This window comes from Periophthalmus magnuspinnatus, chromosome 16 (genome assembly GCF_009829125.3).
Source record: "Periophthalmus magnuspinnatus isolate fPerMag1 chromosome 16, fPerMag1.2.pri, whole genome shotgun sequence".
NCBI classification, from domain to species: domain Eukaryota; kingdom Metazoa; phylum Chordata; class Actinopteri; order Gobiiformes; family Gobiidae; genus Periophthalmus; species Periophthalmus magnuspinnatus.
In genome coordinates, this window is record NC_047141.1 from 13,863,415 (window position 1) to 14,007,593 (window position 144,179).

The 144,179-nt window shown below is 38.8% G+C and overlaps 1 protein-coding gene across 1 annotated transcript; it reads right to left on the minus strand.

Moving 5' to 3' along the window:
* Positions 1–26,194: 26,194 nt before the first annotated feature.
* On the minus strand, positions 26,195–99,611 carry grik3 (glutamate ionotropic receptor kainate type subunit 3). The gene is made up of 16 exons (XM_055228071.1): positions 99,560–99,611; positions 98,306–98,479; positions 97,564–97,821; positions 96,720–96,901; positions 91,416–91,469; positions 84,536–84,706; positions 83,356–83,499; positions 74,767–74,874; positions 70,911–71,024; positions 66,273–66,476; positions 51,442–51,665; positions 46,223–46,341; positions 37,586–37,803; positions 32,550–32,775; positions 31,145–31,395; positions 26,195–28,938 (listed from the first exon to the last, which is right to left on the minus strand). The coding sequence occupies exons 1-16, from the start codon at positions 99,609–99,611 to the stop codon at positions 28,561–28,563; spliced, it is 2,877 nt and encodes a 958-aa protein (XP_055084046.1). The 3' UTR covers positions 26,195–28,560.
* Between the last annotated feature and the right edge of the window lie 44,568 nt (positions 99,612–144,179).

Genomic DNA, 144,179 nt, shown 5'->3' on the forward strand with positions numbered 1-144,179 from the left:
TTCATTCAGCTACAGGTTTTTGTAATGGCCACTGTCACTTACTGTGCGTGAGCTTGCTGTTGTTGTGTCCTTGGGCAACACACTTAACCCACCTCGCCCTCAGTGTCTGTGTACACTGATGTATGAATGTGTGTGTGAATAGGTGAATGGTTCCTTGATGCAAAGTGCTTTGAGTGCCTTGAAGGTGGCACATATAAAAAAAAGTGTCCATTTACCATATTTACCACTATAGATTTATTCTAAACCATTAAATAGTCTTTCACGGGAAATATGTCCTGTCAGGCTTCCATATAAGATGCAAACTCTTACACAATAAACAATGAAATGTTGCCCATACATAGTGGTCGGGGCTGTTCAAATAGCAGTTGTCTATAGTTGACATTCTGATCTGAATAAAAACCCATTACAGAAGAGAGTCTTACAGAGTGGCCCTAACAATAGAAGCATTCAGTTCAGTAAACAAACAGGATTCTATCTGGACACCTGAAGCAAGAACAACAAGTCTTATTTCATTTCAGTTATATAAATAAATGACACCCAGTAGACTAGCCTGTGAATAATGTCGAATATTAGTGTTGCAAATGAATGAAAATCCTTATAAATATGAGGGATTTGTTATACAGCCTAATTTGGCAGTGCATTGTCTATAATATTTTAGTTGTTCAATCAAACTGCAGAAAAAGGCTAATGCACTGCTAATTGGATTGTGTGCTCTAATTCAATAATGAAGCAGCAGGAGAAAACATAAACAAGCCAGCCTACTCATTTGAGCAATTAATTCTCAACCACGCTGTATATGACAAGGGCTGCCAACTTAGAAATATGGTTAGTTCAAACAAGACAATGAGCTGAAAATAGTCAAAATGATGCTGTGTTTTAATTAATAGCAACTGTGTGCATGGTTGCGCATAACAGCCACAGTTAAAATATGATCTCATCTTAGGGTCAGTCAGGCAGTTTTAGCCACTTTAACACAATTACACTGAAATGCATCAATACATTTGCAACATATTTTATAAGCATGACCTCTGTTTCCACATACGAGGCCGACATGTTCAAATCAAATATAGCTTTAACTGATAATGGCTCTAGTGTGGATGTATTCTTAATTACATAAACAATGGATATGACGGCCCATTTATTTATATTATTATCCAATCAGAAAGCAGAATGAGCCTCACCTGGGTCTCTCATTTGGGTTGCCAGTTCCAATACTGAAATCCAGTTTGTTTGGGGTTTAGATAGGGATGACGCAGATAAGAGAAAAAAAACAAAACAAACACCTGCCGCCAATCATGAATCAGTGCTAGTACAGCCTTTGCAGCTCACTGAGAGAATTATAGAGGTCATCACCTGGCCATGAGACTCACACTCACGACTTTTTTGATCCTTGAGGGAAATTACTCAGATTGCTGCAGGTTCCAATAAATATAAAATGCAATAAAAACAATACAACACGGTATCAAATATCCACATACAAGCTATAATAACATAGAGTTAAACTTTAAAATTCACAAAATGCAAACAAAATGACATGGCCCGTTCAGAATCGTGCATGTGCCCCCCATATGCAGGTTAAGGCGCTGGCAATACAGGTTTCAGTTTTAATTTAGTTGTTTTTAAGACTGTAGGCTTCATGCAGTTCCTTTAAACGGAAAAAAAAAAAAAAAAATTCTGCGTAATAAAGACAAAGACAGCGACACCTGTATTTCACATTTTTTCTCTGTGATTTTTCTTGATGGAATGGGATAATGATGCGTCCTAATCCAACCCATCAGTTCTCAGTCATATAGCTGTCAGGGCAGTTTCAGCGCGGTGAGGAGATCGGAGTGGCAGATAGGCACAGTCCCTGGAGAGGCCTGCGCATATGGTCCTAGTGATGCAGGGACTTGTTATTGTGCACTCAAGTACTCCCTCTGGACCTGTTATGAGTGGATAACAGTATGGAATGTAATGCTATGAATGTGTTTTGAGGACAAATAATAGACTCATATACTGGTGTTAGTAATGAGTAGATATAACACATTTTAGTTTAGTTTGTTTAGTTTGATGACGGTCGCACTGTTAGAATGGAGTACTTTGTAGTCACGGGTTCAATCCCCAGAATGGGCGGTAGTGACCTTTATGTGTAATAAAGATAATTTTCTATAGACATTAAAGGTTATTGTACTTGGTTATTCACTTTTAGCTGCAAGTCCAGAACGATATCTCTATAGTGATATCCATTTGCATATTTATACAGAAAGGTAGTACCTCCAGGAAGATTCAGACAGTACCGTGCAATCAGATTTGAAGGAGATCATTGCTGATGTATAATTTACAACAAAATTATCGAGGAATCTGTGGTGTTTTTCAGGCTCTTTTTTTCCTCTTTTGTCCCTTGTGTGCAGTCATATTTTTTTTGAGATGAAACAACCTTGTCCCTGATTGGCTAATCCATCTGTCAATCACACTCGTTTTCACTCGGGGAGATGCACCAGTGACAAAACTCACTTCTCTGTAAAGTATTGGGGGAAAAACTAAGAATAATAAAATGTAGGCCTCCTTGACATTTTCTTATCCTATCCAAATGCACTCTCACTTGTCCTATGTCATGTTTACATTGCACTTGAGCAGCCTGCAGTTTATCAGCGTCACATTTGTGTATACAGAGCTGACATTTCACTGGCCTGGTCACACTTCACTGCTCCTTATTTAGACCTGTGCCATTTACACAAATGCCAATTGTTGTGTTACTGAAAATAGCATTTTTATGGACCACAGCAAGTATAAGTTTACAAACCTCCTCAGGCTCGAGCGTGTCCAAAAGAGACCTCGCTAAAAGTTTGAAAGGGTCTGTACCTGGTTTTGAATGATGAGTGAAAAACATGTTTGAGAAGAATCACTTTGTAACCTATTAAGTGAGGCGTACAAATGTTTTATTTAATGGATAAACACGGATGAACGCTGACCCTTTGATTCCAGTGCTGTGGAGCAGTTCAAGATCAGACTAAAAACTCACCTCTTCTCCCTGGAATTTGGTTCTAGCTAAGCAGGATATCTTGGTGTTTTATTGTTTTATTGCCTTTGTGTCATATTTTATATATCTGTTCTGTTTTTGCTAGTTGTTGTTTTTGTGAAGCACTCTGGGCACTATGTGCTATATAAATGAAACTGAATTGAAAAATTGATTATCTTGATATGTTAGAGGACATATTTCACCTATAGACTGACTGACTGGTTATAGAGAAGGGACAAAGGCTGAGAGGATGAGGAGGCTAATGGTTCTGCTGCTGGCATATGATTCAGAAATAGCAAAATAGCAATACTGACTATATTCATTAGCATATTCAGTGCTTTTGTGTTGTCCATGTAACAACACAATCATAAATAATACCACATGTACATTGCATTTATTGTTACTTAATTTCATGTCACCGTCTCATTGTCCCTAACGTGTTCTAATGGAGCTGTACGTCGCAGATGTTCCCAGAGCCTTGTCCTGCCACAGAGGTAAGTATTTAGTGTGCACTTATCCCAGTCTCACCATTATCTCTGCTTTAGCACAACCTCTAATCACACACACCAACACATTGTACCCTGTGTCAAACCAGCCATATATCCCAGTGTGCCGTTTCACTGTTACACCTGCTTATTTTTACTTCCCTATGAGACCTTGCTATATAAAGTCATCCCAATAAGTTTTCTATCTTGGCTGCATATAGGATGTTTCTATTTGCATTTTGACAGCACTCCCGTCTATGCTGTGTCGCAATTCTAGCGCCAGCAGACTCTTCGCAAATGACAAATGACACCAGCCAGGACCATATGGCATCCACGGCTACACTGTTGTTAAAGTATTTTGACTTTGTTTGGTTGAATTTAATCATATAATAAGACACTTTGTTCAAATTGAAATGGAGATAAAGGAGGTAGCTAAATGTGACTACTTGCTGTTCTCAGTATTCTTGTAAATGACCACTTGGGGTCATTTTTTTCTAATATTAAAAGCAATCTATACATATTTATCTCTATTCATTGTAAAAAAAAACATACATGATAAAGGCAAGGCAAGTTTATTTGTATAGCGCAATCGTACCCAAAGTAATTCAAAGTACTTTACAGACTAAGAAAGACATTAAAATCACAATACAATAAATCAAAACGTAGTTACATGGTGATTTTTTTTTTTTAAATTTATTATTTGAATGTTTATGAGCAACATCTCCAGATTAACACCAGAAATATCATCCAAATACAAAATATATCATGTTCATGCCTATTTTTGTTAACTGTACTATGATATGATATGAAATAAAATATTAAATTGCATTTGTTTCTACAGCAGGGCATCATTACGGTTTCCTTTTGCCTCTAATCTTAAAAATAGACAGTATCAACTTCTTTGTCATAGTAGATATTGATTTATAATAAAAGTACGTGGACGTAACCAATAGTTTGTGTTTATGATTCTACAAAGACTATTTTGGGCTTATAGGAAAATCAATAGGGCTTGAGTTATCAAATCCACCTTGTGTTGGGATAGAGTGCCAAAGGGGAGAGCGCGAGGTAGGAAAATCGATCCTGAGATATTGCCTTATTTAACAGGTGCCATAAATAGCTGCATTATGATGTTAACTATTGCTGAAGTTAGGAGAGGACAAGGAGAGGTCAGGTCGTGCCATGTTCACTGTTGGCTGCTCTCATCATAGTATGCTCTGTACTTTAGTGTCGAAATTCTGGTCCCTAATGAACATCTTTAAAGGAACTATGTACATTTTCTGGTGCTCTGGTCTCTGAAAGTTGTGAAAAGAACTGATAAACTTATTGTGAATAATTAAGATACTCAGACTGCCACAAATACTGTCTGCTGCCATGTCAGGTGCCACAGATATCTGACAGGTGCCATGTCAGGTGCCATGAATACCAACACCTTGCCCCATCAGGTGCCATGGATATCTGGCAGGTGTCTCACCAGGTGCCACAAATTCTGGCAGGTGACAGAAAATAGCGGCAGGTGCCATGAAACAGCTGTAGCAACTGCCACTGTCAGAAAATGAGCCTGCTGTCAGGTAAGTGCCTTTAAGTTCCCCTCAAAAAGTGCAAGTCACTACTTTATAATCTAGTATATTTGAAGTTGTACGTTTAGTGCTGGCTATCACACTCTTTTTTTCGCCAGTACCCCATTATTGTTGCATTGATCTAAGAATCTAAACTATATGATGTTGAAATCCCCAAACTGCCTGTCAAACAGCTCTGTCCCACGCCCCTTACACAAATGGATGTGTTTGCTAAATAAAGGAGACATTTATGTGACAAGATGGTGAAAATGAAGCAATGAGGACAATTACAGGGAACACAAGCTCTTTACAGAAAACAGCACATCAGAAGGAGCAATGCATCATGGTCCGGGGGAGTGGCAGGGCTAAATGGATTCTATTAGGTAAATAAGTCTATATAATTACAGTGATTAATTGACAGATGTGGGTCATTAATACAACAAAACTGCAGAAACAAAACAGCATAATGGACTTGTGCAGTGACAATGTGAGATTTATGTTTGAAGAGGACAAGCATTCATTTGACCATTTATGTCCAATTTATTAACTTCATTTTTTAAATATATTACTACCATTCTAAAAAAATATATAGTCATTATATTTAAGGATTTACTAAAAACTTCTGTCATTGTTTTAAATTTTAATTTTGGGGAAATGTATAACTTTACTTTCTGGTTAGACACCAGCCATAAACATGACATACATAGGTCATTTCAGCTGTTACCTAGCAACCATAATGTAAACAAGGACCAAAATCTCTTAAACTTACACAATAGTTATGATTATACAAATAAAACAGATGACAACACCTTTATTGGACAGTGGCTCAGTGGTTAGAAGGTCGGAGGATCGAGTCAAGTTCTGTCATTGTGTCCTTAGGCAAGACACTTCACCCACATTGCCTAGTATGAAAGTGGTGTGTGCGTGAATGATAGGTGGTGGTCGGAGGGGCCGATGGCGCAGATTGGCAGCCTCGCTTCCGTCAGTCTCCCCAGGGCAGCTGTGGCTACAATAGTAGCTTACCATCACCAAGTGTGGAAATGAATGAATAATGACTATAGTGTAGCGCTTTGAGAGGCTTTGACAAGCCTGTAAAGCGCATTACAAGTGTAAGGCATTATTATTATTATTATTATTTTGTTAAATCAATGTTACAACCTTCATAAAATGCCTTCCTGGACCCTGCATTTTGGATGGAACCTTCTGTGTTGATGACATAGGTAGAGTTAGGTATTCTGATTTAGAACTCAACTCTACTCCCTCTATTTTTATTCTTTCCTTCTCAACTTTCTTTTACCAAATTGCCACTTAACGTATGTAAAACTATGATAAACATTTGCCATAGGTACCATCCCACCAAACCAAGCAATTAGAAAAGCATGAAAACCTGTCATATGCTCTTTAAGTATCATCTTGAATGTCGCTCCATGTGTCCACACTCTTGGCACCACTACAGACACACTAAGGTCAAATTTCAGTCCTCTCTCTGAAATATTAAGAAGGGCTCAGAATTAGCTCCCGCTGATCAGCACCTTGGACAGCGCCAATAAGAATTAACACTCAAAGTCATGGAGATCAGGTGGAACTATCCAGCCATGCAAGTTCATACAAGGTGAAAGTTTATAAAAAGATGTCTGTCCCCCAGGCTTTAAAATTAAGAAATATTGGAATTCTCTGACAACACTTGCTAAAATTAAGGGTACACTGTCGAAACTAGAGATTTATCCATGCATTTGCTTCCACTAGGTTAGACTACTGTAAAGGCCTGCTCACTGGCCTCTCCAAACAAGTGTTAAGACAGATACAGTACATTCAGAACACTGCTGCTTATGTCCTGACTAGAACCAGGAAGTACAAGCACATGCGTCCTGTGCTCAGGTCTCTGCACTGGCTTCCTGACTTTAAAGCAGCTCTGCTTGTGAACAAGTCTCTCCATGGCCTAGCACCAAAGTACATCTAATATAAAATCAAACATTAAAAGCAATTTTGAACAGGTGAGTTTTGAGTTCTTTTTTGAAGGTGGGGAGGTCAGAGCAGTCACAGAGGGGTTTGGGCAGTGAGTTCCAGAGGGTGGGGGCAGCGATGGAGAAGGCTCTGTCCCCCCAAGTTTGGAGCTTGGTCCTACAGGGCAGGGACAGGAGGTTGGAGCTGGAGGAGCGGAGGGAGCGAGATGGAGTGTGGTGGTGGAGCAGGTCTGTGAGGTAAGGAGGGGCCAGGTTGTGGAGAGTTTTGAATGTGATGAGAAGGATTTTGAAGTGGATGCGCTGAGGGACGGGGAGCCAGTGGAGCTTGTGGAGGACAGGAGTGATGTGTTCACGTGAGCGGGTGTGGGTGAGGAGCCGGGCAGCGGAGTTCTGAATGTACTGTAGTCTGTTGAGGGTTTTGGATGGTGTACCGTATAGGATGCTATTGCAGTAGTCGATTCTGGATGTGATGAATGCATGGATGAGAGTTTCAGCGGCAGAGAAGGTGAGTGATGGGCAGAGACGGGCTATGTTTTTGAGGTGAAAGAATGCAGTCCGGGTTATGTGCTTGACGTGGGGTTCAAATGAAAGAGTGGGGTCGAGGAGCACACCGAGGTTGCGGATGAGTGAGGATGGAGAGAGTGTGGTGTTGTCAAAGTGCAGGGTGAAGTGTTGTGAGGATCTGGTGATGTTGTGTGGACCGATGATGATGAAGTCTGTTTTGTCGCTGTTTAGTTTGAGGAAGTTGTGATTCATCCAGTTTTTGATGTCTGTTAGGCAGTGGGCGAGAGTGGAGTGGATGCTGGGGTTGATGGATGTTGTGGAGATGTAAAGTTGGATGTCGTCAGCGTAGCAGTGAAAACGGAGACCGTGACGACGAATGATGTTGCCGAGGGGGAGGATGTAGAGAATGAAGAGGAGAGGACCAAGCACCGAACCTTGGGGGACTCCCTGCTGCAGGGGGGCTATGGAAGAGGAGCAATGGTTGAAGTGGATGAACTGTTGCCGGGTTGTGAGGTAGGACTGGAGCCAGAAGAGAGCAAAACCGGTGATGCTGAGTGAGTTTTTGAGGCGGGACAGGAGGATGGAATAGCTGATTGTGTTGAAGGCTGCAGTGAAGTCCAAGAGGATGAGGATGGAGAGGTGGCCGGAGTCGGAGGAGGTCATTTGTGACTTTGAGCAGAGCTGTTTTGGTGCTGTGTTTGGGACAGAAGCCGGACTGGAAGGGTTCATAGAGACTGTTGGAGGTGAGGTGGGTTTGGATTTGGGCGGCGACGACACGTTCGAGGATTTTAGACAGAAAGGGGAGGTTGGATATGGGACGGAAATTTGCACAGTTATCAGGGTCAAGGTTGGGTTTTTTGAGGATGGGGGTGATAGCAGCCAGCTTGAGAGACTGTGGGACAGAACCGGAGGAGAGGGAGGAGTTTATGATTTGGGTGATCAGTGGAGAGAGTGCAGGAAGACAGGCTTTGATGAGAGGAGAGGGAATGGGATCCAGGGAGCATGTAGAAGTTTTAATGCCAGAAAAAAAGTTTTGTCAGGTGAGCAGGGGAAATGGATGTGAAGTGAGAGAGCTGTTGATGGGGCGGAGGAGGATCAGGTGGAGCAGTGTGGCAGGAGGAGAGGTCTATTGAACTGTAAATTGAATCTATTTTGGGCTGAAAGAAGGATTGAAATTGATTGCATTTGTCAGTGGTGAAGGAAGATGAGGTGTTGTAGTTGGGTTTTAGGAGTGTGTTTATTGTGGAAAAGAGAGCTTTGGGGTTATTGGAGCCAGAGTGGATGAGGTTGGAGTAATATTTGGACCGGGCGGAGTTTAGTGTGTCTTTGTATTGCTGTATGTAGTCTGTGTAGATTTGGAGATGGACAGTTAAACCAGATTTCTTGTACAGTCTCTCAAGCTGTCGCTTACAGAACTTCATTTGATGGAGCTCAGGGGTGTACCAGGGGGCAGTATGGGTGAAGGAGACGGTCTTAGTTTTGGCGGGGGCCAGTTCGTCAAGACAGAAGGAGAGGGGGTTATTGTAATGAGTGACAAGTTCAGAAGGGTTTTCAGACAGAGGGGGAGGGGAGGTAGCCAGTTTGGAGGAGAGAAGAACAGAAAGAGCTGGAGTGTCAATGGATTTTAGATTTCTGAAAGTTATTGTGCGTTTTGCTTTATGGGCTGTGAGGGGAATTTGTATGTTGAAGGTTATGGCAAGGTGGTCAGATATGCAGAGGTTATGGCTGGAGAGATTGTTTATTGTGGGACCAGTGGAGCAAACCAGATCAAGAATGTGACCGTGAGTGGGGAAATTGACAAATTGAGTGATGTTGAAGCACTGAAGAAGGTCCATGAATTCAGCAGCGGGTTTGGAGTTGACATTGTCAATGTGGAAATTAAAGTCACCAAGCAGAAGGATGGAGGATGATATGGCACTTAACTGAGTCAGAAAGTCTGTGAGGTTTGGAAGGAATGAGGGGTTGGGCTTCGGGGGGTGGTAAATAGCAGTTACAAGTGGAGATGGACCGGACAGTTTGAAAGCAGTATATTCAAATGTGTGAAAGTTTGAGAGAGAGAGGGGTTGATTTAATGTTTGTTTTTTTAAATAACTGCTGTGCCGCCGCCGCGCCCTTCAGAACGGGGGTTTTCAATGAACGAGAAACCAGGGGGTGTGGTCTGATTGAGGGAGAAATAGTCCATAGGGTTATGCCAGGTTTCAGTCAAACAGTTTTTTGTCAGTGATGTGCTCATTTAAGATGAGTGCCTTGTTGCTGATGGAGTGGGTGTTGAGGAGGGAGAGGTTCAGGTGACGTGAGTTGGCGGTGTGTTGTGATGCATGTGGAACAGGGCGGAGGTTGGACCGACTCACATGTAGGTTGTTGTGATGACGTAATGCGGAGGTATCAGGGCGGTGGGACCAGATGGACGAGATGGCGTTTTCAGATGAGCTGTGATAGGAAAAAGTACGTCCAGATCCCTGATGTGGAGGACGGGAGCTGTGGAGGAGTCCAAGCTGTTGGAGAAGCAGTGCAGTCCGGGAGGCAGCACACATGTTAGTGACATATGAACCATCTCACACTCTGAGGACTTCAGGGATCGGCCTCCTGCTGGTGCCCAGAGTCAGGACTAAACATGAGGAATAAACATGAGGAATCAGAGTTTCAGTTTTATCCAGCTAAAACCTGGAATAGTCTTCCTGAAGATGTGAGACAGGCCTCTACTTTGACAGTGTTTCAGTCCAGGCTCAAATACTTCTGTGGAGCTGCATATATGACTGAAAAGTTTTTATTCTGCACACCTCTCTTTTAATGTTAATTGTATGATAATTATTTATGTTTTGATTTGTTTGTATTGTGATTTTAATGTATTTTTCTTATTCTGTAAAGCACTTTGAATTATTTTGAGATTGAGGTTCTGATAGGCATATGGTGACCACTAGAATAGACCTGACAAAAATGTTATAAACATGGTGTATACTTTTATATATGAATTGCACCATTCATCTGTATGGAAGTAATGTTCAACATAACTCAACCATGGGCTGGTGACGTTGTAGCTGAAACTCATGAATAGTATTTTTACCTTGACAAAAACTGAAAAACACATGCAGATAATACAAACCACACACACACATCAAAAGTCAACTTTTAACAGTTTTTTGTTGTTTCTTATTCTGTAGTGGGTCTTCTCTTTGCTTAAATGATGAGTGCTGCCTGGATGCCTCTGAAGTTGCTATTTCCAATGCTCTATATTTGGCACGTTCTAACCAGATGTGCACGAGGCACCTGTGCCACAGTTGGAGGCTCAGTGGGTGCAGTGGAATCTAGCGTTGCAAATCAAATCACTCCCCTCTTTCATTTTAAAGCAGTGCACTCTGGCATGGTGCGCCCACAGCTCCATAATAGATGGCATCACCGGGACCAGCTTGTGCACAGACCAAACTTCCCCTGTATAGTTAGACACTTTGCAAATAGTACTGCTAACAGAATATAGGGCACATGGAACTTCTCAGTGATGGAACACAGTGTACATTTTGACTTGGATTGGATTTTTCAGAAGCATATATTTTATGAGGTAAAATCAGCAGGATTAGATTTCGATTTATGCAGGTGGTTTGTCAGATCAATTTGCCAGTGTTCATCATTACACTGCAGCAGCTTGACCCAAAATCACGGATTAAATTGCATAGAAACAGACAGTCATAGTTTGCAATGAACTTGTCCATGTCTCTGACATTTGGCACACAGTGTGCATGCTGCATTAGCATTTATTAACTCATTCACAGAATGATACTTAAAATCCATAAATTTATGTTTGTTTTGTTTTTTTTGCGTTACATTCAAAACTGTGTTATTTTAAATCAATATAAAATGTTCATGAGGTAATACTGTAAAAATATATTTGTTTTTTTCTCAAACATCAGCAATTGGACAAAATAATTGGCTTACTGTGCTTCTTCCATTATAAAATTATGTGAAAAATAACACAATGTTGCTACTGCAAAATGACTTACTACTATTACTTAGTATTGCTACTCCAAATAATTTGAAGCACTATCACGTGCACAAACAAGAATGGGTGTAACTTCAATTTTCTAGACATTCCTAAACCTGAGTTGTGTGTTCCCTGCAGTCTCTGAAAGTAGACTGTCAGACATTTTACTGCAGAACTGCACCTGTTTCATGTCCCACTGTTTCTATCTCCAACAACAAAGTGAGAGTGCTGTCTGCCCGTCATAGATGGACTAGCACTTCCTATCGTCAACTGGGCTTTTTCTGAGAACCAGGAGACCCAGGTCCGTGCATCCTGCTGCAAATGTCACCCAAACAGATGAGTTTGCCTAGGCTCTCACGGTGAGATGGAGAGCAGGGTCAAGCGTGCAGTGATGATGAAAGGCGATACTATGGCCCGTACAGCATGGCACGAGAGACTGCGGCTGACACTGAGGAGAAGGTGTAATATAGAATGTCAACATACCACCAACGCTTTCGGTTTGTGCATTCAATGTACAGGTTCCATGGACTTAAATAATGTTTGAAATTATGGTGTGTTTTTTTGCTCTATCACCATAGAAGCTTTTACTTGGGAACATCCATACAAGATAATTAAAAAGTGTATTTTTCTCCCATAAGTTTATAAAGAACACCCCTTACAATAGCACCTACATACACCAGACTTTCCAATCTTGCACCTAACAAGATTTTGACAGGATAAGGATTTGTTGATAATTAATTCTAAACCTGATTTGCTGAAGTTTGAACTCCAGAAAATGAAGCAAAATTTTAATGTTCAGTAAGACCTAGCACTAATTAATACTAAATGAGATATACAAAATCCCATCTATAATGTATTTTGTATCTATGTCAACAAAATGAAGAAATTTAAACTGACTTTGAATGGCAAATGGTTACGTTTTTATATAGCAAGGCACTCAAAGCACTTTACATCAAGGAACCACTCACCCATTCACACTGTCGTAAAAGACTGACAGGGGAATCAAAGATACAGACTCGGGAAAACAGAATAAAGTAGTAAAGTAGTAGTAAAGTAAAGTTAGAATAAAGTATAATGGCAGATACCGGAATGTGAATGAAGGTAGAGAGAGCAGACCGTTGAAAGCCGCGGTGTTGTAGGCAGTAGTCTTGGAGCAAGTCGTGGGTTGCAGGGTCAGAGGCTGGGGTGTTCATACCAGACATGAAGAGCTGAGTCGGAGACCGAGGTGCAGACGGGCTCCAAGGAGTGGGATCACAGTGGATACACGGACATGAAGGACGACTCGTGGAAATACCGGGAGATGACAAGACGATCTGGCCCTGAGTGTCGGATCCTCAGTCATTTTGTACTCACAGGTGAAGGCTTGATTGCTTGATTAGAAGCAGATGTGAGGAGGTGGTTCCAGAGTCTCTGCCCAACTTCACGCTCAAAAACAGAAGGGAGGGGGGAAAACAGCACAGGACACACACACACAAATCCTGACACACACATTCACACATACACCAGTGTACGCACACACTGGGGGCAAGGTGTTTTAAGTGTTTTGCCTAAGGACACAATGACAGCGTTCATGTTTCTGTGGGAGATGGAATCGCACCAATAAACTGTGGGTCAGTGGATCTGAATATGCTTAGGTCGCTCTACCAACTGAGCTACCGTTGCCCATTTTTTAATGTATGCATTTTTTGGCTATTATTTTATACATAAAATAGTACTCACAAAGCCTTTTAATACATCTGCTCTTCAACAGTCGTAACATTGATGGTCCAAATCACTCATTAGGAACTGAGGAAGAGGCTTGGATGAGCAGCGAGCCATATTCATTCCTACAACTTTTTGTCCAGTTGACAGATTTTATATTTTTCTCTAAAGTCCAAAGTAAACACAGAGTGCGTGGTTATTGCACTAGTTTCAGTAGTCATCTTACACGAGAAACATCCAAAACATTGTTATGAAATATGGAGTACTTATGGCAGATTTATGGCAGATGACTGGTGCAATGCAGTAAGAGTTTCATTTAGCACCGTTAGCACCATCTTCCCGTGGTGCTGAGGCCTGGCATATTAGCATGCTGCAGATGACATTATATATGTATTCCATATTTGCATTTTATTTCACACAAGCAGCAAGCCAGTTTAACTTGTACTAGTGCAAGGCAGAATTTTTGGGGGGTATAAGTATAAGTGTAAGTGTACGTGACAGGTTACATGTTTTTCTAAATATTACTTGAACTTATATATATATATATATATATATATATATATATATATATATATATATATATATATATATATATATATATATATATATATATATATATATATATATATATATATATATATATATATATATATATATATATATATATATATATATATATATATATATATATATATATATATATTCCCAGCAAGTGAGCCTATATTTTGTAAAAAAAAAAAAAATTCCCACAGATTCCCACAGTCTGCTTATTATGTGCTAGTGTTTTTATCCTCTGCAAACCAGGAGGTGTGGCATTTTTTTTTTTTTCAAAGTTTATTATAACAAAATGGAAAGTTTACAACAAAACTTACACATTTGAGTGTGTCAGAGCAAGCAAAATTATATATGAAACCATTCATAGGAAGTGAGGCTAATGCACTGTTTGCATGTTAGTTATTGTTAACATTACCATGACAGCAAAACTCATCTTTACCTTCTGAAAGTTGTGAAAAGTGCTTTAAAACTCATTGCGGTGAATGATTAGGAAGCTAGGAATGTGTTAGGGAAGTGAGAAATAAGTTTGGATGACTGTAAACAAGCTCTGTTTTTCACATCATTAAGACAGTAAAAATCAGCTACAGTGTCAAAATTGGTCAAAACATCAACCATGCAAAGTCTATTGATCGACTTTCAAATCATAAACAACATTATATTCACCCTACTGTATTGTGTCTGTGTCACATGACTGCCTGGTCCCATAGCAGATCTTCTGTCATGTCTTCCTGATGTCTTCATCCTGTACTCCTCTCCCTCACCTCACCTTCCTCCACTTTGTCTGTTTCGTCCCAATTCGCTCGGAGTGACATCTTTCTTTGCGTTGACATGTTTACCGCTGTTTCTGAGGAGCTAATTTTTAGGGAGTCGGGTGCCACCTTCTCAGTCACTGCCATCACTGTCACGTCTAAATCTATCCTTCGTTCACCAATTACTGTCTGATGGTATACAGCCACAGTGCGAGGTCTGTGGAGTGGCGCTCATTATTCTGGTACTGTTTGCTGTGCAGTCACTGGTGGCTCAGGATCGGCAGATGATGAATTCTCTCTTCTTCATCTTCTATTTTTCTCCCTAACTCTCTCTTCCTGCCCACTGCTTTTGGCTCTGTCTTGCTATCTCTCATCTCCATCATTCTCTCTCTCTCTCTCTTCCAACTCTATTTTCTTTTTATCTCCCTCCCTCTCGCTCTCTTCTCTCTCTCTCCCTCACTGCTGCTTTCTTCTCATTAGTCCTCTCTCTCCCCTCTCTCTGCCTCGCATAATTCTTCTCTTTCTCTCTCGCTCTGTCCCCTCTCTCTCCACCCCTCTGTGTCCCTCTCTGTCTCTCCATCTAGCCCTCTCTCTTTCTCCCCTGCTCTCTCTCTGTCTGTCTCCCCATGCCTCTCCTTGTCCCTTACTCTTCCCGTCTCTTCATCCCTCTCATTTCCCTTCTCTCTTTCTCCCTCTCTCTGCCGCGGACAATTCTCCTCTCTCCCTTTCTCTCTTGCCCTGTCCACTCTCTCTCTCTACCTCACACAACTCTTCTCTCCCTCTTTCTCTCTCTCACTCTGTCCACTCTCTTTCCACACCTCTCTCTCGCTCTGTCTCTCCATCCACCCCTCTCTCGTCCCTGCTCTCTCTCTCCTTCTTTGTTTCCCCATCCCTCTCCTTCTCCCTCACTCTTTCCATCTCTTCATCCCTCTCACTTTCCTTCTCTCTACCTCAAACAATTCTTCCTCTATCTTTCTCTCTCGCTCTTGCTGTCCACTCTCTCTCCACCCCTCTCTTTCTCTGTCTGTCCATCCAGCCCTCTTTCTTTCTCCATGTCTCTGCCTCGCACAATTTTTCTCTCTTTTGCTCTGTGCACTCTCTCTCCACCCCTCCACATCCAGCCCTATCTTTCTGCTCTGCACTCTCTCTCTCTGCCTGTCTCCCTATCCCTCTCGTTCTCCCTCACTCTTCCCGTCTCTCCATCCCTCTTACTTCCCTCTCTCGTTCTCCCTCTCTGTGTCTCTCTTTCTCCCCCTCTCATTTTCCATCTCCCTCTCCTTCCTCCACCTCTCTTTCTCACCAGGAGCAGCTGTTGTGGGTTATTGATGACCTCATTAGAATGCTGCCCACGGCCCGTCGGGTGACTTTGAAGGACTTCCCAAACGCAATGGCACCAACTGCTGATGAAGACTCCGCCGATGAAGACTCCTCCTATGAAGACTCCGCTGATGAAGACTCCACCGGTGAAGACTTCTGTGCCGCTCGCTCCATGCCAAGTAGCAGCGGCTCCTAATGGCTTAGCTCTCACAGAAATGAAACAGAGGAGATGCAAAGATGTGGGAGAAAATGGTGCTTCCTGAATGCAGAATTCTGGGTGTGTGGAGAAGAACCGATGTATGTTTTTGGTTTTAAAACTGCTTAAATTAATTACTTTTAAATTAGTTTTACTCCAGTGCAGGTATATTGTAACAGCAGGATCAAGATTAGATAGCTGTGTGCTCTTTGTGTCTAATTATAAAGCATTTTTTATCTCGGCGAACCAGGAAGTGCGCTGTTAGCTTTCTTGTTGTTGTTAGCATTACCACTCTGGCATCTGAAAGTTATGAAACGAGCTTATAAACTATCATGGTGAAGAGTTAGAATGCTATAAATGTGTTAGGTAAGTAACTTTGGATCGCAGTTTAAAGTGAAGTAGATCTGTTTTTCACATAAAAAAAAAACAAAAAAAACATTGCCTTTAAGTTGTGAAAGAAGTAGACACATTGTTAAACTAATCATTTTGATAAGTGACACAGATATATCAAGTTCAGCACAATAATCACACAATAATAATCTTCACAATAATAACACCCCCGGGTTGATGTGTTGGGTTTTTGCATGTTCTCCGCGTGCAGATGAAGCATGATAGTAAAAGCTTCAGTTTCTGTAGCGTTTTGGTGCAGTTTTTGAACATTGTTTGTGTGTAGACTCTGCACACCTTACAGTGGAGGAGAGGCACTGGACTGAAAGGTTTTAAGAAGACTCCTGCATACGGTCTCGCTCTAGGTTCACTTTTATTAGGACAACGTTTCGACAACCTTTTACTTAGTTACTACTTCATAAATAATATTTTACCACTCGCAGTTTGACCAAAAGCATTTAGTGGGCTGCCAAACTCTATTTTACGAATGAATTAATTGAATCTCCCCCCACAAAAAAATACCTAAATAATATCGATTTGGTCAGCAGGAAAACTAACTAACACACAGCTAAGACACTTCATATTTTCCCCACCACACAAGGCAAAACAGGACCCAAAAACTGCCGCCTGCTCCCTAACTTGTGTAGTCATAAAACTATAGTAATATAATGGGCCATTATGCTTGTGTTAGACACAGGTGCTGTCTTTATCTTTTACATCAGAGGCAGCAGCTTGCATTCTTAAAGCTTCATTGGACAATAATGCATCATAATTAAATATGGCTTTACATGTGACCATAATCATAAATACTGCCCACAAAGAGTGACAAAAGCTGGCATAATGCGCCACATAAACTCTTACTTTCAGAGGTAACATTAAAAATTTATGATTTTTGTGTAGAAATTAAATCTGCCATGAATATAGAGGGATTATGATTTTAATGAGGTGTCCAGCACTTACTTTGTTTATAAAGTTTGGGGCCCCATTTAAATGGTAAAGTTAGCTTCTGGAAAGTCAAGGCCCAGGTGAGGACCAAACTGGCATTGGCTGCGTTTGAGTTTTCAAGGGGTGCAAAGGTAATACGTGAATACGGCATTATTTTATGAGCCTGAACCAAGGGTGCAAACACTCTTAACTGGGGTTGTAATTTACCTTTTTATCACTCCATATTTGTAAATAAATACATACATTAAAAAATAAAAAAAATCACACAGGCAATGTTAGTTTTTTATGTATTATTATTATTATTATTTATTTTATTTTTATTTATTTATTTATTTATTTTATTTAAAGAATCAATTCTGCATAGTAAAGCTTGAAATTGTTTTATTTCACAATCTCCATGGAAAAAAGTAAATAAAGTCAAACTTAATCAGATGAAACTGTGTTACCTTAAATGACCCAGACTTTGCCCTTTTCCTTCCTGCAGAACACTGAACAAAAACACCTTTGACTTGAAAGCATTCAAATGTCCACAGCCAATGCCCACCACCACATCCTGAGCTAAACAAAGCACCTCACTAAAGCACCCAAAACCGTTAGCGCTGTGTTCCAAGTCCTCTAACCGTCATCTTTTTCTCGCAAAGCGCTATTGAGTCTTGGCAGTGCGTTCTCAATGTAGTTTACAAGAGGACTTTTGTTTTCTTTGCGATAGCAGCGGTTTGTGCTTCTAACGCTCGCTCGGCTGGACTAGTAGACAGAGATGGAGGGAAAGGTGACTCTGGCTTAGATTCTGCATGCTGCTCAAATCGGCCTTCACAGCCCATAAACCCTGTCCTACCCAACCAGACACTTCAGCACCTTCCCCCTGGACAGGCCGTATAACCTCCTCTTATATAACACCACAAAATGGACGGTTTGTCTTTCACATCCCCCATGCACTCATGTTCAAAGATATATGCAAAACTGAACCGGCGAAGCTGTGAAATAATTTATACTTATACTTATCCCACGAAAAACAGAGCTGAGGTTTTATTTTGTTCCATTCACATGCTCATAATGCTTGGTCCCACTGCATGATGTCATCCAGTGGTAATCCAGGAAGTCTTAACAGATTTCAGTTTCATTTCTGAGCTGTAAATACCATCATGTCATCAATTATCAACTTCAAATATAGCAGCATCTGAGCTAGTAAAGGTGCACTGTGTAACCTTTTTGATGGGGTGGTGATATTTCTGCTTCATGTCTCGCCATTAAGAAATACAGGTGACGCCACAAAGTCAAGTTATAGATCAGATCTTTGGAGAGGCAATCCCCCTCACAGTAAGAAAGCAAGTCCTTGAGCAATAACAAACAGTTGTAATGGGAGGAAATATAGACAATTCAAACATTCCAGACAAAGCCATATCATCTCCATTGAGACAAGAATATGAGTTGCTTTTAGTTGTCCTAAATGTGTATTATTTGAAATGCTAATGCTGGTGTGAAAGGTAGTTCTAAATCCCTGAATAATGCACAACACAGGAGCTTTAAATTCTGAACAAAATTCCATGTATACATTTCAAAGTTTAAGAGTAACATGATTTGACGTCAGAACTGTAGATGAAAATACCAAATACCAGCTTTTTATACCAGTAGAACTCCAAGTTAGTTTTACCACTTTCAAACATTACAACTATTTTTGTTCAAACGTACTGTATTTTAATAAAAACAAAACAAACCTATGGATTCCATTGGATGTTTTCCCAACTTTGAGCATTGATATACAGGACTATGTTTGAAGTTGAGTTTATCAAAACATCTGATGGTGAACTTAACGTCCCACTGGAGCAGAAGCAGGCCTGGTTCAGAGCAACTTCAAACAGGATTACAGCTTCAGCTAAGGCTGCTATGGAACAACACTGTAAAAAATCTGAAACAAAAGTGGACTGTGCAGATGCAAAATAGTACTACATGTTTACTATGTAACAGATTGCAGCAAATTAACAATAAGTTTCTAGGCTCAATTCTGTGTATTTTCTGTCTGATGTGTACATCCTCATGCATATGCTTCCATTAATAACCCATAAACATGCAAAACGCCACTCAGCTACAGTATGTTAACCAGGATCTTGGCTTGGCTCTTTACAGATGTAGTAAAAGAAAAATTAAAATCAGCCAACTGAACAAAACATTTTGCTGCTCATCCAAGCTGCTTCTTCAGTTCTGGTCATCTTGCTGGTAGACACTGCATTATATCTATCTGAAAGGAGGAGCTAACTACAATGAAACAAAAAACAAAAGCCTTTTTAACTCTCCTTTCAAACCATTTATTTTCTTCGGCTAAGATCTGTGCCTTACTATCTTCAAAGTAGCGGTTAGTATCTTTGAGATGGAGATGGACAGCAGATTATGGTCCTGAGCTGCTTTTGCATTCTCTTATGGCTGTTTTGTTTTTGCAATATAACAGTCACTCCATTAGAGAATGTACCAACAACGTCGGGAGAGCTTCTCGGGATCCCAATCTGCCGTCCATCTCCATCTCAAAGCAAACAATTTGGCTTGAGGTCAAAGATAAACACATGGGTTATATTAGATTGTTTATGGCAAGGTGACTATTGTTGAAGCGACAAAACACAAATTGCTGTACTGCACTTGCATTTCTAAATGACAAATGCTAAATAGTTCAACATATACCAAACCCATTACAGTATCATTTGCTATCACACAATACAATGACCCCACGCTGATATCTCTTCACATTACTTTAGTTTTATCTGTGTCTGATTTACTCCTTTGACCCGATGCTTTGAGGACCCAATATGTGGTAAGGGCTGATCTTTAACATCACATTTGGTTCTTCTTATCAAAAAGGGCCTCATAAACTTGTGGTTCCTGCTTAAAACTTTGAGGTGAAATACTGGTTAGGTTGTTTTAACATTGTTCAAATTTACCTCCAATGTTTAAACAAAGAATGGCTGACTCACATAGTTTTGAAATATGTTTGATTTATTGTGTCACTGTTGGACCCTTTCTACATTTGAAAACAACACCAAAAGATAAAGTTTCAAAGGTAGTCATCTCGACAAACTTAATACTGCCTTAATACTTACTTACTAATACTACTTAAATCTGAAAATGCCCTGACTTGTTCACCTGTCCAGTTTTGAGTCCTTGTCGCCTACTACGTATATATTGGCAGCATACAATTTAGCTTCTCAGATCAGTACCTGAAGACGTAAAATACCTTCCGATAAAAAGATATATAAGATAAAATGATTTAACACATTTAAAATAACATACTCGAAAACTAACATCAATTTCAGAGTCAAAATTCCAAACAGGTGATCTTTGAATTATGATCCTCATGTAGTGTATTTATCCACAACCCCATTCACAGCAGACCCAACAAAATACCTTCCAATGGTATTTATATTCATAAAAAGCCTCTATTGCAGCCATTTGTCAAGGAAAGAGCAGCCACGAAGGCATTCCACTGTTTCTAGCTGACGATTTCACCCAAAGCCAAACAGATAATTCAACATGATAACGTGCAAAGATTAAGCTGTGATACTGTTATCCCTCTGATCTGCTTTAAAACATATCGGTCTGGCATAAACAATGGATTTCTTTATCATTTTGACACTGGGCCATATGGTGTCCCTCTGTACAAACATGATACATGCGTTGCCAGGTTGGTTACTGCGGCTGAATATGTATGAGCATCCCCTCTGTGGCCTCCTCCATTAAAGCATTACTGTGTAGTGCAATTATACACTCATTAATTGTTCATTATGTTGAATGGTATTGTGGTGGACAGTGGTTTGGCGCTTATATGAAACATGGGTTAGTGCTTGGAGTGCAACTGGAAAGGTTTATGAATTGAATTAAATGCATTTCCTGGATATTTTGTGGAATTCAATGAACGTTTTGTTTTGATAGAAGATGATTGCATAGGACAGTTTCTCCTTATTCTTTCATGAAAACCTTTTAGTCCACCTTTTAGTCCCCACTCCCCCCCTTGTAGAATCAAGCGGTTACATTACACATGTTTAGTGACGTTTTCCCCTTACAGCCAATGAACAGCTGAACATGATGATGCATGACATGTCATGCTTTTCCGGAAACAGACGGAGTTTGCTTAAAAGGAGCAGAGTTAATACAGAGCTCCACGCATATTGGATGCGTAATTTTATGCACTGTTGTTTTGCAGCAGTTTTGCGTTCTAAACATGACGCAACGGGCAAAATAAAGGAAATGCGCAATCGAGGACACTGTGGATGATTGTACAAGTTATACTAGAGGCATGTCAGACCCAGAGTGGTTTGTGGCAAAAAGTGAAGATAGTGTTTGGATTCAGGAGTAGAGGACCTTATGTTTTGATGGATTGGATGCTGTTTATTCTGCTAGTGACTTAATTGTAGGTAAAATATATCATGTGTGATCATTAGCATGGCTTCTGTGCACATTTGTGTTTTTCCTGAGGCACGTGGGTGACCTATCAGATGTGCTCATCGGCTATTAAGATTTTTTTTGACCGTTTTGTGGACGTTGCCATTGTGAAGGCCTTCATTCTCTATAAAGGACACTGTAGATTAAAGGGTAAAATCCCTAACTATTGTGTTGGAGTTGGCAGATGCAGGAGTCATCAGAACACAGCAGGAAGAAGGATCATTGTCTTTTGTACATCAACCTGGGCAGTGACAAGACACACAGGGCAGGTTGAAGGACAAGAAGTGACATGCCAAAACTCCAGTGAAATATTTAATCCACAATATCCCCCAATGCTTCCAGCACCAAAGAGACTGCTATAATGACTGGCACACAGAAGACCAGCCATAATCATGTACAGTGTGTTTTCACTTTGCAGTGTGTGTTTGTTTACATTTTGAAGTGTGTGTTTGTTCACTGTTTGCAGTGTGTGGTTTGTAAATATATATTTATTTTGACCCATACCATTGGTTTGACAATATTTTATATACAAATATACATTTTATATTGTGTTTTGATATCATATATAAATATACATCAGTAATAGAGCAGCTAGGTGTGATACAGATTTCTCCAAGCTTTCAGTAGAGCCCTCACTGATGTCTGTCGGTTGAAGCATTCAAAGATTATTGCATTTTTTCCAAACGTTCTCCAAATGTCTCCATTTGGATGGGTTTGGAGAGGTTTGGATAAATTTGGATACATCAAAGTCCCTCCATAAAACGCCTGGATTTACTAATAATAAAAGGAGTGTAAAAATCTCATTTTTATAGATATTGTCCTTAAATTTGAAATGTGAGTGGTCAACAATATTTTCAGTTGCGATATAGTGTATTTTTGTCCCCAGCTACCTACTGCAGCTTTCTACACCTTCATTTTAACAAAAAATTTAGGCGAGGATGAGAAAAATATTCTTTTATGTGTGTTCCAAAGTGTATAAATGCTTAGCAGACAAACTTACAGTGATTCTGACACCTGTGGGTAAAACTATTGGGTGTTACCTTTACAAAGACCCCACCCCCAGGGTTCAATAATGGTTACCATTTTAATTTGGAGAGGTCAGAACAAAGGCAATTTCACCAAAATGACCCTGAATTCTATATTTGATTTTATATATTTTTTTTGTTATTGCTAAAATGATTCATCTAACTGAACCAGATCTAAACAAGAACTACACGACCGTGATTTGAGAACCAATTATATTTTTGAAAGATTTAGCACTGATTTACACTATTACTACTGTATACCGCAAATCCGACACCATGTGACACGAGCTATTCAGTCAAGTGCACCTTGCAGGCATTCAGATGGCACATACGCACATGTTAAAATAAGAAACCGAGGGAAACCCCAAGCTGCGGCGTTGGCAAAGCAGCGGGTGCATAATGAGCGATGGGCAGGGGCCTCTCTCCTAATGGGAAGATTTATTATCTCTCACTATCAATTAATCCCCGTGGACAGACCGGGGCCGCGGGAGTGCACCCGGACTATGTAAAAGACCCACACAGAGCCAAAGCCCAGCCACCGGGCCAAATGAAAAAAGATGACGGGGGTGAGGAGAGGGAAGGGGAGAGCCAAGGAGAATGAGGCAATGATGTGCAGATAATACCAATTTCAAAGATTAACGGATAGCGGCAATGGGAGAGGAGCAGTGCGGAATAGAGGTACCTGGATTGGAACAAATAATGACGGTAGAAATTGGATGATAAAATGAGGATGAAATGTGGATGGGATCACAGGCATAAAACTGAATTTGGAAGAGGCGTGCGGTGCGGTGAACTTCTGTGGGCTTTTAATGTTGTGTTCGATAGGAGAAAGCATACTGGTAGTGCAATCAGTGGAAGTGGGTCAATGGGTACTATTTTAAGGGAGGCATCTTTTGGAAATGCATTAACAAAGCGGCTAAATATAACAGTGGCTTGGTGTACACTGCAAAAGGTCTATCTAGGTAAGTTAAAATTGAGCTTTAAGTCATGTTATAATGCTGTTACCTCCTCATAATATTCCTGGAGTTGTGTTTTGTTTCATTCACACATGTTTGAGTAACCCATTATTATTAGTCTGTCCACAGCTCCAAAGATCAAACCTCCTCCCCCTATCAGTCTTCTTATCTTTACTACAGCTAATGTCGGGGTCTCATAAGAAACAACTACATTTAACTAAGCAAATAGGTACAAGCCTCCTGCAGTTGGTCAGGTCTAGGTTCAGCAACAGTCTGTGCTCAAAGAATGAGGTCAGCTGACACCTGAATATACTGAATGACCAGGTTATTCCATAAATGGATTTTTTCTTCCATGATGGCACGGGCATATTCCAAGATGACAATGCCAGGATTCATTGGGCTCAAACTGTGAAAGAGTGGTTCAGGAGCATGAGAGGTCATTTTCACACATGGATTGTCCATCACAGAGTCCAGACCTTAACCCCATTGAGAATCTTTGTGATGTGCTGGAGAAGGGTTTGTGCAGCGGTCAGATTCGACCATCATCAATGCAAGATCTTGGTGAAAAATTAATGCAACACTGGATGGAAATAAATCTTGTGACATTGCAGAAGCGAAATCGAAATAATGCCATAGCGAATGTGTGCCTTAACGCGGTTTAATAAATTATTAGAGTGTGTGACCTTTTTTTTGGCCAGGCAGCGTATGTTTCGTGATGCAAAATGATGTTCTTACTTTGCATTACATTTCATTGCACTTCATTCTATTGTCACTCTCAGTTGAAGTCTCAAGTCTAGTTTAGGCCACTTTTCTGCTTGAATATCCAAAATATTAATCCGACTTTTACAGGAGTGTGTCTTGCTTAAAATTTTTGACATTTATGTTGATTTGTCCTATTCTTTAATGCTGATCCAGATCTTGAGCTAGGTTGGGTCAGGAGTGTGCTTATATCTGTGTAAACCCTTGATCATCCAGGGAGGTTCCATAGTGGTCCATGGGTGTATACTAGTCTATGTGGTCTTATAAATGTTCTAACAAAGCTCAAGATCATTCTAAAGCTTTGCAGGAAAGGTCCAAATCTATCTTGCAAATGTGACTTTTTAGTATTTTAGTTTTGATATTAGTTTTAAAATCAGCATTAGTATCTGATCTCTGTGCATCCACGTACTAGCTGCTTGTGGCAACTCCCCATCCCTCACATGTGCCCTTTTTTGACTTCAAACCCTTCACATTAAAGCACAACCTGAAGCCGTCTGCTGACCCCTCCATCATAACTGCTCTGCTCTCCAGAGTTCTATGGCATTCGGGCTCTCGGGGGGGTTTCTCTTCCTCCTCCCCCCCCTCCCCTCTCTCTTTGACAGCACATGTTCCCACCATCGCTCTATCTCTCCTCTCTGTGTTGACCTTGGCGGGGCCGTCAGAGGCTGATGTTCCGCTCCACACCGCTGGGCTCTGCATCACTGACCTGCGGGAGGGCTGGATCAACACCGGACACATGCCATGCCTGCGTCTGTATACCCACTGGGCGGAGGAGATGTGAGGGGCAGGGGTAGGAGCTGATGGGAGGGCATCTAGCGCGCGATGAACCTTATTATAGGCAGTGTCATCATCCCCGCAAAAGTAAATTCCCCACAGAATGCGCACACCAGCTATCCGGCTGTGAAGGATAGGGCTGTGTAAAAATGTGTGGGTTTTGCAGAGGTTAAGTACGGTGCCATGTTGTTGGAAAATGACTTGAAATGACATTGGTGATTTGAGTGAACAGTTGCATCAGGAGGGCTAGAGTTTGATGTCACAGTTACAAGTTGGTGCCAGGGGATGTGTCAAATCTGTCATCTAGCACAATGGTTCTCACTCACTGGTTTACAGCTGAAAAGGTGGTTGCCAGCGATTGAATAATAAATATTAAAACCAAATGACAGTGTGCCAATACTCACCAAAATATACTAATTCTCAGGGTTAAACTTTCACTTGTTAACAACGCATACATTGTTTTAGAGTTTTATAACTGTTGATTATAGACCGTTTCAGGGCTAAAAACCGCTTGCAGAAATGGTTGTATATATGTTTATGACAAGTTTTGAGAGTCAATATCTAAATTTTAGCTAAATTTTTCAAGACTTTGTGTTATTGTAATTTTGGCACTGATTTCTATGTCAGTAAACTGGTAGAAACATATACATGCTGTAATATTTTTTTAATGAGCTTTGATGTTACTGTGTGGTGGAGTAGAGGTCAGTCGCCAAAATAGTGCAAGTTTAATTTGCGTTGTTAACTGGCTAATGCTAACCTCCCACTGAAAATGCATGAGACAATGTCCGGAATTGTACAGATGTTAGGATGGTCATGCTCAACTGACCAATACAAAACATACATAGACATGTATATAGATTGTTTGTATTTTTTTATTTAAAACTTCATATAACCCATACAGCAAACTGTACAATTGAATTATTCACAGTGTGTTAAAAAGAAAATATTTTAATAGGTCTTCTGTAGTATTTAGAATTCCCCCATGATTCACTCTGATGTTGTTTATTCTAATGTTCTCTTAACACATTTACTAGGAAAACAAAGTTGTTTTTCTTTTTTTACAAAACCTTACAAAAACTATATTCATAGAAATTCTGCATGTCCACAAAGAAAACCCTGGTTGGCACCAACGTATGTATCATTTTGTTTGAGAGGGTTTCTGCCAGAGGATAGAAGCTGGAAATCAAAAGGTTTACATAAAAAGGTTGTGATTGCTGAAACTCAAAGTCAAACACACTCTGCTAATGGAACACAGGTTATGTAGCTTACATTTGTTTCATTACTTTTCTCTCACGATTCATACAGTTTTGTGTAAAATGTCATTATTATTCACATTAATTTGTAAAAAAGATGTATATATATTCAAGAACCAAATGGACAGAACCAGTCAACCGTAATCCCTGTTGCAATTCCAATCCGTTTCAGATCTGATGGAGTGTATCTTCCATGTTACAGAAGTGAAGTGTTGTAGACACTGCCTGCATGAGGAGCTACAGTACACACAGAAGGGTACATCAGGTCCTAACTGGCCTCACTGAGTCCAGTTTTATGAGATCACCCTCTTCACAGGACAGGCCCTCAGCACAAGGGGAAGCTCAGGACGTCCTGTGCACGTCACCTTGTAAAATATAAGAGCTTTCTTCAAAGCACATTTACATACATATCCCACCTGGTCAATTCTAGTCCAATATACCATTTATAATGCATCTCCATAAAGACAGAGACAAGGTCCAGGCATGGGACTGGGATAAAGTGAGGAAGTACAGGTTAAAGCGACCTCTCTAAGAAATAAATAGCTCTATTTAAATGTGAACAGACTTTATTTATAACGGTATAAATTTAGCAAAATACATTTTCCCACTGCTCTTATCTACAGACTCTACTTTTCTGAAGGGATTCATAAACAATTATACACTTTACTAAATCAATGCTAAATTTTACAGACTGTTCAATGAGTTACACATAGTTCATTTTTCTGTTTATGTGTGAAACCTCATAGAGGCATTCTCTTTATTATCTGTGACAGCAGCTCTGACTCCATAATGGCACCTTTTTTTAGTATCAGGCATGACAAGAACATATCAGCCTCTCACTGTCAGAGCAGGTCAGGTGCTCTGTGTCCACCAGACCATAATTCACCTGCTGTATGGACGGCATAATCCACCTCATCTGTGTACAGTCATAATCCACCTGGTGTGTGCATGGCCCCAATCCAACTGGTGTGTGTGTATAACCATAATCCACCTGGTGTGTGTATAATCATAATCCACCTGGTGTGTGTATAATCATAATCTACTTGGTGTGTATAATCATAATCCATCGGGGGTGTGTATAATAATAATCCACCTGGTGTGTGTATGACCCTAATCCTACTGGTGTGTGCATGACCCTAATCCATCTACAGTCATAATCCACCTGGTGTGTGTATCATAATAATCCACCTAGAGTGTATGACCCTAATCTACCTAGTATGTATATGACCCTAATCTACCTGGTGTGTGTACAGTCACAATCCATCTGATGTGTGTATGACCCTAACCCACCTGGTGTATATAGATGACCCTAATCCACTGGGTATGTGTTGCTGACTATGATGGTGTGGACATGAGCACACAGAAATGACACACATTAAATGAAGGAACACTTAGTTCTGTCAGATTCAGGTTTCAGGACAAATCATGGCATGTTTATGTCACTACAATAGTTATTTTGTTAGTTCTGCTAATTACAAATGTCTAATAATGTGCTGTCCTAAGGCCTTTTGGTTAATAATTGAACTCCAATTAATTTCTCATTAGATAAATTAACTGTCCTGACACTGGAACTTCTTTATGATATTCTGTTGAATATTTTGATCTTTTGCAATAACTGAACATGGCTTGAACATGAATGAATATGATTCACATAATGTTTTCTGATGAAATGACCCATGGTGTTGGGTGATTGGCCTAGTACATGTTTTATAACTTATTATGAGTCTATTACCATTGGTTTTCTCCTTTAACACTACTGCACATCACCATGTCCCTGTGATCCATTCAGTGCCCATAGACAAGACTTTTGAGGTAACATTTTAGCTGTCAAAGGCCATTTTGGAGTATATTGACAAGAAAAACAGTATTGGCGAATCCTTAAAGTTGCTGCTCCATACATTTTATGATTTCTGTCCATTATTGCCATTTCTTCCAGTTCTCGCTCCATGTTATTTCCCCTTGCTTACACTCACCAGGCTTGTGTCTTGAAGTCTTTTCCCTTTATCAGTTTTTCTGAGTTCAGTGGTGAACAATGTCATACCTGCGTGGCTGAGGCTGCCATTTTGAGCGTGCCGTGCTTGGTTAGTGTCCCTATGTCACTGTGGTTGATGGAGAATCTGGTGATGCCGTCGATGCCATTGTCCCGCGCTTCCGGCAGGCCTCCCGACACATTGCTCAGAAGGCTCTTGGTTTGGGAACAGGAGCGCAGTGTCATGGAAAAACCGGAGTCATCCCAGTGCCCAAGCTCAAGCTGTCCTTTCCCGGGAGGCGACGATGGTTGTAGGCGTGCATGTTGATCACTGCGTCGCTCTTCATCACGGGAGGGGGGGGCGGAGCCGGGGGGCGGTGCTTCAGACGCCTCTCGCAGGTGAACGACAGTCTGATCTCGTCCACCATGGCGCTGCACAAAGACCTCTGGGCCAAAAGGGAGGGAGCGGGGAGGAGAGGGGAGCAGGGAGAGGGGGACAGAGAAAACAGGGATGGGGGGTAAATGCCTTAGCTTATAAAGTACTAGAGATGATGGGATGAAGTGGACTCTCTTTTAGCCCCTAAATTGCAAACTAAATACATAAAAAACTGGGGAAAAAAATAGGCAATTGACAAAGAAAGACCAATCATATACGGTATGCTGTCCCGAATATCAGACAATCATCTGAAGAATGTCCAAAGTGTATTATTTTTTGTAGGCAAAGCTAAAGGTGCACTACATTTTTTTTGGTAGAGGATCTATCACCTGCTTGTCTCCATGGTTAGCTTATTGCTGAAACAGTCCACAGTATGGCTAGAATTATCTTTATTTCCTAGCCTATTTTAGTTGAAATACAGACTATTTTGTTTTTAAAAAAACATGCAGAGGGAAGTGCTTTGTGCATTTTTCTCTCAACTGGATTTAACTTAAGTTTGATTTTTCCACTTGTTCCACTGTGACACTTCAACCAATCACCGTGAAGTGCTTCTTTGAATACTCCAATCATTGGTTCCGATCGCTTTCAGTGAGAGCTTTTCCAGATGGATGTGTAGAACTCTATTCAGAGCGCTACATGTATCAATCTGGAGAAAGCCAGGTTAGCATTATCCATCACTTTTACAGTTTTCCATGGCATTAAAACACCACAAATCAAATGAACACTTCAGTCAAATAAAAGCAGGATAGACAAGGTTGATGCCATATAGTGGAACATTCCACACAGTGCCCCTATCGGCCATCATGAATCAACAACCAAAAACTTGACTATGGCTTTCCTAATTACAACAAACATAGCACCCTGGTTTAATCCATCTGGTGTTAGTGAATACAATATCCCCATTCATACAGCAAGTGAATTAATCCTAAAAAAAGTACATTTCATCCTCCAGCATTTTGACTATATTTTATTTGGAGCATACATAAAAAAGAGTGAAGCCCACCCTTTTACTTTTTTTAACCAATAGGGGCGCTGTAAAGCAACAGTGAAGGTTCATACCACTCTGACACTGACTAATAATGAATTAATTCTCTCTGCTCCAGTTTACAATTATGCCTCTCCAAATAAATCATGTGGTGTGGAGGCCAAGCACTCTGCAGATTGGCCCAAGGCATCCAAATCCTTTTAAGACCAGTTTGAACTCCGAGCCATGACTCGTGCACATATTTGTCTTTGGGGCAAAAGATCATTCCTAAGTCGACATGGATAACCGTTGTAGTTGGCTGAATAACAGTCAAATGCACTAATAGAGTGGGTGTAATTAAATTAAGGCCTTGTTGTTGCTACATTATTCCTTATTAAAATCAAAGCAGTGTGCAACCTTATCTCAGCCAGTACATTTGATTATACTGTAAGGTTTTATTCTGCTGAAAGCAAAGCTTAAAAATAAAATAAAATATGAATAACATATATGAAATGTGAATAAATTAAATGTGAAAATACTATTATTAATGCTAAGTTGAATTCAATCGTGTGATCTTAAAACAAATGGTATGATTTATTTTTCTTACTTTAATACCAAATAATTTAGCTTTAGCTTATTTAAAAGGGCCTATACTTTATTTTTCCATATGTTTGAGCAAAATTTATCTTGCCCTAGTACAGATATTTTGTATAAGCAGCTCTTGAGATCAAAATAAGTCACCTGTGTACTTTATTTATCTAATTATAAAGTGTTTTATTGTCCTTTGATCAAATTTGCGGTTAGCATGTTAGTTATTAGCTTTACTGTGGCTGCAAAATTCCACTTTCAGTTGTGAAAAACACTTCTAAACTCATCACAGTGAATAATTAGGATGCTTTGAATTCAAAAGGTAAGCAATGAATAATGATGGATCACAGCAAACAGTATAAAAAGAACTAATTCTCTTTTTCAAATTAGTTAAAAATCAGGTATGGTGCCTTTAATGCAACAACCCTTCAATTTATACTTCAAGTTATCCTTCCTATAACTACTTACTTATACTTACAAAAAATGAACCCATCTTCCACTACCACAATTTCAAATCAATATGCACCAATAAATATGGAAAAAAAAAGCTTGATGCTGCTAAATGTTGCATGAATTCCATTTTTTGTGGTTGACACTTACATACTAATATATATTTTTCTTTTTTTTCCATTTCTCTGTCTATAATCTGTGTGGATATCTACCTGCTCGCGCTCCGCTGTCTTCCTCAGCTTGTAGATAAATTCGGCGATGGCCACAAACACGGACAGCACCAGCCCCGACGCCAGCACTATGAAGATCCCACCCAGGTTCTGGATCCCCATGGGGCCCGTCTCTCTCCGCTCCTCATCCAGACAGCTGCTCCCACTCCACCATTTCTCCTTCAGCATGTGCAGGCGGCCGTCCTCTAAGATGTTGAGAATTGCTATGGAGATTTTGTCCCGGTAAGGCGAGCCTGGAAGCGAGATCTGTTTTAGTGGGGCAGGAGAGCCAGCTGGAGTCCGTGATAATAAGGTTCATAAACACACTGTGGCATGCTGTTGGAGAAGGGAGGATTTTATGTGAGGGTGCATTGTCTTACTGCTGCACATTTTTTTATTGAATTTCGATTCTCAAAAACATGGCAAGCTCAACGTATAGTGGCATCAAATGGAAACTGTGCTATTTTAATTGATTTGGATGTTTGTTTGTTTTTCTGGATAGTAACTTATTCTTCATCCAATTTACTAGGAGACCTTACATACCATCTTTAATCGGGCTCTCTGTTTTGCTATTCTGATTATCCCTATAGCAAATAAGTGTTGTCATGATACTATAAACTATTTTGATACTAAGGAATAGACTCAATACCGATGCCACAATGATAATAGAATGCCATTATCAACATTAAATTGCACTACGTTCTTTTATATTACATGCGGTCTTGTGTAATCCTTTGTCGTCCAGGTAGTTTCCATAGTGGTCCATGGGCGTATATTAGTCTATGCAGTCTAGTATTGATACTTCCTCTAGTTTTAATACTTGTTTTAGTATCAATTAGCATCAAATTTTCGATACTTTGGACAATCCTGTAATAAATACCGTCAAGCTGTTGTGTTGAGTACAGAAAATACACAATATAAAATACCTATATATCATAAAAAATAACCTGGTCTTATTTTCCAGAATTTCATTGGGTGTGAGTCACAGGCAAATTAACCAATCAGAAAATTGCAAGGTCCTTCTGCATTAACAAGCATTAAATACTGCTAATCAGAGGTGAGAGGTTTGGTTTGTTCCAATGTCAAACGTTTTTAAATCAGCATTACAACTGTTATTTGTAAGAGCTATATTTTATATTGATTTGGCCATGTCTACCACGCATCTGTGGGCACAGATAGGTCATGTTTATTGCCCCTTTAAGATTGCGATATGAAAGAATAATTGTATTGCTCTTTGAATTACTTCTATGAATAACTTTGTACGTATTGTGCTTTACAAATAACCTTACCTTACCTTGTCTGTTGAGTAATACATAAGGTTGAAGAGTGAAGATTTTGATCTAATCCATTCTTTCTAACACTGGGATGACTCAATGTCTATACTTCCAGCGGTCATGCTAACCCTTACCAAGCGGGGTGCCGATGCCGTAGCCTTTGCTGTCGAAGAGCCCTCCCACCTGGGTGAGGTTACAGTTCCGGCGGGTGATGTAATCGATGGTGGTCGACTCCATGATGAGGGCGTAGTCGGACTTAAGCACCCTCTGCACGCCGTCCTCGATAGACTTCACCAGGGACGTGCTGGGCTTGCTGCTCATGAAGGCCCACATCTTCTCAAACGTGGAGACCTTAGATTTCTGCAAAGAAAGAGAGAAAAGCAGAGGCTCTTTCAAGGTGCTCCTTTGAACATCATTTCGACAAGCTCCTTTCTTGCTGCAGGTGAGGAGAAAGATGTTGAAATACAGACACAATGGCTGCACCACGGATAGGCTCACTCTTCACACACATTTTCACATGTTAGGGCCCAAGGTGGAAACGCTGAAAACTGCTAACCATAGAAACACACTAGTCTCTAGGGTTCAATAAGGATACTACATAGGGAAAAATAAAACTGTAACAGCATTTTAGATTCATAACAAGAAAATAGCACAGTGATAACACGTCGGGATATTTTGCTCAAATATATTGTAAATACATAAGGATCCTCACATTTATCAGTGATAGGGCCGTGTTAAAAGCTGTAGCATTGCATTATAAGGATATAGAGCTATAACCAACATTTGAACTAGAAATCTGTTTCACCAGGAGTATCAAAGTCCTTAACCTAATAATAAAGCTACTCCAGACTAAATAAAATAATAATGTAGCTTATCAACCGACACAACCTAAAATATAACCTTCTATTTATCTTCACCATTATAGGACCAAAAGGACAACCATTTGCACATCTTTTTTTCATAACGCAACAATAATCAAACGTCTTTCTATTAGACCGTGTGGTATTTCACGCAATTTACACTGGGGTCACGTTTGTGCCATGCCTAATCCTAGATAATTACAGAGTAAAGACTGAGCTGTTTCAAATTGTGAGGAGTGCTATTTGGAGAAGCGCTCCTTTGTGTGCAGAGCAGACACTGATCCAGGGTGTAGTGGATATTCAAATTCAACACATTACAGGCACAATGTAATGGTATTAATGAGGGGAGCACTGCTTATGGTTTAGAATGTGTGAAAGCAATTCAGGAATCATAAAATGTGGTAACTACAGAGGTGGCAAATTCACAGGTGGCATAGGTGCTTCAATAGCTACATCCTTACGCTGCAGTGTTGCTAACAGTAGCCCCACACTTGCTATTATACTTGTTGACCCAGTCTTTTACAGTAGAAAAGGGGTTATTTTTTTCTTAACATCTAAAAATACTGGGCAGGAGTAATTCATTTGGGATTCATATTACTGTAAAAATGAGAACAAATAGCTATTTTCCCCAGGGGCAGCGCCAGACATTTTAGGTTGGAGGAGCTAGTCTTTTAACTCCCCCCTACTAAGATAGCCCGTGTAGTGATTTATAAAAACTAATATGGATTTTCTTTTTTTTCTCATTTTGAACATTTTTTTGTCAAGCTTGGAGGTGCTATGAAAGTGGGGCAAAAATCTTTGGTGAAGCTATGGGGGTGAACTGACCATTCTAGGGGAGGCTAGTGCCCCCTCAAGCCCCCCCTGGCACCACCCCTGATTTTCCCACACTTTTTTGTTGGAAGTTAAAAAATGACAGTAAATAGAATAGAGGTTAATACACTTAATACTTTATAACTACTTTATACACCTAATTTCTAGGCCTTTCGAATAATGTAGTCTATTTTAAAATGGTTGTTATTTTTGTATCAGCGGCATAAAATAGTTTACATATTATCGTTTATCGCAGTCAGTGGTGGAAGGTAATGAAGTAAAAGTAGTAAAGTACTGTACTTAAGTAAAGTACAGATACCTACAAATTCTACTTAAGTACATTTTACAGTGGATACTTTTTACTTTTACCTCACTACATTTGAGAGTAGTAGTCTGTACTTTCTACTCCAATACATTTTGAACTGGACTGAAAAGTAAAAAGTACTTTCACATGATTTGAGGGGTTATTTTTTCCATGTTCGTGGTAAATCTTAAGGTCTGTGAGTTCAAACTTTGGCTTTGAGCAAACAAAAATAAACACAATTCATGAGAAAAAAAAATCTATTTGTATTACTACTGTTGACCAAGATATTTGTTATTTTGCTAATCAATATCACCACATTTAACACTTACATAACACTGTGAAATACTTTTACTCTTAAAGTACATTTGTATCCGGTACAAAGGGGTACTTAAATACTTTTACTTAAGTAGATTTTTTTCATGTGATACTTTTTACTTTTACTTGAGTAACGTTTTGCCTCTGTATCTGTACAAACCACAAAATTGAGTACTTCACCCAACTGACCGCAGTATATCTGTAACAATATATCATGCTTCAAAATGTGTTGTTGTGACAGGTCTACTAATTTCATGCCAAGGTATGTGTTACCAAGAGAGACCATTTGTAAATGAAGGCTAGTTATTGCACCTTGTGTATACCATAAGCCATGATAAATATAGTTCTTTTGAGAGTAACTTTGTCCCAGTTTGAAACGTATGTAAACCCCTCATGTTATAATTACCATTGATGACTCCATCCATAATCGCTCCGGCTTAAACATCTGAACTCAAGTGTCGACTTTTAGCCTGTCTGTGACGTCAGTCATCTTCATCTTCGTCCTCAGGTGAAGAGCTAAAATCTGCTGCTTCTATACATGTGCACACTCTCAGGATCAGGACTCAGTGGATCAGGGGCCACTCCAGCCTGTCACTCTGATGAGATAACTGCGCACCTGGCTCTGTTCTCATTTATGTATCAAAGCTATAATCAGGACTATCAAAACACACGAACTGCACTCCAGAGAACTTTGGAGAGATTCAAAAAGGTCAACAAGTCGGGATTTGATTTGATCGTCTGGTTGTGCAAGAGGTATTAAATATTTAAGACGCTCAGTGCATTGGAGCAGTTATGATTCCTTTCTAAAAATTAGATTTTTTCTTGTGTGTAAGATTTCAATATAAGAGTTATAAAAAAAAAAAAAAAAAAAAAAAATAGAATATATATTATCTTTATCAAATTTGCTTTTGATCTATACAAAGATTAGCAGTAATTGTTTCAAGTAGTTATCCTGTTCCTTTTTTAAATCTTTGCCACGATGCAAGTAAGTATAGAGCACATTTCACAGATAAAAATCACAGAGTGCATCGGTAAAAGTCAACAATGGAGCTCTCCTTGATGAGTGAGGGATTACATCAACATAAATAGATAAAAAGATAAAGATACTTTTTAAAATTCTATCACCATATCTCCCTTCTTGTTAATTCACTTCAGCTCACCCTTCTTACACTCCCCCCATCAACTCCAACATGCTTTACATACACTACATAGACACACACTATACCGTTTAAGAAATGGTAGGTATGATGATACACATTAATTTAGCTAAAAACTGTATTGTTGTAATTACTGAAGCATGTAAATAGCTACTGTGATTTCTGTAGCGATGTGTTTTGTTATATTTTGTGTCATTCAACAGAAGAATTCCTTTCACCCTGATATCTACCAGAACAAACTAGTTATACTATGAACAAGAATTTATTGAGAAATCGATGCAGGTTATTCTAATTCATTCTTACATTTTTTGCAGTGTTAAACCAATATAATATACAGCCACTGGCAAGATTCTGGGGCATAAAACTAGGCCAGATGGGTTGGCATTGGAACATTTTCTTTCTTTTTACTCATTACTGAATTTCTTAGACGTGTTCAATAGAAATGTTCTTCTCATTGCAGAGCCGGAGATGCTTCCACTCTGTTCATGTGTTACTGTGCACCAAGGCATCGGCAGAGCATCTAAAGGCAGAGCTCAAAATAATGAAAAAAGGCAAAGACCCTGCAGGCAAACGCAGAAAGTTCGAAAAAAAAAAAAAAAAAAAAAAAAAAAAATCATTATGAAACACATCAAACAGTGTGCAGAAGTGGAGGAGCTCAAGAATCTGCCTTTGCTGAGGGAATTAAGATCTTACTGACTTTATATGGTAGTTATATCTCACGTCTTTTGTGGAATAGTATTGATAGTTCTGCTTTGGAAGTAGAGCTGGGTGAATACAGAGCTTGGAAGTTGAAACTGAATTAACCCTAATACATTTTTAATCCAACTTCGAGTAATTTAATAAAATGTTTTTGCTTTTCTTGTTGTAATTGAACAAGAACGAGAAGGACAGAAGACAAAAAGCCTTACAATCTGGTTTCAAACATAGTACACATGTTTTTTCAGCCCTGACCTCTGCCACTGTATCACAAAGCTTTATAAAAAACTATAAGCATACTCAAATTTAAAGGTGCTGTATTTAACATTTCTAGCAGAGGGTCACCCACCTGTCTCCAATTACAGACATTTCTAATTTCTAATGCTCTCAAGGCACATTACATGAATGAAACACTTTTGCCCAAGGACACAACCAATAGTATTCACCTGAGGGAGATGAGATCGAATGTCGACCTATAAGCTAATAGATCTGACTGCTCTACCAACAGTATTTTATTAAGGGAGTGGGATTTGAACCAGCAACCTTCAGGTCAGAAACACACATATTCTACCAACTGAGCTACTTGAACTAATGTTGTGAAATATTTGGTTATTTATGTAATATTTTATTAAAAACACTGGATGCACTAATGGTATGATATTTATACAAAGAGTTGGGAAGTACAACAAAAATCATGATCTATACCAGGGGTGTCAAACATACGGGGGCCACATTAACAAATTAGCTGCCTTCAAAGGGCCGGATGTAAAATAAATCGAACTACTTTTTTAACTTGTTAATTAACTTTCTGGATTTATTACTTGTTCAAGTTACAAATGTTGCATATGCATTTGCCTAGATGTAAAAATATGGCTGTGTAACTGTGCATCTCCTGATAAAATTACATTTTAAGACCATCACACCTTTTAGTTTTCCCTGTCGAGGGCCACATGACATGATGCAGAGGGCCACATTTGGCCTTGAGTTTGACATATGTGATCTAAACCAATGGAATTTGCATTAAATACCTTGAAGAAAGACATGGTGGCCCCATCTTTGACCACTCCGTACTCGATCTTGGTCTGCTTGGCGATGTCGTCGGCTGAGTCCAGGGGGGAGTCCATCCGCTCCACCGTGAGGAAGGCGGCCAGGTTGGCTGTGTAGGACGAGATGATGATGAGGGTGAAGAACCACCAGATCCCACCAATGATCCGCGTGGACAGGGCTTTGGGCATCAGCTCTGAGCCTGGACGAGACACACAGAGTGGACACAAACATTTATAATTGAACCTGTCAAAGCCACAATTTTCGATTTGAATAAAAAACAAAACTGATTCATGTACCACAGGCAAAAGTATTGATGATGGATGACAAGTATGAACAGAAACAGAAGATTAACCATTTAAAAATTCATAAAGAGTTGTTTTTATAATGGTAATCCACACAATAACATCTAAACAACCATATTTCCAAGTTGTTTATTTACACTTACGATTTCTATTTGTCTCCTGCAACTAAAACATATTTTTTAGATTTTTTTTTAGATTATTAATATATAATTATTTGTTTTGAGTGTGAATTGATTAGATAAAAATGCACTATACAACTTTTTTGGCAGAGGGTACGCCACCTGCTTGTCTCCATGGTGATCAATATGCTCCACCGTATGTCATCTACCTTGCAAAAACCTTGAAAAACCTGTAATTAAGAGGGGTAGCGTCACCTTCTTCTCTCCATTGAGAGATATTTTAATGCCAGAAAAGTAAAACTTCCACAACATCTCCATGGAGACAAGCAGTTATAGTACGCCATTAAATACAATACATTTTAACAAGAAATACTGGGAATGAACAGATCTCAGTCAAAGCGTTCCTTTATTCCTAGAACGCTTTGACCTGAAACCACATCTCAAAGCTAATTCCTGTCTTGATGTTCCACAAAATGACTAAAAATCATCATGTCAAACCCGTGACAATCCATCTAAGTATGAGCCTTGACTTGATCTCTTTCTGTCTGATCTTGTGTTGACAATGGCCAAATGACTGCTGTTAGACTTGCTTTATATCTCATCTGTGACAACCTTTAAAATACCCTTGTGCTGTGCTCTGGAGTTCCTTTACTGGGAAGATTTATGGGGCCAATTCTGAAGAGTAACAAGCCCTCAGACGGGGGGCACTGTGGTCAGCTTTTTAACCTCTCCCACCAAATTTGATTGGATTTGTCCTCTGCGGTTTGACATGGACCGCGCTGGTTACAAACAAGGCGAGACGCTGCAATCCCTTAATTCACTATGACTGGAGAGAGGGGACATCCACATCCATACTTCGGTGGCACTAAAGATGAAGTGAAGCTACGGCTAACTCAATTGAATCCTATGCTATAAAGCCCGGTTGTCAGCAGGGAGTCGTATAAGCCAGCAGTCTAATAAATAGCAGAGCAGATCAGTCATAGGGTGCCGGGGAAATAAACACTGTGTCAATATGCCGTACATTTCCTCCAGAAGGACTCAAATCGTGTAAAGCGAAAGGGGCGTAAATGCTGGTTCAGAGAGGCAGTGCTGATAGTCAATAATAAAAACACTCCATCACAATGTTATTTCTAGGATACCTGAGTCAGAGCTTTTGGGTTATTTTACAGGCAGTAGCATAACAAGTACAACATGGCATGAAAGTAGGGCGAAAGTGGCTCAGTTGGTAGAGTGTTTGTCCACTGATCCGAAGGGGGGCAGTTTGAATCCTGCTAAATCCTGAAACATAATTGGTCGAGCGGTCAGATCCACTAACCCACAGTTTGACGGTGCGATTCCAGCTCCAGCTCGTACTGCCGTTGCGTCCTTAGGCTGTGTGCACTGGTGTGTGAATGGGTGAGTCCTTCCTTGATGTAAAGCGCATTGAGAGGCTTGAACGTTGAAAAGCTCTATATAAAAAAAATGCGACCATGGAACCATAATGTGTATAGTAGTTACAAACAAATAAATAGAGAGAGTTGGGGAAATAAAGTGTCTTTTAAGAATTCACTGACAGCAAATTCATGAAGGGGATTGAATCATTAACATTTTGATTAGTGGATCAATGAGGTGCCCATTTTTAATTTTTTTTTTATCGAGGGCCACATCTCAAAACATATTCAAAGCGGAGGGCCACAGACCGGTGATCAGTGCAGTGCGGTGCTTTATACATGGTTTTGACAGAGCCTCTGTATATTAATAAAGCTTAAAACACATTCATTTTACTTCTGTATCACACTGCAATGTGATGTTTGAGGATATAGTCGTAGAAATAGTTTAATTTGCTGTTAAAAGTACTGCTTATGACCAATTGGGCCGGTTCAGCAGGATGCTTGAGGGCCAATAAAAACTGGTCTGAGGGCTGTGTTTGGCCCCTGGGCCATAGTTTGGACACCCCTGACTGATGTCAGTCAGGGGTGAAGATAATAAAAAGATAATTCAGAAGATAATAAAAACATAATTCAGTTTCACCATTTGAACTGAAAGAAACAGGATGTAAAATTTGCTTTAATGTCATTTACCATTCCAGTAGCAAAAAGCATATTGCATACATTAATATTTCCTCAATGAATGTACTGAGAGTGGTAAAAAACTTTAAACTTGCAGTGTACATGTAGTCCTGTACTAATTTCTATCATAAAAAGAATTCAACTGAAATATTTCACAGTCAAAATCGCTTTGCCATGTTTATCTGATTGAATTGTTAGCAGCTTTACTTGCATTCATGATAGTTTTTAAGATTCTGGGCATTCCTCAGATCCCTATGGATTCACCAAGTTAATGTGGCCTATTTATTTGTGTCATTGTCCCCTTGAGTATTGCCTCTTCAGGGTATGTGGAGTCCAGGATCTCCCTTGAGGATGATCACCTACAGTTAGCACTCTCCATACACACAATCCCTATTCAGAGCTGGAAGCGCTAACATGCTACTAATTGCTTTTGAATAATACCACTTGTATATGGAAATGCATATTGAGCGGCAACACAATTGTCATGTGAATTTTATAAAAGGGCAAATTTTCACTGACAAGCAAAATGTCACAGATTAGCCCTTCATACATAATAGAACATATGGGCTTTTGAATAACAACACATCTGCTATGCTTTGTGTGGAAAATGAGTATCGCAAAACAAACTGGAACTAAGCCGACTTGTAAATCAAACAGTTTCGGGAATAATTTTTTTTATGGGGGAAACCAATTTACTGGGAATCATCAGACATATGTTTGTTGTGAGCATGGAGCCTAGCAGGACCCCCAGGAAGGCACTGAAGTTCTCAACGTGTTTGCATTTGCACCTCGTCAGATTTTGCCTTCTTTGTGTTGCAGATGACACCTCCCTCCCACAAACAAGCTGCTGCATGATTTTTCCCCCTTCCTTCCTTCTTTTTTTTTTTTTTTTTTTTTTTTCTTTTTGGATCTCCTCAAACACGTCCATTTGCATTTTAAACATGTCAGAGAAAATGGCTGCCATCTTGTGTGCTGTCAGGGCTTGGCAGACAGGAGCGCGGTGGCTGTTGATGTGACACAGACAAACAGGGAATGGTGCGCTGGTACTGGGAGCAGAGAGCGCGAGGGCGGCTAGAGGAGTCACTCATTGTGGGGAAGATTATATGTTCGGGACCACTGCCAGGAGCACTCTGACAGTAGCTCATTTCAAATTATATTCAAGCAATATCTGGGAGTATAATGGGAGAATGGTAAAACAGACATGTTAACTATAGTAGCATTTTCTATTGTTACAGCAGCGTGCGTGTGTGTGTGTATTGCATGCACACAGAAATCAGTTGTTTGAGTTTGCATGTATATGAATAGTACTGATATGTAAATTATGTTGCATTAACACACTCTTTTATGTAAACTACTTTCCTTTGCCTGGGAAAAAAATAAATAAAATAAAAACAATAAAAAAAAAAAAAAAAAAGCATATTTGAATCCGTGTTAGCTGATTAACCCCCCCCCCCCTCCATAAATAAATAAATAAATAAATAAAAAAAAATAAAATAAAAAAATTATAGGGATGAAGTATTGGTTATCAGCAATATCAGCAGATTTCCCCAGACAATGGGCCAATATATGTCCAATATTTGGCACCAATATTTTTTTCTGCTCTGACCTAGTCTCCATGTGCCCTGTTTGTCCTAAATACATAAGAATGGGAAACTGAAGCAACTTTTCACACTAACATATTCACCAATGGCAAAACCAGTTAATCGACGCTAGATAGGAAGTGAAGTGCCCAATGACACAAAGGCAATATTTAGTTATTGTAAACAGACTTAACCCTATAGAGGAGGATGCCATCGTCGCCGAAAGTTGCAGACTTTTCATTACCATAACTCCGCAAACAATTGTGCTCTCATGTAAATTCAAACGGTGTCTCAAAGCAGAGGTGCGGGACTTTTAAAATATTTTACTGTCATTAAGGTAATCTGCCTCCGTTGTCCCTCGAAAATGACAAATAAGTGCGCAGGTGCCGCAAGGATTTTCCCAGTCACTTATTCAATGCGTTAAAGAAAAAAATACGGATTGATATGTACAAAAGAGGTAGTTGTGTGAAAAAATACAGTACATTCTGATACTTCCTTTAACATGATTTTTATGGCTAAAAAAAGAATAAGAGTCTAGGCGAGCTGTACTGGTCTATAGTGCGCTCAGTCCAGCAATTTACCTACTGTTTTGGTCATGAAATAATTGTACAAATTGTATGTTGTACCTTGCATTATGATGGTTTCAACTTGTATTTGTTCCATCTCTTCAAAGAAAAAAACAAAACTGCAGCTTGACTTTTTATTCACCCTAACACATTGTACGCTAACGGCTAATTCTCCTCTTTAACTTAATAATACGGACGGCTAACCATCCCCTTTTGTTGTGGCTCCCCTGTATCTCCTCTGCCGATGCGAGTAAATTGGCAGAGCGTCTGTACCAGAGCTGCCAGGCCTGTGTGCTTAATGAATAGCTGAGCGTGTTTGCCAGTCTCTGCGCCGAAGATCCACTGCCGCGCCGCGCTAAGCCTCCTTGATTTGTCTTGTTACTCCGGGGTTAAACATTTTATTACTCCAGTCTTTTGCCTCACAGCTGACTTCATTACGCTATTCCTGGGCCGATCTCTTGTTTACCTTTCGCTTTAAGGGACACCTGGCTAGTGGAAATCTATTTGAATCATGTGGAGTTTTATCAGAGGTTGATTATGGAGCGGGGGTACTTGGGGTGAAAGAAACAGCACAAATAGGACAAAAGCTGTTGAAGTTTTGAATGTAACAGGGCTGAATCAAATCGGATGTTATTGTTCTCGTGTTGTTAGTAATAGTATCTTTGCGGGGTTGTTGTTTTGTTCCTTCAAGTCTGTGTTATGTGTGTGATATTTCTGTGATTTTGGATTGTGGCCGGTGTGTAAGGATGGACCGGACTTTGTTACATATGTCTTCATAGTTTTCTGTTGTTTCTGCTGTTATTTTATTTACCATCATGGCAGGTATCCAGTATATGCAACTTTCAAATTTCAATTTTTGCAAGGTAATTTCAAAGTCATCTAATCATGCGAGAAAAAAAAAAAAAAAAAAAGAAACCTCATGCAACAAGACTTAAACATGGCTTGACATTTATTTCTATTTGTTGGTATCGAATTTTAAGGCCAAACATCCAATCATAAAGAGTAGTACTTTAAAATACGCTCCGGGATTTACTAGGTAGTTACAGTGGTAGGTGGCAGATACTTGCCTGGTAATTATGGTGGTAGTTACTGGGGTACTTGTGGTGATACTTAGGCTGGTAATTATACTGATACTTACCGGCACTTCACGTACATTCTTTAATATTCAATTCAATTCATCTTTATTTCGGACTCGTGGTCCATTCAAAAAACAGACAGACAGTAACAATACAAAACAATAAACATCTATGTTTTAAAAAGACAACCATACCAGTGTCTCCACATTCTGGATTGGTAGCGAATTGCACTGCATCTTATGCTTGTGAGTGACAGTAGAATTTCATTTTCTGACTTGTTCAGTCTGCAGATAAACCTGTACATTAAAGTTCTCAGTACAGCTTGCAATGTATTCACACGTGCGGTGACAAACAATTCAGTCGCACTGGTCCATCGTGGCCTCCTCAAGAGCACCCGCAACGCGTCATTATAAGCCACCTGCAGCCTCTGTAGACTGGCTTTTTTGTACTGAGTCCAGAGGTGGGCAGTGTATAGTGGTGTGCAATATGATTTAAATAACATTAACTTTACATCATCAGAGCATTGTGTATTAACTCTATTTTTTAACTCAAATAACACCACCACTTTACCATTTCACTATACCACTTCATAGATACCATTGTAATTAACACTAGAAGTAACCATTCACTTAATATGACATTTTAGTGTAAGTGCCAGTACCAATAATAGTGTATCACTTCTTGTACCACTATAAGCACTGCTTTAAGTACCACAAAATACCACTATTAGTTACAGTGGTCCCTCGCTATATCACAATTCACCCTTCCTGATCTCGATGTTTTGCGGATTTCTCCCATGTAATTCTACACGTTTTTTTAACAGTGTATGAACGCACATTGTGTTCTGCGTCCGGACCGGCCAAGGGACTGCACTCCACCGTCAATCAATCTCCTCCGTGCCTGGTCTCCCGCACAGCACAGAATACGTTCAACCCACCAAATTTACATAAATGTTCGATCGACAACTGTGAAATACGCATAAGTCTCTATTAATTAATTAAACAAGAGAGAAATGTGAGAAAATGTTAATGCCTGTCTGAGAAAAGTGTATAAAGTGTGTGGTGAGGGGGTTTTACAGCCTTAATATATATATATATATATATATATATATATATATATATATATATATATATATATATATATATATATATATATATAATAAAGTTATTTTGCGGATTTCGTCTATTGCCGGTTATTTTTTAGAATGTAACGAGGGACCACTGTATACAGTATGTATCAGTAAGTATCAGTAAAGTACCTGCCAAAGTACTGTTAATTATCAGTATGTATAATTACCAACCAAAATACCACCACAAGTACCACAGTGACTACCACGGTAACTACCATTGTAAAAACCACCATAATTACTCATCAAGTATCTCCTAACTACCACCGTAAGTACTTAGCAAGTCCCGGAAGGTTGATATGGGACTACTTTTGTGAGAAGTCTCTTTCTTTGTGTTTGCGAATGCCAATAAAGGTAATTGGGGTCATGGCTGAAAAAGGTTAAGAACCACAACTATATTAACCTCCTGAGACCCGAGTTCTTGCATGACATGCTTTATTAATTTCTCTTTGTTATTTTGGGCTGATTGGGACCAGATAAGTATAAATACAAATAATTATCTTTTTACATTATGTAGTTTCTGAGAAAAAAATATGTAAATGAAATGTCCTCATATGTGGACATTTTAATTATTTTGATAAAACATTTGAATAATGATTTGCAAAAACTATTAAGACCCTGAACACAGCAACATTTGTCCTGAATGTAAAAACAAAAGGAGAAACAACAATTGTGCCTCTTGGAACAATGTGTCTCGTGTGAAGAGCTGCTGACAGGAGCAGGAAGAAAAATTAAAAAAAATAAAATAAAATAAAATGTTCTAAACTGTTAAATGAATATATATAATATATTTACATTGTTGCTGTTCTTGTTGCTGTTATTCTTCTTCTAAAAATTTGCATTGTGGCCCAGACAACCTAAAATGTGTTGTTCACATATGAGGACGCCAGGTCTCAGGAGGCTAATAGTAAAAACCCAAGATATCCGAACAGCTAATCCACCAAAAAAACATTTTTGCAGTTACTTGTATGTTATGCTATTAAAATTCCTCAACCAAATCCATTATTGTATAAGTATGTGAATACATTCTAATATTAATTCAGACTCTCAATGCATTCTGTACTTTCCCAGGAACTCATTCAAACAACCCCTTGCCGAGTCAGCACTGTCGTTTACAGCATATCTGAGATCGTAAACCTAGGCAAGTCGTTTAAAAATGTACCCCCATCACCGCCGCCACTGTAACCAAAACGTTATATCACTGATTTTCTCCAACAATCATGAATACCTCCAAACAGCACCAAAAACATCCTGCCAATTATCTCCTTACCATTAGCTTTAGCAGATTAATTGCCTGGCTACTCATCGCGCTAATACAAAGTCGACATCTGGTGTCCCCGCTTGAGTTCACACACCATTGTACACTGTGACTGCTGCAGCTCGCGAACATCACAGCCGCTCAGCCTACCATCCCTGACAGCTGGCATTTGTCAAACATGTTCCTTCAACTTAGCCTTTTTGTCCCCCCACGCTCCATATTCTTTAACGGGGCCAGCCACTGCATTTTGGAAAAAAAAAAAAAAAACGCGCTATGTTTTTCCATCCTTACCTGCCAGTCTATGACAAGTACCTGGCACCCACACGTTCCCTTTTTAAACAGCCTCGCAAGGTGACAACAACCTTTCTTTGTCATGTACGACTGCTTGTTCTTGACAGCTAAATGTCTTCTGAAACAGTGGTGCGGATGGAAATCAGGGAGCTTGTCAGTGAGAGGAGGGAGGAGAGAAAGTAGGCACTAGGAGGAATAGTGGTGCGATAGTATTGTTTGTGACAGGGGAAGTGGGAGAGAGTAAAGTGGTACCTTGTTGCATTAAGGAACCCACTCCGAACCAGAAGCTGTTGAGCAGGGTGAAGTTGTTCTCCACCACATCAGATCCAGGATTACAGGGATGAGCGTCGTACCACTCGTAAGGGCTGAAGCTGAGGAGACAAGACAGGAAACGCGCGAGGTGTTAGCATCGGAAACAATAATGAAACTGAAAGTAACAGTTAGCATTGTAGAATAGTTATATATACTGTACATGCATGCAAAATGGAGGCTACATTAAAAAATATATATTCACCTTTCCAAACAATCCCAACCACACTTACAAATGGTTATTTTGATATTTTGAGAAAGGAAGGGCAATATTTTAGTACTCAATAATCTCTTTTTTTTTTCTTTTGTTTTTTTTTACTTAAATAATTGCAATACATTTAGCATATCTTTAAAATAACGCTCACTTTATAAAACTATTTTTGCCAATCTGCTGCTAACTAATTTCTCCCATGGCAAACAATAAAGGAGAATCTTAACCCTATAGTGGCGGATGCTATTGTCGCCGATAGAGCGTGGTTGCGGACTTCCCATTACCGTAACTCCTCAACCAATTGTGCTCTCATGTTTATTCAAACGCTGTCTCAAAGCAGAGGCATGGGGCTGTTTAAATATGTTACTGTCATTACGGTAATCTGCCTCTGTTGTCCGTTGAAGATGACGAATGAGAGCGCAGGTAGAAGTAGTTGTGTGGAAAAAATGCAGTAAATTCTAATACTTCCTTTAATATGATTTTTATGGCTAAAAAAAAAAAAAAAAAAGAATAAAAGTCTAGACGAGCTATACTGGTCTATTGTGTGCTCAGTCGTTAAAGAGTTAACTATTCGATGAGTTAAAAAAGTATGATATACAAAATGAGAATTGACAATAACTGTGCAGCTGCAGTAAAGAGGAGCCACCAGAAGACAAAACCATGATGACTCTTCTTTATCAAGCTGTTTTATTATCCTGTTTGGTGTCATGGCTTGGCAATTTTTCTACCAAAAACACATATCTTATTTCCCAGGCTGTTAAAGGGTCATGTAAAGTAATTGGAGACCCCTGAGCCTCAGTCCCAGTACTCAAGGCAGCTTCAGTTCATTTTAAATGCGTCTCATCCTTTACTCAATGACTTTCAGCTCCTCCCATGTGACCAAATGTACCTGGTCCCAAGGTGTAAAACTGTCAAAACATTTTATTCCAGCAGCTGTTTGCTTGCTAACTTATGTATTGAAGCCAAGTGCAGCTGCGAACTAATTCTAAAATAAATAAAATTACCTGAACCTGAAAATGATGATAGCGAGAGCCTGTCCAGTCAGTTCAAAATATACACAATTCAAATTAATCAGATTGCGATGCCGAACACACATACACATCACCCAAACTAATATAGTCATTCAAGAAAACTATTTGTCATGCACTTTGCCCGCTGTCGGTGTCAGAGTGCTGATTTAAAAGCCCTGATTCACAGCTAATGTCTAAAAAGGTTGTGCTGCCAGTGAAGGCCCATCTCCACAGACTCGCACTAAAATGGCTGCTAAACACACTATTAACCGTCACTGCCAAGAGGGCTCCTACACATCAGCAGATGACTTGGCACTGCGACCCAACATAAAGCAAAAGTGCCATGTTTGCATTTACAAAGATTATATTGAATTTTCACTTATTTGAACTCCGCTTCACTCTCTGCCACCACCTAAATTACACGCAGAGCCCTGTCACTTCTGCAATGTTATTTTTAATATGTTTATCGACTATAAGCCTTCGTGCATAACCCTGTGCACTGCAAAACAAAGTAATGCTATCAGAAGTTTGAAATCAGAAAAGGTTTAGGAAACAAAAGTGTATTGAAGTACAGAGTTGGCCTCCTGCACTTTTGGATTATGCAGTGTTTGAAGCTATTGTTGGATGTCTAAAATAATCTGTTTTGTGCTGTCACTGTTCAGCTGGTATACACGTTTTGGCTTTAATTCACTTATTCACTGGAGAAAAAAACAAAACATCTTTATAACAATGTTTAGTCAGATGTCACATTTTAATTCAATATTACCACAAATGTTTTGAAGGTCAGTCCGTTTGCAATGTCGGTGAATTATTTCCTGTGAAAAATAGTCTAGTAGTGTCTGGTAGTTTATTATGATGAGAAATGGAGAAGTATAAAGATTAAGTTATTCAAACGAGGCCTCCTGGTGCAGTATCTAAGATCTGATGTGATACATTCTTACAGTATTTATCGTGCAGTCAGTTTTAGGTTAGAAAAAAGATGTCGATGTGATGATTTTAAAGAAGATATATTGTGGTTTTGGGGTATTTCCGATGTGACAAAGTGGCCCTTTTCCCGTTAATATAACCTTAATTGTCTTTATATTCACACATTTGTTCATTTCCTAAAATTTTTCCATATGCAACTAAATACTAAACATAACTATCCTGGGTTTGTGTTGTTTAGTATTTTAGTTATTCTACCTTTAATTTAAACACCACACGTACACCTGCTACTTTAAAGAGATTTTATTTGGTTACATTTAGTTAATTCAGTTTAACACATGCATCTATTCTTACCTGAATCTCCACACAGTCCAGACAAAGAGGGGGCGTGTCCTATGTCGGCCATTTTAAAAGGCTTGGGCGTGGTCATGGGCTGGACCATGTGGAGGGGAGAACTGCGTTAAGTTCCTTTTTTTTTGTTTCAATGTCTTTATGTATTTTGTTTCAATGTTTAAGTGTTTATGGTTTATTTTTTAACACTTTTGAGTTAAAGGGACTTAGGCCCTCAAAGGTTGATGGGGAGATTCTACTAAAATATACCTACACCACCTGTAAAGTAGATGGTATACACCTGGGGGAGGTGCTTCCTGCTTAGGAAGGAACCATTCCTGCTTTCAAGGGAACATCAGTGTAGCCAGGTACACTTGGTTTCTTAAGTTCTGCTGCGTTTGCTTAAGTTGAGCACAGTTAATTTTTGTTTTACCACAGAGATTCAGAATAAATTTTGGGTAACTGGGAACTTTACAGCAACTGCCTCCTGCTTTTCTGCATCTGCCTCCTGCTTTTCTGCATCTGCCTCCTGCTTTTGACCACACTGGCCAGCTTCCCCACGTACTACTAAACTCTTATATGTGAGTATAATTTTACATTGTGTTCACTGTAAACTGCAATATTGATCTAAACCAATAATAGTATTAATAATAGAACCATAGAAATCCATCCATTGACTTCCTGTTCAAAACAACAGACCTGAGAGCCCCCACCTCTCACAGTGGCATTTAACCCTAGCAAGCACAAAGTTTTCATTAATTTGTTTTTATCATTTAAAGTGGCTACGAGACATTTCTGAACCCTACATGTAAGATCTGAAGTCCGATTGTTATTATTATTATTTTTTTTTAATAATCCCAAGTATGTACAGAGCAGTGAGTGGAGGTAGGGGGTATTTTCAGAGCACTCAAACAGATTACTCAAACATACATGAAACAATCAAAATACAACTTTGAAGCTAATAATGAAGGAACACCATTCCAACAGTTTTACATAGTATATCCCATTTAAACCCCTTTTAAATATCTGAAATTTTGACAAAGACCAAAGGACCATTGTCACCCCGGCGTAGACTGCTAAGGATTTGGTTGCCATTCTTCACTTACAGTTTTCTAACCCCTCTCAAACAGACTCTGTACAGTAGTTAATTACAGCCTCTTCAGAAATCCTCTCCTCGCTGCTGACATTACATCTGTGTCCAACATTCGGAATGACCCCTTTTTCCCAGCAGATTTCAGCATTGACTCCTCTCACATGGATGCACTTTTGGAAACACCTCTTCCGCTATCCAAGCTGGCATCCCAAAAAAAAAAAAACAAAAAAAAAAACTGACGGGACAATTTAAGATGATTTTTGCACTTGTGTAAAACCACTCCACGATTTGTTTGCTCGCCCTAAAACGCACAGAGATAGAGAAGTGCAGCTGTTTGCTCTCAAGATCCTGAACTCCTTTTAGCGGCTGTTTTCTCCCACTTCCTGGAGCACCACTTTGCATGGCAAGCAGCAGGAAACACTGACAATCACCGCAAAAGCATATTCAAGCCATTCACATCCACCAAAAACCCCGTGCAACACTCCTCCAACCAAACAGATCATCGCCATTCACAATTATCATGACACTTTTTAGCATGATTTCTTTTTTATATAAATGGTGCTAATCTTCTATAAATAGCATACTCTTTTGACATGGCAAATCAGGTGTGCATTTCTTCGCTTTTGAATATAGTAAATACATTTTTGTAACTGAACAGCAAATGCATCACTGCAAATATTTCTACTATGTCAACTACGTCTACAGAGTGAACCTCTTTCTACTGACATGTCCACTACTACTGCTATTGCTGCTACTACTACTACCACTTTAGTCTTATTTTTTTTACACAGGTACTGCTACTATTACTATGACACTTTTAATATTACAACGTCTAATGTCTAGACTGTATAAAGAAGTGGACTTAGGGAGTGTGACGTCACTCATAGCGTTCAGTTTTTCAGTAGAGAGTGAATTGGTGCCAGATTCGACATAGCCGGAAGTGCACCTGTTTGGAACATACTGGCTAGCAGATTAGCTCTGTCCATTTATATGTACAGTCTAGGCTACTGCGACCATCACTTATTATAACTTTTTATTTCTACTGGTAACCATTAATAATTTTACTCACAACACCTCACTTAGATTATACCCAGTCCATCTGCTTTTCCTGTGTCAGACCGGTTTTGTTGCGACGTGATTCTCATTTGCTGTTGCAGGCATTGGCTTTGAAGCTGCATGTGCAACACCACGTATTTAAGATAAGAACCATAAAGTAACATGGAAAAAGGACTACAAGTAGGTGGGCTAAGCTAGCCGTTTCAAAACTATGTTCCTTACTTATGGTTCAAAATCAGATAAAGGGCCTTAAAGTCTTCAGAAAACCCCACACAGGTGATAAATTGAATGAAATTGCACCCTACATTTGACATTCCGAGATAACAGTTTTTCTTTTTGTATTCCTCCTCCTAACCGCTTGCAATCCCATGCCGACATAACTGCCTTGATCACTACCCAGCGACTAACGCCGTATGCTACAATGGCTAGCGCACTCCGTTCACAGCCTGCAATGATAACAGAGTAAATTACTGTGTCTATTGAAGGGACCACATGGAGGCAAATATAATGGCACCAAAGGACAGAGCATGCATCTTACCGGGCAATGACAAACAGGACACAGCTAACGCCAAAGTATGCTAGCAGGATGTAGACCCAGATATCGGGCGTCATGGGGTTGAGGAAGGAGAAGAAGCCGCTGTTGGTGGAGTTAGGTTTGCGGTACAGGATGCTGATGCCCATGTTCAGGAAAGGTTTGGAAAAGTCGATGACCTTTTCACGCATGTAGGTGATGGTGAGGGGAGCTACGGCCAAGTCTGCTCTCTGCAATAGACAAGAGACAAAATAGCAATTTCGTTAGTACCATACATGCTTTACTACATAATTTTCAGTAACACGTTATAATAACTACACTTTGTTCAAAACCATGAATCAGGAGCATGTTTTAATTTGAACTTTTAGCTCCATCCACTTAACCTTTTCCAGTACTTGGATATTGCACCATGACAAAGACACAACTGCCAGGCTGATTCAGTAACTACTTAAAGGTCCTATATTACAGAATTCAGGATTCTTGTAAGTTTACAGCCATGTTAGAATCCAAAACATACAACATAGATTTGTGTTTAGTTTCATTCACACGTTTATTGTTACTCTAGTTACTTTATTGTTAGAATTAGGAGTTAGAGTAAGGGTATGAATTAAATCTTCAAGCTTCGTTAAGGCTAATTAAGGTGTAGTTTTCATAAAATGTTACCTAATTCTCTGTGTATGACATGCTTTTACTGCTGCGTTGGCTGATGCACGACTTGATGCTTGTATAATTCCTTCCAACTACTTGTCAGAACTATTGCCACCATTGGCCAAATTCAAAAAAGCAATCAAAATGACAAGCTTTATATTATGCTAAGTTGACTAGAGAGCATGTCCCTAACGAAATATGTCTACTAATAGCTAGCAGGTATTGTTTTTAGCCTTCATTAAACTGCAAAATCCCTCTCCACACGTTCTTGTGTTATAGGTGCAGAAATAAGTGCATTACATAGATGCTGAAAAAAAAAAAAAAAAAAGTGAAAACCATGGCTGAGGTGTGGCACTGGTAAAAATATATCTGTTCATGTTTTGTATAGACATATCCAATACCTACTCTATGAAATAACCTCGCCCTCGCCGTATCAGTTCACGCTCCCTCTGTATCTATAACTGTTCTCTTCTTCCACTCTAGAGACAGGCTGATATATTGCAGTAACTTTCTCTTAAAAATTATAGTGTCCCATTGGAAAATTCATTTCTGTCAATCTGACGTTGTGTATTGGTAAAAAATAGACACCTTTTCCCCATGTCGGGAGAACTCGAATGTGCTCCCATCCAAAAATCCATTATCTAGTGCCTCTGGAATGACTTACAACATAGTCTGGAGTATTGCTATGAGAACAGGACAGATAACCTGCAGCTTGGTGTTATTTTACATTATATGCTTATGTGCGTGTATTCAGAAGGTTAGTGGTTATATTGGTGACCTGGTCTACTTGTGGCACAATGGCTTGGATTCCTATCTTCTTCAAAGCAGACTGTAGGCTGTTCTACCTGTCCAGAGGTGAGAGCGTAAAGACCTGGACCAAGCGGGGAACTGTGCAACAGACTCATGGATTAAGTTTGATTTTTAGGAATTGTTCTTGATATCGTAGTTTCAGACATTGTCAAAATGAATCAAGCAATGTATAAATTCTACCTGGAAGACTTCTTATCTCACTCCTACCACTCAAATTGTTCAAAATCCACTCTCTCCCGTGTCATTTAAAGGATGTGCATGCTACAAATCTTTACACACTAAATGGTACATCCACTGAAAGAGTCACCACCTCTATAATACCTACATGCAGACTCCAGCCTTTACTTTGAAACGTTTAGATCCACTCTTTCACTCAGCCCTTTTTTTCATAACAGGTGACGCATTTAAAACCCATTACTGTACACTCTATGAAAAAAGTAGGTTGGCAATCACTATCTGCCAGAAGAGAACTGTGTAACACTGTATAAAATGTATTAATACTTATACTTGGAATACATTTCAAGAACATGCAAAACTAGATGCATTGGCGATAAACATGTATACTCACACCTGCACCTGTTTTTAATGTTTTAAATGGACCTATGTAGTAATTTGTTTGCGTACTCAATGGGCTATTTCTGTATAAATAAAGATAAATGAAAAAAATGAAATGACACATGTTGCAGGGCTCAACGACAAAGTGAAGAAAGTAGAATTGTGATTGTGATATTTTTTTTCAGCTAATTGTTCAGATTGCAACTCTAGTTAATCCATGAGCCCCATGCATTTCAGAGGGCTAACCTACAGGTACAACAAGAGTGATCTCTAAAAAGGACAGGATATTTGGTTCTAAACACATTGCGGTTACAATTTGACATTTTACACTGTTCTCTACTGCACCACAGCAGCCTAAACGTAAGCCCCCTGCAACCTCATCCTGCAAGGTAAGGCAAGGCTAGTTTATTTGTATAGCACAATTTGTACACTTTAAAATCACAATACAACGAATCAAAACATCATCATAAACATGTCAAAGTAGAGGCCTGTTATTATTATGTCCATACAAGTATCTATGTCATATTATAGTCATAGTAACATATCAGATTAACATTGTAAACTGTATATTGCATTTAACATGATGCTTAACACAGCATTTTAAGTTAGATCTTTCTTTTCTTTTTTAACACATATTCACCTTGACTACTGCAACTACTTTTTCACTTCCTGAGGCCACCCGTAGAACACACTTGGCTTTCACTGCTGCTTTTACACACTATTTTCTCTTTTACTCCTGTGATACCTCCCACACAAGAGTAAACACAGGTCAGACAAAACATTTCCTCCACACCTTATGGATTAGACGCTCCCGTGGTCAGAACCGCGGTGGCTAAATGGAGTGCGGGCCTCTGTAGAGACCCAAAGACGACGGAAGGGTGTATGTCCTGCAGTGCGTCGGCTGTCTTCTTAAACTATTTACATTTCCACACATACCCATACTGCCCCACCTCCACTCTGTGCTGCCAAATACAGCTTTGAACCAGAGCTGCCAGCCGGGCGGAAGATCAACCAGCATGCGGTTAGCCAAAACGTGAGCTAATATACATGAAAACTGGGCACGGGCGAGATGAAGCTGATAGCGCCCCGCTGACTGCCACATGGCTCAGTGTTATCGCGCTTTGCAGATGGAGGAGACCGACGGTGTTGTCCCCGCAGACCGCCGCACCTGACGACAACCGCCAGTTTTCATTAAGCTACAATAACCTCGCCGTGTTTGAGATCGGTTCAGCGTTTAGGGATTTGGGAAAAAGCGTGAAGGTTTTGTGCGGCATTGTTTTAGAGCATACAGGGCTTTACACGCCTACACCAGACACAATGATAGTCACAGTCTAGGTAGTAATAATTTAGTTTTACGTAATTAAAGTAGTAAAGTAGTTTTCATTTCAAAATTCAACTCAAAGCATGGATCATTATTTGTGAACAGGAACCTTTACATGCAGTGTATTGTTATCCTTGTAAGTAGGTAACTATGATCAACCTGAGATGCTAAATGTAAAATTTAAGAAAAATGTAAGCACGTAGAGACAAAAGACGAATAACAAGATGACAAACTTTAATTTTGTCCCACAATGGGTAAATTGGCGTGCAACACAAAATAAAGAGGAGTTAAAGAAGCCATTTTTGTTAGGAAAGAGAATCTTTCCTTAAACAGGAATGGGGGCCTGAGACATCATCTATTCCCCATCTATAACTCCATCTTCAGACCCAGAACAATGAGAACAATAGCAGGGTTGTTAGGGGCTGAATAGGGTAGTTTCAGCTGAAACTTGAGACAAAAGACATTTACAGTTTCAGTGTAGTTAACCCCTCCCTTCAGACAGATATAAGGCAGTGGCCAGGATCAGACTTGGACGACTGAGGGTTTACACGGACATCAACACAAAATAAACAAACGCAGCCAAACATCGTGATTAAAACCTCTTAAAAATATACTTAATGTAACTGTTTAACTAGAATATACAGAATCAAATTGAAATAAATAATGGACTATAAATAATATATGATAATAGCAAAAACTACAACACCGTGTGCAAGTAGCGTAAAACTATAAGTGGTTATGATTATGGTAATGTACAGTGCAGCATATGGACAAACATAAAAAAGCAGATAAAAGCGTCTTCAAAACCGGCGGTGATTCACCTTATGTTACAATATTGCATATTATGACTACAGCTGGATGAGAAATAAACAGGGCTAGCTGTTCATTGTACTGATGTTCACATATTGAAGATGGATCAATCTGTTCTTAAAGCTAATAATCTAAGCGTGGTCAACTCGTATAACGTTAGCTTCGTTTGACAGGTAGCACGCATCTTTAGACACACTTAACTCGGTTGACAGAACAGCGGAAAATCAAACGGGGAACGCCATCAAAGCCAGTCTTTAAATCTAACATCAAAATAAGATCACACATAGAACGCTGAAAATCCTCCATTGTTTACTTTACCGCAACGCTATTTGTCAAATTGGCAGACGCTACTGTGTTGAACCGTGATGCCACACTTCATTCATACCTTTCCTTGCGTTTCCTGTGCGGTCTACAAGCCACGCCAAGTTGCAGTACACCAGCTTTTGCACTTATTCTGAGCAGGTTCAGAGCAGTATTCTTTTCATACGCTGTAAAATACGCTCTGGTTCCTAATTTCATAAACACATTGACACAGACATGCAATTTTGGGATTTAAGCCGACAGAATACCCAACACCGCTGACTAGGATGTTGCGTAGAGTCTACCCCTTACTGAGAGGCGAATGAAGGAATCCACAGCGTGATATTTGGTGCCAATGGTAATGCGAAATATAAGCCAGTGATGTAGGCTCATTTCACAGTCATCAAAGGGCTAATGATTAGACATGGAGAATCTAATCAAGCCTCCACTGCTCTGTTTGCCTGCGATCCACAACACGCACTTCTCTGATACTTTACGAAGGTTGTGTAATCCCTTAGTCGTCCAGGTATGATCCATAGTAATTCAAATCTGAGAACTGGACAAAAAGTTGTAGGAGTGAAGACGTTTCGCTGCTCATCGAAACGTCTTCACTACTACGAGTTCTTGTCCAGTTGACCGATTTTACTAAGGGTTCGGAAGGGCGTGATTGACAAGTTGGTGAGCCAATCGAGGACATGCACGGCCCACCCGTATCAAAACAAATATGGCTGCTTATGAGGAACAATGAAAGGAAAAAAAAGACTGAATATGGGACTGAAAATGCGTATTTCTGCAGAAGCAATGAGCGAAGGACTAAACACTGTTAATTTAATGCGAGAGATGTTTGGTTTGGTTCAAAATGATAGCTGACCAATGAGCTTTCCACATGCAACACTGACATAAACAAGACTGCACGATGCTGTTTGTCGTGCTACAAGCCAGATTCAAAGTGAGTGGAGATCAGACTGATAACCCTTTATATAAAAATGCATAGAAATTTCATTCTAGACTTGTCAGACAACCACCAACAGCTGTGTGCTAATTCCAGCTCTTACTCCTGACCCAGAAGTGTGGTGTACTCCAGGAGACAAGCACACAGACACAGGCCAGGGTGAAGCTCTGACGGGGGGGGGGAGCTTGGAGCTATGAGGGTCAGGATCCTCAAACACCGGGTCAACCTGCTCAATCGTATCACCATCAACCTCACAGATGTCCAGTCACGGTAACCCATGCTGGGTGATTTTACTGAGGAAAGTTGGTGTTTCTGTAAATATGTTTTGTATCGTGGAACAGCGAATAAATCAATAAACAAGCAAGACCAATATAAAAATAAAAATACAGAACAACAAAGACAAAACTCAAAAGGAAAAATTCAAACAGCTCTTGACATATAGAAATCTAAACTACACACTCTTACACTAGTGTACTTCAACACTGGAGGCAAGGCGGGTGGCGTGTCTTGCTCAAGGACACAACAGGAGAATGTACAGGTTTGAACTGGATTTGAACTGCCTACGCTTAGCTGGTAGACAAGCACCTTAACCACTGAGCGAGTTCTCATGCACGCCTGTGTTGGCCTCTCTGCACTGCCTCCCTCTGAGCTTCAGGACTGACTTTAAGAATCTGATGATGGTTTTTAAATGTCTCCATGGGTTGGCTCCTTCCTATCTCTCTGAGCTTCTGTGTGTCCATGTTCCCACTAGAACTTTAAGATCAGCAGAACAGACGATTTTGGATGTTCCAAGGTCCTGGCCAAAAAAACTAGAGGGGACTGGGGTTTTGCTGTAGCTGGTCCCAGACTCTGAAACTTCTGTGTATTAGAACAGCCCAATCTTTAAATATGTTTAAATCTTTGTTGAAAACTCATTTGTTTGCACTGGCTTTTAATGCAAGCTGAGGGGGACTCTTGTCTTGTATTGTATTAGTATTGTTCTGTTGTATATGTGTAATGTAGCTAGTCCATTACATGGGCCTAACTTTGAAGCTAACAGGAAAAAATAACAGTGCTCAAAGATGTTTAAAATGTTTTATTGATTGAAGTGGTTGTGTATGAGCTAATTAATTACAATTGAACATTTTGGCATTTCAGCTTACCTATGTTGTCTGCCATCTTAGGTGGTCAAATGAGTCCCCGGGGAGCCGGAGGACCTTAAGAAAGTTTCGAGGCAGACAACTGTGTGTTGAAGAGGAAGGGTGTGAAAATATTTTAGCTTGTTGGCTTGGTTTTTGACAGTTGAAACAGATGCATTCATGCAGAGCTCTCTTTTTAACTACATATTTGATTGAATAAAGATTTACATTGTTTTGTTAGCAATAACTTTTAACAATATTATTTGATGTGCTGACACTTACCTGTACTGCAGAGTGGGCACAACCAATTAGGGAGGCACTCTATAAAAGGAGAAAACCTCAGTTTGCTCAAATAAGAGTGCTGTGCCTACAGGATGTATTTGTATTAATTTTTTTGGAAATATTACTGTTGTTGGAAAAAAAATGCACTTGGGGCTGCACTGAACAAATTGTCTCAGCTCTGCTCTGTTCCTCATCAAATCGCTAAGGTTGCTATTCGCCCCATTAAAATATGATTGTACTTTATATTGCCTTTGTACAGCACTTTGGGAAGCTGTAGTTGTTTTAAATGTGCTTTATAAATACATTTGACTTGACTTCTGCTTAACTGGCATTCTCTGTGTCCCATCCCAGTACTAACCAGATTCAACCTCAGTAACTATAATACATAAAAAAAAAAGAATAACCTTGAATGGCATGCAATAACCTTCAAGCCTATCTATTTACCAAAATGGCAAGTGCAACTAACTCATATTCATAAAGAAATTATTTAGGCCAGCTATATCAATTAATTTGATTGAAGCCTCCAGAAAGACATTTTTGACAAATTAAGAGTAGTACAAACAATAGCTCACAGACAGATTTTGTTAGCATAGCCTCAGGGATCATGAACCCATTATTCAACAAGAAGAATGACTGCAGATATAGCGCTACAGTTTGACAGACTTCATACGCACCATTGGCTTTCAAATGTTACCAGTGAGATACCTAGAGCTGCAATCTTCTGCTCACCTCTCCCTAGACCTGTATCTATTGGAATGGAAAAGCCAATGCGGGGCTAGCACCTTCCCGCGCGCCTGCCGAAGCCCTGATTAATTGCTATGACAGGAACAAATGATGTGCTAAGCATGCTATTAACATTTGCATCTCCCCATGATTAAAGCCATCAGCCATTGTGACTAAATCAAGTTTAACAAGGCCTGTTGCATCATTTAGCACCTTCCAAACAATGCCCTTTGGCTCTGCGTGGCGCTTTGTAGCTTTCACATTACTCTCATTGGCTCTGGATGAAATGCAGTTTGTTGTTCAAAGGCATTAGGTGCACCAGCAATAAATGTTTTAATTTAAAGATGAACGCAATTCTATCAGTTTGACTTTTCAACCTTGTAAAACCTGCAACACAACTCGAGATATAGCGACTAGTGATTAAAAGATGGATTGAAGGATTTTCTAACTATAAAAAGAGTTTTAAAAAGTGTTAAATCATTGTTTGTTTGTTTTTTCTTTTTGTAGCAGGGTGGACATCCAATGCTTGCTAAATGTTCTACCAGCATTCAGCTCTTTCTTCCAGGTTTGCAATCAATAAATTATACTTAAAGGCTATCAGCCACACAAACGTAATAATCCCCATACATGTAATAAACCCACAAAAGTAATAATATCCCACAACCGTAGTACCCATTACATTTTGGAAGGTGCTTACTCTTTTTGAACTCCATATTTCACAATCTGCCTTGCCCCAGTACTTGCATATTGTATGAGTTGCTTGAGATCAAAATATGTCAGCTGCGTACTGTCTGCTTCTTTTTATAAAGTGTTTTATTGTCAGATAATCAGGAAGTGTCGGTTAGCATGCTAGTTCTTGTCAGCATTACAGTGATGGGCTTTGAAAGTTGTGAGAAGTGCTTATAAACTCATTGGGGTGAATAATTAGGATGCTCTGAATGCATAAGGTAAATGAAGAGTGACTTTGTGCCACTGCAAACCTATTAAATGATCAGTTCTGCACGTTTTTTAAGACAGTAAAAGGTACAGTGACTTTAATTTGATATGGGGGAAAACTGCATTTACTCATCTACAACCTCATATATTAGAAGAAATATACAGCTTACTTGTGATAACAGTAACTTAGCAACAGATGCATGGTTGTTGTAAATGTTTAGGTGTGTGTATTCTAGTGATGTGATGTTTGTGAACTTTTGAACGATTCTTTAACGTGAACAGTTGGATCCGGATCACATTTATTAAAAGAGCCAAATTTTTTTCTTTGTAATTTGTATGCAGAGCAGGAGACACGAGTGAGAGATTTGCGCACAAACAAAACATATTTAACATCATATTAAGAGTTACTTTTAAAATGATTATTATTGTTTTATTTTGATTATGCATAATTCCAAAGGGTAAACACACTCCCACTCTCAGTTTGAACCATTTTAAACACGTTTAAGCCTTGGTTGTTTCTCTCTGTGATTAGTTTGTTGTTTAAATGAGTTCTCACATTTCCTTCTGTCATATAAACAAATAGTAAAATAGCTAGTCTTTTGAACGGCTCTTTGACATGAATGGATCCAAACGATTCGGATGCCATAAAAGAGCCTAAAGTCCCATCACCAGTGTATTCTACATATAGCCCTATAGATTTACATAGATACAAGTTGATGGAGAGATCCACTCACAAGCAAAGAACATCCAAATCCCAAAACCGGTGACCTTCTTGCTGCGAGGCGAGATTGCTTATCACATTTGCTTTATTGCTGATTCACGCTTAGCTCTGTTCACACACTTCTCAACAGCTTATCTCTTAACATTTAATTAAAACACAGGGAACTTCAAACCACAAAATGCCACGGTGACACGAGCAACCAACATTTCAATTCTGGGATTTGCTCAAATTCTGTCACATCTACTTTTCCACTGACAAAACACAATGAAGTACTTAGAAGAATACAGCGCTACAAGTGATCTTAATAAACCCCGTCGTGTTCTTTTAAAGGAGCGTCAGTCAAACAGTTTAGTGTAATTTTGTACCAGAACAATGATTTATGAGGCTAGAACAGACTCCTGCCCCGCACTGTTTTATCAGCTAAACCAAGCATTCGCTCCCATTTTCTACCTCGCACCTTATCTCAGCCATGTGACCTTTTTAAGTAATAGCGGTGATGCTAAGTAAACATCTTATCTCCTGCGATTACAATGAGGGAACACGGTTTGCTGCGGGCTAATACAGAGTAGTTATGAATACAAATGGACCACATGAATCTGGAGGCTGGACAAAGAGCTAGTTTGAGTCTGTGCTCAGTGGACAGTAATAGGCAATTAGTATTAAATTATACAGTTGTATTTATTTTAGTTACTGCGGATGGAAAATATAATCATATGGCACATTTGTCTTTTCTTAACATGGACAATACAGTGTGTCCATAGAGTCGCTTTACAATTTAAAATGGAATTAAAAAGGCAATTGACAACATATATGAATTAGATTTGTTCTATTGTACTCAGTAGTTATAAAAGTTTTTAATCACATTGCATTTTTGTTGTTGAATGAACCAAAACACAACTCCAGGTATGTTAGTGATGACCAAACAACATTCTAACGTAGATCAGGGAGTACAGTAACATGATACCTTTAAACTGACAGTTAGTTGCAATGGAAATAGATGAGCAATGATGTTTACACAATTATCATGGAAAATACAGCAAATTCTATTATATTTACATAAACACATTTGATAATTATTTAAAAAGCCAATTTGAGAACGACACTGGCAAATAATGGTTGGTGTCCTTAACAAGTCAATAATCACATATTGATATTGGCTGAAAAAAATAAAATACATTAAAAAAAAAAACCCTCAACTTTACTTTTTTGACTTGCCAATAGTACCTGACCATGCTACTCCCCAGATATTTCTCTAGTCAGATATTTGGCTACATGTCTCTTGTGTTAAACTGTTACCTGACCAAAAACATACCTTGTTTCATTCACACATGTTTGAGCAATCATCTGTTATTAGTCTGTCTACATTTCCAAAGCTCAAAATGCTCTGTTCCACCTTGTGATGTCACGAAGTCGTAGTTTTCAAGTTAAGAACTACCTTTTTACCTTTAGTTACCTTTAATTCCAGGGCTGACATAATCCAAATAGGTTTAAAAACACAATGGAGAAATTCCTGTATTATCACATGACATCACAAGGTAGAACACAGTTTTTTTTAGTCTGAGAGAAGAACTGAGCCTAAATATGCAGGGTTTGTGTGTTAAACATGTGTGAACGAATCAAGATACAACTCCAGGTATGTTTGTGATGAGGGAACAGCGTTATAACATAGATCAGGAAATAGTGTAATATGAGCACTTTAACCACCAAAGATCACTGACTGATGAATGAAGGAATATGAGAAAATAGATTTCTAGAATGTATCTGAAAAAACGAAATATATTCATCTGCAGCCTATATGCTCTTGGGTCAACTCCTGTGAACTTGCCTTAAACTTTCTATTTAGGCTTGACTGAAGCATGCCCATCTTATCCACACAGAGCTGAGAGGGGCACTAGACCACAAAATAGAAGCCACCAAATCCACAAAGGAGTCATGCATCCTTGGTTATGAGATAAGCCACAGTGAAAAGTAATAACTGGCAGTATAGATCCTGAGCTGCAGATCTCCACCTACTTATGGGTAAAGAAAGAATATATATTTTCAATCTGGTTAAAAGATTTGCTGTATGTATAGAACGTATTTAAGGGAGGTAATAATGTGAATGTATATGAAAAACATGAAGAAGCTAACCAGACCTCAGTTTTAGTAAGTTAGCATGATCAAAATAGTAAAGGGAAGGGGGGCTAATTGTAAGACAAGGGAAAACAGCAAAACACAAAAATCCATGATCACATAAATAGAAATACATATATAGATTTTATTTTTATCAAAGAGGTTTATGAAAACAGACAAGACAGACCTTTCAAATAAACCTCAACTTCAACAACAAATTAATGCTTTCTACTGCTATTAAACAGTCCAAGAAATACTGTTTTATTCCTAAAAGATTCAAACTTGGCTCCAATGAAAATCCTTCTATTGCCATGGGAACTGTTTTAAGAGTTAAGCTGATTAATGACAATTTGATTACAAGTCAGTTTACCGTAAAATCTCATGGGTCATTCTGCAAAACCAGTGCGTTTAGTCTCCCAAAGAAATAAAAAAAATTATATTAAATTAAATTTTTACACTTTTTTTTTTTTTTTTTTTTTTTTAACTAACACAAATTAGTATTTTTGGACATGTCCCTAAAGAGGACTGGTCATCTTCAGCAAGATGAAACCTGTGTAAATCTTAAATAAACCACTTTTTCTTACTGCTCTAAATGTAATCTTTTAAAAACTGTCAGTCACAAAATTAATTTATTTTATTTAATATATATTATTTTATACCTGTGACCATCATTCAACATGCTCCTCCTAATAAAATATAGAGACATCATCAACACAGATTTTATTTTCAGTGTGTACAGCATGTGCCTCTGTACTAGCACTGTTACTGTCCTTCGAGTTAATAAACGACTTTTAATAGGAAAATCCCGTAAAAAATAAATAAATACATAAGTAAATAAATAAAGAAGCCAGTTTTAGGTGTATTATTATCATTATTATTATTATTATTATTATTATTATTATTATTATTATTATTATTATTATTATTATTATCATCATTATTATTATCTATTTATTTATTTATTTTTTTTGATTAGCTTATTTCAAATATGCAAAGAAAAATGGAATATAAAAAACTTTTTAAAGTTGAAAAGTTGAAAAGGCACCCATTTCATGGAATGACCTTCATACAGCTATATTACAATCATTACACCTCTTACTCTAGACTCTAGAACACTTATTTTGATATTTCTGGTCATTTCTGATCTGGTCATTTCTGATAACACACAACTGTATGTAACAACACACTGCATAACATTTTTCTTCAGCAAGACGAAATAAAAAACATTTACCTTCAGCTATACCTTTAAACCCAAGCACACTTGGACCCGGAGAGCACACAGTTTAATGGATAGAGCCGTGCATCTCCGTTCCGTGCCAGCATCTCGCGCCTTCCGTAATCCATTTGTTCCCCTCAAGGTTATTGTTATCAACATAGATCTAGCAAAAAGCTGCAAGGGAGAAATAAAGTGCTGCTGTGCTACCTTACCCCCCCACACCCCACCCCCCACCCCCCACCCTTTCAGCACCAAACCATTGACTCCTGCCATACGATTCCCTGCACTAAATGCCACTTAAGCTATTACAAGTTTTCAGCTGAGTACAGCGCTGACCTGATGGCTCGGAGGACAGAGACAGAGCAGTGACAGGGGGACACTTATGAAATGCCAGCTTGGGAATTGCCACCATCACGAGCAAGCGCTTTCACGGTCGCTAAAGCTTGCACACAGTTTGACAGGGACGGTGGCGATTACCCACAATGCATCAGGCTGGAGGATGACTGCTAGCGTGTCCTCTCTCGGTATCCTTACGCACACCGCGACACGGCCCGGGCGGTGGAGTATTCTTCCACGGGGAGTGGTCTGTCTGGCTGAGTGCTATGAATACGCTTGAAGTTTTGGACAACCTTGACAGAATCATCTCATAAATGCGGCTGACAGCTTCGCGGGTTTTTCGTGTCGGGCACTCAATCATATCTATGTCACTGTCCACTTGAAGGACACGGAGCACGTTTGAGCGGCTCGCTAACTTGGCCTGATTGTAAACATTTTGTTGTTATTGCTGCCGCGCCACAGGGTGTAAAAGAATGGAGGCTGCATGGGTTTTGATTTGCTCTTCACGTGTGCACTCAATTGGACTTTTTGTACTTTGACTTGGCGAGTCACAGGGGAAAGTCACACTGAACAAACTGTGGAATGTTAAAAGAGCTAGCATGTTCTAACAAATGGAGACATGTAGCTTAACCAGCTGGCATCACTTGAGATAGACAGGTTACATTGTCATACTGTGGAATAATCTAGACACGCAAATAACATCTCCATGGAGACAAGTAGAAGTAATATTGTAATCCCATACATAAAATTTGTATCCGCACTAACCTTCCAATCAGGACGCACTAAAAACTGGAATAACACATGCTAATGACTTTTATACCCTTGATGAGTTAAAACGTGTTAATGCACAGAAAAATAACACACACTTGAGTTATCAGCTATTGGAAACACTTAAGGCTAGCTATTTCATATTAGAAAGTAATACTATAGTGCTTCTGTTATAAATTTTTCACCTGCTAAGGGCCCAAACAACACAAATTCATTACTCAACGAGATATGTTTTATAAAGCGGTGACGAGTTTTTGATCCAATATGGCCGACTTCCTGTTCGTCATGGAGCAGTGGTTCCATTCATTCGTAGGCTTGTCTCATGGAGCTTTATCACTGTTCAGAATTTTGTGATTTTATGCCAAAATTTGCATGTCTCCTCTCCCATGTGGGTCCACTTAGGCAGTGCTGTTGAGTCAGTGGGCATCGGATATTCTCGCAATATATACTTTTTTTCCCTGGGCTGATCATTTTATATGTTGAGACTTTTTGTCAACATTCAGGGGGTCAAAAATGCAATAATTTTGTCAGAAAATGAAGAACAATACTCCTCACCAGTTACACTTTGCTAATTACTCTGATGTTAGACTAGTTAGTATGACATCACAACTTTCTCGTAGACATGATGGGCAGGCAAAATTACAGCTGTTGCACTTTCTTGTTGTAGTAATGATAGATTGTATAAAGAAGTGGACTAATAACGTCACCCATAGAGTTTGACTCATCGAGGCTAGCGGTTACAGGGAGCCGAGTCACATTTTTGAACTTCCAACCTGATGTGTCATAGCAACCAAAGAACCAATCTGGAGCGAGGATGTTGAACATATCGACCCTTCCCGCCTGCACCGCTAGTTTGGGATTTTTGTTTTGGATATTTGGAAACACTATTATAACTGCACTTACATTAGCCTTCATAAATCATAATGGACAAATATGATATAGGTTTAGTAACTACTTATGTCACGCACTCACCCTTGCAGTAGCAGTTATCACCCCTGAGTCATTCAAAACATTTGTTCATTATGAATTTAGTTTTAAATGTAGTTATTAAAAAGTGATACCAGACATATTTATACCACCATTATCTTAAACATCTAGGAGTATAACATCACATTGTAAAAAGAATACAATTGTTTACAAAAAGTGCATTACCCATACTATATTTAAATCTGATACACCAAAACCGCAACATCCGTGCATTTCTTGGATGGAAAAACAAATGGACTTACATGTTCTATGAGTTCCCTGATCATTCCGTTCCACTGGCCCTTATCGTCCGGAATGCCGTACTTCCCGTCGGGCACCAGACGGATCTCGTAGGTGAAGCCAAGGATGGTGGCCAGTTCTTTCAGCAAGTCGATGCAGAATCCTTCGAAGCGGTCGTTCCCCACCAGCGCCTTGTCAGACTTCTTAAGCATGACATATGGCTCCTCCTGCGCACACCCAAAAGATCAAATGGAAAGCAGCGGTGAGGTCAGCTTTTCCAATTTGTCTCGGCACATGCACCTAATTGAAGCAAAGTGATCCGCGCTGATGAGTCGCTGTAGCAGTTAACAGACAGCGACAGGCGGCCAGTGTGGTACAGAGCCGGGGTACAGGAGTTGGTGGGATATGAAGGGATACTGACTTTTTCTGTTATAAGAGGGAGAATAAGAGCTAAAATGTATGAGCTGTTGGTTTGGATTGTTGTTGACTAAGCTACAGGCTACTGGTAAAGCAATAATACAGGGCTACATTCTCCGTACAACTATACCATGCTCCGTACAACTATGCAACAACTCACACTTATGAAACAGACAATCAAATGCCATGTCAAAGCCGCCATTTCATCTTTGCACTGTTTCCCCTTATCCCATATTCTGTTTATAGCCTTTATATATAAAAGATATATAATCTGTACATATAAACCTCTCTCTATTTGTGCATTATTTGACACTTTTTTTTTTTTTACCATATTTGCTTAAATTATAAATTATTTTGAATACTTTGCCATTTTTTATAATAATAATAATAATAATGATAATAATAATAATAATAATAATTGTTGTTATTATTATTATTATTATTATTATTATTATTATTATTATTATTATTATTATTATTATGTGACATGTGAGCTACTGTGCTCAAGTAACTTCCAAGTAACCAAGAACTTCCCTTTAGGATCAACAAAGTCTACAGCTAAATCTAGTCATAAAAGGCATAGTATGTAATTTCACCTGCATGATCCCAAGGAAATCAAACACATTTTTTTTTTCAGTGCAATACGAAAAATGCCATTTTTCGTATGGTCAGTTTTTTTTTATATATAAAAAAAGTGACTTACTGCAACTTTAATAATATGCAATAGGAAGATTTGGATAATGGACCTGATTTTTGGTTGAGTTATGCTGGAACAGTTACTAGACCTAAGCATGTCTGTTTACTTCTATAGAAATAAACTGGTGCTGCTTTAAACTCAAGGAACATGTAAACTGTAAATTGACCTACGCTGCTAACCAGGGCCGTCGTTTTACAAGCAGGTATCTGACACTCTTTACTGGCCCATTATCCCCCAGTAGCCTGCTCATAATTCTGTTTATAAACTCATGATTACGAAGAAAATGCACTAGTGAAACGGAACATGGACTTGATCAGTTGTCACAAGCTAGCAACCCCGACTAACAAAACCGCTCATAAATGATTTCCTATTTGACTCACCACAGTCCCCCCTTCCTGTGCATTTCAAAACAGCCACTCAAACAAAGCCACCCTAATATAATTTATTGGCTCCAATGACCAGATGTATAATTTTACAAAGTGAGCTGTGAAGCGAAGTAATTGATTCTCAAGTGAAGGTGACCTGGCTTTTCTGTTGTGTTTTTATATTTATAGAAAAAAACAGGAGTCAAAGAGGATAAAATGGGTTGCCACTGTGCGCGTTACTCCCTGAGGAAATTGTTTTTCACAGGGGAAGTGGAGGTGGTTAGACCAGAGGTGAGCCAGAGGAATATAATACAGTTTGCGGGTGGCAGGGGAACACAGGTGGCACAGCTCATGTGATACTAAAATGTGCCAGTGTGAATGGTGAGGATGATAGTATTTGTAACATAATAGACTAGACAACTTAACAGATGCAATCTAGAGTTTAATAAGTTTAGCAGACAATTAAAGTCATGTGGCCTGATCACAGAAGCTAAGTAGAGCTGGGCCTGGTTAGAGCTTGGATGGGAGACTGTTGGGAATATTAGGTGCCCAGCCAAAAAACTGTTGTTGTGTCCTTAAACAAGGGACCAACTTTGCCAAATATGAATGCGGTGTGTGAGTGTTGATAGTGATTGGATCTATTTGGATTTTCCAGTCAAGTTTAATAGTATAATAATATTTTGTATTTATTTTTGTGGGTCCATGTATACATTTGTACATTTGTATGGAGCACTGCATTGTAGATCATGATCATGTCTGACTTTACTAATGGTTAAGGCTGGCGAGGCTATTAAAAGACATTTTTGCTCCTCCTGATATACAGTATATATATATATTTTTTACAAATATAAATTAATGTTTCCATTGTCTGTAGTTATAATTCTGGAAAAAAGCTTATTTATTTATTTTTTTCATAAATTAGAGATTAGAGATTGATGTCCGCAGACAAATTACATTAAAGGTGCACTACGTAGCTTTTCTGGTGGAGGGTTCGCCACCTACTTGTCTATATTTATGCCTGGAATATTCCACAGTTTGAAGACAAGCAGTTGACACCACCAGGTAAAGTTACAGGTCAGATCTGTGGCCCGCTCACAAGAATGCCCGTTTTCCTGTTTTTCAATGCATTTCTGCACTATAGAAACACAAAACAAAATTATACGCATGTTTATTGTCCTACTGTGGAATATTCCAGGCAAAGTAATAACATCTCCATAGAGACATACACACAGACCATCCATCAGAAATGCCAGAGTGCACCTTTACGTTTTTTGTACACATCCTTTCCCATACTTATGTACTTATACCGTATTAGTGTCTTAGTTTAAACAGGCAATGCAGTTTTGTTACATAATTGACAATAAAAACATAATTATTCCATCTAAATATGCAGCCATGTGTACATTACAATATGACTAGCCTCTTGAATAAATAATACCACATGAATACTTGATGTGGAGCGGTAATGCTTAATGCTACAAACTTTGCCGAACTTGTCCAATTATCAGAAAAGTTGCTACATTAAAAGAGGCCATTACCATCTGTTTCTAGCCTTCTGATTTTCGCTATTCCCCGAGGTTTTGGATTCAACAGTATTTGTGGGAGCTGGCAGCATGGGGGGGCATAACCGAGACTAGGGAGGTGGGCTCACATTACGCGCAATGGAGTGCAAACAATTAATGTACGGGGGAAAACACATTAGGAGCCTTAATCTCCTCCACAAAGTTATCACTATAAAACTGTCAGACGTCCTGTTCACGCATCACTGGGAGCGGTTTGATGCAATGTCATTACACTATGAGAGAGAGAGGGGAGATTGATATTAAAGTTCAGCAATCTCAAAGTAGGCAGTTTTATGAGCGCGGCCTAATGAAATGGCAAATGGAGGAATAAAAGAGTGAATCGGAGAAGTGTGTCAGAAATTCTGTACTTTTGAATGATGGGAGTCATGGTGAAAACAAAGTGCATTAGCTCAATTAGTTTAAAGGTTTATAGAGGCCAATAATGTAATAACGGGTAATACAAGGTCTTTCATTGTAGTGTTTTAACTTTTTAAACACCTTAGGCCTTGGCACTTTATGAAGTACAACTTCACATATTAATCTTGGTTAATGTTTGTCGGTGACGGGCTAAAAACAGCTATTGGTGTAAAGGTTGAACATGTTAATGGAGGCAATTAAAGCACTGCCTTGATCTAAACAAGTATATTACAGCGGACTTTAAAATCATATCTCTTCATGGAAAGTACAATAATATAACATGGATATTTTTTCCCCAAAAAATTCAGTTCAACATTACATTGGTCTTTTAAACATTCAACATTTGGCATCTTTAAAAAGGAGGTATTACACTTCTATGGGTTGTTAATTATTAATACATAACATACATACAAATACAGATCACCATGTTTCTTTTTATCATAAAAAAAAAAAAAAATGCTATATTTGCTGAAACAACATAATTAGTTTATTTTTCACTTTTGATTCTCTGAGTCCCCTCTCCCCTTGCTCCCTGTGCTAAGTCATGTACATCCACTAATTAAACTACAGCACATGTCAGGTTTGGGACATTGTAGTATATGGTTTTGTATCCTGCTTTTGTATATTTATGAAAAATGTGCAGGAGAATGGGTGACATAGGCTCATACTAATAACCATAAGGAACATAAGGAAGGTTTGAATAATGCCTGGATTACTCAAACATATAAAACCACTTCAGACATATTTTTGAACAATGTTATGGTAAAAAGTTCCAAAAAGTCGATTTAGCAAAAACCTTTCAAAGTCATTTGCAGCGACCATATGTTCAATTTTGTTTCATTGTTAAAATACAGTGAGCCACATGTTTTATATTATTATTATATACCTGGCAAGAGCAAAAAAAAAGTACACATTATGGCACCGTAAACATAAAATGACTTGATTACAGGTTCATGGTACAATATGGTATAATACAATGATTATAACCTAACCTTCAGACATGGATGTAAACCTACGCATGCATAAGCACTTTGCAACATAGTATCTTATAAGAACCTTTGCTTTTCTACAGATTCAACCTAGCAACTCCTCACTCTTATATAATACCGCACTACTTCTAATTAACACACACAGCCCTATAGAGAGAGTGGATTGAAGGGTGCCATTTGTGAAAAGGACATTCATTTGCAGCGTTGACCTTACCAAGATGGTGGTAATGATGAGGGAGCGATTGGCCAGCGAGTCGGTAATGTTCATCCCCTTACGCTTGGGCACTTCGGTGATGTTGAGCCCACCCGATGCACTCCACTTGCCCACCTGCAGGAGATAAAAGGCCCCTGGATAAGTGGTCCCTGTGATCCCACCTGCCCGCCGTAGCAGCACCAGTACAGTACAGTACAGTGTGGCATGGAACATTAGATGATTAGCGAATTCACCCCAGTGTCACAAGAGCAGAGGTGGTGCTGCTTTCAATGGATGAAATGTGATGGAAAGGGTGGCTGAGGAATAGGGTGTGAATAGCAAGTGCATTATGTGTTTGAAAATGGTAGCTACATACATTACATTTTTACTTTTTTTTAACTTGGTAGAATGGCAGAATGAGTTACCAGTATTTTGTTGTTGCAAAATTTATTCCTGGTTTAGTATTTTAAGTAGAACAGTATTCATTATTATTATTATTATTGTTATTGTTATTGTTATTATTATTGTTGTTATTATTGTTGTTGTTGTTATTGTTATTGGTATTAGTATTATATCTTATTAATATTTTATTAGTAGTAGTATTATAATTAGTATTATTGTTATTATTAGTATTATTTTTGTTATTATTACTACTGTATTTAATTATTTATTTGTATTTATTTTGTAGTGTATGCATTTTTTTTATTTATTTATTTTTTTTTATTTTGCAAAAGCCTTTTATGTAATATCTTCATATTCCACTGCAGTAGTCAAAAACATGCTATGGATTTGTATGATACTACTACTACTACTACTACTACTACTACTACTACTACTACTACTACTACTACTGTAACCGTAATGGTCAGATTACTTTTTCTATACATAAGCAACTGTAAATTAGGGAAGATTAGAAAAAAGAAAAAAAAAAACAAGTTCAATAAAAAAAGGGAAACAATGAAAAATCTGACTCACAAATTGCTATTATCCAGTATTTTTCTGAATAAAACAAAATAAATACATATCATTCATCATCCAAATAGAGCTTCTTAGCAGTGTTGTATATATTTACTGAAGACGTATCACATATAGACATATCAGGTTGGATAATGTGAGAATGCAATCCTCCCTCTGTCCCATGTTGGCTCTCAGGTCTCCATTACGCTATGAGGGCATCTTATATTTATTGCTGCAAACTACAATGATATAGTGCTCTGGGGCCGCACAAAGCCACTCTATTGGAAGTCTATCGGAGAGAGGTTACAGTTAATTCCAATAAAAATGCGGTGTGCGGTTGCCAGCTGGTTTACATTGGCAAAGACATTTTTACTCTGCAGTTGCACTAAGATAAGCCTAGAGATTTTAACAAATAAAAAGGAGTTACACGCAAGTAACCCCTGGGCGAATAGCTTTGCATATTGTAGAGACACACTATGGAAGGTATCATTAGCGCAAATAGTCCTGTGGCGGTCGGAAGCAATCTGGGTTTTACAATACAAGCCCCTACCATCGCAACCCCCCTCCCCCTGAACTATCACTATGACTACGGCTGCACAGCTTTTAATATTCACCAGATTCTACACTAAAGGTTCAATTTCCATTGAACCAGTGCTAAGAAAACTAATGAAACGATATTGGAGATGCCATCAGATACATTTACATATATTTACTGTAGTTGGTCGATGGCTGTATTCTGTATATCTTTTATGATTTTTTTTGAGGTGTGGCAGAGTAGTTTGCACTATGAGTAATGATGTCGAGGGTTGAGTCAGGCATACAGGTTTCAATTTTCACTTTTCTTACTTGAGTGTGTACAAGGTAATGTGCTAAATTATTCCAGTTATTGTCTGAGTTAAAATGTCTGCCATGGGTAGTTCAATTGTGTAAGATTTAGTTCATGGGTAAATGCTATTCATGTTTCTGTAGCTACCATAAAATGTAGAATTAACGAACCTGTACCCGATCTTTTTTTAACATATTTGAGCACAATTCGTTTTTCCTGAGTATACATATATTGTATCCAGCTCTTGAGGTTAAAACAGGAAATGCACGATTAACATGCTAGTTGTTACCATGATGCCACAGAATAGATCCAGATTAGGAACCGCACTTTAGTTACAGCTTCTCAACCACAAACAACTCTGTAGGAGAAAAACATACCTCTGAATGCTTTCCGCTTTGGAAATTCAAACTAATTGTGCCCAATTACAATTAGCACGCTTCATTAGCCGTGATTAGCAAAGGTTTGATTCCAAAGTTATGCAAGCGGGGAATTAGTTCAGTTTAGTTTTCTTCTACCTTTCCAACAGTGCCGCTCTGAGATTCCGCTCATAATTCCGTCATCAGCTCAAACTCGGGCTAATATTCAATTACAAAGGATTAGTGCCGCAAAAAGTCCACATCTTAACAGGCTCGCCGAGTCAAAGCCGATTCCACGGATGTGCGGAGAGGAGTGTCTGATCCACGCTAACATGCTTGAGGATTTGTCAGAAGACGCTAATATAGCATCGCATACTTTAGGGAGACGACTATTCCTATTTCACCAGTCACAGGACAGGAGAGAAAAGGAGAGAGCGATGATTTCAAAGCAACCGCGCCTCAGAACAGGAGGGTTACATGCTGAAAACCTGGGCTATTATACAGACCTGCGCCCGCGGGGAGTACTTGAACAAGTCATAATGGGACTTATCCCTATTAAATGTATCCATAATGTATGAAAGCCCTCTGGTAGACAAAAGCTGTCTGCTGCTGAATGGGGGTGCTTAGCTTGGCGTTGTAATAAAATAACCTCTGCAATACCAACCTTTTCCTTTGGATCTGCTCTGTTTTCTCAGACATGTTTATACAGCTCATTACCACCAAACAGCATTTTGGGCATCACCTCGAATTATCATTAAGAGCGACTGCAATTAACACCCTAATGTGTACCCTAATCCAATTTGCTTTATGATCCACTAACTTATGCTTATGTTGAAACAGCCAATTTGTTCCTTGTTAGGAGGTAAATGATACTGTCAGATTTGCATTATCTGCAGAGCATCAAAGAGGAAATATCACACTGGAATTAGTCAGCTATTACAATATGGTACAAGTGTTACAGAGCTTCCTGCAGGGAAAGTCTGTTTCTATTCGGGGAAAGCGATATAGGGACGTATTACTTTCTATGTGCTGTATTAGCTTGGCATTTACTATAGTTTAGCCTGTATAATCTGCTGACTGGCTCTGTTCTCAAGCACAGTACATCTTGCACTTTACATGGATCTTTTCTTGTCTTCCCCCATAGAACATGCATGTTTACATTATATGGATGCTTTGGGAAGAGCAGCATGAAGTGAGCACAGTACAACAACACAACTTAGGAACCTAATATATGTAAATTTCTTTTAAATTTGACTGGTGAATCTAAGAATATGAGGCGTGTGTGGACCTAAATGTATTGTGCCTTTTCGAATCCCTCTCCTGATCACTCCAAATCACTGTTGGTAGAGAGGTCAGATGAATACTGTCGTTGTGACCTTGAACAAGACACTTAACCTGCTTCACCCAGAGTTTGCAGGCAATGTTTTATGAATGGGTGAGTGGTTCCTTGATTTAAAACACTTTGAGAGCTTTTAAGGTAGAAAGAGCTACATAGTTTTTAATATTACTACTGCATGGAAATATTAAATCGGTTTGAAATATAAGCTTCTGAAAATTGAAAACAACAAAGACCACATTTTGAGACTTTAAATAGAGTAAATGAAAATGGTAGCCTTGACCGATGATTGATACACAAAACAACAACTAAATTCTTGTTTTAAATGGGGTATAAGGAGAAGTGGAGTGAGTCAGTGGATGCATGTTAATATAGTTATGTTGCTATGCCTTGTAGACTGACCTTCTCAAGCCCATCCTCCTTCAGGCTCACGATGTCCAGGTCAAAGTCAGTGCGTAGGCCTGTGGTCTTGTTGAATGACAGCCTCCCGGTCAGCCCGTCCCAATGCGACTGCAACACAATCACACACAATCAGCACATTTACAATCACACCACAGAGCTTTTTAGCATAAGAACTCCTAAAATTGCCAGCATCTGACTTTTATTTCTTCTATTTCAGGAAAACAAATTGTAGCCCAAACTGTATATTGTAAAAAAGGCAATTATTTGGGGAAAAATAGACTGATTGATATTTTATGTACAGTACTAGACAAACCTTTCACTATTATTATTATTATTATTATTATTGTTATTATTATTAATTTTATTATTATTATTTTTATTTTTTTGCATGACTATTCACTCTGAGGATTCTCACTGAATGCATCCAAAATTTGAATGAACATATATGGAATGCAGTAAACAAAAAAGTGTGAAATAACATAACTGAAGCATGTTTTATTTTTTTTTTATTTTTCAAAATAGCCGCCCTTCACTTTGATCACTGCTTTGAACTCTTGGAATTCCACTAATGAACTCATCGAGAGAAGGCCAAGGGTTTGCAGCAATGCCAACAACGCTAAGGGTGGTTTCTTTGAAGAATCTAGAGTAAAACTGAAGCTTTTTTTCTGTATGTATCTACAATTTTAGTGTGTGTCCAAACTTTTGACTGTCTGTAGTGTACAACTGAAAAGGCATTTGTTGGACGAGACCCATAAGAAACCAATTTATGGCGGTAAACTATTTTTTTGTCCAATCAGAGACATTACAATCCCAGACAGTTTCCTCTGTCATGGTTCAACACTAGATTGGGACAATAGTCTAAGTGGCTGGGCCTATAACAGATCATTCTCATTCTGAAACATGTTTTTCACTCATGGCTGAAAATCGTGTATGAGCCCTTTAAAGCTGACTACTTCCTCACACCTTTTTAAATTCACCGAACAAAACAATAATTAGTAGCTATTGCAATATGACAGCAGCAATAATAAACAAACAAACAAACAAACAGGGGGATGGATATGCAAATGCTTTTTACAATACACACAATGCTGAAGCCTGTATCCTTTGGTGCGATGTTAATTCACACCCACATGCAACCACGGCACAAACGTACAAACACAAAGACAACAAGAGCCATTCCGTTTTTTTAATTACATTTTACATCTCAACGCCTCCGCGCACTCTCCCTGCAGACTACAGAGTTAATTAACAACCATCTCTTTTTGCTTGATTCCCAGTGAGGAGGGGCCACACACAAATGCCCCCTATTAGCAATCGCTGATAGTCCACCTCCGAGCATCATCTAAATTAGCCGGTCATTTGGGTTTGGTTTTGGTTACTATTAAACACGGTGATGGTTTTACACATAGATATTCAGAAACGCAAAATTCTCCATCTCTGCCCATTACTACTTGGAAATATCAAATGATCCGTCAAATATAAATGAATGGTGAAGACAAACTGGTCTCCTCACCACTAACACGTAAAAGAGAACATTTAGTGGTTGCTAGATGTTGTACCAGATGAACGGAAGTTCAGAAATCTCAACTAAAACATTGTTCGCTGTTAACTCATATGCCAGTTTTACATGCTAATCATTATCTAAAATAAAACACCAAAAGGTTTACACACTCGACAATGACTTTTAACAAGGCTTTGATCTCATGCAAATGTGGTGGATGGGTTGGTACCAGCAGACACCCTCTGGATTATTCATAATGTGTGGGCTAATGTTAACAGCTAGGTAAAAATAAAGGACTAGCCGATTTGCAAAGTGGTTGATAGCATGACTATCGAACGCTGCATCTACTAATTATATGTCTATGGTTTTACATATTCAAATGTGTGGAGTAAAATGGTACAAACCGACATCATAAATTACCATAATATTGTAATTTTGAGTTTGATGATTTAATATACTTGATATTTGAACAACAACAATGTACTATTTTCTCATATTTCATTTGCAAGAAAAGAATAATAGTGTTACAATACAAATACAATAAAAACAAGACCCATTAACCGCTGATCTTACTACTGTCCATTTTAGTGAACTTTCCATTTCCACAGATATCGGTCTTCCATTGACCTGGCTAAAAGGCAAGCTCAGTCTGAAAATCAATGGTGAATTTAGTGTGTCTGTAATACTAAAATATGTGTGCGCCCTGAACACAATTTGAATGGAGGGCTAAAAGCAAATCCAGTTATGTTTTATGGACTTAAAACAAGAGATTGGGAACAAAGTGATTTCTGAGCCCTCAGAGATGGGTGTCCTTGTAAACAGGATAAATGAAACAAGTGTGAATGAAACAAAATACAACTGGAGGCTTGGTTTTATTATCTTAAATATTATGCAAAATTTACTTTTTAAGCTTTAACCATGTTATAATGTCCCCTCATGAAAAGCAAACAATACACAACTTGAGCTGAGGGGTTTTCTCATTCTAAGCAACAGAAAACTCTTTCATTTTCCCTGGATTGTTGCAACACAGGTAGAAATGCTGCACTGTTTCTAAGGCCATAAATCATTGCCAGACTGGCTCTGAACATTTCTGCTCTCAAATTACCTTCATTACAAGAGCATACTTATACCTTATTAGAATGCCAGACCACATTGCCTAATGGGTAGTTTTTGTTTTTTTGTTTTTTTTTATGGTAATTTCCACTGCTTCCATTAGAGGCCAACACCACCAGAACCATGAGGGACTGTAGATTAATGGAACGCAGTGTATGTTTTTTATACATTGTGTTTTAAGTTCTAAAACATGAGATGCCAAAGCAAAGGCACTAAAGAATATAGCCTCTTTTCCTCTGGCCCGGTTCGGCTTGTGGCCGCCTTGGAGAGGGGCCGTTTGGTGCTGGTCCCACCAGTTGAGTTGTGTTTCTATGCTCAGGCCACGGCTTCGGGTCCAGGGGCAGGGCTCTGCTCCGTGAGACACTGATTTCACCCAACATTGCAAATACTTTCCTATTAAATAAAATCTAAATTGTATTTGGATTTCACTCATAATTATAAGGCCAATTTTAGCAATTCACAAAAAGAAGTTTAGTTTGTGGCAGTGTGAGACGTGGCTGAAGCTACCGTAAACACAAAACTACTCCTGGTTTATCGCCAGCTTTTTCTGCAAGTGCATTGATAAACAGGAAACAGCTGTTCCATTTGTGCTTTGTTTTGCGGAGCATATCGGCTCAAGATATAAGTTCCCATAACTGGAAATAGTGCATCAAGTCAGCATTTGGTGAAACATTATTATTTTCTGTTTATATCTGTTTTGTGCCGTCTTGAGCCTACATTCTCTCTCGCCCAATCATCTTGTTTTTTTGTGCATTTACACCTTAACTAAAGCAATCTGTACCATGGAGACACTTGCGGCCCGTACCGATCCACTCAAATGTGAACGAGTGGAAACAAGGCTTATGTTAAGAAAAAACAAAAAAACAACAACAAATAATGCATAACATATATCCTTTAAAAGCTCAAAATTAATTTAGCATGTTATGTCAAGTTTAAACTGGGCTAGTGGTGCAACATAGATTATCAAAGTATTAACATATTGTAACTTCTGTTTTACTTCCAGTGTCTCAATACAAGCACATAATCAATCATTCTGTCCAACTGTGTAATATTCAAAGTCCACTGTGTGCGACTGTGGGCAGTAGCTGTCCCCTATCTGCCCTGGAGCTTGCCAGAACTTGTCGTGAGAAAATCGAAGCTTCAAGGAGAAACGTGGGCCATGTTTTTTTTTTTTTTCCCCCTTTCTCCAGACCTCATCATAGTCCGTTCCATCTGACCTATCACTGTAGAGGTGGGTGGCAAGTTCCAACATTTCTAATTTAAAGGGACAAAATCCACGTTTATGAGCTGAGTGTAAATCTGGTCTCATCACAAATGTCTATTCATCACATGGATATTTAAATACAAGTTAAGATTTTTTTTTTAAATAATTACTAGGTTTGTCGGTCCATTTTTATAGTTACTTCCATGCATATCTGATTTTTATTTATTTTTTTCCAATTTTCAGGCTTAATTCTCTGTTCATGAATTGTTTTGTTAGTTGATCTTTATTTCAGTGTTTGTTTGTTTGTTTTCAGTGTCTTTTTTAACTGATTTAAATATTTACACTATCTAGCATGTTTTTCTGAAGAATTCCCGGTCTATGAATTAAGATTCCTTGACCTATTAAATGCAAATTTCATAATTATGCAGCGACAGTCATTCAGTTGATAAGAGGTGTTTGTCCACTAATCCGAACGCTGGTGGTTCAAATCCCGCTCTCGACATGAATATCAATGGTAGAGTAGTCGGATCCACTAACCCACAGGTTGGCTTTGAAATTCAAGCACACGCAGATGAATGCTGTCGTTGTGTCCTTGGGCAGACACTTAACCCACCTCGGCCCTCAGCGTCTGCGTACACCGGTGTATGAATGTGTGTGTGAATAGGTGAGTGGTTTCTTGATATAAAGTGCTTTGAGTGCCTTGAAAGTGTAAAAGCGCTATATAAAAATGTGACCATTACATTAAGTTATAACAGAAATCAAAATAAAACTATCCAAAATTATTACAGTATTCAAACTTGCCTCTGCAGTGGAAAGATTTGATTGGCTGGTGGAATGGCCATATGACTACAATAGAATCAATTCTTCCATGCACAACATTGTGTGCTATTTTCATAATTTATGCAGTATCATGCTCTGGTCAGATAAGCAGACATGTGCATGAGCTGGACAAACAATATCCATGGATTTAACAGCCGCTCGGGATGTGGAGCAGCATGATAGTACAGTATTGAGTATCGTTACACAGGTAATACAATCAGCCCTCCTATTGTGTCGATACAGCTATGTAATTATATACCAATGAATGGGAGTAGAACTGGTGGTTTCTCAGCCTGGGAGCATTTTAATACTATTTTCTACCTCTACAGTAGATGGCACAGTGCAATACAATACAACTGCAGAGCAATTTTGGATAACTTAGATTTCAATAATTTAATGCCAGTGCTACTTTTTCTGTTCAAGGAATGATTTAGGCTAACATTGGATTACTTAATTCAAATAAAGGGGGTGTTTTTCTGCCTTCTAAGTAAAAAAAAAAAAAAGCTTTGCCTGGAATGTTTCGCAGTATTAAGTAGCATTCAATATATTTATTTACATTTAATCAATTCGGTTTGTCAAAACATCTTGAAAAACATGCAACCATTACTGTGAGTGGGTTTGCCTCGCTACAAATCTGACCTGTTACTGGTTGTGTCATCTGCTTGAATCCATGGTGATGGATAAGTTTAATACTATACTGTGGAACATTACAGACAAAGTAATCACTCACCTCCATGGAGCAGCTACAGCACCAGAAAAATGACCCCCTTTGCAACAAGGTGCTGGGTCTGGCCTGGTGCTGTTGCTGATTCTGAGCTGTGTCAGCTTGGTTTTCCACCAAATAAGAGCTCTTGTGTGTTGTGATAGTAACAAACTGTTTACTAGCCAGCAGTTAGCATTTGGTCGTTTTTCTCCTAACAGCCCCCTCTACATTTTGCTGATTTAGTTTTGTATTCTCCTTACTTACTTTTAGTGAATCTTAACTATAAAATTTTACTTTTATCTGTAGTATTCCACTGAAACTGTTTCTCAGTCCTGGCCCAGCTGTTACTGGTGCCGACTCAGCACCAAATCTGAGTGGTAAATATAAAGTAAATGTTTTAGGTCACGTATTTATTCTTTGTATTCCAAAACATATGCATCATAGTGTGCTGTTTATCATTATGAATTTAATGACATAATACATGTGATACATTTTGAATCAACTATTGAACACATGTTATGCTGCTGCCTGTAGAACGGGCCATAGTTTGTTCAGCATGTCCATCTATACCACTCGCCTGACTCATGATTGCCCATTTTCTCTGAAAGCACCATTGACCCACCACATTTGATTACAGCCAGTGGCTGAGGTACATAATGACATGTTTTTACAATGGTACTGCTGATTGTATGGCTTTTCAAGTTGCTCAGTTGATCCAACATGGTGCTTCTGCAGGTACAAACTGTTCTAGTCAGTGTATAGAGCTGGGGTGCAAAGGTGTGATGGCAATTTGATGGACGAGCAGCTTGCTGTCATGATGCTTGATTTGGGCTCATGTGATCTATAGCTTCATGCAATCTCAATGGATTCAGTCAGCCTCCAGGGAAGAGATCAGTGCAGAAATAATCCTCCACTCTGACCAGGCTGTTGGGAGAGAGGGCACTCATGGGTACAGACCAAATGTGTGTGTAGCTAACCATCAGTGTTGGGCAAGATTCTTCAAAAAAGTTATTAGTTATAGTTACCTGTTACTTTTCTTCCCAGATTACTGTGTGGTGAAAGTAAGTAGTTACCAGATAAAGTAACTATTTAATTACAAAAAAATCCTCAACAATACACCTCAGCTGTTTTTACAAGTAAAACAAGCTATATTCAACCTTATTTGTCCTTCAAATTACCAAATGCACCAAGAGCCAATGTTATAACCTCCACAGAGCTCAAAATCACCAAAGCAAACTCACAACTGTACAACACAGAACTACTGCCTCTTTTACACAGCAGACTGTGGCCAAACATCATTTAACAAACACACAGATATCAGAACATTACAAACATATGCACATGACAGCATTTATACACTTGTAAAACCAGACGTGAACTGCCAAACAAATGTTAAATTCGCTGATCTGTAAACTCCAACCTGCGTAACGTATATACATAGTCGTCCGTTTGTTCTCCCATCACAAAAGAGTCGCCCAAGAACGATGTGTATCCATAAAATCCACAAGAATATTTCCTCATGTGTGTTGAAAACAGTGAGTATTCAACCTTGTGCCAACGATAAACCAGTGTAATGTCAGGAAAGTCTATACAACTCAGCACTCTTCACAACTCTAAATCACACAGAAACCACATATTTTCATTATCCATCAACAGAATTTTACGATAAAGCTGCCCACAATATTACACAAATGTTGAAGCTTTTCTCTACAATAATTTTGTTTAGATAAATCCATAATTGTAGCTATAACCTATTATTCAGAATGCATTTCTGAGATTATTTAATGCTCTTGAAGCACACGCCTTGTCACGAGTATAGAATTCCCCGTAATATCAATGTGCATTATTCACGTGCTTTCGATTGGTGGGCAGCAGCTCAGTTTTCAGTTCTGGTCAGAATCTGTCAATCTAGATTCACATATTCATTTATTTTTTTTATTTTTTTTTAGGTACACTATGTAACTTTTTCTTTTTATTGCTATGATATAAATTTTATGCATGGTCCTATTTTTATTGCTCAAAACCGGCTTGAAAACAATGCATTCTTACTCTTACTCTTACTTGTGCAAGCTCGTCTCTCCACAGATCTAATTTGTTACTTGGCCTGGTAACTTACATTTTGCAGTATGTAATCACTTACAGTTCCTAGTACTACTGCTACTACTCCTACTACTACTACTCCCTGGAAGCATTAACCACTTTGTATAAATGAGATCTAATTGGTTGACTGTATCGTATCAGCCTTGAGCCAGTTAATTATTGGCTATCAGCACTGTTGATTTTTGTAATCCTGATAACATCACTTGGGTAATTGCTTTGAAACACCCAAGGACATCTTACAGTCTACTAAATTGGAATTCCTGACATTTTCAACGGCACCATCCTCCGCGTGCCTCGCAATGAAACGAATACAAATGATTTTATTGTTTGAACAAATTCAGATACAAATAGTTGCATCTCTGCCGGCCCTTCATCTCGTGTTTCTCTGGAACGTTTGTGTATTCCACGCGCTCCGTCAGATGCTTGTGTTAGATGAAATGAGAGCCGATTACACCAGTTGTGCTTTCAAAAGGTTACAGTACGTGCCTTCTGCAAAATAGGTTATGAATGTGGGGAATTTGTGAAGCTGACAACAACAGCACTTTGATGTGTCTATCACCCAACGCTTTTCTCTGGATCTGAACTTGATTGATTTGTTGTGTAAATATATGAGACCCCATTCGACAATGCAGACCTTGTTTTGCATACTGTAAAATAAGGCTGGAAGATTTATCGCAAATTGAATGGAAAGCTTTATTTGAATGGTGCAATTAGCTAATCTGAAAGGCACAGATATGAAACTCAGCTAACAACTATATATCTATAACTATATCTCACTGAGGTTTTGTCTGCAGTCTGTTTACCTTGCACTTTTGACATCTACAAACATGTTCTGAAATGTACGGGGTCCTTGCATTAGTTTGGCTGATCACAAATGTCTGGAAGTGATGCACTTTTCAATGTGCACATTGATTGGAAACTTCATTTTAAAACACAGCTGACATATCTTGTTTAAAGGCGCCATTTTGAGTACTTTTGGCCACTCAAATAACATCATATTTGCTTTGATATGTTAATTTGCTCAGGCTCTATGGCAAATTTCCCATCACCATGAAACCCAAGAATAGTTACCCCAAGTCATTCATCCATACAATCATTTGAATGGGTGCAGGGGGTATGGTTGTGGGGTATGGGTAGATCCGGTTGTACCTCTTTGATGAAGCTCATAAATCGCCCTCCGAACCTCCAGGGCTTGTGGCGGTGACACTGCAGCGAGTTGACGGTCATCTGGGGCGCGTGCTGGTACGACACCGATACAATGTGGACCGCGTCGTACGTCAGAGCTGCGTCTGTCTGGAATAAGGCGGCACAGGGGGTTTGAGAGGGGCATGAGGGGAGAGGCAGGTTACACAAAACACTATTATAAATATCCATGCGTTTTCTCATGAAGCTATATTTAGCTTGAAGTGCAAATGACCATCTTTCATGTTTTTTTATAAATATGACTTGGTTTGGTGGGTTAGTACCTCTGGTAGATAGTCAGAATATATAGCATAATTTTCAGTGAAGTGACACTTGGAAGGAAAAAAAAAAAAAAAAAAAACGTTAAGAAGAATAGTACAAAAATATCTGAAATATAGCAGTAACTTATAAAACAGAATACCTATGTCATCCACACCAAAAATGTCATCCAAAATGCAGGGATAATTTAAGGAAGGCATTGTTCTGGCCTTCATTTCTAAGTCAGTTTTCAACATTCATCTAACAAAGTAAATGTCTTGTCATTTATTTTGTCATTATTTTATCAGTGAACATGAGTTTGTATTGTAAAATCTTCTTGTAAAAAAAATCTCTTGCCTTTTTGCGCAATATTTAATGTCACATTTATGGATCACATTTAACGTGACACATGGTAAAAGAAAAAAATCAAATCTGTCAACTGGACAAAAAGTTGTAGGCGTGAAGAAGTTTTGCTGCTCATCCAAGCTGCTTCTTCAGCTTTGGTCAGATTGCTGTTGGACATTGCCTTATATCTGTCTGAAGGGAGGAGTTAACTACACTGAAACTACCACATCTTTTGTTAACAGTTTCTGTTTGTATCCTTGTTCTAAAGAGCATTATTTAATGCACAACTGCAACTGTAGATATATTAGTTATTACTACTGGCATTAAAATTATTGTTGTGACCATGGGCAAGACACTTCCCTAACCTAATCTGGTAATTATCCCCTCTGTGGCTAAAGAAATACTTTGCAGTAAACTAAGCACCTTTACAACTATGTAAGACCCAATATTCACAGACACATGCGTAGGCGGTTCTAACAATCATGACCAGATCAAATTACATTCAAGTTAAACTTATACTAGTAATGTTAATACTGACACCTACCGTCATGATGCCCTCCAACAGCCCTGAGTCTGGTTTGGGTGGAATCTGTCTTTCCATGGACCATTTCTCCACGATGGAAGCTACCTGGGGATTGTCTGTGTTCAGGATACGAAAACCGGTCATGTTGACTCCACAGAAACGATACGGCTCCAGGTCGATGGCCATAAGGTCCTATAGTGTGAGACAGAGAGCAGTAATGAAGGATGGATTCTCACAAAGAGTCTTCCGGTGTATTTGTCACCATGTTTATCTCAGGCAGGGCCATTTCACATGAGGAGAATGACGTGGTGGCTGATTAAAGCGATGCTATTTTAAGATCAAGAGCAGAGGCTGTCAATGGTTTATCAGGAGATGTGAGCACGGGACTGGCAACTAGAGACAGCTAGTAAATTATGAACTGACTCTATTCTACCAACAGTGACTAGAGACTACATAAAAATGCAGTTAATAGAATTCAAATTAAACATATATACATACATCAACAATGTTTAAAGGTCCTATATTACACAAAATGGATTCTTGTGAGCTTTAAGTCATGTTATGATGTTGTCACCTTATCAAAAACAGACCTGGAGTTATATTTTGTTTTATTCACACATGTTTGAGTAATCCTTTATTTTTTTTGTCTGTCTATATCTCCAAAGCTCAAAATGTTCAGTTCCACCTTGTAATGTCATATAATGGTAATGTTCAAGTTAATGGCTCCATTTTACCTTTAGTTAAGTAGAGATTCGCAATTCAAAGGCTGAAATGATCCAAATGTAGTGATGGTGGATGGAGATGAAAAACACACTGGAGCACTTCCTGTATCACCATGACATGACATCATGAGGTGCAACTGGGTGTTTTGAGTTTGAGAGAAAAATATGCAGGGGTTGTGTGAATGGAATGAAACAAAACTCCAGGTATGTTTTTGATGAGGAAACAACATTATAACATAGATCAGAAAAGGTAATATAGGCCCTTTAAAGACAAAAAATATGCACACACACATAAATCATTTAACATTATGCTAATTATACACCATAATATTGATATAAAATGACTTAGTAATCGAAACGGGTGCAATGGTAATTTTCAAGGAAGTTGATATAATCCTTCATTTGTTCAGAAGAAGAGGCCATTTTCTTCTTCTTGGAGTGGAAATGTGTTGATAAAGATAAAAAATAAAATAAAATAGATGAATACTAGTGAATTATAATAAATGTCTTTGAGTGTCACGAAAAGTGTTATGTAATGTTATTTATTTATTTTATTTATTTTATTTATTTTATTTATTTTATTTATTTTATTTATTTATTTATTTATTTATTTATTTATTTATTTATTTATTTATTTATTTATTTATTTATTTATTTATTTATTTATTTATTTATTTTGTATTATTATTATTACAAATGGGTAAATCAGTCCAAGTCCAACTTTGAGAAGGCTAACAAAGAAGAAAAACCCTTATAACATTCAATGCCATTTAAAGTCAATGCTGCATAGGCTTTTTATAATAAATATGACACATTAGGCGAGAGAGTTCATATCATTTGAACTTCATTTGGGACTTATATTTGCATTTGGTCGGCACTCATTATTACATTCACTTTAAATGATCAATAAACTGTGCGAGACAACGAGATTTCTTTCCATCCCTTTTGCTCGTAGTTATAAAAACATACCGTTGACTGCTTTTAATCAGTGATGAAACACAATATTGTTACTTGGGGATTTCTTTGTATATAACACAAAATATGACTTCAAAAATCAAACTGTAGCATGATGAATAATTCAACAGACACAATCCCCTGGCAACATCTGAAGCAAAAAGCAATAGAATTTGAGTTGGTGTAATTTGTGGGCCATCCATTGTGCTGGAGTGTGAAGTCACATGTTGACACGCGTTGTGCCGAATGGGCCTGAGGCTGAGAAAAGACATTTGGATCAACATAGATATTTCATTAGCACCCTGTGGGGCCAGAGCGGAGGGAGCGTAGGAGACACTTACTGAAGAATGCTGCTGCCACTGCTAGATTTATTTCTCTCTTAGATACAATGCAGTAGTGTATAGCGTATTTTAAAATCAATATTTCACCTGGTCTATGTTGTGGTTCTCAAACTGTGAAAAAGGGAAAACTGGTAGTATATGGGTTTTGACTACTCTGAAGGTGGAGAAGTGCTACATAAACATGTGGACATTTCTTAAAACTTGGGTGTAGTTTGTTTTTTAGGCTGCAGTCTTGGCCAGAACAGTCATGAGAATTGGGATTAAACTGAAATCAAAACCTGGACTAGGTTAGGACTAAACCAGAACAGCACTACATCTACATCAGGATTAAACGTTACCACACACTTTCACAAAACTTTACAAAGACGAGTGGATCTGGAAGCGTACACCCCATCTCCCTAATTGTAGACGGTGTGATTGACAGGTGGATTAACCAATCAGAAAGACGTATGCTGCACTCGGGTAAAAACAAACATGGCAGGTTGTGTTAAAAAAAAAAAAACAACACAGACGACTGAGAAATTTTTTGGGATTTCTGCAAAGTTAACAATCAAAGCACTAAACATCTATTTAGCAGCTTAATGTTAGAAGTATTTTCAAGAGATGGAGATGTTTTCTGCATTTGAGAGGCACGTGCTACAAACTAGCGGCTGTGGTTGGACCGTTTCTAAGTCTGATTTCAGAACTTTTTCGGATTTGAATAGAGTGTACAAGGGACTGGCTGGGTCAGGCAAAATTAAATTAAGTGTGAGTGCTGTCTGAAGTAATATGCAGAAGTTTTTAGTTATACACTACACACAATAAAATGAGTAATTAGTTATTGAGTTATTAGTAATATCACATCTAAAATATGCAAGAAAGCAGGGAGAAAATCTCAGTCAGTAATGTCAATGTAATGAAATAGTCAGTGGACGGCCTACATATTTTTACACTTTCGAAGATTGTTAGGGACACCATCGAGCATTTCTTGTCGGAGCTTCCAAATGGCTGGCCTTGTGTTCTGCCTCTGCTCTTTGCACAAGACACTCAACCAATTACCTTCAGTGTCTGTTTAGACTGGTGTATGAATGTATGTGTGGTAGAGAAGTGCCGTTACTCAGTTGTAGAACACAAGTCCATGCATTCAAAAAATAATACCGTCATCACATTTAAATTCACAAATCAAATTTTCAATCAAATTGCAGTTTCAAGTCACCAGTTCCCTTACCATACCTATTTTGGGTCCATTTTGTTCACTAAAAGTCACACGATATGTTACGTCGACAAGTCCAAACAGACACCAAATACGTTAAGGCAAACACTTCCTGTCTTACAATGTTTTTATATTTATTGTTTCTCTATTAGAATTCTTTACAGTGTTTTTTTTTGTTTTGTTTGTTTGGGGTTTTTTTTTTTGCTTTTATGAGATCAAAATGAATCATAGTTTTTCTATTTGACATTTCGTGCTGCTAGATAAATCAGATCAGGTTACAATCTTCCTCTTTGAAGCTAAGAATACAAACTTAAGTGGGACACAATTATTTAAAAAAAAAGCACGTAGCTCATATTTTGTGACATTTCCATTCCTATAATTCTTTTTAGGATGTCAGAAAAGCTACTTGTACCGATTAGACGTTTGAGTTCAGTGTTATGAAAGGCCTTTACCTGTTTTGTTTTTTTTTTCCATGTATTTAAGCAAAGTACGAAAGTATAAGCAAAGTATAAGTAGCTCTTGACGTCAAAATAAGTCCACATCATAATAATTTGGCCTTTTACCTCCACTCTCAGTATTAAAAAAAAACTGGAATCATAAGCTCAATGCAGGAGAAATCGTAGAGCGTTTGTTTATGATCCGAGTGTTCATCATTTTAGATCAAATGCTATAGGTGTAATCTCCTTGTCAATGTCAGTCTGTACCACCTTAAGATATTTTCACGGTCAAATTGTATAAAGATAGGTTGTCCTCGTGTAAGAGATAGTAGGACTGCCAAACGAATCAAAAGTAATTCATTTTTGAAAGCTGATACCGGAGTGGATTTTCTGTCTGCTTAACATGTAAAGTGGTGGTAAACATTTTTGGAATTTAGAATAATAACTTGTTTGTCTGATTAGGTCACTTTTAGCTATGAGCTATGTGAAAATGTTATTAACTAAATACACTTTTGTCTTTGTAATTTCAATAAAAGTCTTGGTCATGGACAGAAAATAATAAATTGGTAGAGTGGTCGTCGTCTGATCCAAAGGTTAGCTGTTCGAATCCCACTTTCGGCATAAAAACATCATTGGTAGAGCGGTCAGATCCACTGCTACACAGGTTGGCGGTGCAATTCCAGCCCCCACAGATGAATATTGCCGTTGTGTTCTTGAGCAAGACACTTAATTCCCCTCACCCTCAGTGTCTGCATGCACTGGTGTCCTAATGTGTGTGTGAATGGAATGAGGGCCTTGAAGGTGGAAACGTGCTGTGAAAAGTTATTTTCCACACCTGAAGTAATGCTATGTTTATATAGGCCAAAGCTGTCAGGCCAAAGCTAACAACAACTAGCATGCTCACCACACACTTCCTGATTATCAGACCAGATCCAGACAGGTCACAGCTGACTTGTTTTGCTTTTATGAACATACTACTACTACTCTTAACAGTGCCATTTCATTCACTACACATTATTTTATGGAGTCTGATAATCAGGAAATGTGTGTAGTGCATGCTAGTTGTTGTTAGCTTTGGCCTGAAAGTTTTGAAAAGTGTATAGAGTGCATACAGTAAGTAAGTAATAATTATTGCCAGACCATTGCCTAATAGCCCAAAACACTCTTGGTGGTGGTGATAATAATAATAATAATAATAATAATAATAATAATAATAATAATAATAATAATAATAATAATAATAATACTAATAATAATAATAATAATAATACTAATAATACTAATAATACTAATAATACTAATAATACTAAATAATACTAAATAATACTAAATAATAATACATAATAATAATAAATAATACATAATAATAATACATAATAATGTTTAGCTAATGTAATAGAAGTTTGAAAAGTGACAAGGGAGAAGGCACAGCTGAAGCAAAACAAGTCAGCTGTGAACTGTCTGGGCCTACTACAAAAAAACAAAAAACAAAACTCCTATTCTATGCACCTTTTCTGGTTTTAAATCTAAAGTCCTTTCTCCTTCAGATGTATGGTATAGTCTTGGAAAACAATAGGCTTTCTATGGCAATAGAGTAGATGAATACGACGTCCATGCTGTCAGGCGTGACCGATGATCATGCCCGGACCTCCATGTCATATCACATTATCACAACAGAGCGCCCGCGTCCACACTCAGACAGACAGTACAGAGGGAACACAGAGAAAGGGAGCGAGAGGGAGAGAAATAGATGGATTGGAGACAGGGGTAGAGAGAGAGGAAAGAGAGAGTGGGGGGGTGAGGGGAGATAGAGAGTGGAGACAGTAAGAAGGAGTGACGGGTGTAGCACAGAACATGTTCCTCCTCATTCACTTCTACGGGGAGTCAGTTTGACCACAGACAAGACCAGAGGCACACCCATGATGTGTCGGCAAGGACGGAAATACAAATGAGTAAAACTGTGACTTAAAATATGTTGTATCAAATCCATAGTTTTACAATATTTACAACACAACTGGACCCATTATTTTTAAGTACATATTAATGGGACACTCAATTCAATTTTTGTACAGACCAGAACTTAGATTGCTCATTTTTTTCATGTCAGTAAAAAAAGGCTATTGAAGTTGCTGGATAATGTGAATTTTTATTATTTATTTTTTCTTCCAATTATACGAGTCATAATTGAAATATTGATTAATTGAAACAATTATTCATGTGGTGGCAAAAGCTCCTTTTGTACACTTTTTACTACTATTTTGTGATTCATGTTTTAAAGCCACTACATTTTATTTTAAAAAGTGACAGTTTGATATTTTAATACCCTAAAATAAATAAATAGGCATTGCAGTGGCATAAAATATTTCAAAGTTGTGCAATATTTTGTGAGTGGTGGTTTTGTGTTGCTAAATACAGATCTAGGTGCTGACTCTATAAAGAAGTGGGCTAAGTGAGTGTGACGTCACCCATAGTGTTCAGCGCCAGCCAAATGAAGCTCATCGAGGCTAGATCAGTTATAGGGTCGAATTTGGAGCTGAGTTCCATAATTGGAATTCCGACCACGAGTATCATAGCAACCAAAAAGCCAAAAGTAACGTCACTTCCCGCCCGCACCACTGCTTTAGTAGGGAGCAGATGCTTAGCAATGCTGTCAATCAAACCTGTTGCTAACACTAGCGGGAGTGACCTCGGGGAAAGAAGGAGCCTGATTTGTCTGTAATTAATGTTCATATCTTGATTTGCAGACACAATAGTGAAATTAAAAACACCAGGATCATGTAGAGCAGGTTAATATGAAGATTTTAAGACCAAAATTATGAGCCTGACAGCAGCAGTTATGGGTTTTTCAATAGAAAGTGAATTGGTGAAGTTGATGGAGCCAGAAGCTATGTCCATTTATATATACAGTCGATGGTGCTCACTTATTTATGTATGCTGATATTAAAAAGGTTGCCTCTGATTGTATTGAACAAGCCTGAATATCTCTCCAGTGCTTCAAAAGATTCAAAATTACGAGTTACATTTACTCATACCTTCTGATCTACAATCCTCGTCACTACCTTTACCACACAACAAAAACCTGTTTACACACTGAAGGCTTCATTATGACTGCAGCTTGTCGTACAAAATAGTTATTATGGGATGGATCCAAAGCCCATCCGCAATTTGCCACTATTCATCAAAACTCAGCCGCTATAAAGAAAGGAGGAACAAACAAGAGTGGATTTGTATTCAAAAGCAAGCGTGGTACATTACCAGAGTGGTGAAGATGTAGTGGTAGTACTCCGTCATCATCCCCATGGTCTGCGCCTGGAAACACATGCACATACGCTGTTAGAATTATGTTCATAATTACTTTCACTAAAGGGTGTGTGCATGAGTTTTAGGTCTTCTAGTTCAGAAAAATGCATTTTACTCTGTTTTTTCTAACAGTTTACTCTGAAACATGTTCTCTATGCATGGTTTGAAGCAGTAGGGTCTTCAATTTAGCACAAGAAAAAAAAGTTGTGTTAATACGCACTGAAATGGCCAACAATATAAGTACATTGTAGGTTGTTATGTAAGCGTTTCACTGCTCATCCAAGCCGCTTCTTCAGTTCTGGTCAGATTACTGGTGGACACTTCCTTATATCTATCTGAAGTGAGACGCTAACTACACTGAAACTAACATACCTGTTGCTTATAGTTTCTGTTTGTAGGCTAGGTCTAATGAGCTTGGTCAAATACATCTTTACTGCAACTTTATTCTTGTAATATTACTTTTTTCTGTCTTTCTGGCCCTGTACCATGTTTTTGTCCTCTCATATATTTGAGCTAAATTTGTCTTGCTCCAGTACAGATATGCGGTGTTGTGTATTGTGCGTCTGCTGAGTGCTGTCTGCGTCTAATTTCAAAACATTTCAGAACATGTTTGTACAAATGTAAACTACAGATAAGCCTGTCACGATAATTACTACATCAACTTATTGTTCAGTATATGAAAGGTAGAACAATATTTATTTGGGGTCAATATTTTTATTATTTCTCCATTTCTCATTACAGATGCAAACTAAATTCTAAAGTGTTTCATTCTGCAGTCTTTTTTTTTCTCCTGTGTTATTGTGTTAGTGGAATAAATATTTAGTTTTAGTATGGTTTTAATATTATTGTTTATCGTCTGTATTTACTTCAGCAATAAATCAAACTTCAAAATGTGTTATCATGACAGGCCTAAAAACGGGGTTAGCAGTTTTGAATGCAGAAAAAGACAGGGTTTTTTATTGATTTTGAAGGAAAATGATACTGGAAAAATTGCAGCCTTTGCCATTTGCCAATTGCGTTCACTGAAATTGCATTTTTAAATCGATTGTGATTAACCTTGCAGCCGAGCCCCTTGCGATTGTGATTTTTTTTTAGTTTAAGGATACAGTGTTTTATTGTCCGATAATGATGAAGAGAACATTATCATGCTAGTTGTTGCTAACTTTACTGTCATGGCAAAACTGCGCTTTAGTCTGACAGTTGTATAAAGCTCTAATAAACTAATCGTACTAAATGTCTGCATACATGAGGTAAATGAGGAATAACTTTGGACCAGTGCAAATTGTTTAAATTGAACTAGCTCTGTTTTTTACATTTTTAAGACAGTAAAAATCAGGTGCAGCAACTTTAACAATACAACTTTAATGTTAGGACTTAATATTTAAATCTGAGCCTTGTAACAGATATATACCATTCCTTTCACATACGACATAGGCATATTTTCGTATAGTCTTATTCAGAGACCAGTATACTTGTGTTTATTTGGGGATTTTGCTAACCATATGTGTGACTTCTACACCATATGCGCCGCGTATCTGGAGTGTAGCCCCAGTCCTCTCTGCTTTTCTTTGCATTTAAATGGTTTGCAATGGCTCTGGGCGTGTGTGCTTTCCCCCTCCTCCCTTCTCCCAGCAGAGCAGAGCCTTCAATCAAAATAGCTGGCTAATCTCTGCCTCATATCGGAGCACTCCATTACTGCCACTTGTTTCACTCAGGCTACATTCAAAGGCAGCAGGTTCCCATGGCGCCTCTGCTTCCCGTTTAATTGTACCATCTGTCGCTTCGAAAAGCCAAGGTTATGTAAATACGACGCAATGAACATGTGAAGGCCAACGCTACATTTGGATATGTCCAGGCAAACCGGCTACTTTGGGCTGCGTTGGAAAATGGGACTGAAAATGAATTTAGGGTACACTGTGTGCTTTTGGGGAAATAATGTACATTTAAACAGAAATGACTCAAATGCATAATTTCTATATTTGATTGGAAACTGGTTTAAACAAAGTGCTTTAATATGTAGATATGTTGGTAGGTAGCAGTGTTGGAAGAAGTACTGTACTCCACTTTGTTACTTAAGTAAAAGTATAGACACCGGAGCAAGTATTTTATACAGATTTTGAGATCTTATACAGCTTCAAATGTAGTGGTTTTGATAAAGTCTTGAGTTCAACAGAAACAACTGAATCAGTCCTTTTGTCCTACCTGTTTTTATTTGTATATTTTTGTTTGCTCAAACTACAAAAGTGTTCACTCTTCAGCCTTTTCAGCAGGTCTCACGCTATAATAAAAAATGCATTTACTTTTCAGCCCAGTTCAAAAATGTAGTGGAGTATAAAGTACAAATAACTGCTCTCAAATGTAGGGAAGTAAAAGTAAAAAGTATCCACGTAAACATAAAGTACAGACACCATTTTTTCTTTACAGTACTTTACTACTTTTAGTTTGTTACATTCCACTGCTGGTGGGTAGGTAGTAGAAACTGATTGATAGAAATTAATTGATATTAAAATGAGTATTCACACTAACAGTTCTATATCAGAAAAGTCAGAAATAGTTTTTTTGTTTTGGAAAAAGCTGTATCAAGTAAGTAATAATTATATAAACATATAAGGTAATTTAGCAGAAACTATAAAAACATTGAAACCAAATACTGATTTGTCTGAATCTATATATGTGTATGTAACATAAGGCCCCAAACCAAGCCTTTGTAAAGATATCAAGATATCAATTGCCCCTTGTGATCGTGTAGGTCATGAGTAAATGCCCTTTAACTGTCCTTCCTATTTGATGTCAACACACTGCACCAGTACATCAGGCCTTTTCCAAGTCAAATCTAGGGATAATCCAGGTCTAAAAGAAAATTACATGATTCCCACTGCAGTTCTAAGCAAGTAATGGTCCAAAGGAGGGCCAAAAAGTAGATAAAATTGACTCTAAATTAGACCCACAGACTGAAAAGTTGCCCAAGTGCAGCAGATGTACACACGCCACAGTTTGATCCACACTACACTACACAATATTGTTTTCTGCAATGGTAATACAGTTATAAAAGTACACACTCAAATCAAAAGACATATTTTCACACAATATGCTCATTCATATACTGCAGTTCAATAAATGTCTACTTAAAACTCTTGAAAAAACTCCCCCCTCCCTCCGCCTCCTCTCCTGAGCCCATCCATCCCTGTGTGTCTGCTATCCTGCCTGCCCAAGAGCACATTTGTGTCACCCTAAATCTCCCTAACTTCCTAACCCTGAGTTATTTGAGCAAGTCGGAGGAGATGTTGCCTTTAATAAACATTTTAACTCAAAGTGACAAGGCAGAGAGGAAAAAGAGGATCCACCAGCACAGTTCTGACATGTATAGCGCGGCACTACACCTACACATGCATCACAGCGCCATTTAAACACTGACAGCTTTTTGTTGACTGCCAATCATTATGTACCAAAACAAGAACTTCAAGTGCTTAAAGTGCAATGTATGTAAATTCTGCCTCTAGGGTTCTTTGTCAAAACAAGTTCAAAAGTAAAGCTGCCATTATGTGAAATTTCTACAGCCTACTCCTTATATTTAATACAAACATGGTATTGAGACTGACAATATGTAAGATTATAGCACAGCAAAACATAGCGCTAGGCATTTGGAACGAACTTTGAGCAGGGAATAAATCAGGGCTCGCTTTGTGTTGTGCTGTACTGCCCAATAAAGGTGCACTGCGTAACGTTTCTGGGAGATGTTATGAATTTGTTATGAATTTGTGGAAATTTGTGGAAACTTTAAAGCAGACCTATTATGAAAAATTGACTTTTAAACAATGTTGTAGTTGTTTCTCCTTCACACTGACCCTCTCGAAGTTGTTTCTGTAGTGATTTGTGCACGTTTGAATAATCTTTGGTCGCTTATTTTCAAGACGCCATATCGCGATCAGCCCCCGTTTTGACCTCCACCGGCATATGTCCACTGCGCTCGGCTTACTTCGTTCTTCAATTTTCTTTTCTTAATCGATGATACGTGTAGGATTTGGCAGCATTGTGTGGTCATTTTAGTACAAAAAAAATGTGATCTACAGCTGTTCACCGCAGGGACCGACAGCTACGCGGCTCTTTGTTGCGACGACGTTTATGGTGACATCAACTCCCATTGGGCACCGAAGTTTTCACACGGAAGTCAGCGCACTTGTTTTGTGTTATTAAGTCGTTATAGATTAATATTGGGATTGGCAAATTATAACACGATGATCCTGTGAACTATAATACAGGCACAAGCACAATACATCGTCTTTAAGAATGAATGTTTTTTCACTGTATGTTTTTAGTCATTAAAACACCTTTTTCTGAAGCAAGATAGATGTGTTTGATGCCATTCTGTGCAACATGCAAGGCAAAGCAGCAGCATCTCCATCAAGTGTGAATGCTCCACCAAAAAAGTTACATCATGCAGCTTTATTTCCTCCATATCACCTAAAAGTACCATGAGCTTAAGTGCTTGGCTGTAAAGAATAAACTGCTCATCACATAGCAAGATTTAGCGTCAAATTTAACACAATTTTAAGCAATCCTACACAACATAGTGCCCCATGAACATAAACATATTGTAGCCTTGTTATTGTATGTGTCATTCCCAACTAAAAATACCTGAGACATCCAAGATTGTGTTTACTTATAAAATAACATGATTCACAAGCCTTTTTCTCATGTAATAACAGGGCACGTCTCTGGCAACCTTGGCTGTAATAATATGCTGTTTCTTTAGATTTTAATGCAATATTACATTAAAAAAAAAACACAGGGTTGTAGTTACATGTTCAGATAATCTGTCTGTGGGTGGATTTCAAAGGGTTGTATGGAATATGTGGAATTTATAACAGACCAGATCTAATCTACTCTAAATCAGCAAAAAATCGTAGTCACATTTGTAATCAACATAATGTAAGGTCAGTCGTTAACCTGTAGGGGCAGTATATGGATATATGATTTTTTTTTTTATTACTAATGCTTTGTGCCTTCATCTTTTAAAAGCCACTCAAGATTAGATGTGGGGCAGGACAAGCACTATAATTGAAAATAAATAATTGCAACTTTCAAACACAACATTTCTGCATTTGATTGAAGTCTTAATTGTAATTTTAATATCCAAGTGTTGCCCTGCCCCACTGACGATTATTTAAAATGTAGATAGGAAGTTAGGTAGGTAGAAGAGACATAAAAAAAAAAAAAACAACACTAAAATTGAACAGTATATTATAGTTACAGCCTGACCTGTTTGAGGATCTGCGCCGCCATGTGGTGACTGCAGTCGAAGATGATGCGGAACTCCCTGCTCCTCTTCATCTCTTTGAGCAGAGGCCGTACATCCTGAGAGTCCACGGGGAGCTGCCGGATTTTTAGTCTGATGTTGTACCGCGATGGGGCCATGATCAGTTCCTGCAGACGGATTAGGCCTGGGACAGAAAACACATACACAGAATCATCTTCATGTAATGTAGTTGATCATATGGGTGTCATTTAATGTATTCTTTTTGACACTTTGACAAATTTTCTTTTTGAATTAAAACTTCTTAGGGAGCCTCCAAAATTATTCCATTACATTTTTTTTTTTTAACTTTATTTAATTTTTTTCATGTATTTAAGTAAAATCTCTTTTGGCCAGTACAGACATAAACTGTATAATGCAGCTCTTAGGGTAAAAATGAGACCACTCCGCGAAACAGGAAGTGTGCAGTTGACATGCTGATGTTTGTTAGCTTTTCCGTGACATAAACTCTGCTCTGAAGGTTGTGAAAAGTGCTTATAAACTCATCATAGTGTGGTCTAGTCAAGGTTTATTTCCGGGTCAGGTCTGACAAAACTATTTCGTTTTTCAAAAGTATGCAAAGGAAATCCACTAAACTGGATCTAACCAAAGTTGGGTTCTTCGGTTTGTTCCGCTGTGGTGACGCCTCGACCAGTCAGCTTGAAGAATGTGTCTGAACATCCTAATCACTTTCAGCGAACGCCTTTCCAGATTAATAATGTGTTTAATAATGTGTGGAACCCGATTCAGAGCGCTACATCTGGCATTAGCCGGGTTAATTAAACATGGTGCCGTGTCCAGCTGACTCACCCGTGCTGTCGTCGTACACGACCGTGGCCGTCTTCCACTTGAGGAACTGCACCAGGTCCAGGATGGCGTAGCTCAGAGAGGAGTAGTCTGGGTACAGGTTGGCATAGAAAGTGTCCCTGTTGTCCATGGGGTGATGTTTCCACCGCACTTGGATATGAGGCACCTCCAGCGCGTTACAGATGGACTGCACTGCGTTGGACGAGGAGCTGTGAGAAGGCCCGAAAATGGCTACCACACCTAAAGATAGCTGGTCACAAGCTGAACCAGAGAGAGGGGGAGTTAGGAGGGAGGCCTTGCTAGTAAAATGTAACGCAATACCCTATAATAATATTCAATGCACTGTTCTTAGGTGTAATTTTGGGCTGAGCGAAACAAATTTGTGATTTATTAATTAATCCAACTCTTTGATCAAACACTTTACACCACTCACACCTATTGGTCAGCCTCCATCAGACTCTGAGGCGGTGACAGGCGGATCTAACCAATCATAGTGAAGTGGGAGTCCAAGAAGTATTTTGCATTTCAAATTTCAAAATCAATCACCCCTAGTTAAAAGGCTCTGTTTACATTTGCACCTTGTAAATAAAAGAATAAAAGCTGATTTTGCGATTAATATCAGCGATACCAGTGATTTGTATTATAATGCATTGAAACTCTATCTGACTATCGCGTATAAAAGTCACAAAAATCCAGCTTTCCATTTACCTTTATGAATCCAGACCGCACCAGAACACCAACCTACCTTTTCTCGATGCCTCAAAACTGTCGTAGATATTAATCCTCTGTATGTCGTATGTTAGCGTTGTGTTTGGCAACAAAGTCCTATTTCTGTTGATGTTATTGACAGCAAATTTAAAGGCAAGCTCCTCCGCGCTCACAAGTGACACCGGGCCGTCCGTCTGTTCAAAGATTCCCCCTGAAACGAGAACGAACAGGAAGAGAAAATAAATTCAATCTCACGTCAAGATGAAACACCGAAATCCGCAAAGGAGTAAATGTTGGGGAGTATTAGGAGATGCAGCAGGGAGTAGAGCAGTGCACATGTTACAGCAGGTATAACACTTCCTCAACAAACATCGGAAGTCTATTTTCAAAAAGATGTGATATGAGCTTTGATGTGTATGGCCATAATGGATTTAGGGAGTCTCACAGTGTGTGCGTGTTCCATCAAAGCTTAAGTAGATCTCAAGCTCTTGTCTCTCCATTAAGATGTCCTTTTATTTCGCCACCTTGCCCGCACAAAAAAAAAAAAAAAAAAAAAAAAACTCGACTTGCTTTGTCTGTGAACTCAAAAGAAAGTATTTTGTGTTCTTTTGAAATGGACCAGCGTGCTGCAAAAATCTTTTCAGCAAAGAAAAACATCAAAGTAAAACCAGATGTACGTAGCTACGCCAATGGAGGGTTTATATGTGCAGGGCGACCACCTCAAATTGTAGAAAAAGAGGGACAAGTTGTTGAATGTGGTGGAACATGGAGGGATGGACTCTGGGGATTTAAAGGCGCCGTATGTAATTTTCTGAATGTGGCACCAGCATGATTTTATGGAAATATAAAGTTAAAACCATACTTAGGAACATAGTGTAGATACATTTTATGTCAAACTGCGAAATATTATAGTCAAAGAAGCAACATTTTTATGGAAATAAACGGGAGGAGGCCGTCTTCCAGAAGCTGCACACTTGGTTTTCTTTCATAAGATATTGTACCATTCAAAATACCCAAGAAACATCAGAGGGCATGAGTACTGCTGTTATCAAATAGTAGTTTTTTTTTCAAAGTACAGGGGGTCCATAAATTATTTTTATATTAGTGATATATTTATTTGATTTGTTCTTTTCGTCTCAGTTGTTATACAAGTTTTTAATCACATTGCATTTCTGTATTTCAGGCATCCTGTTGATTAAAAAGCCATCTTTTTGAATGAACTGCTAAGAAATGGCTACCTTGACCTTTTGACTGAATATGTGGCTCCACAACTGCAGGACCTTGAACCAACCATCATTTTCCAGCAAGATGATGCCCCACCACACTGAGGTCTGCATGTTCATGAGTTCCTCAATCAAAAATTTCCTCACCGTTGGATTAGAAGGGATAGACCAATTCCGTGTCCACTACTTTCACCGGATCTCACACCTCTGGATTTCTTTCTATGAAGGTATGTTAAAGATATCGTGTATCAAACAAAGATATGGGATATTACTGAACTAAAGCAAAAGATAACAGATGTGATTGCAACCATTGATGAGGCTCTGCTACAGCGAACATGGTAAGAAATCGAGTACAGTCTTGATGTGCTTCATGCAACTAATGGTGCCCATATAGAGGTGTATTAATTTAGGTAAAAAAAAACAAAAAAAAAACTTGTTAACCACAGAGTACAATAGAAAGAGTCTGATTAATATACCTTATCAATTGCCTTTTGTAATACATTTTAAATTGTACAGAGACTTTATGGACACCCTGTATGACTGAGGGAGATTGGCTGACTTTCTCTCCAGCAAGGTTATTTTTGTGGGTTTTATTTTCTACTTTTTCCCATTATGCAACTGATAAACTTCAATTTCCAATCGTGTATTAATTTTGGAATATTTAGGTTATAAAAAACTAATTATTATTACGTAATTGTGTAAAATCATTAAATATAGATACTGTTTACTAGAACTGTGCGACTAACGCGTGCTTGTGTCAAAGATGGGTCTCAGAAAAATGGACCACAATTTGACACAATTCGGTTTGAGACAATAAAAAGCATATGGCGTAACAGTATCTTACATATATCTTGAAAATTGTATGCCCATGCAATCGACAAACAAGATTATTAGTATACTTTTTATCAATAGCACAAACAAACATGTCTAAATGTCCTTGGCTACCGCTACTATGTCTGCTGAAAACCACACCATTTTGACAATTTCAGTAAACAGCCGTGTTTTGTAGCTGGAGCACATAATAACACTGTTGTATAAATTGGTAGATCAGAAAGACTTCAAAAGCCTGTGTGACTCAGCGGCCCTTTAGAAAACTGTAGACCTGTTCTTAATAGCACTCTGGACATTAGCCTATAAGAAAGCTATCCACACTCTTCATACAATATCATCCATCTCAAAATAATGTCCCATGGATTGTTTAAATCCATTACTGAATCCATGGAAACAAGCTTTTGTTTTGTATTTCTGTTCACTTTTCTCATTTACAGCAGTGTTTTGACTAATATTTGCTCTGTCCCAGATGGATGTGCTCAAGTCAGGACACTTACATAAGAAAGATCATATAAAAGTGACAATGGGTTTCAGCAAACTCTATGTCATGTTCGCTGAAACGAGCTCAAATAATCAAAGATTTCATAAGCACAAAAACATGTCGTTGCTATAAAACAAGCTATATTCTTACTCTCGCGTTTAACTTAATTATATCTTCTGGGACTGTTTTAGCATTGGCGTGGATGACTTCTTGTAAAAAATAGTTCATGATGTAAAGGTTTTTTTTCGTAAAATCTGTCAAATCTCATGTAAGTCTAAATTGTATAGTCTTTCTCATTCGTAGTAATTTGGATTAAGTGAAGCTTTCAGATTGAACCACAAGTTAAAAGAGAACATTTGACAACTCAACTTTGTTCATGAAGTCAGTCTTATCAACATTAACTCAAAAGTAGAGGAAAACCCAACAATACCAATGATTCCATTGAACTACCTCTTATCCTGAGCTCAGACTGCATGCAAAAACAAAAACACCCTTCAACAAAATGACCTCAAAGTAGTTCTCTAGAAAAAAATATATATAATATTGTCAGTTATCAGTTGCGTTTTATGTTTGTTTCCATAAGGTTTCTTTTTCACACAGTAAATTCTTTATTTTTCTGTAATGTTCCAAGGTGTTTTGAAATGGCATGATTTTCTTCAATAGATTTCAATCATATTAAGATTGCAATAGCTCCAGCCATACTTATCTTCAGAGGCATGTCCTTATTTCACCGATGCTCCACAATACCATCTGCTACCAGGTTTAAAATAGCACATGTGGCCCACCGTTCCCTCGGTACAAGAACACTATAAGACCTGGATCACATCTCCCAATGACTGCACCCCTATGGTCCCTCTATGTGAATGACCTCCTCCTGCTCCTGTCTCCTCCTGTCTCCTCCTTTCTGCTCCTGTCTGCTCCTGTCTGCTCCTGTCTGCTCCTGTCTGCTCCTGTCTGCTCCTGTCTCCTCCTTTCTCCTCCTGTCTGCTCCTGTCTGCTCCTGTCTGCTCCTGTCTGCTCCTGTCTGCTCCCGCCTGCTCGTTTCTCCTCCTGTCTGCTCCTGTCTGCTCCTGTCTGCTCCTGTCTGCTCCCGCCTGCTCGTTTCTCCTCCTGTCTGCTCCTGTCTCCTCCTGTTTGCTCTTGCCTTCTCCTTTCTTCCCCTGTCTGCTCTCCCACCTCTGCTGCTCAATGTGAGGGGCTGTGATGCAAGAAGCGCCCGGTGGAACGCCTCACATTAAAATAAATGAATCCTTCCATTTCACAGGGAAATCTCATTAGTGTACATTAAGTAATTGCTGGAGTATATAGTAATTTGACTGTTAAGAGGATAAAATGTGCATCGCTCACAAGCACTTTGGCAAATTTAATAAACAGGACAAAGTCGCTCCTTGGGAGGCAAATGCACTGGATAATGTGCTTTGCCCTTTACAAAATTCTGCCCATAAGCACAATAGGATCCCGCAAGTACGTCATGCAGAGAGCATTTTTCTGCCACCATGTTGTGGATTAAAATAGCTGCTTAATGTTGTTGTAAATGATTCAAAGGACACATACTTTGACTTTTTATAGCTTGTTCTATTGTTGTCCTCTCATCAAGAGCAAACCTGGAATTGTATTTTGGTTCATTCATATTTCATTAATCCATTAATTCAAAGTTTTCTTCTCTGAGAACTCAAAAATACAGTTTGCAGTTTGTCCGGATTGTTGCTTCATAGCTAAAACTCCAAACTTGTCCTGTTTAGTTTGTCCATAAACGTTCACCAGACTTGTTCTGTGGTCAAATTGTGTTCATAACAAACACTTGGCTCTATTAGCATAGCATTCATGTTTCCTAAGGGCTTCATTTGTTTATTTTATCTTTGTTCATTCCCATTGCCAACAGCAGAGGGAGCTCCAATGCCTAAATACCTAATTTGAAATAGAATAATAATAGAATAGAATATAGTTTTATCAAATATATTTTCCAAATGTAGAACATATTATTTTAAGATATATGTGAAATACTCATCCAAAAGTGACTGAAAACAAGTTTAAAATGGAATTAAAGCCACAAGAATGCACAATATATGATGTTTAACCAAATCCGTGTTCATTATAGGAAGGGTGGAATCTAGATTGAGATGTTTCACTTATGTTCTTTGGATCCAGAGTCAAAAAGCTTGTAATTAGTACGTTTTCATCAGACAGGAGCACAAAAGCATCTAATGAGTCTCTACGGCCCCACAACAATGTATAAATCAGCACTAATTGCCGACTTAACTATAGCTTGTGTTTGGATCAGCTGGGAAGACTTGGGAAGAGACAATACAAGTGACTGTTATGAACTACTTGGGTGTATTTCTTTTTCACTTAGATATACTTAGATATTGTGTATATTGACTCAGAGTGTGAGAGTGTGATGAATTGTTAGCTCAAACCCTCTTAACTATAGCAATTCGTAGTACATCATTTTAAACACACAGCTTGACTGCATGGGAAAAAAAAAATCAATGTGACTCTCTCCATCACCAAGAGTATATCAGCCCAAGAAAAGCATAAGAGGAATATTGCAAGCTTTAGGTTTTCATCTCAAAAGGCAACATGCATCAGTCAGTGGCTCAGTTAGTAGAGTGTTTGTCCACTTATCCAAAGGTTGACAGTTCCAATCCTGCTATACCAGTGTCACTGGTGTATGAACGTGTGTATGAAAGAGTAAGTAGTTCCTTGATGTAAAGTGTTTTGAGCGATTTGAAGGCGGAAAAGCACTATATACAAGTTTGACCATTTACCATTTAAGGCATCTGAATTTTGAGATTTAGTTTTTTACCATAGAACTGATAACAGCCCACCACTTCACACAACATTTGACAGGACTTGATTAATAATATGCAAACACAAAATTTCTTCTTAATTTTTTCACTCTCAAAGACTGTAAGTTGTTAGAGACTTGGAAAGGCTCTTCTTTCTACAGCCTGAAAATATTGTGTGCATTGGTACGTGTTAAACTACCCCCAAGCGTACCCCCAAAGTGGCCGTGTGGGAGCCAGCTTAGCGTCACGCGCCAACAATAAGAAAACCAATTCTATATATTTATAAAGTTTAAAAATACACATTTCAAAAAGCATGGTATGACTGACGGAGCTGTGCCAAAACAAAGTGGATCAGAAAGAGTGATGCCAAGGGTTGTTTGCCAAGTGTTTTTGGTCAGGTATACATAGGTGCGTAGACATTTTTATAGGGCAAGATATAGAAGATAGACATCCAAAAAATCATCATTGTATTGCATTGTGTTTATTAAATGGAGTTAATATGTGATATGATTCAGGAGCAGGGCCACGCCTTGACCTCCCTTTCCTCCAATTCAGCGGCACCTCAACCACATCTCTAATTACCCAAAAGCCTATTTGTACTGGCCTATCCCTTCAACACAGTTTGTCTCAGATATCTCGACCCCACCCTCCCACCCCCTCTCTCGTTTGTCTTTCCGCCTTAACACATCTACAGAGGGGGTCTTGTATCTGCAGGTCTGACCACCTGAGACGGGGCCACCTCCTTCGCCTCATATCATCCATCAATAAATATCTTCATTGGATATATCTTTGTGGCGTGGTCCTCTCTCTATTTACAATCCCAGTATTAACACAAAGGCATGTAGAGGCTGGGTTTTGCTATGATTTTGCTGATACATATATTTTTTTTAAATATATTTACTTGTATTTATCAGTGGCCATTACCAGATTGAAGAGTTTTGAAATTACATTGAGGCGTTTAGTCATAGATAACTTTTAAATCTTTCTAACGTGCCCTTTTTAATTAACATCATAAATGCCAGGTTCATTAGAGTACAACTGAACACTAAAAGCGCTGTTCTTTTTGCCGTGTTCCACCTGCTGACTTTCCGTCTGAGCTGCAGAATGTGTATTATGCACACTTTCCATCAGGCAAGGTCACTTTGAGTATTTGCTCTTTTTACAGCAGAGGTAAAAACGGTTACCGCGGCGTTGCCCTTGTGAGAGTCCAAATTGGTAAAAAGCACAGCCAAGATCAATTACAAGACTTTTCTGCTAGCTCTGAATACGACCTTACTTACAGTTACAGCCTGCAACACAGCCCAACTGCTAGTCCCAATAAAACTTCATATTTCACAGAATGCAGACCTGTGTGTCAAGAAGCGTATACATATTTTATTTTTATTGGCTCCTATGGTGCAATGTATCAAGCTTGTTCAACTCAACCGCTAGCTGCAGTGGATAACGCCCAGAAATTGAAACCAGTTCATTTTGGGTTACAGAATAGGACTTTTAACTGCAAAAAGAGAAAGATTCACACAGTATTTACCCGTGAACTGGACTAGCTATCAGTGGTGTCACAAGGATGTGTTGGGGCCTCAAGTAAAATATCACAGGAGGTCTCCAACCAGACCACATCCAATTCTTCTGACCTAAAAAAAATAGCTGCACAAACACTTTATTATATGGTTCTTCTGCAGTGAAACCATGCCTGACAAGTACGTTCTCATAATACTACTAAAGTTACTGCAGCTTGCTGAACCAATGAGTAAAGACAGTATGTCAAAGAGATTAGCGTCTACTATGGTAAAATTAAACTGCAATCAGTGAAATTAAGATTTAGTTCTACTGCAATGGACCTTTTGGTAGTGGAGGCCCCTAGAGCAACACCTCTTCTGGACCCAACATCTAAACTATTGCAAATGAAAGCCGGTGCCTTAGTGGAGGCATCTGCAACAGACTCTTGGAATGGAATTGAGAATCATTTGCAATTGGTGATTAATGTGTTGATCCTAACATTTTATAAAAGGTCCATTCTTAATGTGTTTATGTTGTGGTGTGGTTACATCATGCATACGTTTCCTATTGATTATTTAAGTAAATACTGGATGATGCATATACTGGATACAGGAATACCGGCTGCTGTCCACTGTCTGAGAGGAACATCATCAAAACATCATATTGCTGTTGATGAAATGGAAAAGCCAAAGGTTAGGAGAGGAAACAAGTTATAAATTATCAATAAAATCAGATCAGATACTATGGGGGAATTCCACACTTTATTCCTTTACCTAAAAACATTTCCAGTCTTGCCTTCCAGACTACATCGCTAGTATGGGAAACAATTCTGCTCTTCTTTTGTCCTCTCTTCCTGTTTCGGGATTCTCGATCCTGAATAGCTCCCTGTCCCTGCGGATGTGAAGCGGCACTCGGTTTACACAATGACTAACTAACAATGACCGGCACAAAGCTAGCTCAAATTAGCATGAACGTTACGAAAACACTGCCAATTTGGGGAGGGCAAAGAATATGTTCTTTTTTTCTCTGGTAATTATGCGTATCACCACTGCGCCAGGAAAGCACACTGTTACACAATGTCGCAGGGCTGAAAGTTGGCGGGTTGATATTTGCCACACGCGCTGCAGCCGGGGGAGTGGGCCAGTAAATCTGTTACATTTAATCAATGATAAGCATCAGCAGAGGAAATGAGCGCTGCTGTTTAATTAAAGGTGCCAGGCTGTGTGTTGGCTCATTAGTTAGCACAGTGGCCGCGCTGGAACATGCACTGTGCTTGATCCTGAACATGCTCCGCTCTTCCCATGTTTGCTACGCCCCCCCCCACCCCTTTACCGCACCCCCCGTAGGCCTGCAGTTCAAACAGAGAGCTAGCGTGAGCCAAAGGTGCTGTATCTAGTACGGAAGAGCAGGTGAAATGTACCGAGTTGAAGAGACGCGTGTTTGTACAACTTATAGAATGGAAACAATAGATGGATAACTTTAGAATGTACTTTTGGCAGCAGGAAAAATGGTGTAAAGAAATGGATGCCAAAAAATGAATCAACTGTCAAGAACTGGGCTCTAATGGAGCTGAAGAGTAACTGCCCCGCTCCTGGTTTTGGAAGTAAATTTCCCATTATTTTTTCTCAAAGGCTTTCTGAAAAAAATATAAATAAATAAATACATAAAAAATAAAAGGGTTAATCAGCTAGGGGGTAACTAATGGTGACAAGGCCAATAATTTGATTTAAAATGTGTTTCTAAAAGTTTATAAAATGGGACAAAGCTGATTTTTATTTAAGTACAGTTTTGGCAGTTGTGTGCTGCCGTAGCTAAGTTATTAAAACATTTAGCCAAATCCTGCATTTTAAATGTGCTTTTTGGACATAAAACAACTGTGTTATAGATATTAGTTAGAACGTAGTTGGCTAGCCTCTGCAATGTCTTTGAACTTTTAATATTTGAATAGTTTGAATAGTGTGTGGGTATAATGAATGGAAAATTTTGTGGGCGGGACTGTTGAGCTCTATAGCAATGGACAAAATGTAGGAAAAAAAAATTTAAAAATCCAAAAATTGACATATTCTCTAATCAATGGGCCAAATACAAACAGACCTTATCTAGATTTTTCTACAAAACAAAAAATAAGGCACATGCAGATGAATGGGCCCAGCATTACTGTACAGTGCATGTCCATCTCAAGTTCACCATTTTTTTTTCTTTTTGTCCTGTGCAACATCCACACATTTCTTTGCCTAGAAAAGGTGGATTTTCAGTCTAGTCAGCGTTAAAGATCTGACAGGCAGAGGGCGCTGTTCCATAGTCTGGACACTATCACATAAAAGGCTCTGTTACTTCTGCTCTTGAGCCTCACTTTGGGCACAGCTGACCCAAAGTGAGGCTCAAGAGGGCTCTGGGTGGAGTATAGGGCAGCATTAACTCAAATGAAGTGGACCCATAGAGTGCAAAGATGTAAACACAATCAATAGCAGCATCTTGAGAGCGGGCCTGTTTATTAAGTATTACTTTTAGTGTCCCATTCACATCCCTACCTTTAATCATTATTCCATTTATTGCATATCCGAGTATTTTTGAGCGCAATCATGCAAGTATTTTTCTCTATATGTATTTGCATGTCATTCTTGTCCCTAATGCATTGAACCTTGACAAATGTAAATGCCACAGAAAGTAGCTCCTGATGCCTCTGCTCTAAAGCCAGCCTCTCCACAGCTCCTACCACTTAAGCCTATTGGATTATAGCTGAATTTGAACCACACTTCATCATCCACACTCACTTATTTACCTCTTTGTCATGCTAATTGTGTATTTAACATACTGCACAGCCATTAATGGGACAGATAATTGTTTTGTCAAATGTTGTTTCTAGATGGATGAAGAGCAGGGACATAAGAGGTATTGTAACTTAACAATATACTAAGCAGATAGGAAGTATATTGACATTAAAGGGCCTATATTATACAAATGAACTCTTGTGAGATTTAAGCCATGTTATAATGCTGTTAACTCATTAAAAAAACATACCTGGAGTTGTGTTTTGTTGTGTTTTCATTCACACATGTTTGAGTACCCTTTATTATTAGTCTGTCTATATCTCTAAAGCTTAAATGCTCTTTTTCCACCTTGTGATGTCCCTCTATTACTATATGATACATCACAAGGTGGAACAGAGGTGTTTTCTGTTTGAGAGAAGAACTCTAGTCTAAATCTGAAGGGAACAAAACACAACTCCAGGTCTGTTTGTGATGAGGAAACAACATTATAACACAGATCAGAAAACAGTGTAATATGGGCCCTTTACATATTTATTTATATTATTTATATTTATTGAAAACCTGGGCAGCAAAAAAAAAAAGGTTTTCTATGGTAATTCAATTCAATTCATCTTTATTTCAGACTCAGTCCATTTTTAAGAACAGTGACAATACAAACAGTAAACATTTACGTTTTAAAAAGACAGTGATACTTTTGTCTCCACATTTTGGACTGATAGTGGATTACACTGAATATTATGTTCATGAGTGACATTATTATTTAATTTTCTGACTTATTCAGCCTGCAAATAAAACTGTACATTAAAATTCTTAGTACAGCTTGCAAAGTTGTGCAGTGACAAACATCTCGGTGGCACAAGTCCATCACGGCCTCCTCAATAGCACCTGTAAAGTGTCATTATAAGCCTCGTGCAGCCTTTGGAGACTGGCTTTTTTGTAATACAGAGGTGGGCAGTGCATAGTGGTGTACAATATGATTTAAACACCATCAACTTCATGTCATCAGAGCATGAACCTGAGGATGATAGATAGAATAGGTAAGTTTACCACAAGGTTGTAAAATCACAAGGAAAAATTCAAAAAAGATCAAGTATCAAAATATTACGTACCTTAAACTCATATCCACATCTGATACAATGTCAAATTTAAATGCAAATTCCAGGTCCAAAGCAGCACCATGTTTGTCTTAAGAGTCCCCATTAGATCACACTTAAGATTAGTATAAAACAGAACAGCAAGAATTATGACAATCTCCTTCAAATGTGCCAGTGAGCCCTGCAGTCATTAGACAAATGTGTTACTGTGTGCTGCCTTTCCAGAACATCATGTATTATCATATAAATTGAATTTGGGCTCCTAATGTTTGAGAGCATAATGGGAAAAAGCCCTTTTAATTATGTTATTTCTTCCTCCAACTCAGTATCCACATCGGCCCTCTATCACAGCTAAGAGGCCCTCTTATTTATTTGATACGATTAGTGCTCCTCGTGCAGCCCTATAATGTTGCGATATCTCCTCTGTCACACAACTGTCAGGTAACAACACATTTGTAAAATCTAATTTTATGCTCAAGTGCCTCTGCTTCTGCAATTTATCGCAGCCATCGCTCAAGCCCGCATTCCCGTTCCACTCTGGCTTCTGCAGTCTCCGCCCTCTCTTCCCGGTTTACTGAGGTGTTTTGATCTCATTATCATTCCCAAACATTCTGCAAGGATAATCTGTCAGGGTGGGAGGCTGTGGCTCGGAATCGTACCGGGCACCATGCTCGTGATTGGGGCTGATGGGGCGTGCTTCACATGAAAATACCTGTTTTCCCTGTGACTGGAGTGGAAATAATGGTGCGGTCTTTGCACTGCATGCTAAGAGACTAAAGGCTCTGTCAGTTCAGTTCAAACTTAGAGGAGAAAAAGCGGATTGGTGCAAAGCAGAGGTGGAATTCACATTTTCAACATGGTTTAAGTTTGAAATTTTCACAGTACAAAGAACGACAAAGCTCTTACAGATGTGACCCCTAACTGTGGGACTTGGCATTACACACACACACACCATTTGCTCTATATTTGACATCTTTCATGAGTACAAATTGATATATTGCCTCCTGAAGTTCATACTCGATGTTTGAAATTGAATCGGCAACTCTCTAGTTGGCAGAACTAGACAAAGCAATTTAATTATTGACAAAAGAAAATGTTCAATATTTGTTTTGTTTTTTATCTTGATGATGTTTTTCAGAGCAATTAATACAAAACAGGCTAAAATAAACAAGTAAATGTTTCAGTTTCAAGTCTCAATGATCAAAGTAAACTCAAAAAACAGAAATGTAACTTTATACAATATTACTTTTGTAAACTTTTATAGCTCATATATAAATATTTCAAATTTTGCTAATCTTCTAAAAAACAATGTCAATATCCATTTTTAATACACGCTGTATCTCTCACCTCACATCCCAAACAAATAATACAACACAATCCTATTTATGTTCTGCTCTAAAATTGCAGTGAAAAAAGTACATTTCCCTAAATATATTCTGTATTTTCTTTTTTTTGTTCTGACATGGAAAAAAAAAAAAATGCAATAGTTCTCAAAAGTATCAAACATCAGATACTAATTGATATTAAAAGTAGTCAAAACTAGAGCAAGTATCACTAAAAAGTCCACAAAATAAACCCAGAAAAGGACAAAATTTGACCTTTCCTGAAACATTCTAACTGCATTGAGTTTTATCAGAACCAGTGCAAGACCACATGGTAAGATAAATAAAGTACTCAGTATGTATATTATCATTGTGGTACTGAAATCAGTATCAAGTATCCAGTTTATTCCATAGCATCAACCTTGAAGTTTGAAATCTTTGTATAGCGACAACAATACCTAGCAGGCAAGCATTTGTAATCTACCGTTGGCATACCCTATCTTAAAATGTCGGCCCGGCTCTCCCGGAGGATGCTACAAAAAGCCACTTTCTATACCAGCTCCCAAAGCAGAAATAATAGCTGTATCTTTGCACTGCATGCCAAAAACTCTAGCCCTGTCAATTTAGTCCAGAAAAACTGCCTCTAGGTGTCCCCCACAATAGCGGGACAGTCCAGCTCAGAATTGATTAGCCCGACCAAGCAGCAGGACACCAATGCCCTTTTTTACCAAACCACCAATCTCTTTCCAGCCACACAATACACTGTGATCCTTCTGCTGCCCTTCGCTTCCACCTCCCCCATCTGCGTGCTATTGTTTCCACAGAGGTATAAGCCCAACCCTGTGCCAAAACCCTCACCTCCGCGCCAGTTCAATCAAAGCTTTAGCCAAGACAACCGGGAGGCAACACAATGGCAGCTAAAGCCAGGTGGACAGGGGCCGCGAGCAGTGCCAAGTTTCACTGTGTGTCCGTCAATGTCCTCTGCTCCTGGATACCTCCTCGGACAATGCTATTGTGTTGTCTTCAAATATAGAGGTTGGGGGATTTTGCAACCTGGGCGCTTTGTCACATTGGGATATAAAGGAGAGTATAACTGTAACTAGCATCTTTGCTCCTAAACCCAGTATAAAACATGATGTCAGTTTTGGACGCGGATAAGCGTATCCATAGTAACTGTGGTTAGTAAGCACTTTGATGGTGACCCCGAATGGTCTACACAGGCAAGATTATTTTGCCTACTGGTTCAGGAATACAAGGAGTACTGCAAGTGTAACAGTGGTGTTGTAATAGAAGGATTTTGTGTAGGTGTGGGCGATATTTTTTATTTCCTAACTTTTTTTTTTGTTATTCAGATGATATTATGTCAATCTAACAGAAATCTGCTACAACAGGTTTACATGCATTAGGCTATAGCTTTAAGTATCAGTTGCATGTAAAATTACCCACAACACCCCTGTTCTCTTATTTACGTGTTTTTTTTATTTATTTTTAATTTCACTTTGAATTATATTATGGTGTAAAAACATGATATAAAATTAAAATAACATGTTTGTTTCACTTCCTGTTATGTGTTCACTAATCACTAATTAGAGACATCACATAGGCAGTGTTTTTTTTATTTTTCTGACTAATATCGTGCAGTTTGAAAATTGCATAAGTAAGTACCACGAGGTTTTCTTTTAATTTTAAGAAAGTAACTATATTCTGAAAGAGTAACTGCAATGCCGTGCTGTTACTCAAAATTTGTTTCCTGACTATGCATTTATGGTTTTCAGTTACTTCCCAACACTGTGTATGCTACAACTGTTGAGATTTTGCTTGACCTTTGTCTTAAACCAGGATTGTGCTTGGACTAGATCAGCATGTTGCAAAAGGCAGTGGTCACATGACTCAGAATATTGATCTTAGGAAAATACATACTTATTATACATGTGACAAAAATGCCACTTGCAGCCATCTTGAATCCAGTTGATACTTTAAACAAATGGAAAACTCCAGTGGAAAAAGGTACTGTTCAAAAATCTCTCTCTATATTTACAATCAGCTATGGCATTTGGGATTCCTGTAACAACATATTAGAGTATACAAAATGCACTCACTGTGTTTACATGCACAGGGAAATCTGAGCAAGAAAAAAAAACAAAAAACAAATTCAAATCGTCTTTGCACCAAAACCTGTTTTGTCCCAGTCTACATGCAGGTCAAAGAACTGAATAGGTGCAAATGGGGGCTATGTTTATTTTATTTTACAGGGACCATGTACAGGAGGGTTAACCAAAGAAACATTGAAAAAATACTTTGCACCAGACTATAGCTTCAAAAGATCATTTCCAACTGCAGCCGAGACATATAGAACAGAATACAGAATAGTTCTGTCCCCTTCTCACCCTACTCCCTCTGTGCCCTGCTCCCTCTGTGCTCTACTCCTTCAGTGTCCTTCTCCCTCTGTGCCCTACTCACTCTGTCCCATACTCCATCTGTGCCCTAATCCCTCTGTGCCCTACCCACTCTGTGCCCTACTCACTCTGTGCCCTTCTCCCTCTGTCCCCTACTCCCTCTGTGCTCTACTCACTCTGTCCCATACTCCATCTGTGCCCTACTCCATCTGTGCCCTACTCACTCTGTCCCCTACTCCATCTGTGCCCTACTCACTCTGTCCCATACTCCATCTGTGCCCTAATTGCTCTGTGCCCTACTCACTCTATGTCCTGCTCCCTCTGTGCCCTTCTCCCTCTGTCCCCTACTTCCTCTGTGCTATCTGTGCCCCAATCTCTCTGTCCCCTACTTCCTCTGTGCCTTTCTGCCTCTGCCCTACCACTCTGTGCCCTCTATGTCCTACTCCCTCTGTGCCCTACTCACTCTGTTCCATACTCCATCTGTGCACTTAATCAGCTATAATGTAGTTGTTATTTACAAGTTGTTTTCCTTTTAATGATGCCACTTGTGTTGTTAAAAATTATCATCTTAATTCCACACTTAACCTTTTCAAGTCTTTGCACAGCTTTAAATGTGTTGGTAGTTTGTTCCATTCTGTTCCATTCTTTTGTAGTTTTGGAAGAGAATGCAGATTGGCCTAGAGCTGTTTTTCGTTTTTGTATGCTACACTGGCCATTGATGTTGACCTTGTTCTGGTCGTCTGTTCAGATGTTATAACCTTTTATATAAAAACCTTTGGAGTGGTGGAAGTGCCATATTGTTAATAATCTCGAACAAAATTGCAAACTGAATAATGTTTCCAAATCTTAGCGTTTTATGTTTGCTAAGTACTTCGCAGTGATGATATTGTTGCGGTTTTCTATTGAGAATCTTAAGTGCTTGTTTGTAGACAAATTCCAAGGGTTAAGCACTAAAGCACTAAAACGTTGCAGCTATAATTACAAAAAAAAAAACATATAACCACACTTTTGGTGGAAATAGATAAGAGGCATCACGTTTTCGTTGAGCATTTGATTTTCAGACATGCTAGGAACAGCCTTACTCACAAGTTATTTGCTTTCTGCAGCATAAATATAGCCTCTGGTAAGTTTTATTTTCACTTTGACATAGCGACGCGGACCAAAACAAAGCAGTGTCTATTCACAACACCTCAATCATAGTTCCCGGGTTTACATGCAATTAGAAAAAACTGTTTAAATTGGACTAGGCCAGTTTTACGGTTTTCTTAGCTTGATGTAAACGAATTGAGTGACGGAACTAGAGCTGGCGAGAAACAACTTATTTGAGTAGCCTCCCCGTGGGATTATAAAGCAGGCATTTTTCACTTTACACTAACATTTGTGCACTGTAGGGCTTTATTTCCATTAGTGGCATTTGGAAGACCTTTTTATTTTTACTGCCACATACCTGTTGCAGCCCAATTGACTCTTTCTGAAGCCCTAAGCACTGCGGTTAGATGTATAGTTCCCATAAAGCCATGCGGTGTAATAGCCATCGATTTTACAAGTAACGGAACAATTAATAACCGTGCCAGTGTTTGTGCTGCTAAGCTGTGTCAATGTCCGCACTTAAATGGAAAGACATTGTTTTAATTTAGCCTCCATTATTGCCATACTGTTTTGACAGCCACTTAGTTGGTATAATGCTCAACATAATTAGAACAAGAGTGTGAGTTCAGCTATGTATAAAACTCCTTGACAGTGCCATTACACCGCACACAGAGAAATGAGTGTCTTTTGCCCCAGGCGTAATGAACGACATGGAAGTAACACTGTTTTTCCCTGTCTCACTTCTGCAAAGGGAAGTAAACACTAAATGCAGATTTTATAACATTTTATCAACAAAGCAGGAAGACAAGGGAATAATTTAGTGTTTAGGCAAATCCGATTGTAAAGAAGCTGAGATGTTGTCATGCGTAAATAAATATAACGCTAATATTTGGAAGTGTAGAGTGATATCTCTCTGTATTCAGTCTGGGCCACCACTCCCTCCGTTGCGCCTCGTGCCGGGCTCAAACACAGCCGTGCAATCAGATTAGTTTGTTTCAGTGACGCGTGTGTAATGAAGGAGCTGATTGGTTGTCAGCTCATGTCGCTCACCTCAGATTAACAGAGCGTAGAGCTTTACTCATTAATCTGTGATGTTTTTTCTGTTCCATTTGTTATTTTTTGTTCCTTTCTTTCCTTTTTTAATTTTTTATCAGCCATATTTGTTTAATATGGATGGACCATGGCAGACCTTGATTGGGTAATTGTAATTTCAATCACTCCCATCTGAACTCGGAGAGAAGTATTGAAGAAATGTCTATTCTGGGTCCCAGACGAGTGCAACTATATGCCTCAAGTAGACAGACATCCATTTTCAATAAGTTCTAATTACAAGTCTTCGATTACAGGGTGAGATAACGAAGTATATGGGAAATACAGATATGACCAGATGTCCTTGAAGGTAAACCATAGCGCTAACCACTCTGTCACTGTGCTACCTTCTCAGTCACCCAAGTTTACAATGTTTTTGTATTTTTTTTTAGAGATTTTCAAAACAGTACTGGAATTGAAATTTGGGATTCTAAACACATATTGGGAAACACGTATTAGTCTGGGGAAAACACTTTTGACAGGTTCTGAAGACAGAGTCACCATGTTTTTCAAAGTCATTGCAGGCACGGCTAAATATAACAATGGCCCACTTATTACTGGACGGACCACACATGCAAAGTTAATGTAGACAAATGAGGGGGGGAGGTGCGGGACGATCATTTGGGGCACCTCTGGCTAGTTTCTGGGACAAGTGGAATGAACGCTGCGGCCGTTCAAATTCTCTGGAATAAGACCAATCTCGATGCATTAGAATTACAGCCTCAAGCAAGTTTTTTTTTTTTTTTTCCAGATAGGGAGGTGGGAGATTATTCCTTCAAGGTTTGGAAAAGGCCATGTACTCGTGAGGATTAGCGAGTGCGATAGACTGGGGGACATTAAGTGCAACCTACTAAACTCAATTCCACATTAGAAGAATATAAATGATGTTTTTACTGCAGGTAGTATTTCACGCCTGCGCTCTGCAAACTGGAGTGCAAAAGAAATCATAATGCTTTCAATTATACTTTATGTAAAATATTGAGCTTTTGATTGCATGGTTTTCACTATCCCACAAGCGCTCTGCGGAGGGTGCACAGGGATTCCCTCTCTTGTTCTTATAATAGTAACACAACATAGGAGTAAGTGGGAATGAAGTCGCTAATTAAACCAAATGTGTTTAATTAAAGAATGTTTTATTGTCCTGATTTAATTTGTCCTCTGACTTCACTGCTACTGTCTGGGAAAATGGACAATAGCGGCGTAGTAAAGGTTTGTGCTCAGTACGGGTACCAGCTGGTGTATCCGACTGTTGTGTCCTTGGGCAAGACACTTTAGCCACTTCACCCATGCTTAAAGGAACTGCATGTAGCCTGTCTCACATCTTCAGGAGCTGTTCCAGGCTTTCGCTGCATAAAAATGAAATGCTGATTCCTCATGTTTAGTCCTGACTCTGGGCACCAGCAGGAGGCCGGTCCCTTAAGTCCTCAGAGTGCGAGATGGTTCATAAGACACTAACAGCACTAGCACTAGCACTGATTAATGATTTGCTGCAGCTGCTGGGGTTTAGCTAGCGAGGAGTCAGATCAGAGAAAGCTTAAAACAACTGAATTTCAGAGCTGAAACTGGCAACCCAAATGAAAGACTCTTGAGGCTCATTGTGCTTTGTGATTTGATAATCGTCTTGAGAGACAAAACACCATATTACAGCATAACCAACACTGCCATCATGTCCAGTGTTTTTGTAATTAAGAATACATCTGAAGTACAACTGTTATCAGTAAAACGCTATATTTGATTTGAACATTTCTACCACTGGGGACACATTTAGGTCTTGTTTATGGAATTTAAAATCAAAATCTTGCTTTAATGGTTCTTTTAAATGTGAATGTGGTTTCCTTATTTCCATCAGTCTAGTCTACCTCTGAGCAGCCGTGGTTACAATGTACAGGGACTGAATGAATATTGCACACAACTGTAAAGCACAACATTGTTATTATTTCTCCATGAGCGTCTTCACAGTAGCTCAGTTGGTAGTGTTTGTCCACTGACCTGAAGGTTGGCAGTTTGAATCCCTCTTTTGACATAAACATCATTGGCTGAGCAGTCAGATTCATTTGACCCACACTTTGCCGGTGCAATTCCAGCTTCCACAGATGAATGCTGCTGTTGTGTCCTTGGGCAAGACACTTAACCCACTTTGTCCCCAGTGTCTGTGTACACTGGTGTGCGAATGTGTGTGTGAATGGGTGAGTGCTTCCTTGAAGTAAAGTGCTTTGAGTGCCTTGATGGTTTGAAAAGTGCCATAGAAAAATGTGACCATTTACCTTTCGCATAATGTAGACCTGCTGTAAGAGTACTCTAGCTTACAGAAATGCAATTATCACAAGCGATTCTCCTCTAAAAAAAAAAAAAAAAAAAAAAAAAAAAAATCTTACTAATTCACCAGCAACAGTTATCAGGTCTATATAAAACGTAGCAACTGCAAGACAGTACTACTGCAAATCATAAGGAATCCTATATGCCTTTATATTTTTGACTGGGCTGCCTTGATAAAACGCAATGTATATGTTAAAAACTTCTCTCTACTTCGGATGCAAAACAACATTCACTAACTGACTAGCAGCGGCAACTTGGGAGATTGATTGACAGCTCGCATTAACACTCTCTTGTAAACACTGTCGGAGTTGTTTAATGAGACAGAAAAGTCAAATGGCTCGTGGAAATGCAAATCGGGTCTATACTCCAATCACACAGGGAGCTGATTCGCTTTTTATGATCCAATTCAAAACAAGGATATCAATCTACAGCGAACGTCACATCTGCAAATGATAAGACAACAGAGGGAGAAGACTCAAGCTTATAGTCAAAGAATGATGGACATTAGTGCCAGCCAATTTCCAAACGCGTAATGGGACCTTGTGTGGAATAACAATGAAAAGTGAATGCTGTGTTTAAAGTTTATTTCCAAACAACATCAATTTTACGAGACTTTATTTGTGATTTGAGCAGAATCTTTCATTCTTCCAACTTTATCTGCAATTTTAAATAGAATAAGTAAAAGAAACACAGTCACATCTTTAACTTACTTACTGAAATAAACCAAAAATTGAAAACTACATTCACATCTGAGGAATAAAAAGGTGAGAATGAAAATCTAGATTATGTAGAATAACAGGGAATGAAGCATTGATTTTCAGCGAGTGTGCTAGTAGTGGACAGTTGACAGATTCCTTTATGCATTTAATGAAATAATTAATTATTATGGAGGGTCCTGAGCAACCGTTTGAACCAGAAAAATAAGCAATGGCAACTATCATTACCAAATCTAGACATGGTAGCACAGGCACTACTCGCACCACACTATTTTCAAAATGGTGAGATTTGGTCATAATTTAGTGGTTGGTGTGTCTTTTAAAGAGAGCTGAAAAACAGAGAGATAATCTACCTCATATACCAGGCAAGATCACGCTGTCCAAGCGATCTAATCCAGCCCACGGCCCATCTTCCATGTATTACATAAATATACTTGATCTTCAGACCCAGTTGGTACTAATCTAGTCCTAGTTTGAGGCAGGTTCAGTATTGCATTCTTATTTTGGCAGAGCAATGTTGGTAAAGCCTTTTATAATGTATGAAAAGCAAAAAGCAAATTGTGTTCTGTGGTGGCAAGTTGGGCATTTTCTTGGTCCAGAGGTCACAACCCTCTAAAAAATCTGTCCCTCAACAAAATGTATTTGAATAGCCCTGTCATACCATATATCATGCTTACCAATCAGTGCAATTTCCTAGAAGACTTTTTTTTTTCTCACTTTTTACAACAATTTGAGCCATTGCAGCCATAAAATGAAATATGTGAATGTATTATATTCTACTTACATTTTCAAATTCTTCCTGTTTTCTTTGACATTTAACAAAGCCCCAGCCTTTATGGGATTTTGCACTCACAATGTTCAAAGCTTATATCACGGTCCTTTTCAGACATGCCTCTTGTATTGTAAGTTTATAATAAAAGCAGCTTGTTTTATCACAGAGCATGGTGTTATTCCTAAAGCACTTTGCACGTCTTCTTCCCAAAGGAAAAAAGAGGAGGAGGAGGCCAGCTCATCCTCGCTAAGCCGGAATATTTACATTTCAGTGCCATGCCAGGGGAATGTTAATTTGGCTGCTAAGATTTAACAGGCACTTTCACACATAGACTGTTCATGACTTTGGTAGCATTTTAAGGGGACTTTTATTCTTACCTGTGCTGGTCAACTCTGATAGAGATGCATATATGTTTTTGTTTTTTACTTTAAATGTGAGACTGTGCTTATCAATTAACATGCTTGCCATCAACCTGTCACTTGGACTATGTATGAAAATTTGCTTGCAGTTGTAACATCTTCAAAACACTCAGTACATACACTTAAAATCAAGACATAAACATCAGTGAAATACAATATATAGTCATATTAGTCAAATGAGAACGTGCTGAAGTCACACCATACCCAAAATACATGTTAAAGAGGAACCTGAAATAGACAAAACTATCACAATCCCTCAGCAATACAGAGGCATGTGAGTTAAAACACATTAGTCCATATGCTCACATGTCTGATTTGCATTTACACAAAAACTGTAGCTGCTGTTTGTAACACCATTTCTTCGGGAAAAAAGTGCATGTGTCGGTCATTGCTACACCTGAATAACCATTAGCCCAGTTAGTAATGAGTAACTTGAACTGCTTTTGGCATAATAATTTAAACGTTCATTAAATATTGTACATTCATGTGTCTACTTAAACAATGTGTTCTTTAAACATCACAAGAAATATGAGCGCTGGTTGTAACTCCACTATTAAAACTATCCAATGTCTACCCAATGTCAATGTTTTATTCTGAAACTCAGATTAATATCTTAGAACAATGAGCACCGGGAATCCATCTGGCATATTATTTGAAATGCCAAATCGATAAATAAATCACTGAACTCTAGGAGGCAGTGGAAATAGGATTAATGCCTTAGATCACCCACAGGCTTATCCAGAACAAATCATAATAGTCTAATATACATTACGTATAAGTGATGTAAGTAAACTACAGTCAAATACATCTTACTAGCCAATGTATGACAGCTGCTAAAGTAGTTGTTAAATAATTCACTGACCTCAAATGGAAAATGAGACATCAGATGATAACTTTGTGCCTCCATTTGCAAAAGTGTTGTTGGTTAATTTTGTTCTTTTTTGGAAATATAACCCTTCAGACTGAAATGACCATGAGCCCAGCCAGTGGACCAGTTATGTTAGCGCATCCCCCACCCAATGAGATGAGTGTCCTTCACGGAAAACTCCCAGCCCAAAGTTAAATGTCTAAATTATTCCACTATTGCCTCTCTGAGTATCTTTGGATCTGGACCAAGAACACCATTAGGACATTTTAAACAAACCCATTAAGTATGTGTCATTACCGCCGTACTCTTCGTCCAAATGGAAAACATGGGAAATCCTGCTCATATTCAGCATTATGAGAATTCTACAGTTTTCAGGTTGTTTGCTAGATATTCCCCCATTTTATTTAGCTTTTTTTTTTTCTTAGACCATAGACTATATATATAGATATATATATATAGATATATATAGATATATATATAGATATATATAGATATATATATATAGTGATGGAAGAATTCTTTTGTTGTTTTTTTTGTACTATTCCCCACATTGGCCTTGAGGATAAAATGTGCAAAATCCTAAACACTAACTAATGCAAATTTTTTAAATTGCCAGTCAGAGTTCATATAATCATTCAACAGGATTGAAGCTTTAAACTCTTGCATGATTTGCTTATGAAAGCTAAAATGTTCATAGGAAAACCAATATTTTCTAAATCTGTCTATGGACTGAAGGAGACAGAGAAACAGTAAACAAACCACTGGACTCTCTCATTTGGTGCAGCTCTTCTCCACATGTGCACAGATTATAATTTTTTATTTATTTTTTCTGCTCAAACCTGAACTTGTATTACGCTCTAAAGCATTAGTCTGCCATGTTTATCCACCTGGATATGTGTTCATTCAAAAAAAAAAAAAAAAAAAAAGGATAAGTGCCAAGAAAAAACATCAAAGTTGCTAAGCAAAGGTCATAGACTCACCAGTGGTTAAAACACCCAAGGAAAATTTCAAGTTAAGAAAGTAATAAAAAATAATTTACAAGTAATGCTTTGAAACATTTCACCGGTTAACTAGTCATCAACCACATTGCATGCATGCATTTGTAGTATCACTGCAGTCTTAAAAACACAAGCATATTCCATTCACCACTTGTTTTCTGACATGATTTGCCTTACTTACAACTGCACCGCATGGATAGTCTCCTATGTCCACTTTGACACAAGCATGAATGTGGACTCTCCAGAAGATATATGTGGACAACTGTCAGTCAACCCGCACTACAACCAATGATAGCGTGATAAGCAAGTAAGTAAATACAGGTCAGTGAGCCAGAGATGGAGGGTAGGTGTAGGTGGACATTTTGTGACGACTCAAGCCTCAAATGCAGGTCAATATTCAAACATGTGTACACCAATCTAAATACAACTTTGAGTAAAGTAACATATGAGAAAAAACATTATAACATGATTGAAAGCTCATAAAAGTCAATTTTGCATAGCATTTACCCTTGAACAAATTATAATTTTGTCATGCAGCTAATTTTCCATTTAAAAAATCTTTCCCTTTTCACTGTCACCAGCAGATGGCATCATACCCCTTGTGTGAAAGAATGCGAAAACAAAAGACTGTAAAAAACCTAATGAACACCCATATTTCAAAATTGACCTGTGTGAGTGATTAACGGTACCTATTAGCTAAAGCAGCTTTTCAATGTAAACCAAGCCAGGGCCGGATTGTGTGTTTTGAATGAAAAGGCAACACCCCAATACCAGTGGGAGAAGCTCAAATGTGTTTTCGCTCATGCACACACCAGAAAATCCAGTTGCGCCATGAGAGCGACCAAGGTGCTGAATTGAATAATAACAAAAAAACGGCATAACACTAAAACCCGTGAGCTGACAAGTTCATTACCCACTGGAGCCACCTGGATAACAGCTTTTCTTATGGGTTACTATTAAAGCCCTCCAAAATAACTGCACATGCGGCCGTTTTTGTCTGGCCCGCACACAATACTGCTGGTGTGGTGTCAAATTGAGGTCACATTTTTAATCCCGCATTTCCCCCTTTCAAGGCTGGAGGGGCTGCATGCTACATACAAATAGCATTGTGATAAATGGGTTCTAAAGTGAGGTATTACTAGCGATTCAATACAATAGGGTAGAATTGAGAAATACATTTGCAGGTGCATGTATAAATAAGGCGTATGCTGCAATGTGAAGTTTGACTAAGAATGTGCAATATAACAGATAGTAAACAGGGAGGCAGATGGTTCTATTGACTGGTATAATGCCTATCACCATACTAAGAGTTTATGTAAAAGCTCAGTTATGTAAGTAAATCATTCAAGAGATAACTTTTTTTAAAAACTACTATAGGTACACTGAAGATTACAAGTTTTAGTACTTAGTCGAACATGTATTTTTTGTATTAATCTGATCCAGTGGTTTGAAATAGAATATTATTATTATTATTCTCCATAACTTTACCATAGACATAGATTATTTTTTCAGGCTAAGTTTAGTTTGTTTTCATACCTGACAGTTTGGACTGCTCAGAGTGGTCACGTGATGTTGCTGTGATGTGTTCGATCAGCAGATTTAAACAAAATTTGGTGCTGTCTTCCTACCGGTGAAGGCAGGACGACAGTACCATCTGCAGTCCGATTTCTTGAGGACAGAGTCCCAGGTGTGTGAGAGTAAAAATGCCCCCTTGTCCCGGTTTAAAGTCCTATGGGAATGTTTCCATATTTCAGTTACCTCCTTAATCCAGCGACAGTGTTTGTTGTCCTCTCTCCCAAAGATGTTTGCACCATCCTAGTCCATAATGTGGTTCTCTCTTTCACAGTGGTTTGAGTGGTTCTGTCCTATGTTCCTTTTTTCGTGTACGGAAAAGCCCTCCCCATTTCCTCGATGTATGTTTTATTGCAAGTCATGTAGGGTACTTTGTATGGCGTTAACATGTTACGAGCAGTCGAAGGTATGAAAACAAACTAATCCTTGGTCTTTTAATAAAAGAATCTATTAAAATAAATGAATGGAAGACCAGATGAACCTCATTGCACTATGTAAGTCTAATGCCTTGGTAGAAGTATGTGTTTGATTCGTTCTAGGTTGACATGGTTGTATTATACAGTAAGAAATAAGACAGAAAAGTTCTTACTCACCGGCAACTGCAAATAGCAATATATTTCAAATAAAACTAATACAAATATTGCAAATATTTAAAAAGGGACACACATCCACCAATGCAAAAAAAAAAAAAAAAATTACAGTACAAGGTAAACATTGCAGTTTCTCTACTTGCTATAGTAATGAAACCAAAGAGGAAAAACACTGTGTTTCTTCTGCTAAGCTAAACCAGCATAATAGAAGCCATATGCCAGGAGTGAACTACTAAACCCATTTAGCCTGTCTCAAGGGTGCTCGCAGGATCAGAGGACCAAAGCTACCAGAACGCCTGTCTGCCATAGAGCGCAGTGTTTGTGGCAAGAGCAACTCTGATACACTCTGTTTCTTAAGGATTTGACTGCGCACTGGTTTAACTCACTCTAAACTGCAGCTTACACCCAAAAGCACTTGTACTGTAAGTGACTGGATGGAGAGACCTATTTAGTCATTCAAAGCAGAGTGGGCCTCAAGTGCAGTATGTTGGAAGGAGAAACTTAAGACCGTCTTCATCTTGTTTAAGTTTGCGGAGAGGGCACGGCCGAGAAAATCAGATCCTAACTGTAATGCATGACCGATCGGATAGAGTCTCAACATCAAGGGAGAATGCTGTCAAGTTCGAAAAGGACACTTTGCCTGAGGAGACAGAGGAGGCGCATTGGGAATCACCACTTATAATGCATAATGTTCCAAGCCACGCCGTAATCAGTTATCAGTTCTATCACTTACGGTTCAGTTCATGTTTATGTACACTTCAAATGAAATGCCACACAGAAAACGTTTACTCGAGGTTCATACATTTACACAATTTGTAGTTTTTTTCTTGGCCATCTGTAGCCATAGCTGCCCTGGAGCTGCCTAGCCGAGTCATGACTGCCAATCTGTGGGGAAAAAAATCACTTTGACCAAGCACTCCATAATCATATCTACATAGGATTAATCATTATCCAATTTAAATCTTATTAAAAAGTACAAGATGTAAATTTTCTTTTACTCGAGGGTCTGACACCTGCTTGTTTTCAGGGAGATGTTATTATAAATTTTATGCCATACTGTAGAACATTCCTGGCAAAACTAACGAAAACAAGCAGACACTGCTGCAGAAACGTTACTTATGGCATCCTAAAAGCATATACAACTATAGCAATCCCAAATGCCTCAAGAGACCTAGAATGAGGCAATGGGAATACAACTTACTGCAGATGAATAAACTAATAATAACAGAAGTTGGTCTGTGCATTTAACTACAGCTTGTGAACCACTGCTGCACAACACTAATCTTGAAGCACATATCATGAATCATTACATGTTCAAACTCCTGCCATACTCAGTTAACCCACTTAATTATCTCGGAGTGACTGTCACCGTGGCATACAGTGGAGGCGCCATGTTTGTTTGTGTAACCAGTGGAAATCAAGTCATCACTCCACGCCCTTGTGAACGCACCACCAATGACTCATGAAATGGGTTAGCCGATCACAGGTTACGTCCACATCATCAATCCTCAAGACTAATTTAGCTCGCGAGACGACTTACTCAATAATTCATTGTGTAATATTTGCCTGCAAATTAATACTGATTCAATGTGACAAGGGAAATTAAATGATTGCTTACCAGGTAATTCGGACATAATTATTCTTCGTTCAAAGCAGTACACAGTGCAGAATGTACAGGCCAGTATCTAGTGGGTGCCAGGTGTTGTTTTTAAGGGGTAGTCTGGGTCCATTTCCCAATAGAAAACAGCTAAGTTTAGCTTAGAGGGTATGAGAAGATGCATGTGTTCTAGATGGGGTTGCCAGAAGAGATTAATGATTGGTAAGCCTAAGAGAAAACTGAGATACATTGGAAAATACAAATTCCTATTGAAGTGGGAAAATCAATGTTTTACTTGTAACACCGTACATAATTTCTTTTCAGATAGCTAATTAAAACTATGAGAGATCTGTTGGCAACAAGTGATTGAAAGTCCTGCTACTGAACTTCTGACCAGAAAATGCATGATTTGATCTTCATTAAAATATAGCCTCAAGGTTGTGTTGATATTCTCATCTATTATAGACATGTCCAACAGACCAGACACCATGGCTGTACACATATCTAATATTTATCAAATGCATATTGCAGAATACTAGGTCGATATACAATGTAGTGTTTTTGTTTTGTTTTTTTTGCATTAGTAGCTGGTTTGTCTGGCATAACAACAAATTAAACAGAATCTTTTTGCATTAGTGGATCTCTGTGCAATGCCTCAGTTCTCCAGGTCTGATCCATAGCAAAAGAAAAAATATTAAATATGTCAACTGCTCATCCAGCTGTGGTCAGATTACTGGAGTACACTGCTGTATATTTATCTGAAGGAATGAGCTAGCTACACTGAAACTCAAAACACCCAGTTTGTGTTTGTAAGCTAGGTCTATTGTGCTACCGTAAGTGTGCACTGTGCCTGAGTCCTACTTAGCATAGTCATTCAAACCTCTAAAGAGTGATTTCACACCTATTAGCATCCTGGCTAGCCCTACTAGTGGATCAGCAAAAAAGAATATCAAAAGTTCCATGGAGCCAGATTACGATTTTGTTTTGACTATGATTCATTCACAGTTATTAATCTTTTGTTTCATTTGTGAGATAAATAAAGTCATCCGCTTCTTCTGATTATACGTTGCTGTCACTCACTCAGAACCGTACAAAGGCTAACCAATAGGAGAAGTCGGCTGGTGGGAAAAAAGGTGTCTTTTGAATGTCTTTGAATTGACAGCTGAATTACACAGACACATAATTAACCTTGATATGACCAAAACAGCAGCTCGTCACAAGGATGAGATCACAGTTAGATTTTTATCACCATATCGGTCAACCACCCAAGTATTCAAAACCGACTAAAATCTACAATTTTGTGTTGATTTGAAGCACTATCAGCATTTGGCACTGAACATCTGTGGTATGATTCATGATAATTCCAAAGTAGTTTTAACACATTTTGAACTGACATAAGAACACGCTCTGACAGAATCTCAAGACTTAGCAACTTTTCTTCTTTCTTCATCCAAGTTTGGTTCCACACAAGAACCCTTTTAACTGCCTCCCCTTCGAGCCTTAAGAGATACCAGGCAATTAAGCTAGCTCAGCAGTCCCCCCCCACTCCATCTGGTGACCCACATTTAACTCTGCTTCTATAGTGAACTTACTGTGTCAAATGTGACGCTAATGGCACTTTTTATTTGCCTTTGAGAACATCCATGCAACGCTGACAGAAAACCCAGGTCAGCACTTACTTGACACTGAAAAAGCATACGGCTATTTATTACCTCCGTTCATTCATATCGCGTAACTTTGATAGTGTGGGCCAGCACATAATCCTTATAAACAATATTAAATTAGCGAAAAATAAAAGCAAAGTTATCCTCCACTGAAGTAGTGGCACGGCACTTGAAATTGAATTCAAGTTGAAGGTCAGTTTGATTAAGAGTAACACTGGCTAGGAATTAATTCATGCTACGCTGTTAACTCGGCGGTGAGCAGTGATTACACAAGAGTGCCCAATGGAAATGGTATAGCACTTCAAAGCACTGACCTCAAGGGCGTGTTCCGTTCAGCGTTTATCGAGGCTCCAAACGCAAACGTACTGGTAAACAAATGTGATCCGACATTGAAAGATGTAAGTCGGAAGAGACAAGGTGCTCCAGAGATGTTTTGCTTTTTCATCTAATGCCATTGAATCATAACCCTGGACCCATTTAAAGGAACTGTATGTAAGATTTAGATTTTATAATTCATGACCTGTGTCCCCAGATATGAGGAAAAATGGTTAAATCAAACATAGCTTTTACTGATAACAAATCTAATGCTGATTCGTTATTAATTACATAAAAAATAAAATAAAAAAAATTAAAAACACTGGACATGATGGCCAAGTTGTTAATGTTAGTTTGGGTCAGCCTTGTTCACATACACTGTGCAGTATTCACCCCAAACATGCATCATGAGCCACATGAGAGTGCTTCAGCTGGTCGCCAAACTTATTTCTTTGACAACGAGCTTCAAGCAGACAAAACCATGAATAAGGATGCATGTGCTCTCTTCCCCTATACATGGTGGTCTTTTCTTTCACCTGCGGCTAAATACACAGTGAGGACTGTACGCGCTGTGGTGGAGGAGAAAAACCTTTTTTGGAATGACACACAGACAGACCCTGGCTCACTTCCACAGACAAAGGCAGGAGGATACTTTTGCTGATATTAAGTTGATGCAAATTGCCTCGTCAGACAAACGTGTCAAACAGCAGCTCTGGAGCGCAGATTCAAACAAATATACATGATCTGCTTTGTCCCGCTTTTGTCCCAATTCCAAGCACTTTTATTGTCACTGTCGACTGCATAGATCAGCCAGTTGTCGGCCTCCTGTTTCAAGCAGGCTTTTCATGCAGCCTAAAATCCAACTTTTGGGTTCACTGGTCCAAGCGCACCTCTCGCAGCACATGCCCTTTACGTCGACCTTACTAGTAAAACAGCCTCATTGTGTTCAATGTTGAAATCTAATTGGTTTAAACCTAAAATGTCTCTCTCTAATCTGAATCATTACTGCTTAAACCCCAGCACCTGCAGCCAATCATTAAGCAGTGCTAGTGCAGCCTCTGAGAGTGTTCTGTAGGTCCTGAGCTTTCACATGAGGCAGTCCATTTACTGAGAAAAAAAAACATGTATGTATACTCTACCTGCAGGTTTAGGCACTGGCAACCTGGGTTCAGTTGTGAATGTAGTACCTCTTTTTAAAACAGTAAGATCTTGGGGCATGGCGCATTTAGAAATGTGTATGCAGGCTAAATTGTATTTTCAGTTACATGCCAGCATTGTAATCTATACAAATCGCCGAATGGAAAACAACAGCTGGAATTGCTTAAAACAGTGCAGTTTACTTCCATTATTCCAGTCGTGTTGAGGAACAAGCCACTGGAGTCATTAAGACACACAGCAAGCACTTTACATCCTGTTGTGTGATTTACTATTACAAGTCTGTTCAAGCTTATGAGTCAGTGGTACAACTTTCACTCTGTGGCGGTTTTCAGTTCATTATCTCAAAGACTTTGTAATGGCAGAGTTTTCTTTGGACGCTCTAACTGTGTAACCAAGCTAGAATACATGGGCTATACACAATGGTTCTGTGGTTAAACAATATAGAATTTGTTTAATGCGAGTCCCAAGCCTGGATAAATGGAAATGGCACCATGGTGATTAAGCGGCTACCACTCTTGCCTCACAATAAGAAGGTTCTGGGTCCAACTTACAGGCAGGGTGAGGCCTTTCAGTGTTTCTCCCTTTATTTGGGTGGGTTTTCTCCAGGTACTCCAGTTTCCTCATCAACCCTGACAGCTTACCACTGCGGCATTGAAAAATAGGTGAAATGCAGATGACAAATTTCCCTATAGGATCAAAAAAGTCCAAAGTCAAGCCATTTTGCAATATAAAACAATTGTTGGTTGTATTTGATGATTGTAACTGACCAGTACTTAAAAAAATGCCGCACATCAAATTGCACTTAAGCCGCTGTTTGCCCAACATAAAACACTGATCAAAATACGACACACCCACTATCTGTATACTACTGTATCGTTGATGCTCTCACCTGCTGTCCGCCTGTCAAAAGCCTGCTGCTCTCCCTCCCTCTGTCTCTCCCCCTCTTCCTCTCTCTCCTTAGCCGAGCTCTAGTCCACCCATTCACAACCCCAGGCTCCCCGCTGTGCTCTGTCAGATGCCAGCCTTAGACACACTGCAGCGCGGCTACACTCTCTCAAGCTAACTGTCACTTATTTTTCTTTGTGCTTCTCGAGAGGAGTAGGGAGGGAAAAATAACTGAAGCGGGTTGGAGGAGAGATATGGCCGGAGCTGTCAGGCAGGGCAGAGAATCATTAAGGCGTACATATGTTAGGAGATAGGAATATTGTAACAGCATTGTGTAGCAGGCTGTTGCTGTGTGTAGAGGTTCTGTCATGGTCAGTGTCAAACAGTTTTAGAATCAATTTATGTTGTCAGGTTAGGAGAAAAAAATACATATTTACATTTTGGCTCCCTCAGAAGAGCATTTAGTGTGAAAAAATACATATAATACTGCAGTCTAGGGGAGCATTTACTTGAACTGTACCAAATTAAGGACTAAACCAAGGACTTAACCTGGACAAATATTATTTCTGCATAAAAATAAATAAATAAATAAATAAATAAATAAACTAACCTGTACTTTGAACTGAATCCTATAATTAAAACATAAATTGAATATCCAATCGCAATAAATCACAGTTAAGATATTTTTCCACCAAACGTTCAGCCCTGTTCCACATAATGTCACTTATAGCATTAAAAAGTACCATAGTAATCCAAATACTTAAAAGTTGCTCTCTATACTAGCAGCCTCTTGTGCCTTCCCGGCCCTCTCCCCTCTCTCCAGTCCAGCCCTGGAGATGGAGCTTTGGCTGAACATGATACTGAGCACGGCCCAGCTGAGTTAATCTGTTTTCTGCATCAGTGACTTGCAACAAGTCCACTCTTTTTCATTAAGTGACTGAGGGATCTTGCAGCGGCCGAGTGGAGCAGGGCACAGCTGCTGTCAAAACACCCTGCCCATATTTGAACTGTTATACTGCCTATTTGTGATAACTGCTAACTCTGGTATTTCATTCTTTTTGTGTTTGCGGCGGTAAATAATTCTTGATAACTAGGATATGCATTTTGTGAGGTGGACAATGTGTGGAGTTTTCTACCATGTTACCATCCATGTCCCTCATCAAAACATGTCATCCAGCCCGACGGTTAACTCTTAACGGTTTACTTTAAGATTTTTTCCGATGCTCAGCCTACAAGCCGCCATGCTCCCAAACAACATTTTTCCATAAATATATAAAAGAATGATACAAAACTGAACACAACAACTTCACAAACCTGATGCGATGTGCAGTAGTTTCATTAGTGGGACGATTTCATGAGTGTATGTAAACGATTAGTCAAAAGACGCACTAGGCTAATAACAGAATTGTTGTAGGTGTAAACAGTTATTTACTCAACAAGCAAGCACATTTTACAGTTGTCTCTGTAAACATAAACGACTTTATATTTATCCGAGCAGAAGAGAAATCTGTGGAAAAAATCTGCGGTGACATATCAGATGGATTATCCTTGGGCAAATGTGTCTGGCAATCTGTTTGTGTTTGGGCTTCTTCATTAACTCTTTTCCATTAAAGAGGAACACAAACTATTGTTTACGCCATCCTCCCCAGCACACGCCAGCAGCAGCAGAGACATGGCCGTCCCTGGCCATGAGGTGCCACTGTCTCCTCTCTCCATCTGTCTGCCCACTCTTCCGGGGGCTAATTATCCTAATCCCTAGAATGCAAAACGTGGGCTGGTGGCACACGCCTCTCTCCCAGGACCAAACTGTTTTGCCTCCCAGTTAAAATGGGGGAAATTAATTACCGCCTGGCCTGCTGGCGGAGGGAGGAGGTAGAGGGGAGGTGCTGGTGGGAGGCAGGTCCCTGGCAGGTGTGGGCGGGTGTGGGGGACCCCTCCAGAGAGCACCATGTTGGGGCCACATCTGCAGTACAGGCGAGTGACTGATGGTATTGTGCCTATGGGTGCTTCGACGCCTCTGTACGTCTCTGTGGACAGGAGTGTTGTAGAATGCATGCTGACATGTGGAGATCACTTAGACAATGTTTTTCCGTTACCAGCTCAAATGTTGCCGTATTACTATCATTAACATTTTGCCAGCAACACATGACGGCAGATATATGCATCACATGTTAGTTTGTGAAAGAGAGTTTAAAGAAAAGTAAAGTTCATAAAAGGGAATCACTCTATCTATACACATACATACAATACATAAAATGCAGGAACAATTTTCACGCAAGGAACACACACAGAGTACGATCATCAAAGTGATTCAATATGGCCGTCATCTGATTCTTCATACCCTATATCTATCAGTGTAATATAGAGTTGTCTAATATTAAAGTCACTACATACTGAAAGCTCATTACGGTATTCTCTAATATACTGTTTGTTGATTTCCCTTCTCATTTCCTGCCTCTTATCTTGACCACACTGAACAGTCTAATTGGTTGTGACTGTGAAGTGAACCATGTCATAACAATATAACACATTACAACTGATATCTTTGCTGCATGAGTGATGAACAGAGACAACACCGAACGGGTAATTCTTACGTATTCACCATCAACACCAAAAGCCGTCGAGAATGACTAAATTTTACAGTTCGGCAATGGCGCCATATTGTGAACCGCAAAGGGCAATTCTCAAAATATTATCAAACTCACTTATAAATGATGGCCAGCATATGTTCTCACCGTTCCCCCAACACATTGGAGTGAATGAAAACATAACCTGCGAGATGAGCTGAAGCTTGCAACGCTTTTCCAAAACACCCACATAGCCAAGTGACACAGCGACGTCCGCCAAAGGAAACAGGGTGAAACATAGTCATATTAAAATAATGCATATGGACGAATTGCCCTTTTGGTATCAACAAGAATTACACATAGTTCTTACAATGTAGAAGTGTGTACTGTGTTTTTGCATTATATAAATTAGCTGATAAAACTGGGTGGTTCATTTTATTTTGCGTTTTCCCATTATTCATGCAATTTAACACATTCTCAGCCATGCCAAAGCACATTTTCATAAATATATTACAGTTTTATATGTCTTTGGTTTAATATGAGCCATGTGTTTATTGTGTATATTGCGGACTACTTCTTTTGGTCTTTTTTTTACTATACAAGCACACATATTATCAGCTTCTGTGATGGAGATTACGTATAGAGACCGTAGTCCATATTGTAAGATGTACTCAAGATTTTTGAGCAAATTTTGTCTTGCCATCACAATATGTCTGCTACGAACTGTCCGCATCTAATTTTAAAGCGTTTTATTGTCCAGTAGCCAGGAAGTGGGCGATAGCATGCTTGTTGTTGTTAGCTTGATGGCAAAACACAACTCTGGGCACTTATAGACTCATTGAGGTGAATAAATAGGATGCTTGGAATGTATAAGGTAAGTAAGGAAGAACTGACCACTGTAGTTCTGTTTTTCATGTTTTCAAGACAGGTACAGCATCTTTATGAGGAACAAAATTTGTAACAATAGTAAAGAATTCATTTCATATATGTTTCAGTCTGACATGAATTGATCAAATTAAATAGTAGACCCTGTGTTTACTGTACACGAACACGTACTCCTAAAAATGCATTCCTCCCACAAATAATACTACTAATATTGCTGAGGACAGATGTACAGATTGAGGATATCAATCGTGGTTATGGTTGAAAGATTTCTTATAGGTTCACAACGACTCTATTAGCATAAAATGAAGCACATGCACCACAGACTGTAAAAATAAAATTGCAATTCCGCAGAGTAATGGCCTTCAATATGGCCCAGTGCAACATAACGCAAACATCTGGCTAGCACAATCGACTGTATTATGGTCCATCTTATCACTGAAACAGACACATTGGTTTCAAGAGCCCTCATCCAAAGACCTACCCACAAACCCCACGACCTTGCACACGAGACAGCAGGAAGTACATTTTATCTGACGCGCGCCGCTCCCGACCCCTTTGCCAGACAGGTAATGGGGGTCATCGGTGAGCAGGTTGCCACGGCGATAATCAAATATCTCGTGCTTGCCGGACGAGTGTGCCGTGTCAGGGGTATCATGCTCTTTTCCTGCCCAGACCGTACACCTGTCTGAGGTGGAGGGAGACGGCGGCTTGTGTACCTCCGCTCCAACACAGAGGTGCTTAAAAACTGACCTTTCCGACCAATCACGGCTCAAATAAACCCTTTTATTGTCGGGATCAGGGTCAGCGGTGCAAGAGCAGGGATTAAATGGGAGATGTGTAAGTTTCAAGCATGTGACGATATGTTGTACATGTAAACTGCATACAAACAGAGCACTGATATGTTTGATACAATTATATTTTATACCCCAGTCCAGTACAGAAATGAAAATTACGAAAATAATTTTATATTTTTAATCTAAAATCCCAGCATAGTACTATTTTAAATGTGAACAATGTAACTTTTGTGGTAGAGGATGTAGAGGGCCAAGTTACAGGTCAGATCTGTGGAGAGGCAAACCCACAGTAAGAATCTATTGTGGGTATTTCTTTTTTTTTAAATTTATTTATTTTAATCCATCCATCCATTTTCTTCCACTTATGTCGGGCTGGGTCGCAGGGGCAGCAGTCTAAGCAGGGACTCCCAGACTTCCCTCACCCCAGACACATCCTCTAGCTCCTTCAGTGGGACCCTAAGGCATTCTCAAGACAGCCGAGAGTCATAGTCATAGACACAGTTTGTTAAATGTTAAGGTAAAACATTTGTAATATGCGTCTTGTACATTTAGGCAAAACAAAAGCATCCCCATGGAGAAAAGCAGGTCGCAGGCCCCACACCAGAATAAGTACAGTTACATTATGCAACTGTAAGACAAGGCAAATATTAAACGCTTAGTTAATCTGTACAAGTACTGACAATACAATATTTGACTTAAATCATATAAATAGTATTTATGTAGACAAGGCCAGTGTTGAGGATATTGAGGTTAATGTGGTTGCTCTTAGCAACAAAGTCAGTTTAGTAGAGTAAAGTTTCATCAAGTAGTTTTCAATGTGAACATTTCTCAATTCTGAAGACAGTGGTCTGAGAACTGGTCTCAGGTACTTGACGACAGTAAACAGCAGTAAACAACTGACTGTAGCCTTAGTTCTAATCAGCATTTCATGTATATGTTCTGCTCTCAGACAAGTGTTTTATTCAGAATTCAGAAATGGTTTCAACTTTGAACCTTGTCCAGATACTACTACTACAACAAACCTTATAATCGCAAAGGATCTAAAAATGAACTATTTATACAGACCTATGGAGATGTAATACAAAGTAGACTGCAATGTTGTGTTTGAATGCATATTGTTTTGTCATTTGTAATATTTTACAGAAAACAAAACAATTCAGTTGGTATTTGAGACACCAATGTTTAAGTAGCTTTACCATGCTATATGTAAAAGCCGGTGAACATCTAGTATGTAGGTAAATCTATCCTAAATCAGCTTTTTATTTTAGGAAATCTTTGTGAGTAGAGCAGACTGTATGTAAAGCAGGCCAAATTAAATCCACTAGCAAAATAAACACATCACTGAAACCCCAGTTTAAACCATGTTTACAGATGGTATCCACAGACAGTTGTAATACCACCTTAATATTGCATAAGTATGTATATTAGCCCCGATTCGCACCAGTTAATTGGACTATTATTTCATAATCACCCAGCTTACATGGAGATCTCCAAGCAGCCAATAGAACTGCCCTCTTCTGTCTCCAATTCCCTTATTATAATCCACGGACAAGCAGCGTGTGACAGCGAATGGTCAAGTGTGCTAGCTAGTACGCAATTTTTATTCTAAGTGAAACTACACAGGGCAATTTCTCTGATTAGCATGCCTCCTAGCAGACAGAAGGAACTAATTAGTGTAATCACCTGCTGAACCGCAGCTACCCCACTGCCGCCTTTTAAGGGACCTACTTTGTCTCTCCCTCCAAACCGGGCCTGGAAACTTGATTACAGCGGATAATGACCTTGATGGCGTGATGAGTGGGCCCTGATGTGTTCGTGGTTGTTAACGTATTGCAGGAATTCTTACCGCTGCACTTCACTCCCGGGGACTTGAACCCACCTTCACTTATTCTCATTAGGGAGCCTTTGCTGGTCGTTAGCGTCTTAAGTGCTTTTAATTGATAGTCATCTCTCACCAATGACTATTCCATTATAAAGCTTAGTGGGGCTTGAGCAGGTTAGGCTGTCTGAGCAGATACAAAAATGGCAATACTTATAATACATACATTAAAAGGACCACGAAGGAGATGTATTGTAAAAAAAAAAAAAAAAAAAAAAGGAGTTATAAGGTAAAAAAAATTGACTGTAAGCAGGAAGTGTGATGTTAGCATGTTAGTTGTTGTAAGCAGAACTCTGCTCTGGTCTTTCTTCTGGTAAAATCCACTTATAAACTCATCATCGTGAATAATTAGGATGCTCTGAATGCATTAGGAAAGTAAGGAATACGTTTGGGCTGCTACAAAATGAACTAGTTTTCACATTTTTAGACAGTAAAAATCAGGTAAAGCAGACTTTAATATGCATTTCCTTATGTACTCCAGTTCAACATGCTTTCATTGTGCTTGAACTATAGGCTTATAGATCTTGCTGGTTTATTTTATCATTGTTATAGGCATTTTGGTTGGGCCCAGACTTTTGAGGTTTGGTCCTGTTCTAGTCCTGGGTTGATCCTGGTCTAGTCCAGTTAGTGTCACTGGTTTAGTCCCAATACTGATACTCCCCTACTAACTAAGAATATACTGTTACTTCACTAGCAGATACTAATTGAAATATGAAAGTAGTCTTATAAATGCGGCTAATCTAACTACAAGCAAAATGTTTCCAATGTTTTGACTGGCCAACTGCAGTGCGAACCCATGCGTTCTATTCAGTTGCAGCTTAAATGCCTTAAAGTGATAGCCATCTCTTGCAGATCCATTATTTGCTAGCCAGCCCCTGACACTATTGGCCAATCAGTTGCCTGTTTAATCACCTATCTGCTCCACTTGATTGCACATTGATTTACCAAACCATTCCCATAAATGAATGCCAATTAATCAATATTAAATGTCAAACTTGTAGAATACAAATTTTAAAAACTAAAATAACTAAAAACATTGCAGCATTACCTAAAAAAATCATTCCTTAAAACTACATTTTTAGATTATATGTATCTTAAAATCACTGGCATCTTGAATCCCACTTTATTCTAACATAATTTCTCCTTTATTGCATTATTTTGAAGGCGAGAGAGCAGGTATTTTATTTTGAAAGCGAGCTGTGGTTGAGTGGCAGATGACAGCGTTGTCCGCAGACCTCATCACTTCTCCTCGTATCCCTCCGCCTGACCACAGGGCTTTTCTGCCTCGCCCAGGCCCCCATACGTCTTCTAGCAATCCTCCGTCTGACCCGAAGTCCATTCTCAATCTAGCAGAGTACCCCATAAATCCTTTGTAGACTTAATTATTGCCATGACCAGCGGCATTGTTGTTCGACATGATGGGCTTGGAACAACATGCTGCATCTGTCAACCGCGAGATTCTACGAGTGTTTTTTTCCTCTTGTGTGCAGGAAAATAATTGGAATTCAGAATGAGCTAGTTTGATTTCAGTATTTTGAAAGTTTGATAGATTATATAGGCTATAGATTTGTTCACTTGCGCTTTCACACACATACTAATTTGAGACTAAATACGAAAATGAACCTAGATAAGAACTAGAACCGGACCAAACCAAGTCCACATCAGCTCTAAACTGAGCTCAAGCCAGGACAAAACAGGACAAGTGTGCTAGATGTGAATAATAATCTGTCACATGGAAGAAATGGTGTCAGAAAGTTGTGGTGATTTAGGTAACTTTATGCTTTCTAAACCTAAGACCGAGAAAATGTCTGCAATTCTTGAAACTTGACAATTTAAGCCATAGACAAGCTAGACACCTGATTCTTTGGATGATTTGTTCAGTTCTTAAGGGGTTAGAGAACATTCTTAATAAACTATTTTGTTCATTATGATTTGAGTATTTGTTCATGCTTTATTAAGACTATTTAAAGTGTAGTTACAATAAAGCTTTTGTTGAGAATGCCAATCTTAACAATATGATCTCATCTGCAGTTTTTCTTGTTAGTTGCAAAAACGTTTAAACAGATTTGTGACGTAACAGAGATGTGACGTTCGTGAAAGAGTCGGCTCTTTTCAACATTTCCTTTTTAAAAGAACCAGATCTTTTTCTTTACAGTTTTCATGCAATTTTACACTGATTAACGCTGAACCAACACATCGGCACAGAAGCAAAGAAGCAATACGAGTGAGTGATTTGTACACAAAGAAAACATATTTAATAGCATAATAATGGCTAGTTTTAAACATTTGTATTAGAACAACATTTTATTTAGAATTTCATCATTCCAAAGGGTAAACACATTCCCACTCTCATTTTGAACCATTTTAAATTCATCTGAGCCTTAGTCGTTTCTCTCTGTGATTAGTTTGTAGATAAAATGAGTTCTCATATTGGCTTTTGTCATATAAATAAATAGTAAAAAGAGCCTGTCTTTTGAACAGCTCACTGACATGAACAGATCCAAAAGAATAGGATACCACAAAGGAGCCAAAAGTCCCATCAGTGATAGATTTACCCTCTTACACATTTCTTGTTCAATTATTCAACATAACTTTAATACTTCTTTTTTTTAAGCCGTATAAACCCGCAAGCAAATATCCTCAACCTAGACTTTTGCAAACACAATAACCATGTATTAAATGTGACTTTCCACTACATTTACAAGTTAGAGGCCATTACTGAAGTCATTTTTCGGGACCAAATTTAATAAACCTGCGTACTACAAAACCTTGATGCACAAATTACTGCAATAAACAATTTCAATAGAGTGACTGTCACTTTTAATCAAAATATATTCTTCCTGAGTTAAGCTATTCATTCACTTGAAGCTAAACTGCAACATGGACGAACATTTTTCATTCCAAATTCAATAAGTAGATGGCTCCTCTATATTATTAAGAAATATTACCAACTGCAAAAGTCGTGTCAGGTAGTGTCTCATCTTTTCACAGATCACTGGAGAGCCATCAGGAGGAGCTGGCCTAGCCTTTTTAACAGCACTGAGAATTTGGCAGCCGGCGCGCGACCTCCAGGCACGCTAACAGGCTAACGATACGCTAATGTGTCCCATTACGGACGATTTGCCAGGAGGGGATTCTTTTTTGTCGAGCACCACGCTAGCTAGATTTCAGATGGGCACTTTATAATGATGCGAGCGTGCCTTTTCTTCCTGCCTCATAGAGGATACGCCGAGTGGGCCTGCTGAGCGTCATTAGGAGGGACATTTACACTGCACGTCTCTTATTCACACACTTCTGAAGAGGAGGCACAAGGCTGGAGCAGACATGATGAAAATGAAACCTCACGTCGAGATATGAGTCAGAGAACGTCTTGTGCGAAGCGACAGAACAGATGTGCATATCTTCAAAGTACAAGGTTTTGGTTAATGATTTTGAAGTAGCTGTACATAGAGAATTTACAAACAAACTGATGAAAAATGTCGAACAAAGTTGAGGACGTATGAGGACGTATCATAAAGACGTGTTTAATGATCAGACTATATATATTTAATCATATACCACAATCTGAGGATGCGCTAACACTTTTCCTTGTTTGGTCCTAGTTTGAGCCCAGTTTAGTCCACATGAGAAACCCGATTTGGTCCTGGGTTTAGCTCGGGTTTAGTCGAGGATTTAGTTCCAAGTCCCAGTTTAGTCCCAATTTTGATGCAGTCTATGTGCAAGTGTGGCAATAAACTTATCCACCGTAATCCACTCACACAAACTAACATCATGCCATCTTGAAAGGTGAACAAGCTTTTCTGCTGGAGGCTTTACCACTTGCTTGTCTCCATGGAGATGTTCTTGCTTTGCTTGAAATGTCCCATAGTATGGCATTAAACTTGTTTCCATAGAGACAAGCAGGTGATGCCACCGGGCCAAGTTACAGGTCAGATTTGTCGAGAGGCAAGCCCTGCACATTTGTCAGCGTATTACTTTTAGTATTACACACCTGCACCTAATTGAATGCAAATTAGATGCAAAATAGATCAGTTTAATGCTATACTGTGGAAAATTCCCAACAAAGCAATGACATATCCACTAGAACCCCCATTCAACAGCGATCATACACCCATGCATCTCCACTTTGCTGCAACTTTCCTGTTCATGCCTTTTCCCTGAACTGTGATGTTGACCATACTAAGTAAAATCTCGCTTCGTTCTAATCGATAATTTCAACCTTTATTTTGTTGCTGATGGCTATTCATGATTCATTTGAGGTTTAAAATGTTGACATTGTACTCATTGCCCCAACTTTTTCCAACATTAGGTATGTAATTGGTCGCCAGGGGTGAGGAGAATAAAAATCGCAGTTTGGGTTGGTCCTGCCGAGCGTGAAACATAAATTAGCATGGTACAGGAGGGGGAAAAAAAAAATCACATAGCATTTTCTGGCTGCACTCTTTAGACTCCCTATTACCATTCCATCGACAAATTGAATCCAAGGCTGATTTGAATTGCACCACTGTATAACCTCTTATTTATTCATTGCTTTTCTCTCCCTACATACTATTAAATCTAATCATTCTTTTTTTCACTACAGCGGCTGCCACAAACTGTGCACACCAGACAAATTCCATGCTTTTGCGAATAGAAGTGGTGAGATGGAATCAGCTAGTTATTATTAACACAGTGGATTTCACCCCATACTGTGTTTTGACATTGTTTTCAATCATTTGGATCGGTATTGGCTAAATTTGTGTTTTTCCATGGGGCTTGCCTCACTCTGCTTGCTGCCTGGCGTAGGTTAACTACAGTGATTCAATTCATACACTCAAATATGTTTGCAAATCCTTCTACTGTCGATCCATGTCAAGGGTAGCAGACGCAATCAAACGCAACAACTGTAGGCCGTGAGTGGAGTATTGTTTACGGGGCTTTAAAACCAGCATACACAGACATGCAAACAAACATTTATAGGTTATATGGGCAATCTTTGGGTTCACATTGACATTTAACGCACTTGTTTTCTCCCCAATGGGAAATTTATCCTCTGTACCGCTCTGGCAACATGTTAGCAGGAGACCCAGATTGGAGATGGCCAACTTGGGATAGATATACAGGTATTGCCTAGTTTATTTGAGCCAGGAATGAATCTGGACACTGCTTCTCTAAATTTATAATCATTGACTGAATTGCAGTCTTAAAAATGCTCTTGCCATCCACAAAATTTCTCATATATTTTAATACTTAATACTCTAATACATGTCCCTAAAACACAAATCACCTGACCTTTAAGTCAATATTTTATTTTTCAATCCAAGTAGACATTTTTGCCAAAGTTAAGGAAAATGTCTGGGAGGCGATCTAAAAATAAGTAAGGGATGGACAGGCTCTCCGATATAACGCCTGCAGTCACAGCTGTCATTGGCACAGATCAGTGGACACACCATCAGAAGATAAAGCAATCGGACAGGGACGTCTGCTCTGTGTAAGCCCAAAAATGATATGCCTCAAATCAAAGCATTGGACCCTGATGCAAGACTATGCGATGTTGCAATGTCCACATGTATTGTCTGTCACATGCAATACGAGTTGTGAGGATTAGAAATGAATTATGAAATGGCAAAAGATGATATTTTCTTTGACAGCTGAAGTTGCCTGAGTAGTCAAACAGTCTATGCATAAAAAATACATGATGTTTGGTGATGAAGACTGTTGCTATGAGTTAATGCGATGGTATCGACTGGAACAAGAAGTAATAAGTTATCAAATTACATAATAATTTCAAAGTATAGTATGTTTTGTGTCAAAGAAAATATGGCAAAATCAACAAGTCCAATCAATGGGTCCACACAACATATCATCTCTCAACAAGGTGACTCCAATCTCTCTCTGGTTTATGCAGCGGATTATACATATTTTTAAGTTGAATGCTTAGTTCAAAAAGGCAAAACACTGAGATGCTGTTTTTAAACCATTCTTCAAGCTCCCTGCAGTCCATGAGTTGCTTAATGTACAAGCAGAAAACCATTTCGGAGTCCTAGGAATTGAATGTCACTTTGCATTTGCAGTGTTTACCATAGTAACTGTAGATAGTAACTCTAGATTTAAAAAAAATGAATAAAATAAAACCTCCAGTCTCCATTTCAGATGACTAGTTTTTAGTGATTTCCAGGGTAAAGCAAAAAACAACTCTGACAGACTGATCTTTGTGCTGAATATTTAACGGCGTACAGTAGTAAAGCGTGAAAATGAGACTGAATGATATTGCCTGCATTTATCAAGGAGGATCCATGGTAGAAACGGTCAAAGGTGGTCATCTGGACAATCTGGACATTCTGATATGATCTACTAGATTAGTCCTACCTTAAAGGAAGAGTTATAACCTAAAACTAGCTCTGATCTTGTTTACTTCATAGCCTATTTTTGGGTCATTCTACCTCTACGACTCTACTCTCTGCTACCCTTAGTTGCTAAAAAGCATTTTGCACAGCTGTTAAAAGGTATTTTGATAAGGAACAGGGTGTTTTATCCAATCAAAGACATTGTTAGATGAGAAACACGTACTTCAGCTTCCTGAGAGAAAGGGCTAAGTGAGCAGGGCTAACAGCTACTTTTGAAAAATGCTCTTCCCTTATGGTTCAAAATCTATTATAGCCCTTTATTTTTTATGTTGGATTTTTGGCAGACACGGACTTTATTTCGCAATAAATAAAAAAAACCCAAAAAAACAGTGTTTACTCAACGCATACCATCACGCACATTACACCGTCTGCTTTGCTTGACAAGAAAATTATGAACAAGGCCGGGGTTCCATTTGTTTGCGTGAATTGAAGCGGTTTTAAATAGCGTTGTGATATTTGCCAGCGACGAACCAATCCACTTTTTATAATGGATGACTTGTCCTATTTTGAAGTGACAGAACGCATCCTGGAAAACACGCACTCGAGGGGAAGCAAGGCATGATGGGTAATGGTCATGCTACTGCTTTTGCCGTAACATGTCATTTCAGGAGCGGGGAGGGACGTTCACTTCACATCAAGAGCCCCTGTGATCTACATGGAGCGGGATCTGGGCACAAAAGTGTGTCTCTTTTTCAATTAAACTCTGTCAGGGAGCATGACAATCGTGAGGCGATATGGGAGGGAATAGGAAGAAGGCCTTTGTTAATTAAAGAGGAGAGTGGAGTGTGGAGAAGCGGCGGCCCCTCCCACATCTGAGCAAACTTTAGGCTGATCACAACTGAAGATAGGCTGGATCAGTGCGGCGCAGATTTAATTGGGGCTAATTTTGTCAAAGCTATGCATGACAAAGAAGGATTGTAGACTCTATGGGTCTTTCAGTCTGGATTCTTGTCACTAGCATCAAGGGTAGGTCAGTTTTGTTCTCTATTTATGTTAAAAAAGAAAGGCTGCACTGATTGTTTTCAAGCAAAATTGCATATGTTGTAAAAGCTCTTAAAATGAGACGGCTGTGTGGTGCTGTATCTTCCAAGAAAGTTGTGAAACTCATCGAGGTGAATCATTTGGATGCTAGTGTGACCAAATGGAAGGTTTTAGGGTTATATTAGCCAATTTACATCTGAAATAACCCCCACTGTACAAACGCCAGCATGTATAACCACAGGGAAGGTCAGGTTTCTCCCGCAATATAAGAAAGTCAAGTAGGTTCCGTTTAACTGGAAGATGGAGACATATAAAAGATATATAATTAGATTTATTATTACAAGTTAGGTAACATTTAGGATAACTTTAAAACGGTTCAGCCATTACGACATCATAGTCACACTCCAGGGAAAGACTAGTCATGCATTCATGTCATCCCTCTGTTGCACGCACTCACACTCTATAGTGCAACTGTCCTTGAAACCCACAATGTCCATATCAGCGTGCACAGACTACACAGTCACACCGCACGAGGAGCTGCTGTCTACTCACCAAAGATGGGCTTAATCTCAGCACATAAGGCCTACCAGCGTCCACTTCACTAATTCACTCATAGTCAGTCGTGTCAGCTTGTATTTAGGACAACAGTAAACTGGTTTATTTGGTCTATAACAGGAATAAAAAATACCAAGTTGCCTCAACGAGAGCTATAAACAAGAGCCGTATTAACATATGCAGATTGACCACTAAATTACTGACAATTCTACAACTCACCGATGATGAGCACTGAACACTGAAGCCATCGGCGCTTTGCACGATGCCTGGACATTTACGGTTGATTAAGTTTCACCAGTCTCGCAGGCATGCCTCAGCTCCTGCACGGGGTGTGACGTCACGGGGGGAGAGGTCAGGTGGGCCAAACAGAAGCAAGACAGCAACTTCTACAGTGGAGCAGCGGAGCGCACATCACCCACACCACTACACTAGGATGAACTGGTTATGTTTATCACATTTTAAGACAGTAAAAATCAAGTAGAGACCGTTTAATAAACTGACAAAATACTGACCTTATACAATACCTGATTGTTCTGTTAAAACATCCATCTTGTTATCTTTCGAAAGAGAACAATGAACAGAAAACAAATTGTTTGTTCTTTTGCTGACCCCTGATGAATGCAGTTTCTATCTTTAGTCAACTTAAGAGAACACATTTTTGGGTAGATGAATAAACACTACAAATGCTATTACAACTGTTCCACTTACTGAAACGTATTACAGCTACAAGATAGTCAGTTATTGTTAGAAGAAAATGTGATATTGACAAAACAAGCTTATTGATGACCAGATGGACACAAGGTTTGAGGACTGTCGCAACCCAAAGAGATCCGACGCTCAACATTATTATTGCAATTCTCAAAAAAATCCCATTCGACTATATAATCCTATTCGATTAAGTCTCGGGCACAGCACAGACTTCTGCTTCACTCCACAAAACAAATGACTTCTATAACGGAGTGACCTAAAGAGCAGCATGACTCAGTGCGCTATCTCCGGCCTGAGGACAAGTTAATCAGGCTCACATGCCAACTCCACCCCGCACACTCCCACCGCCTCCTCTAACGCTATACGACAAGGGAAAAAAATATACTCAAATGATTATGATGTTAGCACCAGCTGACCTTTGGCAAATGAAGACATGTGGGCGGATGAAGAAACAATAAGACAATAAACAAACTAGGTCACTAAAGGTGTGTTAATGAATGTGCCTGAAATAACAGTGTACTGTTCACTTGTACTAACGTCAATATGGGGTTGTCCAGAAAAGTTAATTTGACCTTTCCTGGATAGTTTTAGATTGATATTCAGCTGTATCGGAACAAACATCAGACCACATGGTAACATAAAGAAAGTACTGTTATTTTGTGTTGGAGTCTATTGTTTTTTTTAATTATCATTCTGGTGTTGAA

Coding starts and splice junctions, on each gene's coding strand:
- grik3 (XM_055228071.1), bottom strand. CDS start 99,611: ATGAACATGCAGACCTCAGTGTGGTGGGGCATCATCTTGCTGGAAAAT. Junction 74,875..83,355: donor TTATGAGCTTCATCAAAGAG/GTACAACCGGAT, acceptor ATTGTGTTGCAG/TCGCATTGGGACGGGCTGAC. Junction 31,396..32,549: donor CGGCATCGGCACCCCGCTTG/GTAAGGGTTAGC, acceptor TCTCGCTTCCAG/GCTCGCCTTACCGGGACAAA.